Source organism: Anolis sagrei, chromosome 9 (genome assembly GCF_037176765.1).
Source record: "Anolis sagrei isolate rAnoSag1 chromosome 9, rAnoSag1.mat, whole genome shotgun sequence".
NCBI lineage: Eukaryota > Metazoa > Chordata > Lepidosauria > Squamata > Dactyloidae > Anolis > Anolis sagrei.
Genome location: NC_090029.1, coordinates 21256238 through 21400416, shown reverse-complemented (window position 1 = coordinate 21400416; position 144179 = coordinate 21256238). Strand labels below are relative to the sequence as shown.

At 43.7% G+C, this 144179-nt stretch overlaps 4 protein-coding genes across 9 annotated transcripts; all 4 read left to right on the top strand.

The window, feature by feature from the left end:
- The first annotated feature begins 5118 nt into the window (after positions 1–5118).
- Positions 5119–21929, top strand: LOC132762489 (cytochrome P450 1A5-like). 2 transcript variants are annotated; one of them, XM_060755526.2, is made up of 7 exons: positions 5119–5227; positions 11315–12179; positions 15493–15619; positions 15829–15918; positions 17611–17734; positions 19798–19884; positions 19986–21929. In XM_060755526.2, the coding sequence occupies exons 2-7, from the start codon at positions 11349–11351 to the stop codon at positions 20290–20292; spliced, it is 1566 nt and encodes a 521-aa protein (XP_060611509.2). In that variant the 5' UTR covers positions 5119–5227; positions 11315–11348; the 3' UTR covers positions 20293–21929. The 2 variants fall into 2 exon arrangements, with proteins under 2 accessions (XP_060611509.2, XP_060611510.2); XM_060755527.2 differs by lacking the exon at positions 5119–5227 and adding an exon at positions 9226–9331.
- A 4448-nt stretch (positions 21930–26377) lies between these two features.
- On the top strand, positions 26378–37295 carry LOC132762491 (cytochrome P450 1A5-like). The gene is made up of 6 exons (XM_067471340.1): positions 26378–27226; positions 28281–28386; positions 31008–31097; positions 31320–31443; positions 34710–34796; positions 36841–37295. The coding sequence occupies exons 1-6, from the start codon at positions 26378–26380 to the stop codon at positions 37139–37141; spliced, it is 1557 nt and encodes a 518-aa protein (XP_067327441.1). The 3' UTR covers positions 37142–37295.
- Positions 37296–46353: 9058 nt separating this feature from the next.
- Positions 46354–58783, top strand: LOC132762490 (cytochrome P450 1A5-like). Of its 3 annotated transcripts, none has more exons than XM_060755529.2 (7): positions 46354–46493; positions 48895–49750; positions 50754–50859; positions 51937–52026; positions 53870–53993; positions 55209–55295; positions 57080–58783. In XM_060755529.2, the coding sequence occupies exons 2-7, from the start codon at positions 48917–48919 to the stop codon at positions 57381–57383; spliced, it is 1545 nt and encodes a 514-aa protein (XP_060611512.2). In that variant the 5' UTR covers positions 46354–46493; positions 48895–48916; the 3' UTR covers positions 57384–58783. The 3 variants fall into 3 exon arrangements, with proteins under 3 accessions (XP_060611512.2, XP_067327440.1, XP_060611511.2); XM_060755528.2 differs by having other exon boundaries at positions 46356–46493; positions 48886–49750; XM_067471339.1 differs by lacking the exon at positions 57080–58783 and having other exon boundaries at positions 48886–49750; positions 55209–55299.
- Positions 58784–68528: 9745 nt separating this feature from the next.
- CSK (C-terminal Src kinase) lies at positions 68529–140439 on the top strand. Of its 3 annotated transcripts, none has more exons than XM_060755533.2 (13): positions 68529–69020; positions 116776–116853; positions 118638–118751; positions 122885–122997; positions 123647–123866; positions 128398–128491; positions 128580–128645; positions 131521–131620; positions 133656–133746; positions 133850–133923; positions 136401–136596; positions 136683–136769; positions 139048–140439. In XM_060755533.2, exons 2-13 carry the CDS (start codon positions 116839–116841, stop codon positions 139228–139230), a joined length of 1353 nt encoding a protein of 450 aa, XP_060611516.1. In that variant the 5' UTR covers positions 68529–69020; positions 116776–116838; the 3' UTR covers positions 139231–140439. The 3 variants fall into 3 exon arrangements, with proteins under 3 accessions (XP_060611516.1, XP_060611517.1, XP_060611515.2); XM_060755534.2 differs by lacking the exon at positions 68529–69020 and adding an exon at positions 72334–72533; XM_060755532.2 differs by lacking the exon at positions 68529–69020 and adding an exon at positions 87608–87710.
- The last annotated feature ends 3740 nt before the right edge of the window (positions 140440–144179 follow it).

Here is a 144179-nt window from a genome sequence, read left to right as displayed (position 1 = left end):
GAAGGCCTTTTGTCCTGTTGAGATATGATCAATCATGCCAAGTGGGCAATTTCCCCCAAGTGGCCAGACTCTGAGACTTGGGATCAGTGCCCTTTGTATTGTCCATGCAAATAAGTCCTTGTCAGGGTTTCCTGTCAATCAGAGGATTACCTCCTTTCCGAGGTCGCTGAGGGTGGCTTTCCGTATTTGTTTATACATCTATATAAATAAAAATGTAATGTTCATTTTTGGGATTAACAGAACTCAAAAACCACTGGACAAATTGACACCAAATTTGGACACAAGACACCTAACAACCCAATGTATGTCCTTCACTCAAAAAAATTGATTTTGTCATTTGGGAGTTGTAGTTGCTGGGATTTATAGTTCACCTACAATCAAAGAGCATTCTGAACACCACCAATGATGGAACTGAACCAAACTTGGCACACAGTTCTCCCATGACCAACAGAAAATACTGGAAGGGTTTGGTGGGCAGTGTCCTTTGGTTTTGGAGTTGTAGTTCACCTACATCCAGAGATCACTGTGGACTCAAACAATGATGGATCTGGACCAAACTCTACACGAATACTCAATATGCCCAAATGTGAACACTGGTGGAGTTTGGGGGAAATAGAATCTTTACATTTGGGAGTTGTAATTGCTGGGATTTATAGTTCATGTACAATCACAGAGCATTCTGAACCCCACCAACGATAGAATTGGGCCAAACCTCCCGCACAGAACTCGCATGTGGGCCACAGCAACACGTGGCAGGGGATGGCTAGTTTTATATAAAAGGGAATAGGGCAAGAGGATCAGGCAAGGGTCACATACATAAGGAAGAATATAGAAATCATAATATAGGACACATCCCCACTTATCCCTCCCACCAGAAATCCATAGAGAAATTGATGAGAGCCTTGATCATGGCTCAGCGTATGTCCTTGTCCTTAGCAACTATAAGTTATTATCTTTTATTGGGGGGGGGGGGGTCATGTTCGGCCTCAGTTTGACACCTCTTTAACTGCCATGGCTCGATGAGATGCAATCCTGGAAGCTCTAGATCAGTGATTCTCAACCTTCCTAATGCCGTGACCCCTTAATGCAGTTCCTTATGTTGTGGTGACCCCCAACCATAAAATTATTTTCGTTGCAACTTCATAACTGTCATTTTGCTACTGTTATGAATCGTCATGTAAATATCTGATATGCGGGATGTACTTTCATTCACTGTACCAAATTTGACACAAATACCCAGTAGACCCAAATTTGAATACTTGTGGGGTTGCACGCAGATTGATTTTGTGATTTAGGAGATATAGTTGTTGGGATTTATAGTTGACCTACATCAAAGAGCATTCTAAACTCCACCAGTGATGGAATTGAACCAATCTTGGCACACAGAACTCCCATGACCAACAGAAAATACTAAAAGGTTTTGGTGGGCATTGACCTTGAGTTTTGGAGCTGTAGTTCACCGACATTCAGAGAACACTATGGACTCAAACAATGATGGCTCTGGACCAAACTTGGCACAAATACTCAATATGCCCAAATGTGAACATTGGTTGATTTGGGGGAAAATACATTTGGGAGTTATAGTTGCTGGGATTTATAGTTCACCTACAATCAAATTCCAAACTCAACTAATGATAGAATTAGGCTAAACTTCCCACACAGAACCCCTAAGACCAACAGAAAATACTGTGTTTTCTTATGGTCTTTGCTGACCCTTCTGACACTCCCTTGCGACCCCTCCAGGGGTCCCGACCCCCAGGTTGAGAAATGCTGCTCTAGATTCACAACTTTCTCTGCTGCCTCCCCAAACTAAAACTCCCAGGATCCCGTCACATTGAGCGACGGCAGTTAAATTGGTGTCAAGCTGCATTCATTCAATAGTGCAAGAGGCACTCTGAGGCCCCTTCCACATAGCCGAATAACATCCCACCATATCTGCTTTGAACTGGAATATATGGCAGTGTGGACCCAGTTCAAAGCAGATATTGTGGGATTTTCTTGGGTTCTATGGCTGTGTGGAAGCACCCTTAGTTTTTTGATTCCAGGCCATGCGACTGTGTGCATAGGAGAAAATAAATAACGCCCCAAAGGAGACACGGATGGGCATTTGGTGCTGTTTGCACATGCTTTGGCAGAGGCAAGAGTCCCAGATGGTGGTTGGCAAGGCGTGTTTGGGAGGAGTGCGTGCGCGGCTTTGCCCTGGCTGCCTGGCTGGCACGCAAGACGGCTCCTGATCTCTCCCCAGCAGCAGCCAGCGGGTCATGGTACCCAGCCCTGCCTGGCATGGGCAAGGCCTTCCTCTTCGGCAGGGTTCCTTCTCACGCACTCCGTGTTGATCCCTCCAACGGTGTGTGTGCGTGTCTGGGAACTATTTACCTGGAGGAGAGCATTCTTCTCATTGTTCAAGCACGGTTCTCACCTGCATGCCCTTGCTCCCAAGGCTTTAGGTATTGGGGATCCTCGGTGGAGTTGCCTGGCCCACATTCCTCCATTTGCCTTGAATCATAGAACCCTAGAGTTGGAAGAGACCTTGTGGGCCATCATCCAGTCCAACCCCATTCTGCCAAGAACCAGGAATATTGCATTCAAAGCATCCCTGACAGATGGCCATCCAGCCTCTGTTTAAAAGCCTCCAAAGAAGGAGCCTCCACCACACTCTGGGGCAGAGAATTCCACTGTTGAACGGCTCTCACAGTCAGGAAGTTCTTCCTCATGTTCAGGTGGAATCTCCTTTCTTGTAGTTTGAAGCCATTGTTCCATTGTGTCCTAGTCTCCAAGGCAGCAGAAAACAAGCTTGCCCCCTCCTCCTTATGACTTCCCCTCACATAGTGATCCATGGCCCTCATCGTGCCTCCTCTCAGCCTTCTCTTCTCAGGCTAAACATGCCCAGCTCCTTAAGCTGCTCCTCATAGGGCTTGTTCTCCAGACTCTTGATCATTTGAGTCACCCTCCTCTGGACATCGCCTTTATAGCTTACTTTGGCTCAATTGATACTATAGAACAGTGTTTCACAACCTTTCTAATGCCGCAACAACCCCTTAACACAGTTCCTCTTGTGGTGGTGACCCACAACCATCACATTTTTGTTGCTACTTCGTAACTGTCATTTTGCTACTGTTATGAATCGTAATGTAAATATCTGACCGGCAGGATGTATTTTCATTCACTGGACGAAATTTGGCACAAATACCCAATATGCCCCAATGTGGTAGTGTTGGGGAGGCTGATTTTGTGAGTTGAGAATTGTAGTTGCTGGGATTTATAGTTCACTTACAATCAAACAGCATTCTGAACTCCACCAATGATGGAACTGAACCAGCCTTGGCACACAGAACTCCAACGACCAACAGAAAACACTAGAAGGGTTTGGTGGGCGTTGACCTTGAGTTTTGGAGTTGTAGTTCACCTACAACCAGAAAGCACTGTGGACTCAAACAAAGATGGATCTGGACTGAACTTGGCACAAATACTCAATATGCCCAAGTGTGAGGCATATTTGGGTTTGGGGAAAATTGACTTTAACATTTGGGAGTTGTAGTTGCTGGGAGTTATAGTTCACCTACAATCAAGAAGCAGTCTGAACTCCACCAATGATGAAACTCAACCAAATTTGCATACAGAACTCCCATGATCAACAGAAAATACTGCAAGGGTTTGGTGGACAATGACCTTGAGTTTGGGAGTTGTAGCTCACCTATATCCAGAGAGCACTGTGGACTCAAACAATGATGGATCCGGACCAAACATGGCATGAATGTTTGGGGAAACTGGTGGAGTTTGGGGAAAATAGATCTTGATATTTGGGAGTTGTAGCTGCTGGGATTTATAGTTTGACTACAATCAAAGAGCATTCCGAACTCCACCAATCATGGAATTGAACCAAACTTAGCATGCAGAACTCCCATGACCAACAGAAAATACTGGGTTTGGTGGGCATTGACCTTGAGTTTTGGAGTTGTAGTTCACCTACATCCAAAGAGCACTGTGGACTCAAACAATGATGGATCTGGACCAAACTTGGCATGAATTCTCAATATGCGCAAATGTGAACACTGGTGGAGTTTGGGGAAAATAGTCCTTGACATTTGGGAGTTATAGTTGCTGGGATTTATAGTTCAATTACAATCAAAGAGCATTCTGAACTCCATCAACGATAGAATTGGGCCAAAGTTCCCCCACAGAACCCCCATGACCAACAAAAAATACTGTTTTCTGATGGTCTTTGGCGACTCCTCTGACACCCCCACACAAAATCCACAAGTATGTGGACGATTTCAACAGAAAGGAAAAAACCATGAAAATGAACAAAATCTGGCTGCCAGTATTAAAAAAAAATCTAAATTTATAACAGCAAATAAAGAACAACATTCAAGCACAGGGGAACTCCAAACAAGAAACAATCAGGGACAGCTAATCACCTCTCAACAAAGGATTCCCAGGCAGAAACAAGCCACACCTAAAAGCTGTCAGGCCATCAAAAGCTAATCAAGGTGCCAGTTGAAACATTCACACCTGCCTCCAACAGACAAGAGTTCTTTCTCCCACTCTGGACATTATTCCACAGATATATATTTTTTTGTCGTGTCAGGAGTGACTCCTGGTGTGAGAGAACTGGCCATCTGCAAGGACGTTGCCCAGGGGACGCCTGGATGATTTGATGTTTTTATCATCCTTGTGGGAGGCTGGAGCTGATAGAGGGAGCTCACCCGCCTCTCCCTGGATTCGAACCTGTGATCTGTCAGTCTTCAGTCCTCTGTCAGTCTTCAGTCTAACCCACTGTGCCACCGGGGGCTCCTATTCCACAGATATATAAACCCAATTTTCCTAGTTTCCAACAGACCTCACAGCCTTTGAGGATGCCTTTAGCCATAGATGCAGGCGAAACGTCAGGAGAGAGTGCTTCTAGAACATGGCCATATAGCCCGAGAAACCTACAGCAACCCAAGTGTTGCTATTATGTTCCCCACTGTCCCCTCTTAAGCAAGATTCAAGTCAGGTTTTGCATTGTTCCTTTTCCAAAACAAACAGTCCAGCTGGTTGTGATCTACCTGATAGCCCGACGCAATTTGGCTTTTATGATTCTTTTGAGCTGAGCCAATCCGGTTTTGCAAAAGTCCCTGAAATGCCAGGAGAGACCTTCACGTGATCCCTCTGGACTCATAAACATGTCCATGCTTGGAGACGGCTTTTTATCTGTTGAGCACAGCCAAGCGAGTGGAACCGACAGGTAAGTGGACGCTAGCTGCAGACCATTTCCTCGCCTGGGGTTCTTTCCAAGCACGATCAATCAGGTTCAGGACCTGTTTCTGAAATTGTGGTATGAGAGAGGGGTGAAAGTACACCAGGGCAATGTTTACCATGAGAGCGCCTCCATGTGCACCGAGAAATTAAGCCCTACTAGGAGTCTGAGTTAGCTGAAAAAGGTGTGTGTTGTGAATCGGGATGGCCATTTATCACACTGTATTTTTTTTATTATTTGTGATCTTCTCTTACCTCTTGCTTCATAATGGACTCAACATGTTTTGTGTCTTGACGTAGGGATGGAAGGGATTAGCTACTAATGATCTTAGGTCAGTGTTTCTCAACCTTCCTAATGCCGAGATCACTTAAAACAGTCCCTTGTGTTATGGTGACCCACAACCACAACAATATTGTACTGTCGAAGGCTTTCATGACTGAAATCACTGGATTGTTGTAGGTTTTTCGGTTTATATGGCCATGTTCTAATGAATGCTTACCATAGATCAGCGTTTCTCAACCTGGAGGTCGGGACCCCTTGGGGGGGGGGTCGTGAGGAGATGTCAGAGGGGTCACCAAAGACCATCAAAAGACACAGTGTTTTCTGTTGGCTATGAGGGTTCCATGTGGGAAATTTGGCCCAATTCTATCGTTGCTGGGGTTCAGAATGCTCTTTAAGTGAACTATAAATCCCAGCAACTACAACTTCCAAATGTCAAGGTCTCCACCAGTGTTCACATTTGGGCACATTGAGTATCCATGCCAAGTTTGATCCAGATCCATCATTGTTTGAGTCCACAGTGCTCTCTGGATATAGGTGAACTACAACTCCCAAACTCAAGGTCAATGCCCACCAAACCCTTCCAGTATTTTCTGTTGGTCACAGGAGTTCTGTGTGCCAAGTTTGGCTCAGTTCCCTCATTGGTGGAGGTTAGAATGCTCTTTGATTGTAGGTTAACTATAAATCCTAGGAACAACAACTTCCAAATGACAAAATCAATTATCTCCCCCCCCCCAAAAAAAACCCCCCACCAGTATTCAAATTTGGGCATATTGTGTATTTGTATCAAATACATCCTGCATATCAGATATTTATATGATGATTCATAACAGTAGCAAAATTACAGTTGTGAAGTAGCAATGAAAATAATTTTGTGGTTGGGGGTCACCACAACACACGGAACTGTATTAAGGGATCGCGCATTAGGAAGGTTGAGAAACACTGCCATAGATGCAAGCGAAACGTCAGGAGAGAATGCTCCTAGAACATGGCCATATAGCCCGAAAAATCTACAACCCATAACATTATTTTCGTTGCTATTTCATAACTGTAATTTTGCTACTGTCATGAACTGTAATGTAAATATTTGATATGCAGGATGTATTTTCATTCACTGGACCAAATTTGGCACAAATATCCAATACGCCCAAATTGGAATACTAGTGGGGAGGGGTTGATTTTGTCATTTGGGAGTTGTACTTGCTGAGATTTATAGTTCGCCTACAATCAAAGAGCATTCTACACTCCACCAACGTTGGAATTGAACCAAACTTGGCACCCAGTTTGACCAATAGAAAATATTGGAAAGCTTTGGTGGTCATTGACCTTGAGTTTTGGAGTTGTAGTTCACCTACATCCAGAGAGCCCTGTGGACTCAAACAGTGATGGATCTCGACCAAACTCTACACGAATACTCAATATGCCCAAATGTGAACACTGGTGGAGTTTGAGGAAATTAGATTTTGACTTTTGAGAGTTGTAGTTGCTGAGATTTATAGTTCGCCTTCAACCAAAGAGCATTCTGCACCCACCAAAGATGGAATTGGACCAAATTTCCCACACAGCATCCCAATGACCAATATAAAATACTGTGTTTTCCTATGGTCTTTTGGTGACCCCTCTGACACCATCTTTGCAACCTACAGGTTGAGAAATGCGGTCTTAGGCTTTCTCATTTTCTAAAACTGCTGACCTGTACCTGTTGCGAAACACACTCCAACTTTCAGGATGTATAGCACATCAAGTACGCCAAGTACACACAGCCAAATGGAGCCATTCCTCACTATCCGACGGGTCCCTGTGACCCTACAACCCACAAGACCAAATCCTACACACACAAATACGGTATATATATTTTGTTAACTGGCCCCACTGATGTGCTGGTTTGAACCAGTGCACGTGTGAGTGGGATCCAGAGCGGTGCCAATTGGCTTCCAGTGCCCAGGCAGTCAGGGAGAAGGGAGGGAAAAATCAAACTTAGACAATGTTAGAAATTGGAATTGTTACTGTATAAAAATAGTTGCACATCACAGTACATTTAGGCTTGTACATTTTGGCACTCACTGCTGTACATTGCATCCAATCTGCAGATGGAACAAAACCTCTGTTGTTTGCTTTCAAAGGGTGAGTCCTAACTTCTTCTTGGAACTTTGGTGGTTAGCGAGCCTCACCAGGCACAGGTCCTCGATATCCGCGATCCTCAGAAATCTAAATTTTGACTTCATACCCACTAACCAGGAAATAAATCCAACTGAATGGAATGAGAGTTAATTCTAAATACAGTTGGAATACAGTCAGCCTTCCACGTTCTCTGAAGTTAGGACCCTGATGGAAGCCAACAGTTATGACTTAAGAAATTGCTATGATTTTACCTAAGAGAACGCTTCTCTAGGGATTCAAGGTCTCCCCTCATGACTCTGTCCATGGTCAACTATGATTGGAAGCACTGGGCCACCTGGAAATTCATGGAGAGGTGTCCTCCCTGGAAATGCCTAGGTCCTGTAGCATAATTGGAGGACGTTGACCATGGAGGCAAACTGGAGGAACGAGACATCCTTAGAGAGAACATTTTAGATCAAACCCATGAATAATCAAATCTGCAAAATTGAAAACATCCAGTGTTGTCGAAGGTCCATGTCAGTTGTTTCTCTTTCACCTTTTTCCACTTTGTTGGGGGGTCTCATTTACCTAACCTGGACCCTCTTCTGCATCCCTTCCCTTGGATGCTGTCAGACTACAAATCCCATTATCCTTACTCCACTCCATCAAGATAATATTCTTTTTCCATTGGCCATGACAGGTAGGCTTTATGGGGGTTACCTAACCTGGACACTCTTCTTCACCCCTCCCTTGGATGTTGTCAGACCACAAATCCCATTATCCTTACTCCACTGATCAAAATAGTATTCATAGAATCATAGAATCATAGAATCAAAGAGTTGGAAGAGACCTCATGGGCCATCCAGTCCAACCCCCTGCCAAGAAGCAGGAATATTGCATTCAAATCACCCCTGACAAATGGCCATCCAGCCTCTGCTTAAAAGCTTCCAAAGAAGGAGCCTCCACCACACTCCAGGGCAGAGAGTTCCACTGCTGAACGGCTCTCACAGTCAGGAAGTTCTTCCTAATGTTCAAATGGAATCTCCTCCCTTGTAGTTTGAAGCCATTGTTCCGCGTCCTAGTCTCCAAGGAAGCAGAAAACAAGCTTGCTCCCTCCTCCCTGTGGCTTCCTCTCACATATTTATACATGGCTATCATATCTCCTCTCAGCCTTCTCTTCTTCAGGCTAAACATGCCCAGTTCCCTAAGCTGCTCCTCATAGGGCTTGTTCTCCAGACCCTTGATTATTTTAGTCGCCCTCCTCTGGACACATTCCAGCTTGTCAATATCTCTCTTGAATTGTGGTGCCCAGAATTGGACACAATATTCCAGATGTGGTCTAACCAAAGCAGATGTGGTCTAACCAAAGTATTCTTTTTCCATTGGCCATGACAGGTAGGCTTTATGGGGGTTACCTAACCTGGACCCTCTTCTGCACCCCTCCCTTGGATGTTGTCAGACTACAAATCCCATTATCCTTACTCCACTGATTAAGATAATATTCTTTTTCCATTGGCCATGACAGGTAGGCTTATGGGAGTTCTAGACTAACAACACCTGGAGGGCCACCAATGTCCCACTTCAGCTTCCAGCTCTGGGAGAAAAGAGTGATCCTAAGCAATCCTAAAGCTTTCTATCAGCTGTTTACATAATGGTCAGCAAAGCTGGAAGATGTATAGACACTGCCCCCTGTGGTGAGCTATTGAATTGCAGGTAATAATGTCTTGCAGAAGTACAGGTGACCCTCCACATTCTATGAGGTTAGGGCCACAGGACCTGTTTGAAAGTTTTTAAAGGGATATATGGAGGTTGCTATTTTAGGACATCTCTCTAGGAACTTCCAGGCCTTCAAGAACAATATGTGGTCAACTTTTGCTGGAAGCTTGACCATAACATGGCATTGGAATGACCTAGAGCAGTGGTTCTAATCTGTGGATCCCTGGATGTTTTGGCCTACAACTCCCAGAAAGCCCAGCCAGTTTACCAGCTGTTAGGATTTCTGGGAGTTGAAGGCCAAAACATCTGGGAACCCACAGGTTGGGAACCACTGACCTAGAGGTTCTCACAAAGATGTTCTCTTCCAAAAATCTGTAGACCTTCCTGCATGGTTGGAGAACATTGGCCATATACTGACATTGGAGGACCTAGAGATTCCTAGGGAGAATATTTTTGAATCACATCCATGAATAATGAAATCCACAAATTGCAAATGTGATGGATTAGTAGTTCTCAACCTGTAGGCCCCCAAGTGTTTTGGCCTACAACTCCCAAAAATCCCAGCCGGTTTAGCAGCTGTTAGGATTTCTGGGAGTTGAAGGCCAAAACAACTGGGGACCCACAGGTTGGGAATCAATGACCTAGAGGTTCTCACAAAGATGTTCTCTTCCAAAAATCTGTATGTCTTCCTGCATAGTTGGAGAACATTGGCCATATACTGACACTGGAGGACCTAGAGATTCCTTGGGAGAATATTTTTGAATCAAATCCATGAATAATGAAATCCACAAATTGCAAGTGTGATGGATCAGTAGTTCTCAACCTGTAGGCCCCCAGGTGTTTTGGCCTACAACTCCCAAAAATCCCAGCCAGTTTAGCAGCTGTTAGGATTTCTGGAAGTTGAAGGCCAAAATATCTGGGGACCCACAGGTTGAGAACCACTGTTCTAGATGGTCATTGAGGGCCTCCTAAGCTCATAATATAGATCTAGATCAGTGGTCCTCAACCTGTGCGCCCCCTACAACTCCCATAAACCCCAGCCGGTTTATCAGCTGTTAGCAGGCACGTAGCCACGATTTTGTTTCAGGGGGAGCTGAGTTTGATTTGGGGGGGGGGGGCTGAGTCCGAGTGAAAGAGGGTCTACCTTAGCAAACCTTTTGTATCATTACCCAATACCCCCATGCATATGGGATATATTGAGCATGGTGATGAGATCATGATATGAATAAACATAACAGTTTAAATAATGTACCAGTAAGGTCTTCTCATGGACCACCATGAGAATTTCGGGGGGGGGGGGCTAAAGCCCCCCAAACCCCCTCCCCCCTGGCTACATGCCTGGCTGTTAGGATTTCTAGGAGTTGAAGACCAAAACATCTGGGGACCCACAGGTTGAGAACCACTGTGGCAGTTCGACTATACAGCACAACCCCCGCATTCATGGGAGATATATTCTTGGACTTCATACGGATACATGAAGCCATATTAAAAGGAAGGCGTGGTCAGCAATGACAATGGAATGGAATTGCCCATTCCATTTTCTACTCGTCAGCTAATTCTATGCAAATACTTCATTTTCTAACCTTTGTTAGTGATAGCAAATTAATTGCTGTTTAACAGCACAAGGATAAGGAAACAATGGTCCTACAGATGGTGATGAAAGATGATTCCCATTATTCCTCACCATTCTTCATCCTGTTGGTAGGGCTGATGGAACTGGAGTCCAACAATATCTGAACCAATGGTTCTCAACCTTTGGTGCTTCAGGTGTTTTGGATTCATAACAGCTGGACTTCAACTTTCTGGGAGTTGAAATCCAAAACACCTGGAGGTCCAAAGGTTGAGAACCACTGGTCTGAAGGACCACCATTTGTGATGGTCTCAGAGCCACACTTGGTGATAACCAATATCTTAGGTAGAAGATATCTCAACAGGTTCTCTCGACTCACTATCTGTGTCCTTTACTTTTCTTCCCAACAGTGATTAGATTTCAGGTCCTGAAAACATTGCAACCATGTTTGTGGGAAATGGGAACATCATCTCAGTGGCCGAGGCCCTTATTGCATTGGTTGTGTTTTTCCTGGTCTTCAGCATCACTAGATCATTTTGGAAGCGAACACCCCCTGGGCTGAAGAGACTCCCGGGACCGGTGGCATACCCCCTGATTGGCAACATAGTAGAAATGGGCAAGAACCCCCACTTAAGTTTCAGTCGGATGAGAAGGAAATATGGAGATGTCATGCAAGTGCACATCGGGATGAGACCAGTGCTGGTCCTGAGTGGTCTGGAGACCATCAAGCAGGCCTTGGTGAAGCAAGGGGAGGAGTTCATGGCACGGCCCGACCTCTATACTTTCAGCATGATTGCCGAAGGTCAGAGCTTAACGTTTGGGAGGGATTCGGAGGCCGTGTGGAGAGTTCGCAAGAAAGTTGCCCAGAACGCCTTGAAGTCCTTCTCCAGTGCTCCCAGCCTCACCTCGGCCTCTAGTTGCATTGTGGAGGAACATGCCACCCAAGAAGCCAGCTATTTGGTCACCAAGTTGCTCCAGGTGATGAAGGAAAAGGGCCGGTTTGAACCTTACCAGTACATGGCAATCTCTGTGGTCAACATCATTTGCGCCATCACTTTTGGCAAGCGCTACAGTCACGACGACGAGGAATTGCTCGGCATCATCCACCTGATGGACGAAGCTGATAAGGTGGCTGGGTTGGGCAACCTGGCTGATTTCATCCCAGTGCTCCAGTACCTGCCGAACCCACTGATGAAGAAGTTTAAGGTCTTAGTCGTGAACTTCCAGGCTTTCCTACAGAAGAATGTCAACAAACACTATGAGTCATTCAACAAGGTAAAGGGTTGGAAGCTTCTAGGGCTGACGTTTCTTGTTCTGCCACATAACATCTCTTTGGAAATGCTGCTCCAGAACATAGGACATGAACTAAAGGGCTCACGTTACAAAAAAAGACATTCCACCTCAACATTAGAAAGAACTTGCAAGAGTGATTGGCAGTTAGATATGGTGTCACCCTCCTCCGGGACCCAGACCATACCCATACCATACCATAATAGGTAAAGGTTTTCCCCTGACATCAAGTCCAGTCATGTCGGACTCTGGGGGTTGGTGCTCATCTCCATTTCTAAGCCGAAGAGCTGGCATTGTCCGTAGACACCTCCAAGGTCATGTGGCCGGCATGACTGCATGGAGTGCCCTTACCTTCCCGCCGGAGTGGTACCTATTGATGTACTCACATTTACATGTTTTCGATCTGTTAGTTTGGCAGAAGCTGGGGCTGACGGCAGAAGCTCACGCTGCTCCCCGGATTTGAACCTGCAACCTTTACAGTCAACAAACTTAGCAGCTCAGTGCTTTAACCCGGGGGCTCCTACCATAATATTGTTGTTAAAATATTTATTTGTTTGCTAGCTGTACTCGGCCACATGTTGCTGTGGCCTTGGCTGGTGATTTTGGAAATAAAATGGTGCAGAGAGGCAGCGCAGGGGTTAGGATTAGGATTAGGGTTAGGGAATAGAACCAAACTTGGCCACACAGAACTTTCATGATCAGAAAATACGGGAAGGGTTTGGTGATTATTGACCTTAAGTTTGGGAGTTGTAGTTTACTTATATCCAGAGAGCACTGTGGACTCAAACAATGATGGATCTGGACCAAACAAATACTGAATCCCAAATGTGAACAGTGGAGGAGTTTAGGGAAATAGACCTCGGCATTTGGGAGTTGTAGCTGCTGGGATGTATAGTTCACCTACAATCAAAGAGCATTCTGAACTCCACCGACAATGGTAATGAACCAAACTTGACACACAGAACTCCCATGATCAACAGAAAATACTGGAAGGATTTGGTGGGCATTGACTTTGAGTTTTTGGGTTGTAGTTCACCTATATCCAGAGAGCACTGTGGACTCAAACAATGATGGATCTGGACCAGACTTGGCACGAGTACTCAGTATGCCCAGTTGTGAACACTGGTGGAGATTGGGGAAAATAGACCTTGAAATTTGGGAGTTGTAGTTGCTGGGATTTATAGTTCACCTACAATCAAAGAGCATTCTGAACCCCACTAGTGATGTAAGTAGGCCAAACTTCCCACAAAGAATCCCCATGACCAACACAAAATACTGTGTTTTCTGATGGTCTTTGGCAACCCCTCTGGCACCACCTCATGACCCCCGCCAAGGGTCCCGACCCCCAAGTTGAGAAACGCTGGGATAAAGCCAGTAATTTACATTGTGTTTAGTAGCAAACTGGCAGCCAGTGGAGCTGACGTAACAGGGGGGTTGTATGCTCCCTGAGTGCCACTCCAGTGAGCAACCAGACTGCCGCTCGTTGGACAAGTTGAAGCTTCCAAACAGTCTTCAAAGACAACCTCATGTAGAGCGCATGCAGTAGTCTATACGGGATGTAACCAGAGTGTGGACCTCCGTGGCTAGGTCAGACTTCCTAAAGTATGAGCACAACTGGCACACAAGTTTTAATTGTGCAAAAGTTCCCCATAAAGTTCCCATAAAAATGTAATGTTCGTTTGCGGGATTAACAGAAGTCAAAAACCACTGGACGAATTGGCAACAAATTTGTCCACTAGACACCTACTAACCCAAGGAGTGACCATCACTCATGACCCCTCCCCCCTCTAAAAAAAGTGGAAAGGACTTAAAAAACCCCAAAAGCTATATGATGAAAAGTTAAATGGCAATATAGGAAAAAAAGGGAAGGGAGGGGAGGGGAGGAAGGGAGAAAGGAAGGAAGGAAGGAAGGAGAGAAAGGGGGAAGAAAGAAGGAAAGAGAGAAGGAAGCATGGACGGAAAGAGCTAAGGGAGGAAGAAAAGAGATAGAGAAAGGAGAGAAGGAAAAAGGGAAGGAAGGAAAGAGGGAGGGAAGGAAAGAGAAGGAAGGATGGAAGCAAAAAGCAAAGGATGGAAGAAAAGAGGTAGAGAAGGAAGAAAGGAGAGAGGGGGGGAGGGAATAAGGAACGAGAGAAAGAAAGAGGGAAACAAAAAGCGAAGGAAGGAAGGAAGTAAAGAGGTAGAGAAAGGAGAGAAGGAAAAGGGAAGAAAGGAAAGGGAGGGAAGGAAAGAGAAGGAAGGATGGAAGCAAAAAGCGAAGGAAGAAAGGAAAGAGGTAGAGAAGGAAGGAAGGAGAGAAAGAGGGGGAGGGAAAGAAAGAAGGAAAGAGAGAAGGAAGCATGGAAGGAAAGAAAGAGGAAGGAAGGAAAGAGGTAGAGAAAGGAGAGAAGGAAAAAAGAAAAGGAAGGAAAGAGGGAGGGAAGGAAAGAAGGAAAGAGACGGAAGAATGGAAGCAAAAAGGGAAGGAAGAAAGGAGAGAAAGAGAGGGGGAAGGGAATAAGGAACGAGAGAAAGAAAGAGAGAAACAAAAAGGGAAGGAAGAAAGGAAAGAGGTAGAGAAGGAAGAAATGAGAGAAAGAAAGGGGGAAGGGAATAAGGAAAGAGAGAAAGAAAGAGGGAAACAAAAAGCGAAGGAAGGAAGGAAAGAGGTAGAGAAGGAAGAAAGGAGAGAAAGAAAGGGGGAAGGGAATAAAGAAGGAGAGAAAGAATGATGGAAACAAAAAGCGAAGGAAGGAAGGAAGGAAGGAAGGAAGGAAGGAAGGAAGGAAGGAGGTAGAGAAGGAAGAAAGGAGAGAAAGAGAGGGGAGAGGGAATAAGGAAGGAGAGAAAGAAAGAGGAAACAAAAAGCAAAGGAAGGAAGGAAAGATTTAGAGAAGGAAGAAAGGAGAGAAGGAAAGAAGAAAAGAGAAGGAAGGAAAGAAAGGGTAGGGAAGGTTGGCCACAGCAATGCGTGGTGGGTACAGCTAGTATAAGATATAAAAATCCAATGTTCCTAGTTTGCAACCAATCTCACAACCTCTGAGGATGCTTGCCACAGATGCAGGCGAAACGTCAAGAGAGAATGCTTCAAGAACATGGCCATACAGCCCGAAAAACCTACAACAACCCAATTGTGCTTTTCTTTTGTACTGCAGCTCCCACTGTTTCTCGTAACTGGCTATGCTGGGAATTTTAGTCCTCTTGAAATTGAGACGTATCCCTGCCTTAGGCTTTTAGGAGTCTTGATTTCCCATCTGTATCAGGAGGTGTTTGGGATTTCTAGAATAGAACCAGGAGGTAATGGCTCTCTTTTTTCCAGGACTGCATCCGGGACATCACCGATTCCTTGATTGCCCAAAGCCAAGACAAGAAATTCCTGGCCAAAAGCAGCGTCCAGCTCCCTCAAGAGAAAATCGTCAACCTCGTGAATGACCTCGTTGGAGCTAGTAAGCCTCTTTCCTATACTTTAATTTTTTGTTCCACATCTGTTCCTATTCCCTCATTTGAACTGGTCTTCTTTAACCTCTCCTCTGGAGTCTTGCGTCTGAAGGCTGTCTATTTCTTTCTGACGTGAACCTGGACAATATCAAGCAGAGATGTCTACAATCATCTATATCTACATTTGCACGTTAATGATGTGTGACTTTTCCTACAGGTTTTGACACAGTGACGTCTGCCCTGTCTTGGAGCCTTATGTATCTGGTCAGTTACCCGGAAATTCAGAAGAAGATTCAAAAAGAAATAGGTCAGTGTCAGGTTGGGCAGAATCCTGCTAGGGACACACCAAAGGTATTCCTAAGAGGAATTAACGCTGGCCCTTTTTGCAAGAGCGTATTTTGGGGTGTATTATGGAGGGGAGCCTGCAAAGGGACCAACGGGCATCAAGACCAACGTACCAGGGAGTGCCAATGCATGCAGGTCGGGTGTCCAACTCTTAAAGAAATTCAGAATCCCAAGCACAATAATATACAGTCCGAGGTCAAGAAGCCATAAACCAGAAAAGAGTCCAAGCAGAAAAATAACAGAGCAGTTCGAAGGTCATAAATTCAATATATAAACAATTCACTAACAGAGTTTTATCCCAACTGTTGCATTGCTTTTTGTTGTTTATTCGTTCAGTCACTTCTGACTCCTTGGGACTTCATGGACCAGACCAGGCCAGAGGTCCTCCCTGTTGGCTGTGGCCACCCCCAGGGTCTCCTTCAGAGTCAATCCAGTCCCTTCAAGGATGCCATCCATCCATCTTGCCATTGGTCAGCCCTTCTTCCTTTTTCCTTCCTTTTTCCCCAGCATCATTGTCTTCTCCAAGCTTTTCTTTCTTCTCATGATGTGGCCAAAGGACTTCAACTTTGTCTCTAGTATCCTTCCCTCCAATGAGCAGTTGGGCTTTATTTCCTGACGTATGGACTGGTTGGATCTTCTCGCTGTCCAAGGCACTCTCAGAACTTTCCTTCAGCACCACAGTTCAAAAGCGTCTCTCTTCCTTCGCTCAGCCTTCCTTATGGTCCAGCTCTCACATCCATAGGTGACTACTATGGGGAAGACCATTGCTTTAACTATGCGGATCTTCATTGCCAGTGTGATGTCTCTACTCTTCACTATTTCATCCAGATTGGACATTGCTCTCCTCCCAAGAAGGAAGCATCTTCTGACTTCCTGGCTGCAGTCTGCATCTGCAGTAATTCTCTTCACTCCTAGAAATACAAAGTCTGTCCCTGCCTCCATGTTTTCTCCCTCTATTTGCCAGTTATCAGTCAGTCCAGTTGCCATCATCTTGGTTTGTTTGATATTTGACTGCAACCCAGCTTTTGCGCTTTCTTCTTTCTCCTTGGTGAGAAGGCTCCTCAGCTCCTCCTCACTTTCGGCCATCAGAGTGGTGTCATCTGCATATCTAAGGTTGGTAATGTTTCCTCTGGCAATTCAAACTCCATCCTCAGATTCATCAAGCCCCGCACATCGCATGATGTGTTCTGCACACATATTGAGTAGGTTGGGGAAGAGTAGACAGCCTTGTCACTCTCCTTTCCCAATCATATATATATATATATATATATATATATATATATCGCTTTTTCACCAAAAGTTTACCCCAATCTTGAACCAGTCGGTTGTTCCATGGTCAGTTCTGAATCTGACTGTTGCTACTTGGTCATTATACAGACTCCTCAGATAGGCAAGGTGGTTTGGTCTCCCCATACATATCACCAAGGACTTGGCACAGTTTGTTGTGATCCACACAGTGAAAGTCTTTAGAATAGTCAATAAAGCAGAAATAGATGTTTTTTCTGGAACTCCCTACCTTCCTCCATTATCTAGCAGATGTTGGCAATTGGGCCTCTTGTTCCTCTGCCTTTTCTAAGTGCACATAAATTTCAGCATTCCAGGTTATTATTTTACTAATGATTGATGCCAACCACCTCTTCTCTCTTCCCTGCAGACCAGACCATTGGCAAAGAGAGGACACCCAGGTTGTCAGACCGGGCTTTGTTGCCATATACTGAAGCCTTCATCCTGGAGGTGTTCCGACATTCCTCCTTTTTGCCTTTCACCATCCCCCACTGGTGAGTTTTCTTATCCCAGGTTTGGATTTCACAGCCTCATCACACTAGAGCATGGACCCACTTTAGATCCAGTTTCTGCCTCCTGCAGGATTTTGGGCTTTGGAGTTTAGTGAGTCCCAGGACCTGTCTGGCTGAGGGGTTTAAATGCCCCTCCCTAAACTCCAAGCCCCAGAATTCTGCAGGAGGCAGAAACTGGATTTAACGTGGATCCAGGGTCTAATGCAATATTTTCCAACCTTCCTAATGCCGCAACCCCCTTAATCCAGTTCCTTGTGTTGTGGTGACCCCCAACCATAACATTATCTTCATTGCTACTTCATTACTGTAGTTTTGCTACTGTTATGAATCGTAATGTAAATATCTGATATGTGGGATGTATTTTCATTCACTGGACCAAATTCGGCACAAATATGCCCAAATTTGAATCCTGGTGGGTAGGGGGATTGATTTTGTCATTTGGGAGTTGTAGTTGCTGGGATTTATAGTTCACCTACAAACAAAGAGCATTCTGAAATTCCCCAATGATGGAATTTTGCCAACCTTGGGACACAGAACTCCCACAACCAACAGAAAATACTGGAATGGTGTGGTGGGCATTGACTTTGAGTTTTGGAGTTGTACTTCACCTACATTTCAGAGAGCACTGTGGACTCAAACAATGATGGATCTGGACCAAACTTGGCAGAAATACTCAATATACTCAAATTTGAACAGTGGTGGAGTTTCGGGAAAATAGAAGTTGACATTTGGTAGTTATAGTTGCTGGGATTTATAGTTCATGTACAAACCAAGAGCATTCTGAACCCCACCAATGATAATATTGGGCCAAACATCCCATACAGAATCCCCATGCCTTGAAGGGACTTGCTGGTGTGAGCCTCCCTCCAGCCTCGCACACTCTCCCTCACCACACATGCACACCACATTGCGCCAAGCACGCCTGCTCTCCCCTTCCAGCTCGGAATATCAGAAAAAGCCCTCCCCTTGGCAGAGAGGCCAGCCAATGATAGCAAAGGAGGGCTTTTGGTGGGAGGATTTGCCCTCTGTTTCTAATAAAGGAAGAGAAGGACAGGCAGAGAGATCTTCAGCCTTCTCTCCCAGGACCATCAGAAATATATGTTTTCTTGTGGGCTTTGGTGACCCCTGTGAAACCCCCTCACGACCCCCACCCATGGGTCCCACCCCCAGGTTGGGAAACACTGGACTAAAACCCAGAGGGATTCCCTGCCCTTGTTGACATGGGAGCCAGAAGAAAGGGTGAAATGCGTTTCTTTTCTTCATAGAATCATAGAATCAAAGAGTTGGAAGAGACCTCATGGGCCATTCAGTCCAACCCCATTCTGCCAAGAAGCAGGAATATTGCATTCAAATCACCCCTGAGAGATGGCCATCCAGCCTCTGTTTAAAAGCTTCCAAAGAAGGAGCCTCCACCACACTCCGGGGCAGAGAGTTCCACTGCTGAACGGCTCTCACAGTCAGGAAGTTCTTCCTAATGTTCAGATGGAATCTCCTCTCTTGTAGTTTGAAGCCATTGTTCCGTGTCCTAGTCTCCAAGGAAGCAGAAAACAAGCTTGCTCCCTCCTCCCTGTGGCTTCCTCTCACATATTTATACATGGCTATCATATCTCATCTCAGCCTTCTCTTCTTCAGGCTAAACATGCCCAGTTCCCTAAGCCGCTCCTCGTAGGGCTTGTTCTCCAGACCCTTAATCATTTTAGTCGCCTTCCTCTGGACACATTCCAGCTTATCAATATCTCTCTTGAATTGTGGTGCCCAGAATTGGACACAATATTCCAGGTGTGGTCTAACCAAAGCGGAATAGAGAGGTAGCATTACTTCCTTAGATCTAGACACGATGCTCCTATTGATGCAGGCCAAAATCCCATTGGCTTTTTTTGCTGCCACATCACATTGTTGGCTCATGTTTAACTTGTTGTCCACGAGGACTCCAAGATCTTTTTCACACGTACTGCTAGTTTTTCTCCCTTTTTCATTCTCTTGTGAGCAAAGTTCCTCAAAAATTCCATCAAACCCAATCATTCCATTCCTTCTTTTCACCCCAGCACAACCAAGGACACCTCCCTGAATGGCTTCTACATCCCAAAGGATCTGTGTGTCTTTGTCAACCAGTGGCAAGTCAACCATGATGAGTAAGTGAAGGGCAAGTGGACAACAATCTCCATGTCCCTTTGTAATACGCAGCTCTTCGTTCGCAAGTTAAGACCATGCTGGTGTCCTCTTTCTGTTTCAGGACACTTTGGGAGGATCCGTCCACCTTCAATCCCGACCGTTTCCTTTCTGCCAACGGGACCGAAATCAACAGAGCGGAGAGCGAGAAGGTGATGAACTTCGGAATGGGGAAAAGGAGGTGCATTGGGGAAAACCTGGCCCGTTGGGAGGTCTTCCTCTTCCTGACCACTTTACTCCAGCGGTTGGAGTTCACAGCGTCTGATGGAAAGGGTGTAAACATGACCCCTGAGTACGGACTCGTCATGAAGCCTAAAAAATGTGAGAACCTCCAGGCCAGGGAACGGGTCCCAAGGCAGAGCTCAGACTGATTCCCTATAGACCAGTGTCTCTCAACCTTCCTAATGTCGCGACCCCTTCAATACAGTTCCTCGTGTTGTGGTGACTCCCAACCATAACATTATTTTCGTTGCTACTCCATAACTAATTTTACTACTTTTGTGAATCGCAATGTAAAGATTTGATATGCAGGATGTATTTTTATTCACTGGACCAAATTAGGCACAAATACCCGATACACCCAAATTTGAATATTGGTTGGGTTGGGGTGGGGAATGATTTTGTCATTTGGGGATTATAGTTGCTGGGATTTATAGTTCACCTACAAAGAGCATTCTGAACTCCACGAATGATGGAATTGGACCAAACTTGGCACACAGAACTCTCATGACCAACAGAAAATACTGGAAGGACCTCACCTCTGAGGAAGCTTGCCATAGATGCAGGCGAAACGTCAGGAGAAATGCTTCTAGAACATGGCCATATAGCCCGAAAAAACCCACAAGAACTGAGTGAGTCCAGCCATGAAAGCCTTCGACAATACATTAATACTGGAAGGGTTTGGTGGGCATTGACCTTGAATTTGGGAGTTGTAGTTCACCTACATCAAGAAGGCACTGTGGACTCAAACAATGATAGATCTGGACTAAACTTGGCACAAATACTCAACATGCCAAAATGTGAACATTGGTGGTGTTTGGGGAAAATAGACCTTGACATTTGGGAGTTGTAGTTGCTAGGATTTATAGTTTACCTATAATCAAAGAGCATTCTGAACTCCACCAATGATGGAACTGAACCAAACTTGGCACACAGAACTCCCATAACCAACGGAAAATACTAGAAGGCTTTGGTGGGCATTGACCTTGAGTTTGGGAGTTATAGTTCATCTACATCAAGAGGGCACTGTGGACTCAAACAATGATGGATCTGGACCAAACTTGACATGGATGCCCAAATGTAAATATTGGTGGAGTTTAGGGGAAATATACTTTGGCATTTCAGAGTTGTGGTTACATGGATTTATAGTTCACCTGCAATCAAAGAGCATCCTAAACTCCACCAGCAATGGAATTGAACCAAACTTGGCACACAGAACTCGCACAACGAACAGGTAACACTGGAAGAGTTTGGTGGGCATTGGCCTTGAGTTCTGGAGTTTAAGTTCACCTACATCCAGAGAGCACTGTGGACTCAAACAATGATGAATCTGGACCAAACTTGGCACAAATACTCAATATGCTCAAATGTGAATACTGGTGGTATTTGGGGAAATTTGACCTTGACATTTGGGAGTTGTAGTTGCTGGGATTTATAGTTCACCCATAATCAAAGAGCATTCTGAACTCCACCAAGCATGGAATTGAATTAATCTTCCCATACAGAACCCCCTGCCTTGAGGGGACTTGCTGACATGAGCCTCCCTCCAGCCTCACACACTCTCCCTCGCCCACATATGCGCACCACGCTGCCATGTGCCAAGCACACCCGCTCTCCCCTCTTCGCTTGGAGCCTTAGAAGTCGAGCTGATTTCCCAAATTACTTTACCAACTGAGTACATATATCCTTCTCACTTTTTCCCATTTTTTCTTTCTGTTCTCGTTTGAAATCAGTTCGCCACACAAAAAATAAATGTATCTTTAAAAATAAATAAATTATCTAAACTTTATGATATGTTATGTGTGACTTTTTGCATGAGGTTTTAACTAGTGGCTGTCCAGATCCTGAACACCCGGTGCTTGGCAGCTGCGACGATCTGGATGAGGGTGAACCATTTGAAACTGAATCCAGACAAGACAGAGGTCCTCCTGGTCAGTTGCAAGATCAAACAGGGTACAGGGTTACAGCCTGTGCTGGATGGGATTACAACCCCCCTGAAGACCCCAGTTTGCAGCATGGGAGTTTTCCTGGACTCATCACTGAGCCTGGAACCCCAGGTTTTGGAGGTGGCCAAGGGAGCTTTCACACAATTAAAACTTGTGTGCTAGTTGTGCACGGATCTTGAGAAGTCTGACTTGGCCACAGTAATCCACACTCTGGTTACATCCCAGATAGACTACTGCAATGCACTCTATGTGGGGTTGCCTTTGAAGACTGTTCGGAAGCTCCAAATGGCCCAATGGGCGGCAGCCAGGTTGCTCACCGGAGCGACGTACAGGGAGCATACAACCCCCCTGTTGCATCAGCTCTGCTGGCTGCCAGTTTGCTACTGAACACAATTCAAAGTGCTGGCTTTGGCCTATAAAGCCCTAAACCAGTAGTTTCCAACCTTTTTTAGATAAGATACCACTCTCCCACATTAGTACCAAGAAAAGTTATGAATCAGTTTTTGGTCAACTTTAGATTTGGGGTGCTGATTCAGAAAATTGTATTGGATAGACCACATCAGCTCTATTTATTTATTTATTTCCAGTATTTATATTGTGCCCTTCTCACCCCGCAGGGGACTCAGGGCGGATTACAATGTACATATACATTGCAAACATTCAATGCCCTAGACACACAACATATATAAACAGACACAGAGGCTATTTAACATTCCAGCTTTTTGATGAGGGTATTCTGGCCACCAGGGGAGCTGTCGCTTCACTGCCCATTTGTGACACTGATGGAGTACTTCCTCATTCTTTCCAGGCTTGCTGGAGATTTTTATGGCATTGAAAATTAGTTAAATTGAAAGGAGGAAATATGGACTATGGTTAAGTAAGAAGAACGGAAGTCGCACTAGGGTTTGGGTGTGTTTGAGATTTTATGTTTTTGTTGTTTTGTTTGTGTGTTGGTGACATTGGTATTAGTCGGGTGGTGGGTGATTTTTCTTTTCATTTGTGAGGTAGTATCTTGGTGGAAATATTTTATGATTGTTTTATTGTAAACCTTTGGTGAAAAATCAATAAAAAATAATTTAAACAAAAGAAAAAAAAGAAAATTAGTTAAATTAGCCTCCCCGCGTAGGCGGTACCCAAATTTCCTACTTGACAGATGCAACTGTCTTACAGACTGCAAAGGTCGACAGCAAGCTACACAAATTGGTCGGAAGCTCACTCCAACCCGGGCTGGCTTCGAACTCATGACCTTTTGATCAGTAGTGATCTTAATGCAGCTGACTCCCAGCCAGCTGCACCACAGTCCCGGCACTTGTTTCTGATACAGAACACATGCCATAGTCACCTTAAATACCAGAATTACCTGTATGTCACGTTAAAGTCTGCACATGTCATATGGATATCCAGAAGCAATCTCTGGTCTACTTTGGGATGTTTGGGTGAAAGGGACTTTGACTTTTGACTCATCCCTTGTCAAATCCCCTTTGAGCCATTTATTGCCTTTTTGATGTTTGAATTATGTGGGTTTTGCCATACTTTTGATTGGACAAAGCCGAGCCAATCACATTGTTGAAGGACTCATGGCAACACAATGCGAGACCTTTGCAGGACTCCTTATCTAACCGAGCCAAGAATGCAGTCTGCAGAGACAAGAATCTCAACTTTTGCGTTGTTTCAACTGGACCAGTAAAGCGAGTGGTGCAGGTAAGTGCGCTATGGTTGACAATAGTATATTTCCTCAGCAGACGTCCTTCAGTATTTCTGAAGCGTCTTCGCTGTTTCCTTCATTCTTCCAAGTCTTGCAGTTCCTATGAAAAATGATGTATCGTCAGAGCAGAAGTGGAAGCAACTAATCCATTAATAACACTATGTAACAAAATTTGAAAAAAATATTCTGTTCCTGGTTTGAAAGTGTTGTTTCCTGTTTCATTGTGTAGTATTTAACACACAAACAAAGTTTTACTCCAGAAACTTGGTTTTTCTGGCCAAAACTATGTTGAATTGGTTGAGATATTATTATTTATTGAAAAACTAGAGCAAAATGCGCCACAGGATGTCCTGAGAAAATGAAGTTTTTGCAGTTCAATTTTTTTTCCATATTTTATGATAGAACCAATTATGAAGTGGCATTTATCACCTAGGAACGAAAATCGTGTTACATAATGTAATCAAATAAGCTGAGATATGGATGGAGGATGATGAGCAACGATTTTAGTGTGACGACGGACCATTATAGTTATTGACTGTAATTGCTGTTTTAATGTTTTACTGTAATATGTATTATGATGTTTTATTGATTGTATGTGATATTATGGTTGGAAACTGGTCTGAGTCCCTCAAGAGAGGTGAGAAGGCCGGTATACAAAACTTTTAACTAAATAAATTAATTAATTAAAAGTGAAGTCTTTTTAAGAGGGAGACCGACTGTAATATGTTGGCGGAAAACCATCAGGTCCTGGGATTTTTCCAGATTTTAAACTCTTTATTGCATTATTTCCTTCTGACACTCTAATTTGAACACTTAATATTTCCATGTGTTTGTGCATGAATGTCATAAAATTCTCTCATTCAAACAATTGTTTGTCTTCCCTTTGTTAAAATTCTGTGCTTAAAAAATGATAATTGTATTATTTCAAAAATACTTTTTATTTCCAGTAATGTCTGTTATTACCGGACTTATAGTCTTATTTTTCCAGATCCAATTCTTTCTTCTTTCTCAAGTCAATAGTAGACCAATCATTTCCTTGGTTTGTTAGCAAATTAAAAATGTTTCAGTTTATCCAATTTCATTCCCCTCCCTGCATTTTTTCCACTTTATTTATTGTAAGCTGTTGGTAAAAACAGTATTTGAGTCAACTAATCATTTAACTTCTGATTTCTTCCAGAATCCTTTGTGTTTTTTTTCTCCAGTTTTCTCTTTCATGATTGTGTAGTTCTATCAATCTGTGGATTACCATATATGCTCAAGTATAAACCGACCCGAACATAAGCCGACGCACCTAATTTTACCACAAAAAACTGGGAAAACATATTAACTCAAGTATAAGCCAAGGGTGGGAAATGTAGCAGCTACTAGTAAATTTCAAAATAGAAATAGATACCAATAAAATTACATTAATTGAGGCATCAGTAGGTTAAATGTGTTTGAATATTTTCATAAAATTGTAATTTAAGATAACACTGTCCAACTTTGATTAAACAATTATTCTAACCTTCCTCAATGTAAATACACTCACGTATCCTTTAAATAATAATAGAGTAAAACAATAAATGTAATAAAAATAATAATAGAGTAAAATAATAAATGTAATAATAACAATAATAAATAGGGTGGAATAGAAAAATTTAATAACAATAATAATGAAGTAAAATAATAAATCTCATAATAATGATAGAGTAAAATAATAAATGTAATAATAATAATAGAGTGAAATAATAAATTTAATAACAATAATAATGAAATAAAATAATAAATCTCATAATAATGATAGAGTAAAATAATAAATGTAACAATAATAACAATAGAGTGAAATAATAAATATAATGATGATTATAATAAATAGAGTAAAATAATAAATGTAATAAAATAATAATAGAGTAAAATAATATACATGTAATAATAATAATAATAATAATAATAACAGAGTAAAATAATAAATAACTTTGACTCGAGCATAACTTTGGCTCGAGGGGTGGAGGCTTATGATGGAGTCAAATGGAATAAATAGAATTTGTTTTATAAGGATCAAGTAGACAGAACATATTGTAAAGAGCAAAAATAACTTTCTGGCCTTTCATCGCACATTTTAGTGCAAATATTAAGACAAATTCGGCTTATATTCGAGTATATATAGTAATTATTACATTGCAAACTCCATGAAAAGGCCATAATCCATCAATGGAATTTGTTTCATAAGAATCAAGTAGACAGAACATATTGTAAAGAAGAAAAATAACTTTCTGGCTTTGCATTGCACATTTTAGTGCAAATGTTAAGACAAATTCGGGTTATATTTGAGTATATATGTTAATGATGTCATTGCAAACTCCATGAAAAGGTCATAATCCATAGGGAAGATCTAACAGCATTTTCCCTTAACTAAATTTACTAAATTGTCTTTTAGTCCTCATTTGAGTAAACCCATCAGATCCATCAGCTTTATTTATGTGTTGATTCATCACTTGTTTATTTAAAGAATGCTCTAATTGAGGCTAGCTGAAAGGTTTTTGGACATTCCCTGTTGATGCTACATCTTTGCCTTTTTTTAGGGGGTCAAATGTTGGTAGATCTGCAATGTTAACATTGGAAATGTCATCCATGGAAGTCCTGGGCAATATCACGGCCACAGAAGCCCTCATTGCCACGGCTGTTTTCTGCTTGCTCTTCATGTATGTGAAGTCCTTCAAGAATCAGATTCCCAAGGGTTTGAAGAAAATCCCTGGACCCATGGGATACCCATTGATTGGCAACGCATTGCAGATGGGGAAGCATCCTCACCTGAGCCTGACACGGATGAGCCAGAAATATGGAGACGTGATGATGATCCATATTGGCAACACGCCGGTGTTAGTGCTGAGCGGGCTGAGGACCATTCACCAGGCTTTGGTGAGGCAAGCAGTCGAGTTCATGGGACGTCCCAACCTTTATAGCTTCCGCTGCATCGCCAATGGGGAGAGCCTGGGTTTTGGCCGGGACTCCGGCGAAGTGTGGCGCGCCCGGCGTAAAATGGTCCAGAATGCCCTCAAGACCTTTGCTACCTCCCCAAGTTCCAATTCCTCTTCCACATACCTCGTGGAAGAACACGTCTCCAAAGAGGCCGACTATCTGATCACCAAGTTCGAAGAGCTGATGCTGGAGAAAGACTCCCTCGATCCCTACGAGCACATCTTGGTCTCCACGGCCAACGTCATTTGCGCCATGTGTTTCAACAAGTGCTACAGCCATGACGACGAGGAGCTCCTCGGCATCGTCAGCATCAGCGAGAAGTTTGTGGAAGTGGCCACCTCTGGCAACCTGGCCGATTTCATTCCGCTGCTTCGATATCTTCCAATGAACAGCATGAAGATGTTTCATGAATTCAATCGAAGGTTCTTCACTTTCCTACTCAAGGGGATTCAAGAGCACTACGAGAGTTTCAGTAAGGTAAGGAGGGAAAACTAGCAATAATAATAACCTATATATATATAAATGCTTTGGGCGTAATGAGTACCTTAAAAACAAAAGAACCAATGAATGAAATCACACCAAATTTGGCAACAAAATGTCTCACAACACAAGGAGTGACCATCACTCAAAAAATTATGATTTTATCGTTTGGGAGTTGTAGTTGCTGGGATTTATAGTTCACCTACAATCAAAAAGCATTCAGAACTCCATCAACGATGGAATTGAACCAAACTTGGCACACAGAACTCCCATGACCAAAAGAAAATACTGGAAGGGTTTGATGAGCATTGACCTTGAGTTCTGGAGTTTAAGTTCATCTACATCCAGACAGCACTGTCGACTCAAACAATGATGAATCTGGACCAAACTTGGCACAAATACCCAATATGCCCAACTGTGAATACTGGTGGACTTTGAGGAAAATAAACCTTGAGATTTGGGAGTTGTAGTTGCTGGGAGTTATAGTTCGCCTACAATCAAAGAGCATTCTGAACCCCACTAACAGAATTGGGCCAAATTTTCCACACAGAACTCCCATGACCTACAGAAAATACTGGAAGAGTTTGGTGGGCATTGACCTTGAGTTTTGAAGTTGTAGTTCACCTACACCCAGAGAGTACTGTGGACTCAAACAATTATCTGGACCAAACTTGGCACAAATACTCTATATGCCCAAACATGAACACTGGTGGAGTTTAGGGACATTTGGGAGTTGTAGTTGCTGGGATTCACCTACAATCAACAAGTAAAACACTATATTTTCTGTTGGTCATGGGGGTTCTGTGTGGGAAGTTGGACTCAATTCTGTTATTGGTGGGGTTCAGAATGCTCTTTGATTGTAGGCGAACTATAAATCCCAACAACTGCAACTCCCAAATGTCGCAGTATTAGGGATGTTGAGAACCTTAAAGTGTATATTCCCATGTGGATGGATGTTTACTCAATGCAATCCTAGTTTGCTAATGGTACAAGTTACTAAATAACTGAGATCTGCTATGTTAAGATAAACACGGTGAATATTCCTTTTCAGGATAGTATCCGGGACATCACCGATTCTCTCATTGAACAAAGCCAGAAAATGTTTTCTATCTCATCTGAAAACCTAGTCAGCTTTCTCAATGACCTTTTTGGAGCTGGTAAGAATATTTTCTAGAGAGGTTAACCAACATTAAGGTTGAAGGGTTCCTTTGTAACTCAAAACCATGCTAAGAACAAGATGAGAGCTAGACTGAAAGTTCCTGCAAAGTTCCTGCAAGTATGAGTGGTGCAATGAATTGACTCTGGATTGAAAGTGCTGAATGTCATTCCCAAAGAACTTTAACACCTTGGGAAGCTCTTATAATGTTCTTTAACTCCCAGTAAGTAAATCCTGTCAATACATTTCTAGGATTGCCATAAATTAGGGTTGACTTCAAGGAGTTATGAATAACTTTGCAATAACATTAACACATAGGTCCCTTTTATTGCAATTTTCCAGTAAGAGAAAGGGCATCAGAACTTTTACACAAAGAACAACACTGGACATACAGACATACAGATTCTATGTAACTATGGAATTCACAAACAACGTACAGTTACATTGGCTAACAAATAAACAAAGGAGGTGGGTTACATTTTTACTCAGTATTCAAGTTACCCATACACATTCATTCATCCTCATGCATCCAAATATTATCGTATCCTTTCTCCCTCCTTGGAGAAGCATCTGCTTAGGCCAGACCCTGCTTTCCCTGCAGCCTGACAATGCACAGTTCCAAAATTTCCAAATGCCAAAACGCCAAAACATGTCCTTTCCCCAAGAAAGAAGCAAGAGACCAGACTTCAGCTTTCCATCGCAGATCTGCCATTCCCAAAGGTACACCATCACTTTTCATAGAGCATGGTGGGTGAACAACACAGCTGTCTGTCACAATTTTGGAATGTTAGACAGTCTCTTATATAGCAATATTTCTTGCTGATGTTGTTCCAAAGTTATAAATGAATGATAGATGTTTTTCCAGCCTGAAACTTCCTGGCTTCATCTCAGTTCCTGGCAGATGTTGGCTCTTCTTAATTGGTGTTGGTAAATGTAAGGAGCCTTGTGTTGACTTCTTTGTAAAGTAAGGAACCTTGTAAACATTTCCTAATGTATTGTTGAAGGCTTTCATAGCCAGAATCACTGAGTTGTTGTAGGTTTTTTTGAGCTGTATGGCCATGTTCTAAACGCATTCTCTGCTGACGTTTCACCTGCATCTGTGGCAGTCATCCAATGTGTTTACATGATCAGAGACAACGTCAACACAAGGCTCCTTACGTTTACCAACACCAAATAAGGAGAGTCAACATCTGCCAGGAACTGAGATGAAGCCAAGATGTTTCAGGGTAGAAAAACATCTATCATTCATTTACAACTTTGGAACAACATCAGCAAGAACTATTCCTATATAAGAGACCATCTAACATTCTAAAATTGTGGCAGATCGGAGGAGTCTGGCCCACCTGCCACTCTTCTCCATGGGAAGGAGAGAGATGCTATACCTTTGGGAGTGCCAGATCTGCAATGAAATGCTGCCTGATCTCTTGCTCCTTTTTGCATTTATGGCAGGCATCCTCAGAGATTGTGAGGTCTGTTGAAAATTAGGAAGATTGGGTTTATATATCTGTGGAATAATGTCCAGGATGGGAGAAAGAACTCTTGTCTGTTGGAGGTAAGTATGAATGTTTCAATTGGCCACCTTGATTAGCTCTCAACAAAGGATTCCCCCTTGCAGTAAGAAGCTAGACCTTGAAAACTGCTAGGCCATTAAGTGCCCACCACAGATGCAGGGGAGAATGCTTCTTGAACATGGCCATACAGCCTGAAAAACCTACAACAACCCAACATTTCCTAAACTTACAGAGCCATTGTCTCTAATAATGTAAACACGTTGTTTCCCCCGAAAAGTTAATCAAGTCAGCAATGTCAACAGTTAATCATTGTCACAGGTCATCAATGTCAGCAGTTCAGCAACTTTTAATTACAGTCCATGAATTCTTCACTTCCTTCTTGTAGATTTCCAGGCTTCAATCTTTTTAGAATGGCATCTCTAGACTATATATAGACCCCAACCATACATCTTTCACACAATTCCATTCAAACCATACATCATATTTCACAACAAAGGCATCAAATAGTGTATCAAATGGAAATGAAAAATCCTGGTGGGACAAACTCCAACCTTGCACAAGGAAGACTTTTAGCTTAATCCCTTTGGTAGATGAATCTGTTGGAGCCGTTAGCAATTTATAATGTAGATTTCAAAGTATGCATGTATGTATGCTTAAAATGCAGTAGCTATGTGCCGAGTGTATTCCTTTGTGGAAAGAGTTAACTGAACCATGGAGGGAACGGCATTCCTAGAGAGATCATAAATCAAGTGTATAGAACAAATGGACACAGTGTCATACATCATACGTCACTCTGGAATGCAGGAGGTGTGGACTAGTACTGATAACAGCAGTTTGTGTGTTTGCCATGTTACGATTGGATGGTGTAGAAGCAAGATTTACGATGTGCTTAAAGTTAAGTAGTTTCTGATGTATATAACTGTAAAATAAAGTAGTTTATAGCCTAAGGTGGCTGTGATCTGTTCCTGCCTTGCTGTGCAGCCGATGCCACTGACAGAAGGAATGCTTATGTAAAATGTCTTGATTCAGTGGGTCTGCTCTAGCTAAGAGTCTCAATAAGGTTCAAGTGTTTTCTGCTGCCTAATACTATTCTTTCTATGCATCTGAACAGCATTTGACACAGTGTCTACTGCTATGTCCTGGTGCCTTATGTACATTGTCATTCACCCTGAAGTCCAGAAGAAGATCCAAGAAGAAATAGGTAAACTTGGGTGCTGAACAGCACTGGGCCTACTGCTAGGCTGAGTGAGTTCTCAGCAGATGCTGGGAGGTAGAACCAACATTTTGGTGGAGACCTCTCCCATGTGGCTTCCACTCTGCTCCCAAAAAGTGTGGGGGAGGTTGCAATGGTAGCCATTGGCTTCTTTATCAGTGCAATGGTTAATCTACTTCACTGTTTTCTCCTCTATTTTCCATCCTGTAGATGAGGTCATTGGCAGAGCACGGAAACCCCGGCTATCAGACCGACCTCTGATGCCTTATACCGAAGCTTTCATTCTGGAAGTATTCAGACACGCCTCGTTTAACCCTTTCACAATTCCCCACTGGTAAGTCCTTGTTGAAGGCACAAGATCCCGTTTGTTTTTGGAAAGTTGAAATTCAGTAGGCAATTGCCTATTTAACTGTCAAAGAAAGACATGTATACTTGCAGGTCCATGAATCTGCCGTCTCACCAATAAATAGCTCCTGAATTCTGGTTTCTTCACTCCCTTTAAAAAAAACCCTAGGTATTTTAACTTCTTTTGTCCCAGTTTCACCCTTAGGATAGATTGGGCTTCTTTTAACTCCTTCCAGTTCAGAGTTTTATGTAAAATTTCTGATTTTTCAATATTAATAGTTAAATTTTTAAAATACTTTTGTCACTTTGCCAAGTCCTCCATTGTGCCTATTAGGACTACGGCATCATCTGCATATAAATTGATTTTTATTTCAATCTATCGTATACCCTTTTATACTTTTATCTGATCTAATTAGGTTGGCTAGAGGTTCTATCGCTAGGGCAAAAAAAATAGTGGGGAGAAAAAGCAACCTTGTTTGGTTCCACTTTTGATTTCAATTCCCGACTGGTAAGTCCTCTTCTCTTCAAGCTAAATATTTATTTATTTATTTATTTATTTATTTATTTGCAGCATTTATATACCGCTTTTCTCACCCCTGGGGGGACTCAAAGCAGTTTACACATAGATGGCAAAATTCAGTGCCTTGCATTGGGCACCTGACATGATGGCAACACATAACAGTTACAATAAAAACCACAATTAGCATAAACCATACATTAAACAATACATCAACAGCATTAAAACAATAAAACAGTCTCGCCAGTTGTATTGCCATTCCAGTCTATGTCTCTCTAAAACTCTACCTACATCTATTATCCGAAGGCCTGGTCCCAAAACCATGATTTTGATTTCTTTCTAAAAGCCAGGAGGGAGGGAGCGGATCTTACCTCATTTGGGAGTGTGTTCCAAAGGCGAGGGGTAACTGCTGAGAAGGCCCTGTCTCTCATCCCCGCCAGACGCATTTGCACAACTGACGGGAGCGAAAGCAGGGCCTCCCCGGATGATCTTAGATTACGAGGTGGGATGGAGGGGTGGATACGTTCGGACAAGTAAGCTGGACCAGAACCGTATAGAGCTTTATAGGTCAAAACCAGCACTTTGAATTGGGCTCGGAGATGGACCGGCAGCCCGTGGAGCTGGCATAGCAGGGGGTGGTATGCTCCCTGTATGCCGCCCCAGTTAGTAATCTGGCTGCCACCCATTGGACTAGCTGAAGTTTCCGAACCGTCTTCTAAGGCAGCCCCACGTAGAGTGCACTGCAGTAATCTATTCAGGATGTAACCAGAGTGTGGACCGCAGTGGCCAGTTAGACTTCCCGAGGTACAGGCCAGCTGGTGCACGAGCTTTAACTGTGCAAAAGCTCCCCTGGCCTCCGCCAAAACCTGCTGAAGGCACAAGATCCTGTTTGTCAAGATCGACATATCAGCCTAGGACTGGCTGCTTCGGTCCTCTGCCATAAAAAAGGAGGTGGGGGAAGGAAGGTTGGGGCCAGTTGGGGAAGGCAGTGGAGATCAGACTATCTGTATTGTTGGGGAAATTTGAAACTGCAGTCAACAGTCTGCGGGCACAGGGCTTGGCCAGTAGGAGGTGGATGAGAGTTGGGGCTGATCTAGACAGGTGATTTGAACAGGAAAACTTTATAAATAATAATAATAATAATAATAATAATCATCATCATCATCATCATCATCATCATCATCATAATCATAATAATACTTGATTTATACCCCGCCACCATCTCCCCAAGGGGACTTGGGGCAGCTTACATGAGGCCAAGCCCGACAACATATACATCAGTAAATCAATACAGCAATAAAACAGAAGGAAAAAAATCAAGTAAAATAAAAGTAAAAATACAATACAAAACCATTCTAAATAACAAATCAGCCATAAAACAAAACATTTAAAACACAAAGGATCCAACACTGTGGGCAGGGCCAAATCTAATAGATTAAAAATTTAAAACACTGGGTGTTTTATAAAAATTATCTTTGGAAGTATTTTCATGTTTAATAATGCTATCCTTCCAAACCAAGATAAATATATATCTTCATACTCTATTAACATTTTCTGGACCACTTTCCTCAATGTTACTACAATTACCTCTTCCATTTCTTTTAAACCCTTTGTTATTATTACTCCCAGATCCGACACTGTGTGCAGGGCCAAATCTAATAGATTAAAAATTTAAAACACTGGGTGTGAACAGCAGTAAAATGAATCTAAACAGGGGGTTTTAGTGGGTAAAGTAGGGTTGATTGACCCAACAGGTAGAATAAAGTGCTTCAAAGGACATTTTGCAGAGAATTAGTCAGAACAGGGAATTATTATTTATTCAAGGAAGACACATTGGAACAACCAAGTTTTCAACCCCAACCCCCCCCCCCCCGAGACTGCCAATGTGGGGGGCTTACCTAATATCCTTAGGGAGCGAATTCCAGAGTCGAGGGGTCACCACAGAAAAGGCCCTCTCCCACCAGTCACCCCTGCGAAGGGGGCGGGAGCGAGAGCAGGGCCTCCCCTCCGGATAATCGAAGAGATCGCGTGGGTTCCTAGGTGGAAATGCGGTCACGCAGGTAGGCAGGTCCCAAACTGTTCAGGGCTTTGTAGGTAAGAACCTGCACCTTGAATTGGGACCAAAAAATGAACAGCAGCCAGTGGAGCTCCTCAAACAGGGGGTAGACCACTCCCTATAATTCGCTTCAGTTAGTAATCTGGCTGCTGCCCGTTGGACCAATTTAAATTTCCAGACCGTTTTCAAGGGCAGCCCCACGTAGAGCGCATTGCAATAATCCAATCTGGAGGTGACTAAGGCGTGGACCACCATGGCCAGGTCCAACTTCACAAGGTACGGGTGCAGCTGGCGCACAAACTTTAGAACTTTCTTTTTAGGATTGTGGAAAGAAAGAATAAATCTCTTGTCTCCAGTGTTTTATTGTTGTGAGCTTGATTTTAACTCCAAGGACTTCCAGATTTTGTCACCGTTCATTCTTGGAAATTCAATATGCAATGGTCAATTTAACTATCATAGAAAGGCATTTATACTTGCAAGTCTGTGAGTCTGCCGTCTCGCCAATAAATAGCTCCAGAATTGTGGTTTCTTCACCCCCTTGTCCATTGCATATTTCTGCTGGCCTTGGCTCCCGTGAAATATGATCTCCACTCTATGTTCCTTTGCTTTCCTTCCTCCTCACCTCTGCCAGTTATTTGTGGTCTTTCAAAAAAATAAATTTCATTCCTTTTTCTGTTTTCAGCACAACCAAGGAAACAGTCTTAAATGGCTACTATATCCCAAAGGACATCTGTGTCTTCATCAACCAGTGGCAAGTCAACCATGATGAGTAAGTTGACCCAGAGCCTTGAAGAACCAATTACTCTCCATCCAAAGTTTCCTCTTGTGGACTACATCTCCCAGTATTCTTGTGCCAGGATTGGACATTGGCAAAAAAAAACAACCCCTGGGTATTGTAATCCACACTAAAGGAACTTTTCTTGGTTCTAGTTCCATTGACTTGAATTAAAAGTGTGCAAGCACGCCAATGGCAGCTGCTGGGTTCAATAACATGGATGGTGGTGACTCTTCCACTTAGTGTTTTAGTTCAGACTTTTAAAGGACTTGTTGAGGAGGCAAAACCCATTTGAAGTATGCTTGAATTTTGTGGAAAACCTCCACATTTTCGACTAAAGCTATACGTATATTCACTGCCTTCCTGACATGGAAATCACTGGGGGAACCAAGAGAGAGGGAAAAGTCATGTGGTCACTGTTGCTTTGCCTGCTGCTTTTAGTAACGCTGTAATGAAAGATAATGGTAGATCTCATTATCTTTCCCATTAAACCCATTGCGGTGGTGCAATGGGTCAAACCTTTGTGCTGCTGAAGTGCTAACCTGAAGGTTGCAAGTTTGAATCTGCGGGATGGGGTGAGCTTCCGCTGTTAGCCCAGCTCCTGCCAACCTAGCAGTTCGAAAATGTGCAAACGTGATTAGATAAATAGGTACCACTTTGGCAGGAAAGGCATAAGACACTTCAAGCCATTGTGCTGGTCACACGACCAGGAGATGACAACGCAGCTTCCTTGGCTTGGAAATGGAGAAAGCACCTCCAAAGCTGGAAATGAAAGGAGAAGCCTGTGCCTTTGTTTATGTTTGTGTGTCTCATTGTATTATAACAAGGCATTGAATGTTTGCCAGTATCTGTTTACGTTGTAAACTGCTCTGAGTCCCCACAGAGAGAAGGGCGGAATATAAATAAAGTGCTATTATTATTATTATTATTATTATTATTATTATTATTATTATTACTAGCCATCCCCTGCCATGCGTTGCTGTGGCCCAGTCTGGTGATCTGGAAAATAATGAGAAGGTGTTAATTTCTAATATATGTAATGTCTTGATGCTTGTGGGTAAACAGTATTTCTTGTTGTTTCTTTCTGGTTTGTCTGGTTTGCCTACTCTGTAACATGCAACATATAATTGTCCTTTTTTAGAAGTCCCTTTCAAACCTATGATACTATATATCTCTCACTGTGTGAATCATATATCTATCTATCTATATCTATGGCTGGATGGCTCTTTGTTAGGAGGGCTTTGATTACATTTTCTTGCCCTGGCGAAGGGAGTTGGACTGGATGGTCTTAAATATGGGGGTCCTTTGTGGGAAGTTTGCCCCAATTCTGTCATTGGTGGGGTTCAGAATGCTCTTTGATTGTAGGTGAACTATAAATCCCAGTAATCACAACTCCCAAATGTCAAGATCTATTTCCCCCAAACTTCATCTGTGTTCATATTTGGGCATATGGAATATTCTTTCCAAGTTTGGTCCAGATCCATCATTGTTTGAGTTCACAGTGCTCTCTGGGTGTAGGTGAACTACAACTCCCAAACTCAAGGTCAATGTCCACCAAACCCTTCTAGTGTTTTCTGTTGGTGATGGGAGTCCTGTGTGACAAGTTTGGTTCAATCCCATCATTAGTGGAGTTCAGAATACTCTTTGATTGTAGGTGAACAATAAATCCCAGTACCTACAACTCCCAAATGACAAAATCAATTTTTGTGAGTGATGGTCACTCCTTGGGTTAGAAGGTGTCTTGAGGCCAAATTTGGCAGCAATTCGTCCAGCGGTTTTTTAGTTATGTTAATCCCACAAACTAACATTACACTTTTATTTATATAGATTATTATTATTATTATTATTATTATTATTATTATTGAGACATGAATCCACCCCAGGTTTTAGTCCAAGAGCAATCTAAGATTCCAAATACTAACTCAACATCTTTAAAATTTTGGAATGGAATGGATTCAGTGCCCCGTTGGCCTCAGATTGCCAACGAGGCATGGTTCTGGTGGCCACTCCAATGACCCTAATTCTACTCCTTTTGCAGGACTCTTTGGGAAGACCCCTCTTCCTTCAACCCAGAGCGTTTCCTTACTGCGGATGGTAAAGACCTCGATAGGGACGAGAGTGAGAAAGTGCTGATCTTTGGTCTGGGGAAGAGACGGTGCATCGGGGAGCCGATTGCCCGTTGGGAGATCTTCCTCTTCTTGACCTTTTTGCTCCAAGAGTTGGAATTCCGCATCAAGGAGGGAGCGAAGGTGGACATGACCCCCCGCTATGGCCTCTCGATGAAAGTCAAGCGGTGCCCACATTTCCAAGTGAAACGACGGCCCCTGAAGGACAAGTGAATGGCACAGATAAGATTTGGGATTTTAATGTAGTCATATTTGCATGTATGCAGATGTTATGAATAATTTTGCAATAACTTTAAAGCATAGGTTCTTTTTATTGCAATTTTCCATGTGAGAGCGTATCAGAACTTTTACAGAACAACATTTAGGCAGATGTACACATTCTGCATAATTACATTGAATTAACAAACAATGTACAATTGCATTCATTAACAAACAAGGGGGAGGGGTAACATTTTCATTCAGCATTCACATTGCACAGACACATTCAGTCATCCTCATGCATCCAAATATTACCATATCCTTTCTCCCTCTTGCTTAGGCCAGACCCTTCTTTCCCTGCAGCCTGCCAACACACAGTTCCAAAACTTCAAAATGCATTCTCTTTCCTTAAGAACAATGTCATGGCTCAGATCTCTGTTTTCCCTACAGCAGAAACCAACTCTCTGCAAACATAATATGACTCCTACATCGCATCCCTTTCTCTTCCCTTGAGAAAAGGAGTAAGAGACCAGATTGCGTTCCATTGCAGATCTGGCACTTCCAAAGGTATAGCATCTCTCTCCTTCCCATGGAGAAGAGCGGCAGGTGGGCCAGACTCCTCCGATCTGCCACAATTTTGGAATGTTAGATGGTCTCTTATATAGGAATATTTCTTGCTGATGTTGTTCCAAAGTTGTAAATGAATGATAGATGTTTTTCTAGCCTGAAACATCCCGGTTTCATCTCCGTTCCCAGCAGATGTTGACTCTCCTAAATTGGTGTTGGTAAATGTAAGGAGCCTTGTGTTGACATTGTCTCTGATAATATAAACACATTGGATGACTGCCACAGATGCAGGCAAAACATCAGGAAAGAATGCTTCTAGAACAGGGGTCCTCACACTAAGGCCGAGGGCCGGATGCGACCCTCCAAAATCATTTACCCGGCCCTTACTCAGGTTCAACCTAAGTCTGAAACAACTTGAAAGCACACAACAACAACAATCCCATCTCATCAGCCAAAAGTAAGCCCACATTTCCCATTGAAATATGAGTAAGTTTAGATTTGTTGAAATTGTTCTTCGTTTTAATTATTGTATTGTTTTTAAGTGGTTTTTGAACTACAAATAAGATATGTGCACTGTGCATAGGTATTAATTCATGTTGTTTTTCAAATTATAATCTGGCCCTCGAACCGTTTGATGGACTGTCACCTGGCCCTCTGCTTAAAAAGTTTGAGGACTCTTGTTCTAGAACATGACCATACAGCCTGAAAAACCTACAACAACTCAGTGATTCTAGCTATGAAAGCCTTCGACAATACATTAGGAAATGTTTACAAGGTTCCTTACATTACAAAGGAAGTCAACACAAGGCTCCTTACATTTACCAACACCAATTAAGAAGAGCCAACATCTGCCAGGAACTGAGATGAAGCCAGGATGTTTCACGCTGGAAAAACATCTATCATTCACTTTGGAACAACGTCAGCAAGAAATATTGCTAAACTAAAGAGCTATTGTCTCTAATAATGTAAACATGTTGTTTTCCCCCCAAAAAGTTAATCAAGTCAGCAATGTCAACAGTTAATTATTGTCACTGGTCATCAATGTCAGCAGTTCAGCAACTTTTAATTACAGTCCATGAATTCTTCGCATCATTCTTGTAGTTTTCCAGGCCTCATTCTTAATATGTCATCTCTAAAATATATAGACCCCAACCATACATGTTTCACACAATACCATTCAAGCCATACATCGTATTCCATGACACAGACACCCTGACACAGGTTCCCCAGCTCAGATATAGGACTGAAACACATTTTTCTTGCTAAGTGCATCTGCCACAATTCCAGGTTAAAATAAATACATTGGAAAATCAATTACTTTCTCATAAAGGTCCCAACATGACTTTTGTAACCCCACCGACAAGCCCCCAGATGTTTATATACATGAGCATCTAAGGGTATTTTGGGTCAGAAACACAGAAACTAAGCTCAAATGTTGTGTCCCAAGATGCGCAGCAGATTTATAGTCTCCTCACTAAAATAGTTAACTAAAATTATATTTTAATTAATCCCCATGGATGAAATCCCACAAAATTATTTCAAATCCTTGTAATCATTTCGTCTATTACTATTAATATTTAGTCTATTATTATTTAGTATGTTACTATCAAATTTTAGTCCTCTTTGGAATCATCAGGAACCTTTCAATTTTGCAAAATAGTGCTCATTATTATTGAAGGCTTTCATGGCTGGAATCACTGGCTTGTTGTAGGTTTTTTGGGCAATATGACCATGTTCTAGAAGCATTCTCTCCTGACGTTTCACCTGCATCTATGGCAGGAATCCTCAGAAGTTGTGAGAACCTCACAACCTCTGAGGATGCTTGCCATAGATGCAGGCAAAACATCAGGAGAGAATGCTTCTAGAATATGGCCATGTTGCCTGAAAAACCTACACCAACCCAGTGCTCGTTCTTTGTTGTGAGAAACATAATTCATTGATTTTTCTCAGATACAGAAAAAGCTTTGGTCAAATTGAACAGGACATTTTTTATTTAGAGTTTTAGAATATTGCTTATAATTTTATTAAATGGGTTAGACCCATCTAGACTTCACAGAAAGCTCGGATAATGCTTAACCGGGAGCTAACAAAAACCTTGTTGGAGTCAAGAAGCAAAAAGACAAGGATGGCCACTGTCCCAATTTTGGCTTATTTTGTTTCTCGAGGTTCTGCATAAAACAAATGACAAGTTGGCGGTATAAGGAATTAAAAGGAAATGTTTCAGTTTGGAGCTTTTGTTGATGATTTGGTGATAGTTTTGAAAAATCCTTTGGGAGCATAGATATATTAATGAGGTTAAATGCTTAGGTATTACTATGACAAACATGAAATGTATACTGCTTTAAAGTAGCCATCTTATGCTGCAGAATAAAAACAATTAAAAATGACTATCAACTTTGCCTTTTTTGGTCACTATCACTGGACATCATCAAAGGTGTCCATGACACCCAGGAGCGTCACAGAGTTCTCCACCCACTCGCAGTGGTGCATATGGGTCCCGTATCTCCCCTTGAGCACAAGGAAAAGGTGCCAGCGATGCTGGCCATGTGGGTAGCAATCTGGTTCTCTTTGGAGCTGGTATGCTGTCCGCACTCTGCACAAAGTGCAGGGCTGCTCCGGTATTTTCAGTGCATCTCTGGAGGATTCCTCAAGTTCCAATCATCATCATCACAATCATCATCCAGTGGGATTCCTTCCCAGGTTATCCTCAGAGCTCAAGATGCTTGTCTGTTCTCTAGCCAATCCCTCTCCAATGTAAGAAATACAGCTTAATGGTGTAACATTAGAAAATGTTGACCATTTCTGCTACCTTGACAGCCACCTCTCTACAAAAGTCAACATTGACACTGAAATACAACACCGCCTGAGCTCTGCGAGTGCAGCATTTTTCTGAATGAAGCAGAGAGTGTTTGAGGACCGGGACATCCGTAGAGAGACCAAGGTGCTTGTTTATAAAGCTATTGTCCTCCCAACCCTGCTATACGCCTGCGAGACGTGGACTGTCTACAGACGCCACATGCAACTCCAAGAATGATTCCATCAGTGTTGTCTCCAAAAAATCCTGCAAATGTCTTGGGAAGACAAGCAGACAAATGTCAGTGTGCTGGAAGAAGCAAAGACCACCAGCATTGAAGCGATGGTCCTCCGCCATCAACTCCGCTGGACCAGCCACATTGTCTGGATGCCTGACCAACATCTCCCAAAGCAGTTGCGCCATTCTGAACTCAAGAACGGAAAATGGAATGTTTGTGGGCAGAAAAATAGATTTAAAGATGGGCTCAAAGCCAACCTTAAAAACTCTGGCATAGACACTGAGAACAGGGAAGCCCTGGCCCTTGAGCACTCCAGCTGGAGTTCAGCTGTGACCAGCAGTGCTGCAGAATTTGAAGAGGCACAAATGGAGGGTGAAAGAGAGAAACGTGCCAAGAGGAAGGCGCGTCAAGCCAACCCCGAAGATGCGGATCAAGAATACGGCTCCACAGTCACCTACGGACCCACCCTGGAAGATTATCCTACTTGGACAATGAGGGATTGCCTAAGTAAGTGTCTGTTCTTAAAATGAAAAACACACACCTGCATTTTAGATGGGTGGGGAATCCGCTGGTTTTCCCTGTAATAGGCAGTAAGAACACCTGAAGCTTCAGAGAGCTTCTGTTCGACCACTTCAAAGCTCCCTGCTTGAGCGGTGATGGCATGATCGTCAGCATAGATGAAACTGTCCCTTCTGGCAATAGCTGATCATGTTAAACATTGATGGAGCAAGCACACTCCCTTGAGGCAGGCCATTCTTCTGTTTTCGCCATCTGCTTCTCTGGCCCTGAATTTCAACAAAAAAGCTCCTGTTTTGTAGCAGATTTCTTATGAAGTGGGTGAGGTGGTAGCACTTTGTGATATTATACGTTTTTCTCAGGAGAAGGCAATGATTTACGGTATCATAAGCTGTTAACAGGACTATGAAGACTGATCCTGCGATCTGCTGCCGTATAAAACCATCCTCCATGTGCTGTCGGTGTTGAGACAGAGTTAATCCACAAAGGCAGTCTCAACTCCCCGTATCCTGCCCTGAAGCTGGTTTGAAATGGGTCAAGGAAGTGTGGGTCAAACAGGTTCACCCACTTTACACAGCACCAAAGACCAGATGCTCCTGGATCTCACGTAGGCATTTATTTCATGAAAGTTACAAGTGGCTAAATGGAGAAGATCTGCCAAGTTAAGACAAATCAATTTTGTATTTTTTGTCAGGAAAGTATCCAGGACATCACCGATTCCCTCATTGAGCAAAGCCAAGGAAAATTTCCTCTTTCATGTGAAAAAATTGCCAACCTTATCCACGACATCTTTGGAGCTGGAAAGGACGTCTTTTATGTTGGAGCATGCAAGGAATCAGTTAATGTGTGTGTGGCAACTGTAAAATAAGATGTAAAATAAGATGCATGAAGCTGATTGGTCAAACGATGTCCGGGGACACAGCTACACCTGAGACTTTTAGATATGGTTGCATTTTTGTTCAGGCTTGAGCTTACTTAGGCGATCCCTCGTAGTCCGAGTAGGATTGTCTTCCAAGGTGTCCTGGCGGTGGGTCCAAGGTGACTGTGGAGCCATATTCTTGATCTGCATGTTCTCCTGCAGTGAGGGCATTGGTTTCCAGACTTGATGCGCCTTCCTTTTGGCCTGTTTCTCTCTTTTGTCTTGCATTCGTGAGTGGCGCCACCTATGTGTAGAACTGTTAATTGCAAGATTTAAACTGTTGTATCCTGCCTTTTTACCCTGCTTATGCATAGTTGGATTGATTGGTTATTTATAGCTGTCAATCAGTGTTGTTTGCACCAGTTGAATTGCTTTCTCAAGCTCAATTGTTTGGCTCCACCTCTTCCTGGAGGAGGGGAGTGCTTCCTTTCTCTCATTCTGCCATCAGAGTTTCTATCAGATGAATGTGAGTAAGAGACTTGGCTCTAAAAGCTCCTGCTTAAATTACCTCTCAGCACCAATTCCAAGGTTTTTTTACCTTTGGAACTCATGCTTTATGTCCAGATAGTCCTGGATAACATTGAGGAGACCCAAGCGCCTTCAAACCGGTTCTTTTGGCACCAGAGGAAGGTCTTGTCCCTTCAACATAGGCCATTGGACTGGGGTTGTGTTTATTCTGATATTCACATTGAGGAAAGAGGAAACAGGAAAAGCTTCTCAGCTGCAAACCTATTGAAACATCAAGCTTATGTCTGAGAAAGATAACTCATTGTGAACAATAAATACCATTTCGAGTTATCTGTTGTGTTTTGGTCTTTTGAAGTTCCAGTTTCCTATAGGAGGGCAAGAAGCAATCCCCTGGGGAAAGATGCCACGTCCATGCCTCTTTCACTAAGAGCTATAGCCCCCAGGTGCAACGGCACACGTGCCTCTTCAAATTCTACAGCACTGCTGGTCACAGCAGACCTCCAGCTGGAGCGCTCAAAGGCCAGGACTTCCCAATTCTTAGTGTCTATGCTGCAATTTTTAAGGTTGGCTGTGAGCCCATCTTTAAATCTATTTTTCTGCCCTCCAACATCCCATTTTCCATTCTTGAGTTTTCCGGATGCCTGACCACCATCTCCCAAAGCAGTTGCTCTACTCCGAACTCAAGGCTTGAGCTATGAAAGTGCAGAGAGAAACAGTTTCGAAGACAGAAGCAGCAACAGAGTTTGGAGTTTATTTTCGCTTCATGAGCTGCTAAAGGAATTTATCCACATGGACAGAATAAAGACTATTTTAAACCTCTCATAAAAGGACATTGTGTGCGTTGGTGCAACTGTTCACATTGTACATAGGTTGTTCGGGATTTTTTTTTTTTTTTACTGTTCACCTGCATGGCATATTTTCTTTCTCTGGCAAGGCAGAGTGTGGGCTGATCAAATGTGAACTTTCTGCTTGGGGGTAAACAGTATTTGATTACGTTTTCTTGTTCTGATGAAGAGAGTTGGACTGGATTAAGTATTTTCTATTGCTCATAGGGGTTCGGTGTGGGAAGTTTGCCCCAATTCTCTTGTTGGTGGGGTTCAAAATGCTCTTTGATTGTAGGTGAACTTTAAGTCTCAGCAACTGCAACTCCCAAATGTCATGGTCTATTTTCCCCAAACTCCACCAGTGTTCACATTTGGGCACATTGAGTGTTCGTGCCAAGTTTGGTCCAGATCCATCATTGTTTGAGTCCACAGTGCTCTCTAGATATAGGTGAACTACAACTCACAAACTCAGCATCAATGCCCACCAAACCCTTCTAGTATTTTCCGTTGGTCATGGGAGTCCTGTGTGCCACGTTTGATTCCATTCCATCATTGGTGGGGTTCAGAATGCTCTTTGATTGTAGGTGAACTATACATCCCAGCAACTACAACTCCTGAATGACAAAATCATTTTTTAGTGATGGTCACTCCTTGGGTTAGTAGGTGTCTTGAGGCCTAATTTGGTGGCAATTCGTCCAGTGGTATTTGAGTTCTGTTAATCCCACAAACGAACATTACGATTGATTTGTTTAGTTTTTTTATTATATGTTATGTTTTTAATTGTATATATGACATTGTAAGCATTGAATTTTGCCCTGTTAACCGCCTTGAGTTGCCTACGGGCTGAGAAAGGGGGTATACAAATACAGTAAATAAATAAGTAAATATGCTCTCTGCCTGTTTCCCTCCCCCTGTTTGGCTCTGGGCACAAGGGAAAATCTAGCCAAAAAAGGGCTTCTCACGCAAAGCTAGGCAATTTTTAACCAGAGTCCATTCTGCCTGGCCAGAGGTCTTTAAAACTAATACTGATCCAAGGCTTCTGACTTTGACCTGGTTGTCCTCATATTGGCATTACTTTTCCTTTACCTTGCCCCTTATTCTATGGGTCTCAGACTCAATCCCTACATCCTTCAGGAAAGTCTTGTTAAGATTTGTGCTTGTTGTATGTCCTCTGGTGGTTTCTGACTCATGGTGATATTAAGGAGAGCCTATTGAAGTAGAGCAATTTGAACCGACCACAGATAGTGAGATCCACGCCGCGGATAGCGAAACCCAAACCGCGGATATCGAGTTCCGATAAGCGGATACCGGCACTGCCAGCGGGCCGCTCGTGGATCCGTGCGACTGGCAAGATGAAGAAGCTACCCAATGTTCCCAGAGAAACTATATTAATAAATCTCACCAAGTTGAAAGAAGCCACTGAGGTATTTATTCCGTCCAGCTCATGGTAAACCGTCAAAGAAAGCTGAGATACTGTACATAGAGAAAACATGCCATTTCATACAGTCTAGTTCGTTGTATTTCCTGCTCCCGCCCCAGCTGGAGCCGGCTTCACCGTGATTGGCAGAGCCGGGCTGATGTCATGGCCAGCTGGGAGGACTCTCCCTGGGAGGTGGGACTCCAGCGTCAGCCAATCAGAAAGAGGTCCCTGCTTCCAATGGAGATTTCCACTCTCTAATGGCCAGCAAGGGGCTGGGAGGATGTAATCTAGACAAAGAAGACATGTGGATATGAAAGGATTACAGTGCCCCAACACTGGGATGGACAAAGAGTGGCCCTCGAGTCCCATGTGTGCTACTGTCTTGACTATTGTCTTGATGAACCTGGTCAAGTGGGTCCGGTGACTCTGCACCAGTGTCCATTGTTTCTCAAAGCAGGATATAGTTCAACGGGATACGGCTGTGGCGCAGCTAGTTAGTAGCCAGCTGCATTAAATCACTACTGACCAAGAGGTCATGAGTTCGTAGCCAGCCTGGGTCAGAATGAGCTCCCAGCCATTAATAGTCTAGCTTTCTCTTGACCTATGCAGCCCAAAAGTCATTTGCATCTGTCAAGTAGGAAATTTAGGTACCGTTTTATGTGGGGAGGATAATTTAACTAATTTACAACACCATAAAAACCTTCCAGTAGCGTGCGTAAAAATGAGGAAGTACTCCATCAAAGGACTCGGTGTCACAAGTGGACGGTGAAGTGGCTGGAATCGAGCATAGCCTCATGAAGCCAGAAAAAGCTGGAATGTTAAATTGTCTCTGTGTCTGTCTATATATGTTGTATGTCTAATGGCATTGAATATTTGCCATGTATATGCACATTGTGATCCACCCTGAGTCCTCTGCGGGGTGAGAAGGGCGGAATATAAATATTGTAAATAAATAAATACATAAATAATCCAGTCCTGGGAAAGTGGGAAAAGGTATTCTGGAAAGTGGGGCAAGTCATCTCAACATCTGGGAAGAAAATACCAGAAGATCCGTGTCCATTCAAATGTCCACACAAAGGACAGGCAGCCCAACTTCAGGATCCTGTTGTCCTCTATACAGCTGGGTCTATGGGGCCAATGGAGATGGATTGGCCCAGTCGATGATGGGTATGGTAGGAAATCCAGCATTGGGAGGCTCCATGTTGTCTTTTTTGCTGAGAATGGGAATGGGTGAATGACGTTTTTCATAATGCAAAGACTTCTCTCTCGTGCAAAATACAAGAACAACACCTCACAACATCTGGAGTGAACGTAGTGACTGGCCGATGTGGGACCTGTTACCTGATTTCCCCCGAATGCCAAGAACTGGAGTGTTTTTATTGGATTGGCTCCAGTTGTGTGTCGTGACTTGGCTACGACTGTGGCGCTTTGGCTACGGAAGGGGAAATGGATTAGATAATCCTCCTTTGGACCTGAGGGCATGAAATACTCCCTTATCTTGCTTGGGAGGGAAATCACTTCTATCAGCGGAGGAGACACATCTGAAAAGATTCTGCTGAAGAGTTATTGCATTACAACTACATGCAAGATTCTAGTTTCTTCTTTCACCCGAGACACACAGGTATTTGTTGACTTACATTGTCCTATGGAAACATGTTGTTATCATGGCATTTTCATGCCAGGGCTTCCTTGGCAAGGTGAGGTTTTCTATTGTCTTCTTCTGTGTCCTGGGGAACGGACCCAGGATTTGAGTACTGAAACCAAGGAAGCCTCACTGGATCCATGAGTCCATTGTGCTCAAGAGCACCATTCGTTTGGATTCGTGAACTTATCATGCTCACAAACAACTTCATGTGTTCGGGGAGGAAAGCGCTACTAACTGCTTGACTTCAGACAGCAAACAGGGGAAGAGTCCATGTTGGAACAGATGTGGCTTAGATACTCTGGTTTTCATTCCAGACTCTGAATGAACGAGTAGGACAGGGATGGGCACCTTGGGCTCTTTTCTTAGGCCCTCTTCTTTCTCACCATCCTATCCTTCCCTCCTTCTCCCTTTCCTTTCTCCTTCTCTCCCCCTTTCTCCTTCCCTTCGACCCTTTCATGCTGTCTTCCTTCTCTCCCTTTCTCCCTCCTTCCTTCTGTCCCTTCCACCCTTTCATCCTTCCTTCCTTACTTTCCTTCCTTTCCTTTTGTCTTTCCTCCCTTTCCTCTTTCCCTCCCTCCATTCCTTTCCACTCTTTAGTCCTTCCATCCTTCCCTCCCTTTTGTCTTTCCTTCTTTCTTTCTCTCTTTCCTTCCTCCTTACCTCCCTCCCTCCCTCTTTTTCCTTCCATCCTTCCCTTCCACCTTTAAGTCCTTCCTTCTTTTCCTTTCTTCCTTATTCTCCTTTCTTCCTTCCATTTTGTCTTCCTTCTCCTTTTCCTTTATCTTTCCCTTCCTTCCATCCTCTTCTTCCCTCCATCCTTTCCTCCCTTCCTTGTCTTTTGTATTTTCTTCCTTCCCTCTTTCCTCCTTCCTTCACTCTCTCCCTTTCTCCTTCCTTCCTTCCTTCCTTCCTTCCTTCCTTCCTTCCTTCCTTCCCTTTTGTCTTTCCTTCCCTTTTGTCTTTCCTTCCTTCTCTCTTTTCTTTATCCTTCCCTTCCTTCCATCCTTCTCTTCCTTCCTTCCCTTTCCACTCTTTAGTCCTTCTATCTTTTCTTCCCTTTTGTCTTTCCTTCCTTCTTTCTCTCTTTCCTTCCTCCTTACCTCCCTCCCTCTTTCTGATTCCATCCTTCCTTTCCACCCTTTAATCCTTCCTTCTTTTCCTCTCTCCCTTTTTTTCCTTCCTCCCTTTTGTCTTCCTTCTCCTTTTCTTTTATCTTTTCCTTCCTTCCATCCTTTTATTCTTCCCTCCATCCTTTCCTCCTTTCCTTGTCTTTTGTATTTTCTTCCTTCCCTCCTTCCTCCTTCCTTCACTATCTCCCTCTTTCTCCTTCCTTCCCTTTTGTCTTTCCTTCCTTCTCTCTGTTCTTTATCCTCCCCTTCCTTCCATCCTTCTCTCCCTTCCTTCCTTCCTTCCTTCCTTCCTTCCCTTTCCACTCTTTAGTCCTTCCATCCTTCCCTCCCTTTTGTCTTTCCCTCTTCCACAAGTGTTGGCTATGACAACTCAGAGATTCTATGATCTATAATCCAGATAATAATTGAATTCTGATTATAATAGGGCCAGGCTATAGCACAGCTGGTTAATCGCCAGCAGCAATAGATAACTGCCAACGGAAGGTGGCAAGTTCGAAGCCTGAGTCGGATTGAGCACCTGATTGTTAAGCCTAGCTTACTGTCCATTTAAGCAGTTCGAAAACAGTAGAGCTGTGAGTAGAGAAATTAGGCACTGCATAAAGCGGGGAGGTATTTTACGACACCACAAAAATGCCGGCAATCAAAGAACAAGGAGGAAATAGATCAAAAGGGCTTAGCGCCATAGCGGATGATGCAACAGCACCCCCTGTGGCCGGAATCAAGCATAACCACCAGGCGCTGAAGTTGGAAATGCTGAATTGCTTCTATTTGTCTGTCTTATATGTCTAAAAATGGCATTGAATGTTTGCCTTGTCTGTGTACTTTGTGATCCGCCCTGAGTCCTCTTCGGGGTGAGAAGGGCAGAATATAAATATCGTAAACAAACAAATAAATAAATATAATAAACCCATTGAATCCATTAGATTTATCTATCTGTTGATTTACTATTCATTGATTGATCGACTGGATCTACTCTAATAGGGACTAAGCAATTTTCAAACTAATATCAGCCATAGAGGTGCAGTTAAGCACATGTGGTTGGTTGAATGCTATTGATATTCCCAATTGGACTTGGAACTATTGTTAAATAGTGAGCCGGCAGTTATGGAAAGCCCATTAATTCAACAGATCTTCTCCAGCTGGGAATGTCAATAGGGCTCAGGTTGTAATCCCGCAAGGAAACGTATATAGTTTTGCAGATACTTTACTCTTCACTTCCTTGCCTGTCTTCTGTCAAGTTTGAATAGGTCTACAACGCCAACCTTGGAGATGTCAGCCATGGAAAGTCTGAGCCATATCACAACCACGGAAGCCCTCATTGCCACGGCTGTTTTCTGTTTACTTTTTCTGATGGTCAAGTCCTTCCGGAATCAGGTTCCCCATGGCCTGAAGAAGATCCCTGGGCCAACGGGGTACCCTCTCATTGGGAACATGTTGGAGTTGGGGAAGAACCCCCACCTGAGCCTGACACGCATGAGCAAGAAATATGGAGACGTGATGATGATCCATATCGGCAGCACACCCGTGTTAGTGCTGAGCGGTCTAGAAACCATACGGAAAGCCTTGGTGAGGCAAGGAGCTGAGTTCTTGGGACGCCCGGACCTTTACAGCTTCCGTTACGTGACCGATGGGGAAAGCCTGGCTTTTGGCCACGATTCGGGAGAAGTGTGGCGCGCCCGGCGGAAATTGGCCCAGAACGCCTTGAAGTCCTTTGCTGCTTCCCCCAGCCCAGCCTCGCCTTCCATGTACCTCATAGAAGAACATGTCTCCAAGGAGGTCGACTTCTTGATCCAGAAGTTACAAGAGGTGATGCGGGAGAAGAAGGCCCTGGACCCTTTCCGATACATTGTGGTCTCCGTGGCCAATGTCATCTGCGCCATGTGTTTTGGTAAACGGTACAGCCACGACAATCAGGAATTCCTCAGCATCATTGACGAGAGCGAAAAGTTTGTGGAAGTGGCTGCCGCAGGGAATCTTGCAGACTTCATCCCGCTGCTCCAATATCTCCCCATGAGCAGCATGAAGGTGTTTAAGGAATTCAATGAGAAGTTCTCTGCTTTCCTACTCAAGATGGTCAAGGAACACTATGAGAGTTTCAGCAAGGTAAGAAGCGAGGAATAAGGGTATTCTCTTCCTATGTCAAGGGTGGAGAGGGCATTGGCTCATATTTATGTTCCCTTGGACCAGTTTAGGTCTAGGAATGGACCTTTTTTAACATGAAATGAGCAGAAAATTTCTTCCAGTCACTTTTTGAGCTGACTGGACCAAAATGGTGATAAAACCCATTTGCTCCTCATTTGGGGGCAAAAGAAATCTGAGATGAAGATGGTCTAGCCCAGCATTTCTCAGCCTGGGAGTCGGGACCCCTGGGGGGTTGTGAGGGGGTGTCAGAACGGTCGCCAAAGACCATCACAACACACAGTATTTTCAGTTGGTCATGGGAGTTCTGTGTGGGAAATTTGACTCAATTCTACTCTTGGTGAGGTTCAGAATGCTCTTTGATTGTAGGTTAGCAATAAATCCCAGCAACTCCAACTTCCAAATGTCAAGATCTATTTTTCCCAAACTTCACCAGTGTCCACATTTGGGCATCTTAAGTATTCGTGCAAAGTTTGGTCCAGATCCATCATTGTTTGAGTCCACAGTGCCCTCTCGATGTAGGTGAACTACAACTCCAAAACTCAATGCCAATGCCCACGAAACCCAGTATTTTCTGTTGGTCGTGGGAGTTCTGTGTGCCAAGCTTGGTTCAATTCCATAGTTGATGGAATTCAGAATGCTCTTTCATTGTAGGTGACCTATAAATCCCAGCCACTAAAACTCCCAAATGACAACATCAATGCCCCCGCAACCCCACCAAAATGACAGCAACGAAAATAATGTTATGGTTGGAGGACACCACAAGAGGAACTGTATTAAGGGATTGTGGCATTAGGACGGTTGAGAAACACTCCAGTAGACGTTTCATGTATTTATTATTAGTTTCCCAGCGAGCAGGCAAAGTACATATGTCACTGTTAGCTCCTTGGAGGAATAGTAGGTGTCACTGTTCCAAATTGCTAAATGAATACGATCTGCTCATATTAAGTTTTGTTTTTGTTTTCAGGAGAGCATCCGGGACATCACCGATTCTCTCATTGAGCAAAGCCAGGAAAAGTTTCAGTTCTCCTCTAAAAAAATAGTCAACCTTGTCAACGACCTCTTTGGAGCTGGTAAGGAGGTCTTCTTGAGGGGATAGCCAACACCAAAGGTGGTTTGACGGATTTGTAGATAAAACTATGTTTAGATCAAAATACGGAATAGACTGAAGGGAGTAAAGACCTCTCCTGGATCTCATGAAACAATCCTAATGCTGATCATCGTGTCTACCAGATTTTTACAACTACAGGTCCTACAGTGCAACTCCTTTGGTACTGTTGGCTGGAGTAGATGGGAGCTGAACTCCAAAATAGCTGTAGACCGCCTATGTTTGGCCACTGTTTCTCATATTGGCCACTTTAATGCAATGATTGTGTTTACTGGTGAGTTTTCTATTAGTGGGGCAAGACAACTACTCTGAGTTTTAATATAAACGTTACAAGAGCTATCACAAATGTTGAATACCACATGTAAAAATGTTCCACGTGAGTGATAGTTCCTTTAACATTCTTTAAACACCAGATCTAGCCAGGAAAAAAAATATCATAGGATGGGATTGCCATAGATTACAGTTGACCTGAAGGCATACATCAGGTGAAAGCCAGAATCCTGATAGGGCTTGCAGAGAGAAGACTGTGGGTTGAAAACACTCACTAGACCAGTGGTTCTCAACCTGTGGGTCTCCAGGTGTTTTGGCCTACAACTCCCAGAAATCTCGATGAGTTTACCAGCAGATAGGATTGCTGGGAGTTGAAGGCCAAAACATCTGGGGACCCACAGGTTGAGAACCACTGTTCTAGATGGTCATTGAGTGCCTCCTAAGGTCACTATATAGATATAGATGGTCCTTGAGGGCCTCCTAAGGCCACAGTATACATCTAGATCAGTGGTTCTCAACCTGTGGTCCCCAGGTATTTTGGCCTACAACTCCCAGAAATCCGAGCCAGTTTACCAGCTGATAGGACTTCTGGAAGTTGAAGGCCAAAACATCTGGGGACCCACAGGTTGAGAAACACTGCTCTAGACTTTCTGAACCAATTGTTGAATAGTGAGTCTAAACTTATGCCAAACATCTCAATTCAGGTTGGGCTCTCAATCAGATTCAAGCCTTTTCTGCATCTTAATACCATCCTTTCTGTGTGTTTTGATAGGTTTCGATACAGTGACCACAACTTTGTCCTGGTCCCTCATGTACCTTGTCATTCACCCTGAAATCCAGAAGAAAATCCATGAAGAAATAGGTAAACTTGGCCAATGAGCATCACTCCTTCTATCACCACGTAGGTTTCCAAACCGAGTGATAGAAGATCTGGCCCTGTCGCCATTGCTGATGAATGATTCAGACAGATTAACTGGGAGAAATATGTTCCTAGCATATAAGATTTGTCTTCGTGGAATGTGGTCTGGAAGATTCAGCCATAATCCAGATTAGATTGTCACAGGGGTGAGAGAGAAGAAGTGGAAAACACACAACACCTCTGCTGGGTCTTCCGAGTGGGAGTGGTTTATATGTGCATTTCCACTTTGCCATGTGCTACATCACCCTGCTCACCTGTGTTACATTTCTATGGCTATTCCACATGCATACACAAAATATATCCCTTGGTATAAACATCTGTCAACGTACACTCACTCCATACATCCGATGAAATTGACTGAGTCTACAAGAGTAATGCTTCCACCTTCGTAACTCTTCAACAGATGGCAGTATTGGTATGCGGCAGGTACGGGCTTGTTCAGTAGACTCTCCTCTACAGTTCCATTTTGGCGGGAAACCTTGGCATTGAATGGTTGTGTTGTTAAAGTGTGAAGTATGGAACCCTGCACAAACGGTCGGTCAATGCAACTTAAGCAACATGCAGTCATTGAATTCTTGACAGCAGAAGGTGTCACCCCAAAGGAGATTCATCAGAGAATGCAAGCTGTTGATGGTGATTGTGTTGATGTGAGTACTGTGCGTAGTTGGGCGAGTACGTTTAAAGATGTTGAGGTGGAAACATCTGACTTGCGTGACAAAGAGTTTGACGTCGTGTGACAGCAACCACCGAGTTTCACAAGCAAAAAGTTGACAGATTGATTCAGGACGATCGTCGTATCACTCAGAGAGAAATTTCAAGCATAAGCGGCATTTCACAAGAACGTGTGGGTCACGTTATTGATTTGCTTGGCTATGGAAAGATCTGTGCACAATGGGTACCCAGGATGCTGATGCCTGAAATGAACACGCACAGACTTGAAACTTCAGAGACTGGATCTCATTATCGTACGGCATCCTCCATACAGTCCAGATTTAGCACCGTTTGCCTTCCATCTGTTTCCGATAATGAAAGAAGATCTGTGGGGACATCATGATGCTTCTGATGAAGACGTTGGGAGAACTGCGAGACACTGGTTGCAGAAACAGAGTGTCGACTTCTTCCGTGTTGGCTTCAGAAAACTTGTTCATCGTTGGCAGAAATGTATCCAATTGTCTGGTGATTATGTGGAAAAGTGAATAGTGGTTGAGAGAATGCTGAGACGCTGGATGCGGAAACAGAGTGTTGACTTCTTCCGTGACAGCTTCAGAAAACTTGTTCATTGTTGGCAGAAACGTATCCAATTGTCTGGTGATTATGTGGAAAAGTGAATAGTGGTTGAGAGAACTGTGAGACACTGGTTGTGGAAACAGAGTATCGACTTCTTCCGTGATGGCTTTAGAAAACTTCTCAATCGGCAGAAATGTATCCAATTGTCTGGTGATTATGTGGAAAAGTGAATAGTGGTAGTTAAAGAGCACATTCTCAGGATTATTTCTGCGTTGGATTTATTGAAATATTCCTATCCAAACCTAGTAACGAAGGTGGAGGCATTACTTTTCATTCAACCCTCGTGCAAACTTCTTTCTCTCAGTCCATCTCAAAGGTACCTTTGATGTATAGACTAACATTACTTTGAAGTCAGCCAGCAATTCAATTCATTTTTTGCATGGAATGGGAAGCGGTGCCGTCTCCTACTCGGCCTCAACAAAGCGTGCTTCTTGGGGAGTCTGGTATGATTACAGAAGGCTGGATTCTCACGCCTTCCTCTCTATTCTCCAACCTGTAGATGAAGTCATTGGCAGAGAACGAAAACCCCGGCTGTCGGACCGACCTCTGCTGCCGTATACAGAGGCTTTCACCATGGAGGTGTTCCGGCATTCCTCCCTCCTTCCTTTCACAATTCCCCACTGGTAAGTCTTCTTCTGCGCCCAGATAGGATGAAGGCTCCAGGTGCTGACTGACCTTCTTCGGATCAGGTTGTCCAAACTCTGGGCTCTGGATTCCTTGACTGGGACTTCTAGAAAAGCATGGCCTTTGAGAGATCATAACCTTTTAAAGAAGAGCCAAAAAAAAAAAAAAACCACTTGAGTAGAAACTACTCAAGTGGTACATAAACAAATGGAATCACGCAAGGCCATTGACTTCCGTCCCTAGACTAAATTGTAATTTATATAAATAAAAATGTAATGTTCGTTTGTGGGATTAACAGAACTCAAAATCCACTGGACGAATTGACACTAAATTTGGACACAAGACACCTAACAACCCAATGTATGTCCTTCACTCAAAAAAATTGATGTTGTCATTTGGGAGTTGTAGTTGCTGGGATTTATAGTACACCTACTATCAAAGAGCATTCTGAACTCCACCAATGATGGAATTGAACCAATCTTGGGACAAAGAACTCCCATGACCAACAGAAAATACTAGAAGGGTTTGGTGGGCATTGATGCTGAGTTTGTGAGTTGTAGTTCACCTACATCTAGAGAGCACTGTGGACTCAAACAATGATGGATCTGGACCAAACTTGGCACGAACACTCAATGTGCCCAAATGTGAACACTGGTGGAGTTTGGGGAAAATAGACCCTGATATTTGGAAGTTGTAGTTTCTGGGATTTATAGTTCACTTACAATCAAAGAGCATGCTGAACTCCAGCAACGACAGAATTGGGGCAAACTTCCCACACAGAACCACCATACTTAAGGCCATCCAGTCCAACTCCCTCCACCAGGGCAAGAAAACATCATCAAAGCCCTCCTGACAAAGAGCCATCCAGCCATAGATATAGATAGATATATATATGATTCACACACAGAGAGAGATATAGTATCATCGAATTGAAAGGGATCCCTAAAGAAGGACAATTATATGTTGCATGTTCCAGAGTGAGCAAACCAGACAATCATCGAATCAACACTGACAGAAACATCAAGGAATATTGTTTACCCACAAGCAGAAAGAATATATTAGAAACCATTACATGTGGCAGGGGACGGCTAGTGAACAATGAAGAACTATAAACTCTGTACCTCTCCTGGCCAGACATCTCCAGCACCACATTTCAAATTAGTTGTGGTCTAATAAAATAAAGAAATAATGCAATTCTTTTTTTCTATTTTCAGCACAGTCAAAGAAACTACCCTCAATGGCTACTACGTCCCAAAGGACCTCTGTGTCTTTGTCAACCAGTGGCAAGTCAACCACGATGAGTAAGTCTACCTTGGAGATCCAGGCACACTTCCATTCGGAGCTTGGGTGAAATCCCTCGGGTGGACTGCAGCTCCCAGAATCCCCAGCCAGTTTGCGGAGATTCTGGGAGTTGTAATTCTCCCAAAAGGAACTTTTCCAAGATCTAGTCCCACTGACCAAATGACCAATGTGCATACTGGTGGAAGTTGGTGGTTTCAAGACTATGGACCCTGCTCAGGGCTTTAGTCCAAACTTTAACATAGCCACCCAAGAGGCTAAGTCCCTTGGGGAAATGGTTGAGTTATATGGATAAGTCTACAACCCAAAGCGGATTAACCTTTCTGACATGGAGGTCAGTGGAGTGTGTAAATCCAAATTTCAGAACCTTCTACTTATCCAAGAGTTATCTACTTGGATTTTAAATACAATGCACAAGATACCTAGGGCATCAATCCCCAGAAGTTTCAGAAAGATTCACACATCTACAGATTTTTGGGGATTTTAAAAAATTTAAACAAAAACAATGTACCCCCCACCCCGAAAGCAACAACAGCAATTCCCTTGAATTTAATGAATTTGGTCCAAAATATGAATTAAAAATGAATTTATTGGGTAGTAGGTTTTTTCAGGCTATATGGCCATGGTCTAGAGGCATTCTCTCCTGACGTTTCGCCTGCATCTATGGCAAGCATCCTCAGAGGTAGTGAGCTGTGAATGTTTCAACTGACCACCTTGATTAGCATATAATGGCCTGACAGTGCCTGGAGCAAACTTTTGTTGAGAGGTGATTAGATGTCTTTGTTTGTTTCCTCTCTGTTGTTGTGCTGTTGTAATTTTAGAGTTTTTTAAATACTGGTTTTATTTTACTGATTTTATTTATTTATTTAAAACATTTATATTCCGCCGTTCTCAACCCGAAGGGGACTCAGGGCGGAGCACAGCATATACATGACAAACATTCAAGAATTCATATGAGTATACATAAACATTAAAAACATTTTTCACAATATTAAAATACACAGTTTAAAACTGTCTTGGTCATCTATGTCAAATCTCAATTGGCCTTGTAAAGTTTCCTATTGCTGCCTTATTGCCCTCTCCCGAAAGCTTGGTCCCACAGCAAAGTTTTGACCATCCTTCTGAAGGACAGGAGGGGGCCGACCTGATCTCACAAGGAAGGGAGTTCCATAGCCGGGGGGCCATCACCAAGAAGGCCCTGTCTCTCATCCCCACCAATTGTGCCTGTGACAATGGCGGGATGGAAAGCAGGGCCTCCCTGGAGGATCTTAATCTCCACAATGGTTCATAGGGGGATATGCGTTTGGACAGGTAAATTGGGCCGGGGTGGTTTAGGACTTTATAATTATGCACACCCTGGTTACTGGTATCTCCTAGCTCAATGGAACAACCTTATGTGACTATGGAGCAGAACAGACAACTCTGCATCTGTATGCTTTTCCACTGTTCCCTGCCTCGTGTACAGAGGATGAATTGTTGGGGGCTACAGACAATGCCATTGCTGTTGTCCGTTTTTGGTCAAAAGATATTTAGCCATCTGCGCTCCTTCTATTTTTATCGGTTTTAGACTAATTTATGCAATGCTTTTGATACGAAATAAATAAATAAGCCCAATGGAGTAGTGAATGCACTCCAGGTTTTAGTCAAAGAGCAATCCAAGATGCTGCACCCTAACTCAACACTTTTACATTGTGAATGAAATCATGGACTGGATTCAGTGCCCCACTGGCCTCACCTTGCCAAAACTGGTGATGGTGGTGGTCATAATGCTCCTACTCTTTTGCAGGAATCTTTGGAAGGACCCAACTTCCTTCAACCCAGAGCGCTTCCTTTCCGCGGACGGCAAGGACATCGACAAGGACGAGAGCGAGAAAGTGCTGACCTTTGGTCTGGGGAAGAGGAGATGCATTGGGGAGCAGATCGCCCGGTGGGAAGTCTTCCTCTTCTTGACCTTTCTGCTCCAAGATTTGGAATTCAGTGTCAAGGAAGGCGTGGAAGTGGACATGACTCCCCGCTATGGCTTGACCATGAAGCACAAGCGATGCCCACATTTCCAAGTGAAGCAACGGTCCTCAAAGAATGCCTGCTAGGGAATGGCCAAGACGAGCCAATAAAATGCATTCAACTGTTCATGCAGTGATCTATGCATACGTAAACATACACCCAGATACACCACATTTCTCGGTTAAGGACTGGAAAAATCTTTCCTTGATAGTGGGTTGTTGTGGGTTTTTTCGGGCTAAATGGCCATATTCTAGAGACATTCTCTCCTGACGTTTCGTCTGCATCTATGGCAAGCATCCTCAGAGGTAGTGAGGTCTGTTGGAACTAGGAAAATGGGTTTATATATCTGAGGAATGACTAGGGTGGGACAAAGAACTCTTGTCTTTTAGAGCTAGGTGTGAATGTTTCAACGGACCACCTTGATTAGCATTTGATGGCTTGGCAGTGCTTGGGGCAATCTTTTGTTGAGAGGTGATTAGATGTCCCAGATTGTTTCCTCTCTGTTGTTTTGCTGTTGTAATTTTAACAGACCTCACAACCTCTGAGGATGCTTGCCATAGATGCAGGCGAAACATCAGGAGAGAATGCCTCTAGAACATGGCTGTATAGCTCGAAAAAACCTACAACAACCCAGTGATTCCGGCCATGAAAAACTTTGACAATACTTTCCTTGCTAAGTGCATCTGCCATGTTTCCAGGCTCAAATAAATTAATGGGAACATCAACTACTCTTGTGTAATGATCCAAACATAATTGCTGTAGCTCTATGGTCAAGTCCCAAAGTACACATTTACGAGGTGAGGGGCATTCATTAAATATTTCCCCTGTCCCACTTCTATTTATCACAGGATGCTGAAACTGCACATGTGTCATGGTATCAATCTCTATAGGTTTTGTGCCAATTGACAACTCATAACTCATAATGGTCTTGATGTGACAGGTGTCGAAGTGGGGTGAGGTTTGAGAATGGACCCAGCGGAAGACAGAGCAGTCACCAAGTTCCTTGACTTGAAAGGCCGCACACCAAAGGAGGCATCCGATGGGATGAAAGAGGTTTCTGGTGAGGATTCCCCATCATATGATGGGGTCAAGAACTGGCACTGTCCATTCCAATGTGGTCGGACTTTGGTTCAAACAGCTCCCATTCCAGGGTGACCCCACTCTGTTATTGACACACCACCCAGCAAGTTGAGGTCGCCATTTTGGAAAATTGCCATGTAACCATTCTCCACCTAGCCCAAAATATCAAGAGGAGTGTGGGGTCCATGGAAAAAATCACCCAAGACCATTTTCCCATGCATAAGATATCCACTCACTGGGTCCCTTGGCTGGTCAAACCTCTCCAGAAGCAGGAAGGAGTTGAATGCACTCAAGTATTTTAGAGTTTTAAATCTCTTGACCCTTAGACCTGATTTGTTTGTGCGGGGCTGTGTCCCTCTTTCCATGAGCTGGTCATTGACCGTAATAAAGTGAACTTGAACGTGAATGCTCTCAGGCTCTCTTGACGATGATGTGCCATGGAAACCAGGAGGACTTTTCCAACAGACTGATGATCACCCAGGATGAAAGCTGGGTCCATCCCTCTGATCTTGTGAGTCAAATCCAGTCGTTGCAATGGAAGCCTCCTGGCTCACCATCTCCAAAGAAGGCACGTGCTCAACTCTCAGCAGGCAAGTTCATGCTCACAGTAGTTTGGGACCAGCACAGAGGAGGATTGAGGGATTTCCTAGCCAAGGATACCATCATCCCTGGGGCAGACTAGGCTTCACTGCTGTGGAAATTGTGGGAGGCCATCCAAATGAAGAGACAATGGGGCAGGCGAGGGGTCCTATGCTCGAGGCCTGGCCTCGCCCAAAGCTTGCCTCGCTCTCTCGCCATCCGACGAGGGTGCAGGGCAGGCGAGGGGTCCTCTGCACGAGGCCTGGCCTCACGCAAAGCCTGCATCGCCTGCCTCCCTCTCTCACCATCCGGCATTTCCCCCAAACTCCACCAGTGTTCGAATTTGGACATATTGAGTATTTGTGCCACGTTTGGTCCAGGTCCATAGTTGTTTGGGTTCACAATGCTCTCCAGATGTAGGTGAACTACATCTCCCCTAAATCACTGTCAATTCCTCCCAAACCCCTCCAGTATTTTTTTGACATGGGAGTTCTGTGTGGAGGTCTCAGTGGTCTGTGGAAGTCAGGGCTGATGGGTTGTTGTTGTTGTTGTTCATTCGTTCAGTCGTCTCCGACTCTTTGTGACCTCATGGACCAGCCCACGCCAGAGCTCCCTGTCGGCCGTCACCACCCCCAGCTCCTTCAAGGTCAGTCCAGTCACTTCAAGGATGCCATCCATCCATCTTGCCCTTGGTCGGCCCCTCTTCCTTTTACCTTCCACTTTCCCCAGCATCATTGTCTTCTCTAGGCTTTGCTGTCTCCTCATGATGTGCCCGAAGTACTTGAACTTTGTCTCTAGTATCCTTCCCTCCAATGAGCAGTCAGGCTTTATTTCCTGGAGGATGGACTGGTTGGATCTTCTTGCAGTCCAAGGCACTCTCAGAACTTTCCTCCAACACCACAGTTCAAAAGCATCGATCTTCCTTCGCAAATCTCATCATCTGTTTTCTATACTCCCCTAAACATATTTTTTCTGATTAATCATGATGCTTTAATTATGTTGAATTTGTAACAATGAAAACACCTCCTTCATATCAGATATTTACATTATGATTTGTAACAGTAGCAAAATTTCAGTTATAAAGGAGCAACGAAAATAATTTTATGGTTGGGGGTCACCACAACATGAGGAACCATATTTAGGGTTCCCGGTGTTAGAAAGGTTGAGAACCACTGAGAACCACGTTATCTGCTTTGAACTGGGTTATCTGATTCCACACTGCCCTTTAATCCAGTTCAAAACAGGTAGTCTGGATTTTGTGTACAAGGGACCTTACCTAGAGCAACAGCGCCACAAGCTGGTCAGTCTCGGAAATGCAAGCTGCATTTGCTGAGGATGTAAAGAACATGCTTTGTAAACTTTGCCTTTTGGGGACTGCAGTTCCCAGGATCCCCAATGTTTGGACCGAATTCTTTGAATTTGTTTTCTTTCTTGCTTGGTGTGTGAAACTATTCTGACATGGTGAAAATCTTAGTTAAAATATTCAGAACGAGAAAGAAAGAAAGAAAGAAAAAGAGCATTGAATTTTATATTATTTTTTGTCCCCTGGGCCAGGAAAAGAAGTTGCAAAAATGCCCAGACATAACTATTCCTTGCATGCAAATGCTAATGGTTTCGAACAGGTCATTCCAGTCTGGCTTCATATACATCCATCCCTGAGGCATAAAAGTCCTAAAAGCATAGGGAGGAATGGGAGGAAACAAAAATTGTAATTTCCAAATGAGGTACAGGTGACACTGTTGCTTCGTGCTCGATTCTTAGTCAAATCATATCATTATCGTTACAATAATATTAAACAACAACAAGTGGAATAAAAATTTATAATATATTGCGTTGCTTTTATTGTGAGTTGTTTTGGGTCTCTTTTCAAAAGAGGTAAAGCAGAGAAGAAATAATAATAATAATAATAATAATAATAATAATAATCTGGCCCCGTGGTGGCACAGCAGGTTAAACCGCTGAGCTGCTGAACTTGCTGACTGAAAGGTCAGCGGTTCAAATCCGGGGAGCTGCTGGCCCAGCTTCTGCCGGCCTAGCAGTTTGAAACATGCAATTGTGAATAGATCAATAGGTACTGCTTCTGTGGGAAGGTAACACCGCTCCATGCAGTTACGCTGACTACATGACCTTGGAGATGTCTATGGACAATGCCGGCTCTTGGGCTTAGAAATGGAGATGAGCACCACCCCTGTGTAGGACACGACTAGACTTAATATCAAGGGGAAACTTTTATATTTAATAATAATAATAATAATAATAATAATAATAATAAAAGGATCAGAAGTCCACACAAAGATGAACTTATTATGTCTGTAGAAATCTGTCTGCAAATTTAATTTGCAAAACTGGGGACAATATATTCTAGCTAGAATTCAGCTGTTTTGTCCCAATTGTTGTGCCAAAACCAAGGTCACAACAGCATCTGTTAAAGAACTCCGATATGCTGATGATACTGTAGTCTGTGCACATTCAGAAGAAGTCCTCCAAGCCACGCTAAACACCTTCACATTATGAGAAGCTCGGCCTGTCATTGAACATCGAGAAAACCAAAGTGCTCTTCCAGCAGTCACCAGCCAATCCCTCTCCAATGCCAGAAATACAGCTTAATGGTGTGACACTAGAAAATGTTTATCATTTCCGCTTCCTCGGCAGCCACCTCTCCACAAAAGTCAACATTGACACCGAAATTCAACACCGCCTGAGCTCTGCGAGTGCAGCATTTTTACAAATGAAGCAGAGAGTGTTTGAGGACCGAGACATCCATCGGGAGACCAAGGGGCTTGTTGATAATGTCACTGTCTACTGTCCACCCAGCCCTGCTATATGCCTGCGAAACATGGACTGTCTACAGATGTCAACACTGAGACTGAAATACAACACCACCTGAGCTCTGAGACTGCAGCATTCTTCCGAATAAAGCAGAGAGTGTTTGAGGACCGGGACATCCATAGGGAGACCAAGGGGCTTGTTTGCAAAGCTATATAATCCAGTTCAATGCAGTTAACCTGCATTCTGAAACTGGATTATATGGCAGTATAGATCTATCTTTAGATTAAGGATTGGGTTTCCTTTACCTGGAATATCAAAATCCTCCAGAACTGTCTATATGGGTGAAAATGATACTGACGCCTTTGTTTTCTGGTGGTTCAAGGTATAATAACATGCAACTTGACTCCACTTTAGCTGTGCTATGGAACCATTAAAGTTGTAGTTTCACAAAGTCATAGCCTTCTCTGCCAAAGAGTGTTGGGCTCTCTCCAAACTATAAGTCCCATGATTCCTTAGCATTGTGCCATGGTAGTTAAAGTGGGGTCGAATTGCTTTGATTCTGCAATGCAGGAGAGGCAGCCATGCGTGTCTTTGGCATGAAGTGTGAGCCTGAAGCAGGTCAAAGAGTCACGGAAGTTTTGCTCTTTTGCAAACGGTATAAACACCTGTAGAGGAAAAAGCCACAGGCTCTTGCAGAGAAGCAGGCCGGAAGTGCCCAGAATCCTGTTGCGGTTCTCATTTGCCATTTCACCTTCTGAGGTTGAGCTGCGCTTCTTGCCTTCCCTGGTTTGTGACTTAAGTGACACCATTTGAACTGTCATCGTTCAATGCTATGGAGCCCCGGGAGTTGTAGTTCGGAGGGGGAGCAGCAATGTTGGGCAGAGGCCCCATCTACACCACCATATAAAATCCAGATTATCTGCTTTGAACTGTCTTACATGGCTGTGTCGACTTTGGCCCCTTCTATATTGCCATATAATCCAGATTATGTAAACTGATAATCCACATTATTTACTTTGAACTGGATTATATAAATTCAAACTGCCATATAATCCAGTTCAATGCAGTTAATCTGCATTATATGGCAGTGTACATCCAGTCAGGTCCCATCTACACTGCCATATAAAATCCAGATTATCTGCTTTGAACTGGATTATCTGTCAGTGTAGATTCATATAATCCAGTCCAAAGCAGACCATGTTGATTACCTTTGATAACCTGGATTATATGGCAGTCAAGCCCCATCTACACTGCCATATGAAAATCTGGATTATCTGCTTTGAACTGGTTTGTCTTTCAGTGTAGACTCATATAATCCAGTTCAAAGCAGATCAAGCCAAAGTGAGGTCAAACCACATTCATTCAACAGTGTGCATGCCACCCAAGGTGAGATGGAGCAGCTGAATCTACACAGCCATATCTACATAATTCAGTCTAATGCAGTTAATCTGCAATCTCAAAGGATGTTGACATGCTACCCAACCACTTGCCTATACAACTCTCGCTGGTCCCATCTCCACTGTCCTATAATCTAGTTTTTTAATCCAGATTATCTGATTTGAACCAGATTGTAGGAGTCTACAGGAGTCAGACAGCCTGGACACTATAGAGAGGAAAAAGTTACAATTAATTGATACTTTATTGGGGGGATTTGCTACAATGTTAGGAGAGGGGAAGAAAGTGAAGCAAACTGAGAGATTCTTGATTGAAGATGCTGCTGTGACCACGTCCCTGGGAAGCTGGCCCAAGCGGGCAGTGGAGAACTGAGGAACTCCCTGCTGCAGGTCAGATCAGCTTGAAAGCAGGGAGTTCTGGGTTTGACCTCAGATGCACAGTTACCCTTTGTTTTGAGAAGCAAAAACCAGTTTCTTCTCATTTCCTTTCTTCTTCGGGGTTTGGGTTTCGGAAGGCGGGGTCGCCCAGCCCAAATCTCACTCTTGCTCATGTTTTCCAGTACAGATAATCTGCGCCCATAATCCTCACGAAGCCCACACACAAACTGCTTCCAGAAGATGAATGAGTCCCTTTCACTAGAGATGTTTAGGCAGCTGTCTTTTGGGAGCTAGACTCAAGGCGCATCCATACTGTGGGATTAAAGCACTTCGGCATCACTTGAATTCCCTTGGCTCAATGATCAGGGACCCTGGAACTGCAATTTGGTAAGGCACCTGCACCTGTAAATTAAGAGACCTTGTCAAACTACAACTCCCAAGGTTCTACACCAATGAGCCAAGGCAATTAAACTCCCATATAATGCAGATTATCAAAGCAGATGCTTCAAGTCGTCTCTGGTTGCTTCAGGGTTGCTTCTGGAAACAGAAGAACGGCCTGCCTCAGGGGAGCGTGCTTGCTCCATCCATGTTCAACATCTACACAAATGACCAGCCACTGCCAGAAGGGACAGAGAGTTTCATCTATGCTGATGATCGTGCCATTACTGCTCAAGCAGGGAGCTTTGAGATGGTAGAACAGAAGCTCTCCGAAGCTCTAGGTGCTCTTACTGCCTATTACAGGGAAAACCAGCTGATCCCTAATCCATCTAAAACACAGACATGCGCCTTTCACCTTAAGAACAGACAAGCATCCCGAGCTCTGAGGATTACCTGGGAAGGAATCCCACTGGAGCATTGCAGCGCACCCAAATACCTGGGAGTCACTTTGGACCGTGCTCTGACCTACAAGAAGCACTGCCTGAACATCAAACAAAAAGTGGGCGCTAGAAACAACATCATACGAAAGCTGACTGGCACAACCTGGGGATCACAACCAAACACAGTGAAGACATCTGCCCTTGCGCTATGCTACTCTGCTGCTGAGTATGCATGCCCAGTGTGGAACACATCTCACCACACTAAAACAGTGGATGTGGCTCTTAATGAGACATGCCGCATTATCACGGGGTGTCTGCGCCCCACACCACTGGAGAAATTACACTGCTTAGCCGGTATTGCACCACCTGACATCCGCCGGGAAGTAGCAGCCAATAGTGAAAGGACCAAGGCAGAGACATCTCCAGCTCATCCCCTGTTTGGGTATCAGCCAGCACGTCAACGACTTAAATCAAGACATAGTTTTCTTAGATCTACAGAGACACTCGCTGGAACACCCCAGCAAGCAAAAGTCCAAAAGTGGCAGGCCCAAACCCAGCACCTCAATTCATGGGTGATAACAGATGAGAGACTCCCCCCTGGGCACTCAGAAGACTGGGCGACTTGGAAGGCGCTGAACAGATTGCGCTCTGGCACCACGAGATGCAGAGCCAATCTTAAGAAATGGGGCTACAGGGTGGAATCCTCGGCATGCGAGTGCAGAGAAGAACAAACTACTGACCACCTGCTGCAATGCACCCTGAGCCCTGCCACATGCACGATGGAGGACCTTCTTGTGGCAACCCCAGAGGCACTCCAAGTGGCCAGATACTGGTCAAAGGACATTTAACCAAATACCAAATTTACAAAATCTGTGTGGTTTTTTTTCTTTCTTTTTTTTCTTTTTCTTTTTAATCTCTGTGTTTGTTTTGCTCTGTTAGAATTGTAATACAATGGTTGCTGATGACACGATAAATAAAATCAAAGCAGATAATCCACATTATCTGCTCTAAATGGGACCCTTCTATACTGCCATATCAAATTTAGATAATCTGCTTTTTGGCCTAGACTACCTGTCCAAATGTATCTCCTGCCACGAACCATCACGAAGCTTAAGATCTTCAGGAGAGGCCGTGCTCTCGATCCCACCACTATCACAAACACGGATGATGGGGATGAGAGACAGCGCCTTCTAAGCAGTGGCCCCTTGCCTATGGAACACCCTCCCTAGAGATATCAGATAGACCACCTCCCTCTTGTCTTTCAGAAGGAAAACCAAAACCTGGTTATGGGACCAAGTGTTGGATCAATGAGTAGCAAGTGTAAGAAGATCACACAACTTATGGCAATGAATTGTTTTGGGGTTTTTTTTGGATTTCGATTTTAATGGATGTGTCTTAATTAATTGTTTTAATTGTTGTTTCAATATTTTTAATATTTTGATTGTACTGTGGTGATTTTTATGATGCTAGCATCGTATGATGCTTTTGTTAGGCCACCCTGAGTCCCCCTTCGGGGGCGGGGGAAGGAGGGGTATAAATATAGGGAATAAATAAATAAAATAATCTGGATTATATGTCAGGGCAGAAGGGCCCCCTCCTAATAAAGTGTAAGCCATAGAGAGATAATGGATAATAGAATTTTCAGGTTGGCTTTGGCAATTGATTATGTGCAATAGCAGCATTGGGAAGCTTGCCATAGTATATTGATGCTATTATTATGATTATTCTGACACAAAAACACAGTATGTCACAGCAAACAAGATATATATGCTGGGTTTCGTATCACAAAATCACAAGTCGAACACTTACCAAGTGTTTAGGACTGTGATGTATAATAATAATAATAATAAGCAAAGACTTTGGCGCAAGCCAGTCAAGGTGGTCCCAGTGATGATCGGCACACTGGGTACAGTGCTTCAAGACTTTGGCCTGCACTTAAACACAATTGGCACTGACAACATTACCATCTGCCAGTGCACAAGGCCACCTTATTGGGATCTGCATGCATTATTTCGCTGAGACATCACACAGTCCTAGACTCTTGGGAAGTATCCAACGTGTGATCCAATACGACAGCCAGCAGAGTGACATTGTTTGCTGTGGACTCAACATGAGCCAACAATGTAATGTGGCGGCAAAAAAAGCCAATGGGATTTTGGCCTGCATCAATAGGAGCATAGTGTCTAGATCTAAGGAAGTAATGCTATCCCTCTATTCTGCTTTGGTTAGACCACATCTGGAATATTGTGTCCAATTCTGGGCACCCCAATTCAAGAGAGATATTGACAACCTGGAAAGTGTCCAGAGGAGGGCGACTAAAATGATCAAGGGTCTGGAGAACAAGCCCTATGAGGAGCGGCTTAGGGAACTGGGCATGTTTAGCCTGAAGAAGAGATGGCTGAGAGGAGATATGATAGGAAATATGTGAGAGGAAGCCACAGGGAGGAGGGAGCAAGCTTGTTTTCTGCTTCCTTGGAGACTAGGACGCGGAACAATGGCTTCAAACTACAAGAGAGGAGATTCCATCTGAACATTAGGAAGAACTTCCTGACTGTGAGAGCCGTTCAGCAGTGGAACTCTCTGCCCCAGAGTGTGGTGGAGGCTCCTTCTTTGGAAGCTTTTAAGCAGAGGCTGGATGGCCATCTGTCAGGGGTGATTTGAATGCAATATTCCTGCTTCTTGGCAGGGGGTTGGACTGGATGGCCCATGAGGTCTCTTCCAACTCTTTAATTCTATGATTCTATGATCTTGTTGTGTTTCTAATAATAATAATAATAATAATAATAATAATAATAATGGACTGCCCTCTCTCCCTGAGGGGCCTCAGGGTGGTTTACACACCAAAAAAGATGAATATTTAATGCCCTAAGTAAATAATAATAATAATACATCACACAGCCCTAGACACTTGGGAAGTGTCCAACGTGTGATCCAATACAACAGCCAGCAGAGTGTCTGCTGTAGACTCATCTTGTTGTGTTTCAAATAATAATAATAATAATAATAATAATAATAATAATCTGAAACAATATGAGGATTTAAAGATATAATATTTTATTATATTTTTTATAATAAAAATGTATAATAATAAATTTTTATTAGTAGTAGTATTACTGAGTTGTTCTGCCAGGAAAAACGAAATGCAAAGATACAGAATGGGGGATGCCTGGCTCGAGAGCAGTACGTGTGAAAAAGATCTTGGCGTCCTCGAGGACAGCAAGTTATGTTTTGTTCTGTTTTGTTTTCTTTGTTTGCTTGTTTGTTTCTTTGTTTTTTTTTTCTTTTTGGATGTATTGTAAAATGTTAAGTGCCGTCTATAGATGTTTGTAAATGTCTTTCTTAAAAGAAATATCAATAAAAAGTTTATTAAAAAAAGCAAGTTAAACATGAGCCAACATGTGATTTGGCGGCAAAAAAAGCCAATGGGATTTTGGCCTGCATCAACAGGAGCATAGTGTCTAGATCTAAGGAAGTAATGCTACCCCTCTATTCTGCTTTGGTTAGACCACATCTGGAATATTGTGTCCAATTCTGGGCACCACAATTCAAGAGAGATATTGACAAGCTGGAATGTGTCCAGAGGAGGGCGACTAAAATGATCAAGGGTCTGGAGAACAAGCCCTATGAGGAGCGGCTTAAGGAGCTGGGCATGTTTAGCCTGAAGAAGAGAAGGCTGAGAGGGGATATGATAAGAGCCATGTATAAATATGTGAATATCTCTCTTGAATTGTGGTGCCCAGAATTGGACACAATATTCCAGATGTGGTCTAACCAAAGCAGAATAGAGGGGTAGCATTACTTCCTTAGATCTAGACACTAGGCTCCTATTGATGCAGGCCAAAATCCCATTGGCTTTTTTTGCCGCCACATCACATTGTTGGCTCATGTTTAACTTGTTGTCCACGAGGACTCCAAGATCTTTTTCACACGTACTGCTCTCGAGCCCGGCATTGTCCCCCATTCTGTATCTTTGCATTTCATTTTTTTCTGCCAAAGTGGAGTATCTTACATTTGTCACTGGTGAACTTCATTTTGAATGCAATGTTCCTGCTTCTTGGCAGGGGGTTGGACTGGATGGCCCATGAGGTCTCTTCCAACTCAAGGATTCTATGACACAGGGGAGGAGGGTGCCGTGACAGGATTGGCCTGTAGGTGGCGCGAGGTCCTCTTTAGTGGCCGAGGAGGGAGTGTGCGGCGTCCCTCCCGCGCATGCGCCGTGGCTCCTGCGGGGCGGCCCGGGCTCGGCTTCCCTGGAGTAGGCCCTGCGAGGGAGGGAAGGAAGGAGAGAAAGAGAGAGAGGGAGAAAGAGGCCGGAAAAGAAGGAGGGGAGCGGGGGGAGGCCAGAGAGGGGCGTTCCTTCCTCTTCCTCTCTCTCTCTCAGTCTCGCTTTCCAAAGAAAAGCCGGCCAGAAGCCTTCCATTCCGGGTGGTGGGCCGCCTTCCCTTGTGGAGCCTCCCCCTCTCTCCCTCCCTCTCTCTCTCTTCCTCTTCCCTTTCCTCACACTTCCTTCCTTCCTTCTCTCCCCTCCCCCTTTAACCCGGATCTCCCTGCCTTGGGACCCTTCTTCTCCCCCCCCCCCCCTGCCCCAGAAACCCCTCTCTTCTGGTATCCTTGTGTCCCTCCCCCCTGCATGGAATAACCCAGGAAGATCAGCATCACTTTGGGGGGAGACACCTTTCCACCTCTCCATTCTTCCAGGAGAAAGGTAAGACCATCAAGGAGGGAAGGGGATGGGGGGGGGGGGTTCTAAGGCTTTGGGGCCCATTGTCTAATGTGTTTCCCACTCAAGGCGCTAGTCCTCAGAGAGGAGAGCCCACCCAAAAGCAGAGAAAAGGGGCCACAAACCCCCAATTAATATTAATATTATTTCCCCTGATATATAATATAATAATATAATTACCATGGTCTAATGTGTATAATATAGAACAATATAATAATATAATTACCATGGTCTAATGTGTTTCCCATTCAAGGCGCTAGTCCTCAGCGAGGAGAGCCCACCCAAAGGGAGAGAAAAGGGGCCTCAAACCCCCAATTAATATTAATTTCATTTCCCCTGAAAGGTGGTGTAATAATACAGCACAATCCCCTGAAAAGTGGTATGATAATAAAGCACAATATAATAATATAATTATTATATTAATATTAATAATAATAATATTCCCAAAGGGAGAGAAAAGGGGCCTCAAACCCCCAATTAATATTAATTTCATTTCTCCTGAAAAGGTGGTATAATAATACAGCACAATCCCCTGAAAAGTGGTATGATAATAAAGCAAAATATAATAATATAATTACCATGGTCTGATGTGTTTCCCACTCAAGGCACTAGTCCTCAGTGAGGAGAGCCTACCCAAAGGGAGGGAAAAGGAGCCTCAAACCCCCAATTAATATTAATATTATTTCCCCTGATATATAATATAATAATATAATTACCATGGTCTGATGTGTTTCTCACTCAAGGCACTAGTCCTCAGTGAGGAGAGCCCACCCAAAGGGAGGGAAAAGGAGCCTCAAACCCACAATTAATATTAATTTCATTTCCCCTGAAAGGTGGTGTAATAATACAGCACAATTCCCTGAAAAGTGGTATGATAATAAAGCACAATATAATAATATAATTATTATATTAATAATAATAATAATAATAATAATATTCCCAATGGGAGAGAAAAGGGGCCTCAAACCCCCAATTAATATTAATTTCATTTCTCCTGAAAGGTGGTGTAATAATACAGCACAATCCCCTGAAAAGAGGTATAATAATAAAGCACATTATAATAATATAATTACCAAGGTGTAATGTGTTTCCGATTCAAGGCACTAGTCCTCAGCGAGGAGAGCCCACCCAAAGGCAGAGAAAAGGGCCTCAAACCCCCAATTAATATTGATATTATTTCCCCTGAAAGGTGGTATAATAATACAGCACAATATAATAATATAATTACCATGGTCTAATGAGTTTCCCACTCAAGGCGCTAGTCCTCAGAGAGGAGAGCCCACCCAATAGGAGAAAAAAGGAGCCTCAAACCCCTAATTAATATTGATATTATTTCCCCTGAAAGGTGGTATAATAATACAGGACAATATAATAATATAATTACCATGGTCTAATGTGTTTTCCACTCATGGTGCTAGTCCTCAGCGAGGAGAGCCCACTCAAAGGCAGAGAAAAGGGGCCTCAAACCCCCAAGTAATAATATTATTAATATTAATATTATTTCCCCTGAAAGGTGTTATAATAATACAGCATAATATAATTATATATTTACCATTGTCTAATGTATTTCCCACTCAAGGCGCTAGTCCATAGCGAGGAGAGCCCACCCAAACGGAGAGAAAAGGAGCCTTAAACCCCCTATTATTATTTCCCCTGAAAAGTGGTATAATAATATAGTACAATATAATAATGTAATTATTGTATATTCAATATTACATATAACATTATTAATAATATTGCATTATAATATAGTTATATGTTACTTATAATATGACTAACAATATTGCAATATAGTGGTATAGTACAATATAGGCATATCTAATAATGCTAATATTGTGCTATGCTAATAATATATACAATGTAATAATAATACAATATAATAATTATATATATTACATGTAATGTAATATGACTAATAATATTGCAGTATAGTGGTATAGTACAAAACAGTCATATCTAGTACCAATATTGTGCTATGCTAATAATATATACAAGGCAATACTAATAATACAATATAATAATCTAGTAATTATCTATCTATCTATATTACCTGTAATATGACTAATATTGCAGTATAGTGGTATAGTACAATATAGTCATATCTAGGAGAAATATATTGCTATACTAATAATATTGTAATACAATACTAATAATAATACAATATAAAAATTATATGTATTACATGTAATATTACTAATGTAGTGGTATAGTATAATATAGTCATATATAGTACAAATATTGTTCTATGTTAATAATATATATTGTATGTACATATAATATTGACCATAATATTGCAATACAATATACTGATAATAATAATATAATAATTATATAATATTACAGTATCGTGGTTAATACAAGATTATATTAAAACTAATAATATAATATATTGTATGTATAGAATACTGATCATAATATTATAATGAAATGCAATATAAAACTAATAATAATACAATATAATATAATATATTGTATGTACATATGATATTATTAATAATAAAATATAATAATCTAATACTAATACTAATCTGACTAGTAATATTGTGGTATAGTGGTATAGTACTAAATAGTAATATATAATACTAATATTGTGCTATGCTAATAATATAATAATATAATATGATCATAATATTGTAATACAGTATAATACTAATAATAATACAATATAATAATTATATATATTACATGTAATATGACTAATAATATTGCAGTACAGTGGTATAGTCCTAAATAATAATATATAATACTAATATTGTGCTATGCTAATATAATATGTTGTCAAAGGCTTTCAATATTATGATCATATTATATTGATCATAATATTGTAATACAATATAATACTAATAATATTATAATATAATGATTATATATTGCATGCAATGTGTACTAATAATATTGCAGTACGATGGTATAGTACGCTATAGTAATGTATAATAGTAATATTGTTGTGTACTCATAATATTATATATTGTATTTACATATAATATTGATAATAGTATAATGTAATACAATGTAATAATAATACAATATAATAATATATAATAATATTGTGCTATCGTAATGCTAATATAGTTACTACTGATAATATATAACGATATACTGTTTTATTATTGTGTATTTTACGTTGTCATGTTTTTTGATTGTGAGCCTCTTTGGGTCTCCATATGGAGAGAGAAAGTGGGATATAAATAAACAAATTAAATAAAAAGGGGGTCTCTGGCCCTTTAAATAAGGATCCTCCCCCCCCCCCCCCCCAATAAACAGAAAGGGAGGTATTTGCCTTGCAGTGGAAGGCCTGTCACTTCCCTAAAGGTCCTTCTTTCTTCTTCCTTGTGGGCGTTGCAAGAAAGACAGAATTAAAAGGAGGAAGAAAGTGGGGCTGATGGAGAAATGCCATAAGGTTCCATTGGTTCATTAGTATTTTTTCCCCTGGATGTTTAAATTATTTTTCGTGTGAGAAAGAAAAGGAAAGAGAACGAAAGAGCAAGTGATGGAGAGGTACCATTGTTTCCTTATGCGTTCCGTAATTTTATTTTCCTGGAATATTTTTGGGGCGGGGATGACAACTTCCTGCTTGTGTGTGAGACAGAGAGATGAACAGATAGATGCAGAGGAAAAAGAAGAAAAAAAGCATGAGTGAATGAATGAATGAGGTGGAAATGCACCATGAGCTCCCATTGATTCCTTAATATATTCTGGATTATTATTATGTGTGTGAGAGACAGAAAGAAAGAATCAGAGAGAGAAATAGAGAAAGGATGGAGGTGGTGATGTAGAAGCAGCATAGGATCCCATTGGTTCCTTACTTTTTTAATTTGGAAGTTATTTTATTTGTGGCATGTCAGTTTTGCATGTGAGATAGACGGACAGATTGATAAAAAGATCGACATACAGAAAGATCAATAAATAGATAGACAGGAAGATAGATAGATAGACATACAGATATAGACAGACAGACACACAGAAAGATAGATAGAAAGATAGACATGTAGAAAGAGAAACAGGAAGATGGAAAGATAGATAGATATGTAGAAAGATAGACACACACATAGATAGACAGACAGACAGATGGAAAGACAGACAGACACATAGATAGATAGATAGATAGATAGATAGATAGACAGACAGATAGATTGATAGACAGACAGATACATACATACATACATACATACATACATAGACACATACATGGAGAGATAGATAGACAGATAGATGGAAAGACAGACAGGCACTCAGATAGATAGATAGATAGATAGATAGATAGATAGATAGATAGATAGATAGGGATAAAGGTATGGATGGATAGATATGTATAAAGGTGGGTGGGTGGATAGATAAATAGATAGGGATAAAGGTAGATGTGTGGATGGATGGATGAATGGATAGATAGATAGATAGATAGATAGATAGATAGAGATAAAGGTAGGTGGGTGGGTGGATGGATTAATAGAGAGAGAGAGATAAAGGTAGATGTGTGGATGGATGGATAGAGAGAGAGAGATAAAGGTGGATGGATGGATGGATGGATGGATAGATAGATAGATAGATAGATAGATAGATAGATAGATAGATAGATATAAAGGTAGATGGGTGGATTAATAGAGAGAGATAAAGGTAGATGTGTGGATGGATGGATAGAGAGAGAGAGAGATAAAGGTAGATGTGTGGATGGATGGATAGAGAGAGAGAGAGAGATAAAGGTAGATGTGTGGATGGATGGATGGATGGATGGATAGATAGATAGATAGAGAAAGGTAGATGGGTGTATGGATGGATAGAGAGAGAGAGAGATAAAGGTAGATGTGTGGGTGGATGGATGGATGGATAGATAGATAGAGATAAAGGTAGATGGGTGTATGGATGGATGGATGGATAGAAAGACAGACAGACAGATAAACAGATGGAAAGATAGAGAGACAGATAGACACATAGAAAGACAGAAAGATAGATAGACAGAAGATAGACAGAGAGTTAGACGGATAGAAAGAGGGCCAAGTTAGACAGGCAGATAGATAGTAGAAAAGAATGATAGAGAAAAAAATACTGGTAGAGAAGTGCCATTGGCCCCTTTTGGTTTTGTTGTTGTTGTTTGGTAAATACTTGCTTTGGGTGCTGAGCCCGCACTTCTTTGAGGGCTGTTTGCTTTTTCCTTGCAGGTTTGTGTCAGGTAAACTAGGCCTTTCCCCTTGCAAAATAGAACACTATGCAACAAAATTTCAATAATAATAATAATTCTGTTCCTGGTTTGAAAGTGTGATTTCCTGTTTACTCGTGCGGTGCTGACTTTGAAAGTAGTTGTTCTCCTCCAGAAACTTTGTTTTTGTGGCTGCCGCTAACTATATTGAATCGGTTGAGACTTGATGAGGCATTCATGGCAAAACTATGGCAAAATGTGCTGCGGGATGCCCGGCCAAAACCAAGTTTGGGCCATTTAATAAACTTTCCCCGTTTTTATGATCGAACCAATTAGGCAATGGCATGTATAACCCAGGAACAAAAATCGTGTGGCGTGGTGTGATGTCTTTCTGTATACAGGGGACATCTTTGCCTCATGCGCTTGAATGAGGGCCAAGTTGTGACGTGGTCCTGGGGGACGTGGTGGCTCTCCTTGGTGGGGTGGATTCTCCTCCTTGTCGTCACGCCTCCTTTTCTTCTTTTGCTCTTCATTCTCAGAAGAGACGGAAGGAAGTTCCTTTTCGGTGGTTTGAGATAAAAAGCCCCATGCATGCATGCACCGCTTCCTGCAGACATTGGTTCTGGAGAACTTGCAAAAGGGTGAAGTTTTGAGGTTGCCCCATTTTAGACCCATGAGGTGGCTTACCTTTTATGCATAGAGACATATGGGTCAATCGATGCATACCCTGAAACTGTGCAAAACACTTAGGAGGCCCATAGCAAGGGATTTGTAGTGTATGCAGATGGATCGATGACATCACACCAACAATCCTGACCCATGGCTTCCTTGCTATCACCTGACATTGGTTTTAAATGCACATTTTACTAGTATTGCTGATTTAATCTTCATTCTGTGTATTTAATATATGTATTTTCTGCTCCTTTGGCCCCTTCTACACTGGCTACTTCTACACTGCCAGATAAAATCCAGATTATCTGCTTTGAACAGGATTATATGGCAGTGTAGACTCATACAATCCAGTTCAAAGCAGGTAATGTGGATTATTTTACTAATATTGTTAATCTTACTAACCATGCGTACATTATACACCTATGAAATTAAGGGTCTTTGGACCTCAATAATTGTTGTTGTTGCTTTGATAATCTGGATTTTATGGCAGTGCAGACTCATAATGCAGACAATGTGGATTATTTTTTACTAATGTCATTGATCTTACTAACGATGCATACCTTGTACACCTATGGAATTAAGGGTCTTTAGACCACAATAAATGTTGTTGTTGCTTTGATAATATGGATTACAGGGCAATGTAGACTCACATAATGCAGTTCAAAGCAGTTAATGTGGAGTATTTACTAATGTTGTTAATCTTACTAACCAGTAGTAAAGGTTTCCCCTGACATTAAATCCAGCCGTGTCCGACTCTGGGGGTTGTCCGTAGACAATCAATGTGGCCATTGGCATGATTGCATGGAGCACCATTTCCTTCCCACCGGAGCAGTACCTATTGATATATTTACATTCGCATGTTTTCGAACTGCTAGGTGGGCAGAAGCTGGGGCTAACAGCTGGAGCTCACTCCGCTCCCTGGATTTGAACTGCCGACCTTTCGGTCAGCAAGTTCAGCAGCTCAGCAGTTTAACCCACTGCGCCACTGGGAGCTTGTAGTATGGTGTAGTATAAATTATTAATAATAATAATAATAATAATAATAGTTCTTACTTGCCTCTCCTCTCAGTTTGAGTTGGGGCAGGAATAGTATGGTATAGAATAAATCATTACCACCACCATCATCTGCCTCTCCTCATAGTTTGAGTTGGGGCTGGTATAATATAGTATGGCATAGGTAAAAGGTAAAGGTTGTCCCCTGACATTAAGTCCAGTCATGTCTGACTCTGGGGTGTGGTGCTCATCTCCATTTCTAAGCCGAAGAACCAGCGTTGTCCATAGACACCTCCAAGGTCATGTGGCCGGCATGACTGCATGGAGCGCCGTTAGTAAATTATTAGTAAATTAATATATTATTATTATTATTATTATTATTATTATTATTTACTTACCTCTCCTCTTGGTTTGAGTTGGGGCAGGTATCGGATAGTATGGTATAGTATAATGTATAGTAATAATAATAATAATGCTGCAGTGTGCCTCTCTTGGAGCATCCTTGTTTCCTATCCGCGCTGCAAGAAGACAACAAAGCTATTCATGGCCACTGGTCAGGCTCTTCCTTTTCTTTTCCACCATTTGGGCAGCATATGGAGGCCGGGCGGGCGAAGGAAACGGCGTCTCCTTGGCCATGAAAAGCAACATTGAGCCATCAGAGAATGGAGGAGCGAATGCAGCTCCGCAGAGAAGCCTCCTTGGTAGGCTTTTGATGTGATGTGATGAGAGATTTTCAAAAGCTCAGGGGATGCGGCTCTCAGCTCATTTGTAAGGGAAGGATTAAAATCCCGTGCCAGCATGATGGGCATCTGGTGGGACTTTCGGGAGGGAATTGATCCTTTCCTTTTTGTGTTGGGTCTGCGGGAGCTCTTTCGTCACAAGGTCTGCCAGCCTGGATTTGGACAATAAATTACAAAACAAAACAGAAATTAAATGCAAATCTATCCCTATACTATCATTAGTTTGCCCCAATCACATTTATTATTATTATTATTATTAATAATAATAATAATAATAATAATAATAAATGGGGGATAGCGTTTATTTGTTATTCTTAAGAGCAGTGGTGTTGACCCTTTTTGCACTTCAGTTCCCAGAAGCCCCCTGGCATCATGACCTAAATGGCTGGGAATTTGAGGATAGTCTAACAGCATTTGAAAAGGGAAGCGTTTGCAATAAAGGGTACTTAAGTAGCATTGATGCCAAAATCCAGCCTTTCTCACATTGCGGGCCGGGACCCCGGGGGGGGGGGGTCGTGAAGGGGTGCCAGAGGGGTCACCAAAGACCATCAGAAAACACAGTATTTCCTGTTCGTCATGGGGGGGCCTCTGTGTGGGAAGTTTGGTCCAATTCTATGCTTGGTGGGGTCCGAATGCTCTTGGAACACCCCAGCAACTACAACTCCCAAATGTTAAAGTCTATTTTCCCCAAACTCCACCAGTGTTCACATTTGGGCATATTGAGTATTTCTGCCAAGTTTGGTCCAGATCCATCATTGTTTGAGTCCACAGTGCTCTGTGGATGTAGGTGAACTACAACTCCCAAACTCAAGGTCAGTGCCCACCACACACTTCTAGCATTTCTGTTGATCATGGGAGTTCCATGTGCAAAGTTTGACCCAATTCCATCATTGGTGGAGTTCAGAATGCTCTTTGATTGTAGGTGAACTATAATTCCCAGCAACTACAGCTCCCAAATGTCAAGATCTGTTTTCCCCAAACTCCACCAGTGTTCGTATTTGGCCATATTGAGTATTTGTGCCAAGTTCAGTCCAGATCCATCATTGTTTCAGTCCACAGTGCTCTCAGGATGTAGGTGAACTACAACTACCAAACTCAAGGTCGATGCCCACCAAACCCTTCCAGCATTTTCTGTTGATCATGGGAGTTCTGTGTGCAAAGTTTGACACAATTCCATCATTGGTGGAGTTCAGAATACTCTGATTGCAGGTGAACTATAAATCCCAGCAACTACACCTCCCAAATGTCAAGATCTATTTTCCCCAAACTTCACCAGTGTTCACATTTGGCCATATTGAGTATTTGTGCCAAGTTTGGTCCAGATACATCATTGTTTGAGTCCACAGTGCTCTCTATTTTTAGGTGAACTACAACTCCCAAACTCAAGGTCAATGCCCACCAAACCCTTCCTGTATTTTCTATTGGTCATGGGAGTTCTGTGTGCCAAGTTGGGTTCAATTCCATCATTGGTGGAGCTCAGAATGGTCCTTGATTGTAAGTGAACTATAAATCCCAACAACTACAACTCCCAAATGACAAAATCAACCCCCCCCCCAACCCCACCAGTAGTCAAATTTGGGTGTATTGGGTATTTGTGCCAAATTTGGTCCAGTGAATGAAAATATGTCCTGCATATCAGATATTTACATTACAATTCATAACAATAGCAGAATTACAATGATGAAGTAGCAACAAAAATAACGTGATGGTTGAGGGTCACCAGAAGATGAGGAACTGTATTCAGGGGTCACGGCTTTAGGAAGGTTGAGAAACACTGCCTTTACCCAATTCCATGGGTGTTTGGGGGGCGGGGGCAGTAGATCTCCCCCTTGTTCTCTATGTAGCCAAAGCCTTTTAGCAGCATCGGCATTTTTGGAAGAGGAGAGTGAAAAAGTGCGGGTGAAATGCACGCTGTGGACGGGGAATTTTAGGACCACACTTAATAGCAAGTAATGCAAACGAAGTTTGAGTGAGGACGGAGCCGGACTCACTGCCCCATGCGCAGTGCTCGAGATAAAACTGCCATTCCCTTTGGAACCCTTTATGGAGAACATGTGAACAGGAAGAACAAGAGAGGCCAGCAGAGAGGAGATAAGCCTGCCAGCAACCGCCAGCGTTGTTGAAAAGCCAGGCCTCTCTCTGGAAATGTAGAATGAATTCCTAGAAGGTCAAGGTTGGAAGAGATCTCAAGGGCCACCATCCAGTCCAACCCCATTCTGCCAAGAAGCAGGAAAATCGCATTCAAAGCACCCCCAAAAGATGGCCATCCAGCCTCTGCTTCAAAGCCTCCAGAGAAGGAGCCTCCGCCACACAGTTTGGCATAACTTGGAACTGCTGTGGCTCAATGCAGTGAAACCATGGGAATTATAGTTTGGTCTGGGAGTCACTCTGGACCGTGCCCTACAAGAAGCACTGCCAGAATATCAAGCAAAAAGTGGGCGCTAGAAACAATATCATATGAAAGCTGACTGGGACAACCTGGGGATCACAACGAGACACAGTGAAGACATCTGCCCTTGCACTATGCTACTCTGCTGCTGCATACGCATGCCCAGTGTGGAACACATCTCACCACACTAAAACAGTGGATGTGGCTCTTAATGAGACATGCCACATTATCACGGGGTGTCTGCGCCCTACACCACTGGTGAAATTACACTGTCTAGCTGGTATTGCACCACCTGACATCCGCCGGGAAGTAGCAGCCAATGGTGAAAGGACCAAGGCAGTGACATCTCCAGCTCATCCCTTGTTTGGTATCAGGCAGCACGTCAACGTATTAAATCAAGAAATAGTTTTCTAAGATCTACAGAGACACTCGCTGGAACACCTCAGCAAGCAAGAGTCCAAAAGTGGCAGGCTCAAACCCAGAACCTCAATCAATGGCTGATACCAAATGAGAGACTCCCCCCTGGGCACACAGAAGACTGGGTGACTTGGAAGGCACTGAACAGACTGCGCTCTGGCACCATGAGATGCAGAGCCACAAAGTGGAATCCACGACATGCAAGTGTGAAGGAGAGCAAACCTCAGACCACTGACTATAATGCAGACTGAGTCCTGCCACATGCACCATGGAGGACTTCTTATAGAAACACCAGAGGTACTCCAAGTGGCCAACTATTGGTCAAAGGACATTTAATCAACTACCAAGCTTGCAAACTTTGTGTTTTGTTTGTTTGTTTGTTAAAAAATGCAATACAACTGTTTGGTTTGTTCCTGACACGATAAATAAAAATAAAAATAGTTTGGTCATAGGCCTGGGGTTTTGTGCTGTGACTGAATTGAGTCCTTTAGAAATCTGTGTCTTTACTCGGTTGATGTTCGTTGAGGTGTGTCCTTCCTGTTCCGAAAATTGGAGGTTTGTTGCTGTGAATCTCTTGCCAGGTTGACTCGCAGTCTGATTGAACAGTGCCCCATCTACACTGCCATATATGCCTATATGTGAGTTATATTAATTGTATTGTTTTATTTGCTTACTGCTTTGTTGTTTTAATGATGTGTTGTTGGGCTTGGCCTCATTTAAGCCGCCCCGAGTCCCCCTGGGGAGATGGTGGCAGGGTATAAAGTATTATTATTATTATTATTGTATTGTCGAAAGCTTTCATGGCCGGAATCAATGGGTTGTTGTAGGTTTTTTTGGGCTATATGGTCATGTTCTAGAGGCATTCTCTCCTGACATTTCGCCTGCATCTATGGCAAGCATCCTCAAAGATAGTGAGGTCTGTTGGAACTAGGAAAATGGGTTTATATATCTGTGGATTATTATTATTATTATTATTATTATTATTATATAAAATCCGGATTGTCTGCTTTGATTACACTATTTAACATGACTTTTGTTCCTGAGTTATAAATGTCATTTCCTAATGGGCTCTAACATAAAAATATAAAGGTAGTAAAGGTCAAGGTTTATTTATTTATTTACTGTATTTGTATACCGCCTTTCTCAGCCAATCGGCGACTCAAGGCGGTTTCCAACAAATCAGTATACATAAAACATAATATAGATAAAAAAACATTAAACAGTATAAAACATCACAAAAGCAGTAAAAGCAACATCATCAGCGTCTCATTATTCTCAAGCGTTGTCCAGTTCCGTTATCAGGTCATTTGATTTCCTTGATTAGCTACTCTGTATTTGTAAACGCTTGCTCGAATAGCCACATTTTAACTTGCCTCCAAAAAGGAGGGAGCAGATCTGATCTCCCAAGAGAGGGGGTTCTATAGCCGAGGGGCCACCACTGAGAAGGCCCTGTCTCTCGTCCCCACCAAACGTGCTTGTGACGAAGGCGGGACCGAGAGCAGGGCCTCCCCAGATGATTTTAAAGTCCTCAGTGGTTTGTAAGGGGAGATACGTTCGGACAGGTAAGTTGGGCCAGAACCGTTTATGGCTTTCTAGGCCAAAGCCAGCACTTTGACTTGGGTCCAGTAGCAAACCGGCAGCCAGTGGAGCAGGCACAACAAGGGGGTTGTATGCTCCCTGAGCACCGCTCCTGTTAACAACCTGGCTGCCGTTCATTGGACTAGTTGAAGCTTCCGGACCGTCTTCAAAGGCAACTCCACATAGAGAGCGTTGCAGTAGTCTATACAGGATGTAACCAGAGCGTGGACCACCGTGGCCAAGGTACGGGCGCAGCTGGCACACAAGTTTTAACTGTGCAAATGCTCCCCTGGTCACCACCGAGACCTGGAGCTCCAGGCTCAGTGATGACTCCAGGATCACACCCAAGCTGCAAACCTGCGTCTTCAGGGGGAGTGTGACCCCATCCAACACAGACTGTAACCCTATGCCCTGTTCGACCTTGCAACTGACCAGGAGGACCTCTGTCTTGTCTGGATTCAGTTTCAATTTGTTCGTCCTCATCCAGACCGTCACAGTGGAAAAGCATCGTTTCAGGTCCTGGACAGCCTCCTTAGTAGCGGGTGGGACGGAGTGACAGAGTTGGACATCATCTGTGTACAGGTGACACCGCACCCTGAAACTCCGGATGATCTCCCCCAACGGCTTCATGTATACGTTGAACAATATGGGAGACAGTATTAAGCCCTGAGGAACCCCACAAAACAAAGGATGTGAGGCTGAACAGGTGTCTCCTAACAACACCTTCTGGGTGCGACCCTCCAGAAAGGACCGGAGCCACTGTAAGACAGTGCTCCCAGGCCCATTCCAGTGAGGCGTCCCAAAAGGATACCATGGTCGACGGTATCGAAGGCCGCTGAGAACTCCAGCAGAACCAACAGGGACACCCTCCCCCTGTCCAGCTCCCGGCATAGATCATCCACTAAGGTGACCACGGCTGTCTCGGTTCCACGTCCCAGTCTAAAGCCAGACTGTGCCGGATCCAGATAATCCGTGTCTTCCAAGAATACCTGGAGTTGTGAGGCCAACACATGTTCCAGGACTTCGCCCAAAAAGGGGAGATTGGAAACAGGTTTCCCCTTGACATTGTCCAGTTGTGTCAGACTCTGGGGTTTGTGCTCATCTCCATTTCTAAGCCCAAGAGCTGGCATTGTCCATCGACACCTCCAAGGCCATGTGGCCGGCATGATTGCATGGAGTGCCGTTACCTTCCCACTAGAGCAGTACCCATTGATCTACTCACATTTGCTTGTTTTCCAATAATAATAATAATAATAATAATAATAATAATAATAATCTTTATTTGTACCCCGCCACCATCTCCCCGATGGGAACTTGGACAGCTTACATGGGGCCAAGCCCAGGCATGTAGCTGGAAGGGGGGGGGGGCTTGAGAGGCTTCAGCCCCCCTCCCCCCGAAATTCTCATAGTGGTTAGTGAGGTTAGTGACCACACCACCTCTGAGGATGCTTGCCATAGATGCAGGTGAACTGTCAGGAGAGAATGCCTCTAGACCATGGCCATATAGCCCGAAAAAACCTACAACAATCCAGTGATTCTGGCCATGAAAACCTTCGACAATACAAAATACAAGATGTTGAAATGCAGATTATTTCAAATGCAGATGTTGAAATACAGAATTAGGCCACATTTGCCCTCCATCACCTTTTCTCCTCCCTTGCCATCTCTCTTTTTATTTGTTGTTGTTGCCATAATTGCATCTAATTCTGTCCCTGAAATATAAAGCGCATGGCCTGTAATTTGCATTTCTTTCCTCTCTTTTTCTGCCCCCCCCCCCCTCTCTCTGGGCTCTGTAATTACTTTCGATGCCATTGAATCTCAATAAAGCAGACTGCTGCTTGGTAGCCATCGAGATCGGCCGGCTACTGAGCAACGGACGGGGCAAAGGGGGATTTCTGTTAAAACAGCACTTTCGGGTCTTTTCGCGCTTGCGGTGTTGGTTTTGTACTGGAAAAGCTTTTGTTTGTTGAGTTATTGGAGGAGACAAGGCTTTGTGCAGTGTTTGCACTGGGAAATTAACAGGGACGCTTGGAGAAAGCTAATCGTTTGGGCCAGCCAGAGTATTATTATTATTATTATTATTTATTTTTATTACAATTCTTCAATGTGGGTGTGCTCAGGCTTAATTTGACATGACATTTTCTTAGCTAATCATTTGAGGCTGCTTGATTATTATTATTATTATTATTATTATTATTATTTGTGGATGTGATCACGCTTAATCTGACATGACTTTTCTCAGCTAATCATTTGGGCTGGCTTGAATATTATTATTATTATTATTATTATTATTATTATTATATGTGGATGTGATCAGGTTCATTCTGACGTGACTTTTCTCGGATAATCTTTTGGGGCTGCTTTATTATTGTTATTATTATTATTATTATTCTATGTGGATGTGATCAGGCTTAATCTGACATGACTTTTCTCAGCTAATCATTTGGGCTGGCTTTATTATTATTATTATTATTATTATTTTACTGACACAAAAACACAGTATGTCACAGCAAACAAGATCTATACGCTGGATTTCGTATCACAAAATCATAAGTCAAACACTTCCCAAAAGTCTAGGGCTGTGTGATGTATTTTTGAATAATGCATGCAGGTCCAAGTCAGGTGACCTTTTATTATTATTATTATTATTATTATTATTATTATATGTGGATGTGATCAGGCTTAATCTGGTGTGACATTTTCTCAGATAATCATTTGTGCCATCTTGATTTATATTATTATTATTATTAAGTGTGGATGTGATCAGGCTTAATCTGGCATGACATTTTCTCAGCTAATTGTTTGAGCCAGCCAGAGTATTATTATTATTATTATTATTATTATTATTATTATTATTATTAGGAGCCTCTGGTGGTGCAGCCGGTTAAGCCACTGAGCTGCTGAACTTACTGACTGAAAGGTCAGTGGTTCAAATCCAGGGAATAGGGTGAGCTCTTGCTGTTAGCCCCAGCTTCTGCTAACCTTGAAGTTCAAAACCATGCAGCCCCACCAATGATTGAATTGGACCAAACTTCCCACACAGAATCCCCATGCCTTGAAGGGACTCGCTGGCATGCACCTCCCTCCAGCCTCACATGCTCTCCCTTTCCCGCATATGCTGCCATGCACTGAGCACACCTGTTCTCCTTTCCCCGATTAGAGTCTCTGCTGAGAGTCCAGCCAATCCTAGCGGAGGAGGGCTTTTGGTGGGAGGATTCACCATCTGTTTCCAAAAAGGAAGAGAAGGACAGGCGGAGAGATCTTCAGCCTTCTCTGCCAAAGGGACACCTAAGGCCATCAGAAATATGTGTTTCCTGATGGTCTTTAATGTCCCCTCTGAACCCCCCCCCCGGGGTCCCGACCCCCAGATTGAGAAGCGCTTTAGCCACACGTTGACACGCAAACCACAGTTTCTTTGTATGGAACTGGCCTGTCCATAGAAATTCAAGACGTAACAAGAAGCCACTGTGTAAACAAGCCAGAACTCTCAAACTAATAAGCCTTGATTTCCAATTAATGGCCTAGCAAACCATGGCTTGTGAATGGGAACGGGTTCCGAGGCAACAGCAAACCAGCCTCTATCAAATCTCAACCTGGTTTATGGTCCAAATTCAAATTATTTACGTAAATGGAAGGGTAAAATAAAAGCCACTGTCCAGACAGGTAGATAAATAAAACCCTGACCAGAAAACTCCAGAATGCAACGTTTCCATTGACAGGCAACTTCTTACCCAATGAAGCATGCAAACAGAATGGAGAAATTCCTGTTGGATTCCTGAAATAGTTGCAAAGAGTTTTTTGATGCCCAAAGGCCGGTCTTTACCTGTTTTTGTTTTTCCGCTCTCTTTCTTCCCAATGGCAACTTCCTCCTTTGTTTTATTGGGCAACGACGACGTAAATGCTAATGATCCAGAGCGATGCAAACGCGGAACCTTAACCCTTGAATATTTTAATAGGGGGCAAGGAAAACCAATTAGATAAAAACAGTGAAGGTAAATGTACGCAGCATTGATCCATTGCAGTGAAAGTGGTGTCAGGCTGCATTCATCCTCCAGTGTAGATGCAGCCCAGGATGTCCAGATTCAGGACGAGATCCTGCTGACCTCTTTTCCAAAACGCAGCCTTGGCTTTCTTATAAGATAAGCATCGGCATAAATCTCCCGTGCAATGCTGTCCCAGCCCTTTCCTCATTGACTACAGGGTGAATCTTGTTTTCTTTCTGGTCTGTTTGCAAGCAATTCAATTACTTACCGATTAGAGCAAGTCAAAACTTAATTTGCGAATGGCTTGGAGACAGGAGGACCAAAGGCGCTCGGCTTTGTTTCCTTTCGTGTAACGCTGGGCCCTACGTTGATTGGAGGTGCTGGATTACACACTCCAAACCAGTGGTTCTCCACCTTCCTAATGCTGTGACCCCTTAATCCAGTTCTTCATGTTGTGGTGACTCCCAACCATAACATTATTTTCGTTGCTACTCCACAGCTGCAATTTTGCTACTCTTATGAATCATAATGTAAATATCTGATAGGCAGGATGTATTTTCATTCACTGGACCAAATTGGGCACAAATACCCAATATGCCAAAATTTGAATACTGGCAGGATGGGGGGGGGGAGGGGTATTTTGTCATTTGGGAATTGTAGTTGCTGGGATTTATAGTTCACCTACAATCAATAATAAATAAATAAATAAATAAATAAACTTTATTTATACCCCACCACCATCTCCCCAGTCGTGACATGGAGCGGCTTAGATGAGGCCAAGCCCAAGCAACAAGTTAAAATAAAAATAAAACATCAATAGGAGCATAGTGTCTAGATCTAGGGAAGTCATGCTCCCCATGCTGTATTCCTCTTTGGTTAGACCACACCTGGAATATTGTGTCCAATTCTGGGCACCACAATTCAAGAGAGATATTGACAACCTGGAATGTGTCCAGAGGAGGGCGACTAAAATGATCAAGGGTCTGGAGAACAAACCCTATGAGGAGCGGCTTAAGGAGCTGGGTATGTTTAGCCTGAAGAAGAGAAGGCTGAGGGGAGATATGATAGCCATGTATAAATATGTGAGAGGAAGCCACAGGGAGGAGGGAGCAAGCTTGTTTTCTGCTTCCCTGGAGACTAGGACGCAGAACAATGGCTTCAAACTACAAGAGAGGAGATTCGATCTGAACACGAGGAAGAACTTCCTGACTGTGAGAGCCGTTCAGCAGTAGAACTCACTGCCCCAGAGTGTGGTGGAGGCTCCTTCTTTGGAAGCTTTTAAACAGAGGCTGGATGGCCATCTGTCAGGGGTGATTTGAATGCAATATTCCTGCTTCTTGGCAGGGGGTTGGACTGGATGGCCCATGAGATCTCTTCCAACTCTTTGATTCTATGATTCTATGAAACCAAAACACAACCGAAAATGCGAACAGCAACATCATAATAAAATAAAACATGTAAATACATAACAATGTAAAGTTACAATAGACGCAATCACAATGACAATGGGCAGGCTGCATGTAATGATTAAAAGAGAGACTAATTAAAACTAATTTAAAACTCGGGCGAGATAAAAAGAGACAGATTATAGCGGGGGTTGAGGAATCAAGCTTTCCCACAGAGGGGGGGACGGGACGACATATACTTCAATGACAGAATGTTGAGGCTAAGCAGTAATGTGGGGTTGTATACCTATTCTCCAAAGGCGCAGCAGAAGAGCCAGGTTTTAAGATCCTTAAATTCCATTATTGGTGGAGTTCAGAATGCTCTTTGATTGTAGGCTGACTATAAATCCCAGCAACTACAACTCCCAAATGACAAAATCAATTTTTTGAGTGATGATCACTCCTTGGGTTAGGAGTTGTCTTGTGGCCAAATTTGGTGGCAATTTGTCCAGTGATTGTTGAGTTATGTTAATCCCACAAATGAACATTACATTTTTATTTATATAGAATAGCCGTCCACTGCCATGCGTTGCTGTGGCCCAGTCGATGTATATGTTTTGTGTGTGTATATATTTGTATATATGTGTGTTTGCGTATATGTGTGTGTGTGTGTATGTGTATATATATGTGTGTGTATATATAGGGTTTTGCGTATGCATTGTAATGTAATTTTTGTAGGGGGTTTTGGCTTTTCAAGTGTCTTCTGCTGTGTTTTTCAGTGTTTTTCTGAATGATGGTCACTCGTTGGCCTGAGAGGTGCATTGTCCCAAATTTGGTGTCAATTTGTCCAGTGGTTTTTAAGTTATGCTAATCCAACAAACGAACATTACATTTTTATTTATAGAGATTGTTGGGGCACCAGCATTATTCTTTAGTAGAGCAGGCTTGCAAAACGACAGCTCCTCTGATACCAAGGCAGTTATAGAGTGCTCAAACTGCATCAATTCCGCAGTGTAGATGCACCTGTGGCTCTCCGAAGAGGGCACCAAAATTGAAATAATCCCTCTCCGGTGTCCTTGTGTGCCACATCTGGATGCCAAGCAGAGAAGCAAGCGGGTGAAGGATTATTCCGCAGTCCCGGCTTCCCTTTCTGCTGCAGCCGTCCCCCCCCCCCCCTCCGCTTCCATCAAAGCTTCCATCCTCCCCGGGGAAAACCGCAAGAGAGGAGAGGATGTGAATTATTATTACTCTTGGGAAGGGGGGGACATCGGGGAGGGACCTCGATGGGGGGCCGTGACCCGTTTCCATGCCATCAGCGGTGGCGGTGCCCCGGCGTTCCTGGTTACATAACCCCAAGATGCGGCTCAGCCTCTGTTCGGGTCTCGTAAGTCCTCCCTCCCCTCCTCCTTTCCCTCTTTCTTTCTTTCTCTCCATCCCTCTTTCAGGCTTCCTTGTTTGGCCTGGAGAGGAGGCCAGTGGAACCCCACCTTGGGATGCCTTCGGGATTGCAATTGGGTTGCATCTCAATTCCGTTGTGCTGATGCTGGCATTCTGGCTGATGCCAGAAAGCAAGCTGTATGCATGTATGATTTTCGCCTGGAACGTTTCCGTCCTTTATTTAAAAGGCCTGGAATTTCCATCCCTGCAAATAGAAAGCCATTGCTTCTCTTCCAACTCTATGATTCTAGGACTTTCTTTTGGTGGCCCCAGGCCTCTCACATCAAGAATCCAGGGATCCATTAAGGGTGGTGGAGGGGGGAGATGAGCTTTACCTACTATATCAGTGTTTCTCAACCTGGGGGTCGGAACCCCTGGGAGGGTCGTGAGGGGGTGTCAGAGGGGTCATGGGGGTTCTGTGTGGGAAATATGGCCCAATTCTATCGCTGGTGGAGTTCAAGGGGCTCTTTGATTAGAGGTGAACTATAAATTCCAGCAACTATAACTCCCAAATAACAAGTTCTATTTTCTCCAAACTCCACCAGTATTCGCATTGGGACATATTGAGTATTTGTGCCAAGTCCACAGTGCTCTCTGGATGTAGGTGAACTACAACTCCCAAACTCAAGGTCTATGCCTACCAAACGCTTTCAGTATTTTTTTTGTTGGTCATGGGAGTTCTGTGTGCCAAGTTTGGTTCAATTCTATTGCTGGTGGAGTTCAGAATGCTCTTTGTTTGTAGGTGAACTATAAATCCCAGCAACTACAACTCTTTAATATCAAGGTGTATTTTCCCCAAACTCCACCAGCGTTTGACCATATTGAGTATTCGTGTAGAGTTTGGTCCAGATCCATCATTCTTTGAGTCCATAGTGCTCTCTGGATGTAGGTGAACTACAACTCCCAAACTCAAAGCCAATGCCCACCAAACCCTTCCAGTACTTTCTGTTGGAGTTCTCTGTGCCAAGTTTGGTTCACTTCCATCATTGGTGAAGTTCAGAATGCTCTTGGATTATAGTGAACTATAAATCCCAGGAACTACAACTCCCAAATAACAAAATCAACCCCCCCCCCAACCCCACCAGTATTCAAATTTGGATGTATTGGGTATCTGTGCCAAATCTGGTTCAGTGAATGAAAATACATATTATTTTACGCTGATATTATTTTTATTACATGTATTATTTTACTCTAATTATTATTATTATTATTATTATTATTATTATTATAACAGTTATCATTTTACTCTATTATTACATTATTGTTTTACTGTACTATTATTATTACTCTATTATTACTGTTATTATTACATTTCCATTATTTTAACTCTATTATAATTATAATTATTATTATTATTATTATTACATTTATCATTTTACTCTATTATTATTTTACTTTACTATTGTTATTATTACTCTATTATTGCTGTTATTATTACATTTCCATTATTTTAACCCTATTATTATTATTATTAGTATTACATATATGTTTATTATTATTGGAAGGATACATAAAGCACATTGAAGATGCTTAGAATCAGAGTTGGACAGTCTTATCTAAAAGATAGTGTTATGTATATATTCAAAAACATTTAACCTTCTGATGCCTCAATTAATGTAATTTTATTGGTGTCCATTTTTCTTTTGAAATTTACCATTTGCTGCTGCATTTCCCACTCTCAGCTTATAATCAAGACAATATGTTTTCCCAGTTTTTGTGGTAAAATTAGGTGCCTCAGTTTATAATTGGGTCGGCTTATACTTGAGTATATACGGTAATATCTCAAATACTCTTTCCTTATGTTCTTTCATCTCCTGTCCTCATGGGAAGGGATTGCAACCATCTTGAAAGTGAGGAATTATTATTATTATTATTAGTAATAGTAGTAGTAGTAGTAGTATATCACTCCAAAATACTCTTTCTTTATGTCCTTCCATCTCCTGTCCTTATGGGAAAACGTTGCATTCATCCTGATATAATACACCAAGGAATTATACTTATTAGGGTTGTTATTATTATTATTCATAATAATAATAATAATAATAATAATAATAATAAATGTATTAATATCTCACCCCCAAATATTATTTCCTTCCATCTCCTGTCCTCATGGGAAAACATTGCATCTATCCTGATAGTTAATTCAAAGAATACAGTAAGGAATTAATAATAATAAGAAGAAGAAGAAGAAGAAGAAAAAGATCTCACCCCAAAATACTATTTTTTTTATTTCCTTCGATCTCCTTTCCTTATGCAAAAATGTTGCATTCATCCTGATAGAATACAGTGAGGAATTATTATTAATATTGTTATTATTATTCATAATAATAATAATAATAATAATAATAAATGTATTAATATCTCACCCCCAAATATTATTTCCTTCCATCTCCTGTCCTCATGGGAAAGAAAACATTGCATCCATCCTGATAGGTAAGTCAAAGAATACAGTGAGGAATTATTATTATTATTATTATTATTATTAATACTAATACTACTACTACTACTAATAATAATCTATATAAATAAAAATGTAATGTTGTGGGATTAACAGAACTCAAAAACCACTGGACGAATTGACACCAAATTTGGACTGGACGAATTGACACCAAATTTGGACACCAAATTTGTGTCTTGTGTCTTGGACACAAGACACCTAACAACCCAATGTATGTCCTTCACTAAAAAAAAAATTGATTTTGTCATTTAGGAGTTGTAGTTGCTGGGATTTATAGTTCACCTACAATCAAAGAGCATTCTAAACCCCACCAACCATGGAATTGAATGCAACACTATTATTTTGTTTGGTGGGAAGTGTCCTTTGGTTTTGGAGTTGTAGTTCACCTACATCCAGAGATCACTGTGGACTCAAACAATAATGGATCTGGACCAAACTCTACACGAATACTCAATATGCCCAAATGTGAACACTAGTGGAGTTTGGGGAAAATACAATCTTGACGTTTGGGAGTTACTGGGATTTATAGTTCACCTACAATCAAAGAATATTCTGAACTCCACCAACCATGGAATTGAACCAAACCTCCCACACAGAACCCCCCATGTGCTGTCCCCTGCCAGCAACGCGTGGCAGGGGACAGCTAGTAGTAATAATAATAATAATAATAATAATAATAATAATAATAATTGTGTTTCATACCCACCTCTTCTCAAGACTCCAGGAATAATTAAAATACATAACTGAAAATATAAACATGGATAAAAAACAAAGGAACCTCTTGATATATTGGAAGTTCTTCTAGTCAAATCCAGTTACCTGGGGAAGGTGAAATGGAAAGTTGGAACAACGTCCATTTTCCCAGATAAAGGTCGTTGCTATTTTTGCCTCTGTATTTGCATTCATCTCTCCATCCCTCTGGCTTTGCATGTCTTTGTCCATTTAGGGAAGAGCTGTGGTAGGTTTTAGCACCAAACCTACCCCTCCTGGGCCCAATCCAGCCTTTTAATTAAATAGCAGCCAAGGTGGTGCCAAACTGCATTAATTCTACAGTGTGGATGCACCTCCGTAACAGCAAAGCCTGCAGAAGCCCACCAAACCCATAGAAAGTCTTCTTGGCTTTTCATGCTTTGTTTTCCAAGTTGCAGGAAGTAATAGTTCACCCATATTTTCCTTACAAAATTGAGGTTCATATCAATAAGTTTGCATTATCTGGCGGGATAGTGTAATAGGTAGGGAAGGGAAATGCTTTAATGTCGCGAAATACGGATGTAGTATGTGCAACGTGCATCAGCCTGAACTTGACTCGAGTGGGTGGTGAACAAGCGTTGGCATTTGGGATGATTGCGAATGCCTTGGGATGGCATTTGGGATTTATTACAAAGAGGTGCCACTGTTTAATGAGGGCCTGATCTCGCTCAGTAACCGTTGGCATTAACGCCTCGACATCGCTGGAGTCAAGAGGCAACTGGAAAGAAAGTTCTTGACTGCAGCACGAAACATGCATCACCCGGAAGAAAAAACACGCTTAAGCAGACTCTTTCGTGTTAATTGCATTTTCGTATCATCCCTGGGTTCATGCAACGCTAGGAAATACATCCCCATAGATTTGGGGGGTCATGCCGTATATGTAATAAGATATGAGTGCCAAAATACTGTCAGAGGCACCAGATCCTGTCTAATCTAGGAAGCTAAGCAGGGGCATCCTTGGATAATTCTTGGATGGGAGACCACCAGTGAAGCTGGTCCCTTCTGAGTCTTATTTGAATACTAGCTTGGGTTATTTGAAAAAGTCTGTTTTTTAATTGTCCAAAATGTATAAGGTTGTGGGTGAACAACAACTCCCATCATGCCAGGTTAACCCCAGGAAACTCCATCAGTACTTAAAGTCTGTTATGTTGGGCAGGTTTGCTCTAGGTGCATGGGAGTTGTAGTGGGTGAACAACAACTCCCATCATGTCAGCTGAACCCCAAAAAAGTCTATCGGCACTTAAAGTCTGTTATGTTGGGCAAGTTTACTCTAGATGCATGGGAGTTGTAGTGGGTGAACTGCAACTCCCATCATGCCAGCTGAACTCCGAAAAGTCCATCGGCACTTAAAGTCTGTTATGTTGGGCAGGTTTACTCTAGATGCATGGGAGTTGTAGTGGGTGAACTACAACTCCCATCATGCCAGCTGAACTCCGAAAAGTCCATCGGCACTTAAAGTCTGTTATGTTGGGCAGGTTTACTCTAGATGACTCATCAGTGGGGTCCAGTGTGCTCTCTGGCTGTGAGGTAAACTACAACTCCCACTCTAACCCCTCCAGTAGGTTGAGTCATCCCTTACAAAAGCATATAATAGTGCAACAGAATATACAAATACAGTAAAAAAAAATATAAAAGGTCAAATTACATAGAAGAAATATATATAAAACAGCATAAAACCCATTCAAGTTTAAATAAAACTACGCAATAAAACTCAGCAATAACTACACCGTATTAGCGTCAGTCACTTAAAGTGCACAAGCCAACTATTAGGTGTTGTTTCCATCCATGGCCTTTGGGGTCTCTTCCAGTTTTAGGGTCCTACGAAACATATCAACTTTGCAAAATATGTCATAGTTGTGTTGTCATTTTGTTGGTCGAAGGGGCCAGGGAGATGCATTTGGGATGTGCATTGGCGCCGTCTATGTTCCAGGGTTGGGGCCTGCATTGCAATGCCCATCGCTCCTGGCCCTTGACCCCTGCGGAGGCTGATGGGCACTGCAGTGCAAGGAGGTCCCTTGACCCTTTACCGGTGGGCTGGGCCAGGAAGATGAAGCGGATCTACTCGAGGCCGCACTCCCTGATGTCCAGCAGCGTGACCGGCTGGCACTGGAGTCCTGTCTCCTCCTGTACCTCTTGGCACATGGTGCCCATGCTGGACTCCTAGGGCTGCATGCACCCTGCTGCCACGTAACAACCTCATAGCTCTTCTGCTTGGCCCCCTGCTTCACCAGCACCTCGCTCTTCTCGTTGAGGAGCGTGGCAAGGACGATGTAGGTGGTGTTCCTGGGGAGATGGGCCTTTTTGGGGGGCTTCAGTGGCGGCAGCCCTTGGAGGACAAGGGCCATCCCTGCCCACCCAGCACTGCACCTACCTGTGCCCTGACCCCCATCCTGGCCATTGCCCCATTTGGCAGCAGCGGAAGCCCTCTGCACGTGCCCTGGAGCCTTCTCACATGGGAGGCGGTGCCAGCAAAGGCCGTGGGTCCGAGGCAGGCCACACCCACTGATATTGATCCCAAATGGTTAGGTTCATCAGAGGTTGGATTGGTGTTGTCCTGGTTTGGAAATGCCTAGATTTGGAAGGCCTGGCATCCTTTGAAAAAGGTCTTGGTGACGTTGTTCCATGAGTGGCCCTGCACATCTGAATTTCCATCGTTCTAGGAATGGACATTGAAGACGTCCCTGCGAGCCAGATGTGGGATAATCAGGTTCATCCTAATCCCTGGCAGACGGTGAATGGCTTTCCTTTGAAAGCCGGGAGATTAATATCCTGCCTGCAAAGACCACCGGAAAAGGGGAAAACGAAATATTCCCGTTATATGTGTCCAAATCAAGCCCAAGACTCCTTTCTGTTTTTTGGAAAGCAATGGAGAGGCCCTGCACTGACAGCTTTTATGGCTTTTATGGCAGCCATTCTAGCTGCTGAAGCCTGGGCGCATCTACACTGCAGAATTAATGCAGTTTGACACCACTTGGACTGCCATGACTCAGTGCTGTGGAATCGTGACCGTTGTAGTTTGACAGTGTTTTTCACCTTCTCTGGTGGATTCAAACTGCATCAGTTCTGCAGTCTAGATGCACCCATGTATTTCCCCAAATAGATTCAGTTTGGATTGGATTGCTGTGAGTTTTCCAGGCTGTCTGGCCATATTCCAGAAGCATTATCTCCTGACGTTTCGCCCACATCTATGTCAGGCATCCTCAGACGTTGTGGGGTCTGTTGGAAACCAGGCAAGTGGGGTTTTTTATTTCTGTAGAATGATGTCCATGGTGGGAGAAAGAACTCTTGCCTGTTTGCAATTAGCCACCTTGATTAGCATTGAATAGCCTTGCAGCTTCGAAGCCTGGCTGCTTCCGCCTGGGGAATTCTTTGTTGGGGGGTGTTATGTTGTTATGTATTTAGATGTTTTATGTAATTATGTTATTGTTTGTTGTTTGCGTTTTCGGTTTGTGTTTTTGGTTTTTTAAAATTGTAATTGTTATTTGGGCTTGTCCTCATGTAAGCTGCTCTGAGTCCCCATTGGGTAGATGGTGGCGGGGTAATAAATAAAGATTATTATTGTTGTTGCTGGGATTTATAATTCACCTACAATCTATTATTATTATTATTATTATTATTATTATTATCTGTCCCTGATTGTTTCCTATCCTGAATTCCCCTTCTTTTTGAGTGTTGCTCTTCATTTACTGTCCTGATTTTAGAGTTTTTAATACTGAGAGCCAGATTTTGTTCCTTTTCATGTTGAGATTGTTCACCTGCTTCTTGTGGATTTCAGTGGCTTATTTGTATTGCCTGACATGGTGGTTGTGAGAGTGGTCCAGGATTTCTGTGTTCTCCAATAATATGCTGTGTCCAGGTTGGTGCATCAGGTGCTTTGCTATGGCTGAGTTCTCGACAACACATAGGTTTGGATCCATGGCCCTGCTGACATGAGAGCCCCCCGGACATCATTCATTGTGACATCTTGTTGCGGTGAATTCCATAGTTCCACTTTCTGTGACGAAATGCTACCTTTGTTTGCCCTGAATCATCATCTTACTGTATTGGGCAACTCCTTGATCACAATATATTTTTTTGCTTGTCCTGCAAAAGTAGAATGACTGGTCTAGAGTTGTAAAAAAAGTATTATTATCCTCATAATCAAAAAGGTCTTGCATTCCTTAGACATGAGCCAACAATGTCATGCAGCGGCAAAAAAAGCCAATGAGATTTTGGCCTGCATCAATCGGAGTCTAGTGTCTAGACCAGGCATCTTCAAACTGCGGTCATCCAGCTGTTTGGACCTCCAACTCCCAGAAGCCCTAGTGAGCTTGTTCAATTGTCAGGGATTCTGGGAATTGAAGGCCCAAACAGCTGGAGGGCCGCAGTTTGAGGATGCCTGGTCTAGATCCAGAAAAGTCCTGTTCTCCATGCTCTATTCTGCCTTGGACCGACCACTTTACCTGGAATCACACTATTCCAATTCTGGGCACGACCATTGAAGGGAGATATTGACTCTAAGCTGGAAAGTGTCCAGAGGAGGACTCAAATGACCAAGGGTCTGGAGAACAAGCCCTATGAGGAGCGGCTTCAAGAGCTGGGCATGTTTAACCTGAAGAAGAAAAGGCTGAGGTGAGACATGATAATAGCCATGTATAAATATGTGAGAGGAAATCCTAAGGAGGAGGGAGCAAGCTTCTTTTCTGCTGCCCTGGAGATAGGACGCAATGGAACAATGGTTTCAAACGACAAGAAAGGAGATTCCATCTGAAGATGAGGAAGAACTACCTGACTATGAGAGCTGTTCAGCAGTGGAACTCTCTGCCCCAGAGTGTGGTGGAGGCTCCTTCTTTGGAGGCTTTTAAACAGTGGCTGGATGGCCATTTTCCAGGTGTGCTTTGAAGGCCATTTTCCTGCTTTTTGGCAGAATGGGGTTGGACTGGATGATGGCCCACCAGATCTCTTCCAACTCTAGGATTCTACAGGGGTGTTAACCCTTCCCTATGCTTTCCATAGATGGATGGATGGATGAACTTCCTAATTGTGAGAGCTGTTCAGCAGTGGAACTCTCTGCCCCTTGTGGAGTGTGATGGATGCTCCTTCTTTGGAGGCTTTGAAGCAGAGGCTGGATGGCCATCTGTCGGGGGTGCTTTGAAGGTGATTTTCCTGGTTCTAGGCAGAATGGGGTTGGACTGGATGATGGCCCACCAGGTCTCGTCCAACTCTAGGTTTCCATGATCGGGCTTGGTCCCCTGAGTCCCTTCAGGGAGATGGAGGTGGGGTACAAAAAATAAAACTATTATTATTATTATTATTATTATTATTATTATTATTATTACTTGAAACACAACAAGATGAGTCCACAGCAGACACTCTGTTGGCTGTTGTATTGGATCACACGTCAGACCCTTCCCAAGTGTCTAGGACTGTGTGATTTATTATTATTATTATCATCATCGTCATCATCATCATTTACTTAGGGCATTAAATGTTCATCTTTTTTGGTGTGTAAACCACCCTGAGTCCCCTCAGGGAGAGAGGGCAGTCCATCATCATCATCATCATTATTATTAGAAACACAACAAGATAAGTCCACAGCAGACACTCTGCTGGCTGTTGTATTGGATCACACGTCGGACCTTCCCAAGTGTCTAGGAATGAGTGATGTATTATTATTATTATTATTATTATTATTATTATTATTATTATTCCTCCCACCCTGGACATTATTCTGCAGGTATATATACACACTCCATTTGCTTCACTGCCAACAGAACTCTGAAGGTACCATTAGCCATAGAAACAGACGAAACGTCAGGAGAGAATGCTGCTGGAACGTGTCCGTTCAGCAAGAAAAACGTACAGCAACCTAATAATAATACTAATACTAATAATGGATTCTATTATCATTTTTCTCCTGAGTCCCAAAGCGGTTCACCAGAACTTGGCACACAGAACTCCCATTCCCAACAGAAAATACTGGAAAAAACCCACAAGAACTGAATACTGGAAGGGTTTGGTGGGCATTGACCTTGAATTTGGGAGTTGTAGTTCACCTACATCCAGAGAGCACTGTGGAATCAAACAATGATGGATCTGGACCAAACTTGGCACGAACACTCAATATGGCAAAATGTGAACACTGGTGGAGTTTGGGGAAAACAGACCTTGACATTTGGGAGTTATAGTTGATGGGATTTATAGTTCATCTACAATCAAAGGACACTCTGAACTCCAGCAATAATGGAATTGGGCCAAACTTCCCACACAGAACTCCCATGACCAACAGAAAATACTGGAAGGGTTTGGTGGACCTTGACCTTGAGAAACTATGCAATTTTTTAAAACCCTTTGAAATATAAAATTGAATTAAACAATACAAGTAGTAAAAAGTATTTTCATGAGAACCATCGAACAGACAAACCTTCGGAAACATGTCAGTTTTTCTGTTTTTCCCCTTTAAGACTTCCTGCGGCCACTTTGGGGGAATGGAAAATGCCTCTCCCCGGCCTTCCCATTTCTGAAATAAGAGAAGTGTGTTCCCAGTTTCCGTGTCGTGGGCCGAGGCAGGAACTACCTGGAGAAAGGAGAAGTTGTGTTGAACTTGTGTATTTCAGACCTAGGTCTTGAAAAATATGTTTTAAGGGTTGCTATACAATTTATGGTGCGTCCATTATTAGCCCTATAGTCCAGTGAATGTGTTGCGTCACCATACATTGTGTCAGTGGGTCAGTGTATGTATGGTGTCCCAATGCAGTCACAAGATTCTGCTTTAGTGGTAGGTATCGTCACTTTTGTGTGCCCTCAAGTCTCATGGCAACCGTATAGCTTTGATTGTGTTTTTCAGATTGTGAAACTGGATAACCCATGTTATCTGCTTTGAATTGGATTATATGAGTCTACACCACCACACAATTTAGTTCAAAGCAGATAATCTGGGTTTTATGTGTCAGTGAACACGGGTTTCCATCGGGGAGTGGTAATCTAAACTCACGTCTCTATAGTGTCATGTGGTACATCTACACTATAGAACAGCATTTCTCAACCTGGGGGTCGGGACTCATGGTGGGGTTGTGAGGGGACGTCAGAGGGGTCTCCAAAGACCATCACAAAATGCAGTATTTTCTGTTGGTCATGGGGGTTCTGTGTGGGAAGTTTGGCACAATTCTGTTGTTGGTGGAGTTCAGAATGCTCTTTGATTGTAGGTGAACTATGAATCCCAGCAACCACAATTCCCAAATGTCAAGGTTTATTTTCCCCAAACTCCACTAGTGTTCACATTTGGCCATATTGAATATTCGTGCCAAGTTTGGTCCAGATCCATCATTGTTTGAGTCCAGAGTGCTCTCTGGGTGTGGGTGAACTATAACTCCAAAACTCAAGGTCAGTGCCCACCAAACACTTCCAGTATTTTCTGTAGGTCATGGGAGTTCTGGGTTCCAAGTTTGGCCCAATTCCATCATTGCTGGAGTTCAGAGTGTTCTTTGATTGTAGGTGAACTATAAATCCCAGCAACCACAATTCCCAAATGTCAAGGTCTATTTTCCCCAAACTCCACCAGTGTTCACATTTGGCCATATTGAATATTCGTGCTATGTTTGGTCCAGATCCATCATTGTTTGAGTCCACAGGGCTCTCTAGATGTAGGTGAACTACAGCTCCAAAACTCAAGGTCAGTGCCCACGAATCCCTTCTGTGGGTGATCGGAGTTCTGTGTGCCAAGCTTGATTCAATTCCATCATTGCTGGAGTTCAGAATGCTCTTTGACTGTAGGTGAACCAGCAACTACAACTCCCAAATGACAAAATCAACCCTACCAATATTCAAATTTGGGTGTATTGGGTATTCGTGCCAAATTTGATCCAGTGAATGAAAATACATCCTGCATAATTAGGTATTTACATGACAATTCATAACAATAGCAAAATGACAGTAGTGAAGTAGCAACGAAAATAATGTGATGGTTGGGGGTCACCACCACATTTGGGGAATTGTGTTAAGGGGTCGTGGCATGAGGAAGGTTGAGAACCACTGCTATAGAATGAATGCAGTTTGGCACCACTTTGGCTTCTGTGGCTGAACGGAATCTAGTAGGGAGTTGTTGTTTTACAAGGTCTTTCGCCTTCTTTGTCAAAGAAGGCCGAAGAATCCCCAAACTATAACTCCCAGGGTTTCATAGCATTGAGGCATTGCAGTTAAAGGGGTTGCAAACTTCATTATATCAGCAGTGTAGATGCATGGAGTATTACCTTGAAAGAATGCTCTTTTATTCCATCTCTCTCATATCTCCCTTTGAATATTCATTTCCCGGATCAAGCCCATGTTCTATGTAGTCAATTCTGTATTGCAAAAGTTTCCAAATTTTTCCGGTTCTGCGGAAAGCAGGATGTCCCACAAAGACCAAGTTTTTGGAGTTTAATAAAAAACAAATTCCATGTTTTTGTGTTAGAACACATTAGGAAGCCTTGATTTTGTACTGTCTCGTTGTTCTCAAATAAGGGTTGTAATGCCATTATATTTTACGATGCCGGCATTCTTGGTGGTTTCCCATCTCCTTTTCCTCGAGTCTGGAATGCACTTTGCCCGCTAATCTACGAATCTCTGTCGCTGTGATTGTTTTGGCAAAGTTTGGGGAATGGCTGGTGGTGAGGTGGCAGCCAGCAACCCGCCTTCCAGAATCCTTGTCCATTCTGGTCTTTCTTTGGCTTTGCTTTCCCTTCTCGCTTCCCTTCTTTCCTGCTTTCTCTGCAAATCTATGATGTTTACCTTTTGCCTCGGGAATGCCTCTTTCCCCTCTGGGCATAAAGGTGCATTGGTGAAATGGAAGATGCATCCAACACTATAGAATTCAATTCGTTTTACACTAGTTACCGTATATACTCAAGTATAAGCCAATCCGAATATAAGCCGAGGTATCTAATTTTACCCCCAAAAACTGGGAAAACATATTGACTCCAGTATAAGCCGAGGGCAGAAAATGCAGCAGATACTGGTCAATTTCAAAATGAAAATAGATACCAATAAAATTACATTAATTGAGGTATCAGTAGGTCCAATGTTTTTGAATCTTATATAAATAAAAATGTAATGTTCGTTTGTGGGATTAACAGAACTCAAAAACCACTGGACAAATTGACACAAAATTTGGACACAAGACACCCAACAACCCAATGCATGTCCTTCACTCAAAATGTTTTGATTTTTTGATTTGGGAGTTGTAGTTGCTGGGATTTATAGTTCACCTACAATCAAAGAGCATTCTGAACTCAACCAACGATGGAGTCCTGTTTGCAAGGACTCCCATGACGAACAGAAAACACTGGAAGGGATTGATGGGCATTGACCTTGAGTTTGGGAGTTGTAGTTCACCTACATCCAGAGAGCACTGTGGACTCAAACAATGAAGGATTTAGACCAAACTTGGCACGAATATTCCATGTGCCCAAATTTAAACACAGATGGAATTTGTGGGAAATAGACCTTGACATTTGGGATTTGTAGTTATTGGGATTTATAGTTCACCTACAATCAAAGAGCATTCTGAAACGACAGAATTGGGGCAATTACCCACACAGAACCCCCATGACCATCCAGTCCAACTCTCTTCACCAGGGCAAGAAAATGTAATCAGAGCCCTCCTGACAAAGAGCCATCCAGTCATGTAATTTTTCCTGTTGTTTTATGTCTAACTTTGCTGTATTATTTTTGGGCTTGGCCCCGAGTCCCCTTTGGGGAGATGGTGGCAGGGTATAAATAAAATTATTATTATTATTATTATTACTATTATTATTATTATTATTGACACAAAAGCACAGTATGTCACAGCAAACAAGATCTATATGCTGGATTTCGTATCATAAAATCACAAGTCGAACACTTCCCAAGCATCTAGGATTGTGTGATGTAATTATTATTATCATTATTATTATTATTATTTTACTGACACAAAAGCACAGTATGTCACAGCAAACGAGATCTATATGCTGGATTTCGTATCACAAAATCACAAGTCGAACACTTCTCAAGCATCTAGGACTGTGTGATGTAGTATTACTACTACTACTATGATTATTATTATTATTATTATTATTATTATAATATTCATTGAAAGACCAGAGAAAAATGTGCTGCTGCAGGATGTCCCGCAAAGACAAAGTTTTTGGAGTTTAATTTTTAAAAAATCCATGTTTTTGTGTTAGAACCCATTAGGAAATGACATTTGCAAACCCAGGAGCATGTAATCTCACCCATAAAGGAGTTTGTAATGCATGATATAGATTCTGTGTTGCTTGCTAACCTGAAATACACCAAGTGGGTTGACGTTTGGAAAAGGGTCCCTTTGCTTGTGTCTTTTTGCCCTGTGTTTGCCTCGCTCTCCACTCGATACTTGTCAAATCCTTTTTTGCTCCACCTTCAGACTGGAAACGCCTTGGGCGGGCTTGCAAGAGGACACCAAACCAGTTCACAATGCAATGAACAAAAATGTTGAAAGGTCAATTAACCACAATTTTCAGATAGCTTTCGCAGTTGGGAGCACACCCCGAACAGGAGAGAAATCGGAAGCCTGGGTGTCAAAACCAGAAATGATTTTGGATTGGCAGTGTTTTGCTAGAAATTATCACCCAAGAGAAGTAACTTTTCCAGGCTCTGTCTCTGTGTGCATCTACACTGTAGAGTGAATGCAGTTTGACACCACTTCAGCTGCTAAGGCTCAAGGATGGAGAATCTGGGAGCTGTAGTTTGGCAAAGAGTGCAAGTGCTGCACCAAACGACGACTCCCAGGATCCCACAGCGTTGAGCCCTGGCAGTGAAAGTTGTGGCCAACTGCATTAGTTCTCCATTGTAAATTATTATTATTATTATTATTATTATTATTATTAATGCACCTCCATGGCCGAGAGGGTGTGACTTGCCCAAGGCCACTGAATGCATTTCCATGGCTGAGTAGCAATTTGAACCCCGGTCCATAGAGTTGTAATGCAATGCCCAAAACATTATCCCACGCTGGCACCTGAATATAGTCATTTTCATTTATTAGGCTTGGCCAAGCGGAGATTTGTGGGCATTTGCACAGGCGTGTGCCAAACTTAAAGTATGATTACTCCTTAAAACAAGTTCTGTGTTCTGGATGCGCTAGTGAAAATGACGGGGACATTTCCTCCTTGTGTGTGTGTGTGTGTGCGCAAACTGAAATCCCTTTGATTTTAATGGATATACCTTACCTATATCCATAAGTGGGTGCCTCAGGTAGCACAGCTGGTTAAACCACTGAACTGCTGAACTTGCTAACCAAAAGGCCATTGATTTGAATTAAACAGAGGCTGGATGACCATCTGTCAGGGGTGATTTGAATGCAATATTCCTGCTTCTTGGCAGGGGGTGGACTGGATGGCCCATGAGGTCTCTTCCAACTCTTTGATTCTCTGATTCTATGAATTCGGAGAATGTGGTGAGCTCCTGCTGTTAGCCCCAGCTTTTGCCAACCTAGCAGTTCAAAAACATGCAAATGTGAGTAGATCAATAGGTATCACTTTGGTGAGAAGATAGCGGCGCTCCATACCTATCAGGCCAAAGAGTGACCATCACTCATAAAAACCAAATGAGTAGATCAATAGGTACTGCTCCACCGGGAAAGTAACGGCATTTCATGCAGTAATTTTTGGGGAAACTGTGTGGAGATTCGTCAGAGAATGCAAGCTGTTTATGGGGATTGTGTTGATGTGAGGACGGGGCATCGTTGGGCGGATAAGTTTAAAGATGTTGAGGTGGGAACATCTGACTTGCGTGACAAACAAAGAGTTGGACGTCCTGTGACAGCAACCACTGAGTTTCACAAGCAAAAGGTTGACAGATTGATTCAGGACGATCGTCGTATCACTCAGAGAGAAATTTCAAGCATAATCGGCATTTCACTAGAACATGTGGGTCACATTATTGCTTTGCTTGGCTATTGGAAGAACAGTGCATGATGGGTAGCCAGGATGCTGACGGCTGAAATGAAAGTGCACAGACTTGAAAGTAGTAGAGAACAACCACAACGCTCGGGCTCCAATCTGTGGAGAAAATGACAGGTTGGAAAAGGGAGCCTGGGAAGCCTGCCCATTGCCACCAAAGGGACGGATCTACGAGGGTTGAATGAAAAGTAATGCCTCCACCTTTGTAACTCCTCAACAGATGGCAGTACTGGTATGTGGCAGGTACTGGCTTGTTCAGTAGACTATCCTCTATAGTTCCATTTTGGCGGGAAGCCTTAGCATTGAATGGTTGTGTTGTTAAAGTGTGAAGTATGGAACCCTGTGCAGACAGTTGCTCAATGCAACTTAAGCAACATGCAGTCATTGAATTCTTGACAGCAGAAGGTGTCACCCCAAAGGAGATTCATCAGAGAATGCAAGCTGATTGTGTTGATGTGAATACTGTGCATCGTTGGGCGAGTAAGTTTAAAGATGTTGAGGTGGGAACATCTGACTTGTGTGATAAACAAAGTTGGATGTCCTGTGACAGCAACCACCAAGTTTCACAAGCAAAAGGTTGACAGATGGATTCAGGACGATCGTCGTATCACTCAGAGAGAAATTTCAAGCATAATCGGCATTTCACTAGAACGTGTGGGTCACATTATTGCTTTGCTTGGCTATTAGAAGATCTGTGCACGATGGAGACCTAGGATGAGAGAACTGGGAGACACTGGTTGCAGAAGCAGAGTGTTGACTTCTTCCGTGACAACTTCAGAAAACTTGTTCATCGTTGGCAGAAACGTATCCAATTGTCTGGTGATGATGTGGAAAAGTGAATAGTGGTAGTTAAAGAGCACATTCTAAGGGTTATTTCTGCGTTTGATTGATTAAATTATTGCTTTGCTTGGCTATCGGAAGATCTGTGCACAATGGGTACCCAGAAAGAGAGAACTGTGAGACGCTGGTTGTGGAATCAGAGTGTTGACTTCTTCTGTGACGGCTTCAGAAAACTTGTTCATTGTGGCAGAAACATATCCAATTGTCTGGTGATGATGTGGAAAAGTGAATAGTGGTAGTTAAAGAGCACATTCTAAGGGTTATTTCTGTGTTTGATTGATTAAATTATTGCTTTGCTTGGCTATCGGAAGATCTGTGCACGATGGGTACCCAGAATGAGAGAACTGTGAGACGCTGGTTGCGGAAACAGAGTGTTGACTTCTTCCGTGACAGCTTCAGAAAACTTGTTGGCAGAAATGTATCCAATTGTCTGGTGATTATGTGGGAAAGTGAATAGTGGTAGTTAAAGAGCACATTCTAAGGATTATTTCTGAGTTTGATTTATTAAAATATTCCCATCCAAACCCAAGTAACGAAGGTGGAGGCATTACTTTTCATTCAACCCTCTCAATAGGATCATTATTGAGCTGGAAGGGATGCCAGAGGTCACCTAGTCCTGACCCGTGCCATGCTGGGAACCGTCCACTACAGTTCTCCTAAAAGATAGACATTCAGCCTCTATTTAAAGAAGTCCAAGGCTCTTCTGCTTCTTTTCCGCAGCCTGCATCTGGCCCAGCCGGGCTTCTGCCTCTCGTCTCTCGCCTGTGAGACCAACTTCTCTGGTTCCGCTTTCGCCTCTATTTTTAGCCCTCTGTGCCAAATGGGGCCGGGCTGAACAGTCGGCTCTGCGCTCCTGTGAATCTGGTCTATAAATGAATAAAGACTTCCCTTTTCTTTTCATTTTCATTTTATTTTCTGCTTCTGGGCAGCGCCCTTTCCCTTCGTGTTCTTGGGTGATGGAGTGTGCAAGCAATCGGGGTTTGTGGAGAAAGGGGAGCATGGAGAAATGCGGAGGGGCCGGGGGAGAGAGCGGGGGTCCTATGCCATCTATCTATCTAATAGTAAAAGGTTTATCTGTGGCACAAAGGCTACTGCTGGGTAAAGTGGCCTGCTGTGATGTCACTGGGAAAGAAGGAAGGAAAGATAGAGGAAAAGAAGGGAAAGAAAGGAAAGGAGAAGGACGAGGACGGGGGGGGGGGGGAGGGGAGAAGAAAGAAAAACAAAGGAAAGGAGGAAAGATATGAGCAAAGGCAAGAAAGAGAAAGAAGGGAAGAAAGAAGGAACAAAGGAGGGGAGGGGAGGGAAGAAATACATAGAAGAGAAGAGAAAGGAAAAAAGAAAGAAGGGTGAGGAAGGTATATGAGGAAAACCAAGGAAGGAAGGAAAGATATGAGGAGAGAGAAGGAAAGAAAGAAAAGGAGAAGGGAAAGAAAGGAAAGGAGAAGGCTGGGAGGAGAAGAAGAAAGAAAAAGAAGGGAAGGAGGAAAAATAGGAGGGAAAGCAAGAAGGGAAGAAAGAAGGAACGAAGGAGCGGAGGGAAGAAATACATAGAAGAGAAGTGAAAGGGGAAAAAGAAAGAAGGGTGAGGAAGGTGTATGAGGACAAGCAAGGAAAAAAGGAAAAGGAAAGAAAGAGAAAAAGAAGGGAAAGAAAAGAAAGGAGAAAGACGGGAGGAGGAGGAGAAAGAAAAAGGTAGGAAAGGAGGAAAGATATGAGAGAAGGCAAGAAAGAGAAAGAAGGGAAGAAAGAAGGAACAAAGGAAGGGAGGGAAGACATACATAGAAGAGAAGACAAAAAAAAGAAGGAAGAGTGAGGAAGGTATATGAGGAAAATCAAGGAAAGAAGAAAGAGAAAGGAAAGATATGGGGAAAGGAAAGAAAGAGGAAGAAAGGAGGAATGAGGGAGGGGAGGTAAGAAATAAATAGAAGAGAAAGGAAAGAAAAAAAGAAGAGCAAGGAAGGTATATGAGGAAACGCAAGGAAAGAAGGAAGAGAAAGGAAAGATATGAGGAGAGGGAAGGAAAGAAAGAGAAAGAAGATGTGAAAGCCTGGGGACAGTGACCCCCTCCAACACCCACGCAATGTTGAGTCTATATGCTACTATCACCGTGTTCTCTGGATGTTGGTGAACTACAACTCCCAAACTCAAGGTCAATGCCTGCCAAACCCTTCCAGTATTTTCTCTTGGTCATGGGAGTTCTGTGTGCCAAGACTGGTTCAATTCCATCCTTGGTGGGGTTCAGAATGCTCTTTGATTTTAGGTAAATTATAAATCCCAGCAACAACAACTCCCAAATGTCAAGGTCTATTTTCCCCAAACTCCACTAGTGTTCACATTTGGCCATATTGAGTATCTGTGCCAATTTTGGTCCAGAACCAATATTGTTTGAGTTCACAGTATTCTCTGGATGTAGTTGAACTACAACTCAAAAACTCAAGGTCAATGCCTGCCAAACCCTTCCAGCATATTTTCTTGGTCATGGGAGTTCTGTGTGCCGAGTCTGGTTCAATTCCATCATTGGTGGGGTTCAAGGGGCTCTTTGTTTGTAGGTTAACTATAAATCCCAGCAACTACAACTCCCAAATATCAAGATCTATTTTCCCCAAACTCCACCAGCATTCCCATTTGGGCATATTGAGTATTTGTGCCAGGTTTGGTCTGGATCCATCATTGCTTGAGTCCACGGTGCTAACCTGCCTGCCATAGATGCAGGCAAAACGCCAGGAGAGAATGCTTCTGGAACATGGCCATACAGCCCAGAAAACTTACAGCAACCCAATGATTCTGGCCAGGAAAACCTTTGACAATCCTATAATAGGTTTGCCTTAAAATGACAATAGGAAATCCAACATTTAGAGGGTGTCACAAAACGTCTCGGCGCATTTCGGTTAAGGATTTTTGAGGTCCTCCTCTCAGAAATCCAAAAAGGAATGAGATGCAGGAGTGTTTGTTTCTTTCCTGAAACGTGGCAGTGGGAAATGACATTTCTGCGCAGCGTAGCAAGCCGTTGGAGTAGATTTACTTGGAGAAAGTTAATTTCTCCGGAGGACGAGAAGGAGGAAACAAGGGCTTGTCTGTTAAGGCTCCCGACCGACAATGGGCAAGGCTCTTGTAACTTCAGGCCTGGGCCTCATCCTGCCTTGGAAGCCTACATCTCTCCTCCTCCTCCTTGAGCGGAGAAGGCCTGGCGTTGTTTGGGGATCTCATGCGTCCTCATGCTCCAAAAAGGCGCGGACAAAGTGGTGCTTGTTCGGAGACGGGCGCGCTGGACTTGCCGAGTCCCACACACTTTTGCAGCTTATTTGGGAAAGGTTGTGTGACACAAAGGGTGGAGCGAATGCAGTTGGACACCACTCCATGGTGTGGCATTCTAGAGTTGTAGTTTGACACGGTCTTAGTCTCATCAAAGTGCACCTCCTAGGATTCCGTTGCATCGAGCTGCTTCCAGTTCGAGTGACGACAAACCGCACTAATTCTGTGTAGATGAGGCATCCAAAAAAATGCCTGCCTGGCGCATAATGATGGCACGGATGGGCATTTTGCTCGGACAGATGGCAACCTCAGAAGTACCAGCTGTCAATGCGGCTAAGCTCCTGAAGACCCTCCCTTGCTTTCTCCATCTGCCTCGGCCCGAAATCGGTGCCAACCTCTCGGCTTTTACGGCGGGCATCTCTGTGGCCTCTGGGCATCTTTCGTGCTGGAAAGGGGATTGCGCCCTGCACCTGTCGCAGGCGAAGCGAATGCCTTGGAGCCTCTGCTTTGGCTATTAATAGCAGCTGCTGGGGGCTTCTCCTTCGAGGATAAATATAGCCCGAAGAGCAGGATTTCTGCATTCAGATAAGGGGAAACGTTGAGCCAAATCCAATGCTGTGTGTGTAAGACACTTGAGAAATGGACACTTTCCAGCAGATGGGAGGCGGGCCAATGTGGTCCCTATCTTCAAGACCCAAACAGTGACCAGTGTCCGGTCAGCCTCACATCGATACCAGGCAAGATTTTGGGAAAGATAATTAAGGAAGACCTCACTACCTCTGAGGATACTTGCCATATATACAGGCGAAACGTCAGGAGAGAATGCCTCTAGAACATGGCCATACAGCCTGAAAAAACCTACAACAACCCATTAAGGAAGGAGTCTGCAAACAATATATTGTCGAAGGCTTTCATGGCCGGAATCACTGGGTTGTTGTAGGTTTTTTGGGGCTATATGACCATGTTCTAGAGGCATTCTCTCCTGACGTTTCTCTTGCATCTATGGCAAGCATCCTTGGAGGTAGTGAGGTCTGTTAGAACTAGAAAAATGGGTTTTTCCAGGTAATTCCCACCCTGTCCCACCCTGGTCATTCCACGGATATATAAACCCACTTTCCTAGTTCCAACAGACCTCACTACCTCTGAGGATGCTTGCCATAGATACAAGCGAAACGTCAGGAGAGAATGCCTCTAAAACATGGCCATAGAACCCGAAAAAACCTACAACAACCTGGTCTGCAAACACTTTGAAAGGAATGTGGTCATTGCGAATAGTCGGAGCCCTCGGTTATGCAGTGGGTTAAACCTCTGTGCCAGCAGGACTGAAGACCAACATAACAACAACAACAATAATAATAGCAACAACTTTATTCATACCCTGCCACCATCTCTCCAAGGGACTCGGAGCGGCTTACATGAGGCCAAGCCCAACAACACATCAATAAAAACAACAGGGAATAAGCAAAATAAACAATACAGTTAATATAACTCACATATAGACAATGATTTAAAAACCTATGGCCAGGCCAAATGTAATAGTTAAAACTTTAAAAATAAATACTGGGCATGAACAGAGGGTGTATCTAGTAGGAGGGTTTTTAAACCAAGAGTAGAGAGCAGCCCAACGAGTAATTGAAGTGCTTCTCAGGATATTTTGCAGGGAATTGTTTCCTTTATTCAGGGAAGGCACACTGGAACAACCACGTTTTCAGGCTCCTCCTAAAGACTGCCAGAGTTGGGGCATGTCTGATGTCCCTGAGGAGTGAGTTCCAGAGTTGAGGGGCCACCACTGAGAAAGCCCTCTCCCTCGTCCCCACCAATCGCGCCTGCAATTGAGGTGGGAGCGTGAGCAGGGCCTCTTCGGATGATCAAAGAGATTGTGTGGGTTCGTACACGCAGGTATGCGGGTCACACAGGTTGGCAGGTCCCAAACCTTTCAGGGCTTTGTAGGTAAGAACCTGCACCTTGAATTGGGACTGGAAAATGAATGGCAGCAGGAGAGAGGCAAAGTCCCCTAAAAATAGCAGGGCATGAGTGACCCACAAGGTCTGACTTCTCAGCCGTGGAGCATTGCGGGGCGAAAGGCCCAAGCAGCAAAAATGATGGAGAGGTGGTGCATTAATTTTTTAAAAGCCCTTCACTTCCGATCATGTCAGGCAACGTGAGCAACCTGAAAAGAATATAGTCAGACGTCAAAGGGCCTCCAGCTGGCAGAATGTTTCGGGCTTGGCCTTAAGTCGGGTGGATGTGTTCCCACAGAAGCCCTGTCGGCATCGGCATATACAGGCAGTTCCCCAGTTACCAGCAAGATAGGTTCTGTACGTTTGTTCTTAAGCTGAATTTGTTTGTAAGTCAGAACAGGTATATTTCTTAACACCAGCCCACCCAACCCGATAGATAGATAGATAGATAGATAGATAGATAGATAGATAGATAGATAGATAGATAGATAGATAGATAGATAGAGACAGACAGTCAGACAGACACACACACACAGATAGACAGAAAGACAGACAGACAGACAGATAGATACACACACACACACACACACACTGTTTCCCTGAAAATAAGACAGTGTCTTATATTCATTTTTTTTGCTTCCAAAGATGTGCTAGGTCTTATTTTCAAGGCATGTCTTCTTTCTCCATGAAGAGGAATTCACATTTATTGTTGAACAAAAAAGAAAACCCCAAACATTTATTATATACTAGCCTTCCCCTGCCACACGTTACCGTGGCCCAGTATATGTGTTTTGTGTGTATATATATATATGTGTATATGTGTATATATTTTTTTGGCCTTTTAAGTCCCTTCCTCTGTGTTTTTCAGTGGTTTTTATGAGTGATGGTCACTCGTTGGCCTGATTGGTGTATTGCGTCCAAAGTTGGTGTCAATTCGTTCTGTGGTTTTTATTTATATAGACATATTTATATAGATTACTAGCCGTCCCCTGCCATGCGTTGCTGTGGCCCAATCTGTGTATATGCGTTTTGTGTCTATATATTTGTGTATATGTGTATTTGCCTATATATGTGTGTGTGTGTGGTTTTGTGCATGCATTGTATTTTTTTAATTTCTTGGCCTTTTGAAGTCCCTTCTGATGTGTTTTTCAGTGTTTTTATGAGTGATGGTCACTCCTTGGCCTGATTGGTGTATGGTGTCCAAATTTAGTGTCAATTCGTCCAGTGGTTTTTGAGTTATGTTCATCCCACAAACAAACATTACATTTTTATTTATATAGATTTACTAGCTGTACCCGCCACGCGTTGCTGTGGCCCAGTCTGTGTATATGTGTTTTGTGTGTGTATATATTTGTGTATATGTGTATTTGTGTGCGTGCGTGTGTGGTTTTGCGCATGCGTTGTACTGTATTTTTTATTTTTAGGCCTTTTAAGTCCCTTCCGCTGTGTTTTCAGTGGTTTTTATGAGTGATGGTCACTCCTTGGCCTGATAGGCACCACTACCTTGTCGCCAAAGCGATCCCTATTGATATACTCACATTTGCATCTTTTTGAATTGCTAGATTGGCAGAAGCTGGGGCTAACAGCGGGAGCTCACCCCTCTCCCTAGATTCAAACCGCCAACCTTTCCGTCAGCAAGTTCAGCAGCTCAGCAGTTCAACCCACTGTGCCACCAGAACGGAATTATTTCTGCAGTGTAGATGCACGCTTAGACACATTATATTTGAGTCTCCTCTCATTCAGTGACACATGGCCGCAACCTGACTATTTGATCTTCCTCCCCATCCCTGCTACTAAGTCACTTAAGTTCAATGACTTAGGCATGAAGTTGTCCTTTGCTAAGTTGTGTGACAGTTGTAACTACAACCTAGTTCCTTATTGGAAAATGGAATTAATTGCAACTAATGAATTCATTACAACTAGTTAATTCAAAGCTCCGTTGCCTATTGGCAGCCGTTCTATCAAAGTAAACGTTTTTGTTTTAAGAAGCTGAGAATGTGTTTTCGTTTGATGCTGACGGGTTTGTGGTCTGATGGGGAAATGGCTCTGAGTGTTCTGTGGCCTCCTCACATCCACGAAACCAGAAAGGGCTTGCCAAGGCTTCGCTGATGTTGTGATGAGATTCTGCAAAGACAAAAACCCAAAATGAACTCAGAAGCAAAATACGGATGTGCTTTGGTTCCTTTGTAGCAGAGTGGGGTTGGACTGGATGATCTTTGGGGGTCTCTCACATTCTATGAGAGGGGGGTCGCCAGGGGGTTTCAGAGGGGTCGCTAAAGACCATCAGAAAACAGATATTTCTGATGGTTTTAGGAGCCCTTTTGGCATCTCTCCGCCTGTCCTTCTCTCCCTTTTTAGAAACAGAGAGCAAATTCTCCCACCAAAAGCCCTTGGCTAAGAGGCCAGCCAATCACCCTCCTGTGATTGGCCGGCCTCTCAGCCAAGGGGAGGGCTCTTTTTGTGACTCCAAGTGGGGAGGGTAGAGCAGGCATGCTCAGCACATGGCAGCATGGTGCGCATGTGTGGGCAAAAAAGAGCGAGTGAATCTGGAGGGAGGCTCACGCCAGCGAGCACCTTCAAGCCATGGGAAGTTTGGCCCAATTCTATCGTTGGTGGAGTTCAGAATGCTCTTTGATTGTAGGTGAACTATAAATCCCAGCAACTACAACTCCCAAACGTCAAACTCTGTTTCCCCCCAAACTCCACATTTTGGCACATTGAGTATCTGAACCAAGTTTGCTCCAGATCCATCATTGTTTTGAGTCCACAGTGCTCTCTGGATGTAGGTGAACTACAATTTCCAAACTCAAAGTCAATGCCCACCAAACCCTTCCAGTATTTTCTGTTGGTCGTGGGAGTTCTGTGTGCCAAGACTGGTTCAATTCCATAATTGGTGAAGTTCAGAATGCTCTTTGATTGTAGGTCAACTATAAATCCCAGCAACTACAACTCCCAAATGACAAAATCAACCCCACTAGTGTTCAAATTTGGGCATATCCGGTATTGGTGCCAAATGTTTGGTTCAGTTCCATCGTTAGTGAAGTTCGGAATGTTCTTTGATTGTAGGTGAACTATAAATCCCAGCAACTACAACTCCCAAATGACAAAATCAACCCCCACCAGTGTTCAAATTTGGGCATATCAGGTATTGGTGCCAAATGTTTGGTTCAGTTCCATTGTTAGTGAAGTTCAGAATGCTCTTTGATTGTAGGTGAACTATAAATCCCAGCAACTACAACTCCCAAATGACAAAATCAACTCCACCAGTGTTCAGATTTGGGCGTATCGTGTATTTGTGCCAAATGTGGTCCTGTGAATGAAAATCCATCCTGCATATCAGATACTGACATTATAATTCATAACAGTAGCAAAAGTACAGTTGTGAAGTAGCAACGAACATAATTTTATGGTTGGGGGTCACCACCACATGAGGAAGTGTATTAAGGGGTTAGGAAGGTTGAGGTTCACTATTCTATGAAATCTATGATTCGATGAGTTTTATTTCTCCTTCTGTGACTCCATGAAGACTCCGTAAAAACCATGTGTTTTGGTGGTGCTTTTCGTGCCTAGTGGAATGGGGTTGGACTGGGTGGCCCTTCGGCCCCTTCCCTCTCTCCTGTCATTCCAATCCACATCTACGCCCGGAGGTATCCTCCACTTTGTGCCGAGTGCCCGCCTCCTTTGGGACCGGCCGTTGCCTTGTTGCGTAGCCATCATTCTTGGCAGTCTTTCCTCCCAGCCGGATCAATGAGGCCCTAATGGACCCTATGCGCTTTCCCGAAGATGCCCATCCATCAACCGCTGGGGAGGCTCTTCCATTAACCGTTGGTCCAAAGAAGTTCAGAAAGTGGTCCTGGAGTCGTAAAGAGAGAAAAGGGGAGGGAGATTTTGAATGGTGTCATTTATCTCTTTGCATAAGAGTTGTATGCTTATTGTTGTGCTTACAACAGGGGCTACGCTGTGGTACTATACGTGTATATGCGCTTTCAAATCGACCTGTTGACGTATGTAGACTCAGTGAGGTTTTGTGTGTGTGTCAGGAGCGACTCGAGAAACTGCAAGTCGCTTCTGGTGTGAAAGAATTGGCCGTCTGCAAGGACATTGCCCAGAAGACACCAAGATGTTTTACCACCCTGTGGGGGGCTTCTCTCATTTCCTCGCATGAGAAGCTGGAGCTGACAGAGGGAGCTCACCCTACTCCCCAGATTCAAACTGCCAGCACAAGGGTTTAACCCATGGTGCCACCGGGGCCTCCTCGTGAGGTTTGCAGGGTTTTCTCAGACAAGAAATACTCACAAGGAATCATAGAATAATAGAGTTGGGAGAGACCACATGGGACATGGAGTCTAACCCCATTCTGCCATGCAGGAAAAACACGATCAAAGCACCCCCAACAGATGACCATCCATCCTCCAAGGAAAGAGCTTCCACTACACCCTGAGGCAGAGAGTTCCATTGTTGAACAGCTCTTACAATCAAGTAGTTCTTTCTAATGTTCAGGTGGAATCTCCTTTCCTGTACTTTGAACCCATTGCTCCAAGTCCTAGTCTCCCTCTTCCTTATGACAGCCTTTCACATACTTACACATGGCTCTCATGTCTCCTCTCAAGCTGCTTACCTACAGGCTAAACATGCCCAGTTCTTTAAGACGCTCCTCATAGGGACTCATGGTCCTCAGACTTTTGGTTAGTTGCCTTCATCAGTTTTGGGGGTTTTGTGTGTGTGTTTTCATACCGTTCTGTCCATTTGGATGGCACGAAGCGGTACAACCCCCTCCGCAACGGAAGCAATGAAACGAAAAAAGGGGAAACGGTACCCGTTTGTTCGGCTGGATTTGGGTGCACCAGCTGTAGGCCTTGGCTGGCAGGGCCTGCAGCCGAGTGCTGGTCACCTGGCCCACTCCGATGTAGCCCTGGCTAGGTGTGCCTGCAGCCGAGCACCAATTCCCAGGCTCTGTGCCCGCTCAGATGTAGGTCCTGGCTGGCAGGCAGGACCTGGCAGGACCTACAGATGAGCACTGAGCACTCGAAGCTCATAGGTCCACCTGGCAGGGCCTACAGCCAAGCACTTGGCGTTTGTAGGCCCGCCTGGTAGGGCCTACAGCTGGGCACCGGGCATGCGGCACACTCAGCTTTAGGCCCAGGTAGGCCCTAGTACTTTGCCGCCCAAGGTCCGAAAATCTTCGTGTTTTTTTCGTACCTTAGGTGGAAAAGTTTGTTCGTATAAGTGCCTGTTTTCGGAAGCGGTGGGCGGAAATGGGACCATACGAATGGGACAAGCAGAAATGGATAGCGATTCCATACGAACGTACAAAGCACCCAATCTTTGTTGGTGGTCTCCTATCCAAGTCCGACTTAACTGGAGATCTGGTGCCTTTTGGGTGTTTTAGGCATGGAGACCCACATACATTTCATGGCATTTGTGGTTTGTTTTTGTTGCCAGGAACATTTCTCAAGCGTCTCCTTTGGTTTCGCTTTGATGCCGAGAGAGACTCTCAGGTCAATGATAAAAGGGAGGAGGAAAGTGGCGTGGAGGGGAGTGGCCGGTCGCAGGCGGAGGGAGGCCTTCCTGCGCAGAGCGGCCGGCTCGCTCTTGGGCTCTCGGGAGACCTCTGCTGTTGGACCAGGAAGCGTTTCGGGAGCAGCAGCGGAATGATGTGCAGCCCCGGGCGCCTCATGCCTTATTGATTCCTTGCACTTTTCCATGCCACCTTTTCTCCCTCCTGGGACCCAAGGAGGCGCACAAACAAGGCTGCACATGTCCTGGGTGATCGATTCTGGTTCCATCCTCTCCCGGGGCTGTCTCTCCTGCCATAACAACACATCTCTTCCTTTGATCTGCTTGGGTTTTTGCAGTTGTGGAGCAGTAGGTCTGTCTGTTTGCACAGGCTGTTCCTGGGTGAAGTGGCCCCCTGTGATGTCACTGGGAAAGTAAGGTGGACATGCCTAGGAAGGGAGGGAAGGAAGTAAAGAGAAAAAGAAGGGAAGAGAAAGAAGAAGGAAGGGAGAGGGAGGGAAGGAAGAAAAAGGAAGGGAGAAGGAAGAGAAAGAAAGGGCGTGAAGAGAGGGAAGGAAAGAAAGAGAAAGGAAGAAAGGAGCAAGAGGGAGGAAGGGAGGGCGGAAGAAAAAGAGGAAAAGGGAAAAGGTGTGAAGAGAGGGAAGGAAAGAAAGAGAAAGGAAGGAAGAGAAAGAGGAAGGAAAAGAAAGGGAAAGGTGTGAAGAGAGGGAAGGAGAGAAAGAAAAGGGAGGGAGAGGAAAAAAGGAAGGAAAAGAAATGAAAGGGGGAAAGGTGTAAAGAGACGGAAGGAAAGGAAGAGAAAGAGGAAGGAAAACAAAGGAAAGGGGAAAAGGTGTGAAGAGAGGGAAAGAAAGAAAGTGAAAGAAAGGAAAGGAGAAGGAAGAGGAAGAAAGGGAAACAAAGGAAAGGGGAAAGGTGTGAAGAGAGAGGAGCGAAAGAAAGAAGAGGAGGGAGAGGAAGGAAGGAAGAAAGAAAGAAAAAGAAGTGAAAGGGGAAAAGGTGTGACGAGAGGGAAGGAAAGAAATAAAGAAAAGGAGGAAGAGAGGGAGAAGTGAAAGAGGGAGAAGAGAAAAGAAAAAGGAAGGGGTAAAGATGTGAAGAGAGAGAAGGAAAGAAAGAGGAAGGAAGGAACAGAATGGGAAAGCTGTGAAGAGAGAGAAGGAGAGAAAGAAAAAGGGGAGGGAGAGAAAAAAAGGAAAGGAAAGAAAGGGGGAACGGTGTGAAGAGATGGAAGGAAAGGAGAAGGAAGAGCAAAGAAAGCAAAGGAAAGGGGAAAAGGTGTGAAGAGAGGGAAGGAAAGAAAGAGAAAGGAAGGGAGAAAGAAGAGGAAGAAAGGGAAACAAAGAAAAGGGGAAAAGGTATGAAGAGAGGGAAGGAAAGAAAGAGGAAGGAAGGGAGAAGGAAGAGGAAGAAAGGGAAACAAAGAAAAGGGGAAAAGGTATGAAGAGAGGGAAGGAAAGAAAGAGGAAGGAAGGGAGAAGGAAGAGGAAGAAAGGGAAACAAAGGAAAGGGGAAAGGTGTGAAGACAGAGGAGCGAAAGAAAGAAAAGGAGGAGGGAGAGGAAGGAAAGAAGAAAGAAAAAGAAGTGAAAGGGGAAAAGGTGTGACGAGAGGGAAGGAAAGAAATAAAGAAAAGGAGGAAGAGAGGGAGAAGTGAAAGAGGGAGAAGAGAAAAGAAAAAGGAAGGGGTAAAGATGTGAAGAGAGAGAAGGAAAGAAAGAGGAAGGAACAGAATGGGAAAGCTGTGAAGAGAGAGAAGGAGAGAAAGAAAAAGGGGAGGGAGAGAAAAAAAGGAAATGAAAGAAAGGGGGAACGGTGTGAAGAGATGGAAGGAAAGGAGAAGGAAGAGCAAAGAAAGCAAAGGAAAGGGGAAAAGGTGTGAAGAGAGGGAAGGAAAGAAAGAGAAAGGAAGGGAGAAAGAAGAGGAAGAAAGGGAAACAAAGAAAAGGGGAAAAGGTGTGAAGAGAGGGAAGGAAAGAAAGAGGAAGGAAGGGAGAAGGAAGAGGAAGAAAGGGAAACAAAGAAAGGGGGAAAAGGTGTGAAGAGAGAAGGAGCAAAAGAAGGAAAAGGATGGAGGAGAGAAAGGAAGGAAGGAAGAAAAAGAAGTGAAAGGGGGAAAGGTGTGAAGAGATGGAAGGAAAGAAATAAAGAGAGAAGGAAGTGGGGGGAGGAAAAGGAACAAGGCCTCTTTTCCCGCTGTCGTCCTGTCCTTGCGGCCTCCACCAAAACGCTTTTCACGGCTGTCTTGAGTGATGAGCAGAAGCGTGACCTCATAGCCCTTCTTTCTCTTCCTCTCCTGCAGGTCTCATGGTACCACGTGACGTGTCCTTCTTGTGAGATCCAGTCGCCAGAACCCCCAGAGAAAATGTCGGGAGTGCAGGTCAGAACAAGAACCGGGAGGCGCCGGATCCGTGCTGTCGCTCTTGCTCTTCTTGCAATATTTCTAATGGGTCTTTTGTTTAAAAGTAGCTCATTTTGGGGAGCGGGGAAAGCACTTAAGAGAGTTTCCATGGGATCTGAACTCAAGACTCTGGCATTATGGTCTCGTGCTCAAAACAGTGACACCACAATGGCTTGCACAAGTATACTGGTGCAACCCAATATGCAAAGCCAGTGTTTCTCCAGCCCTGCTTCATTCACCATTTCCTCTGATACTGATGCTGCTCAAAAGACTCCCAACTCAACAGAGGATGCAATAATTCCCTATTTAGCTATGGAGGTATCTCACTGGGAGAATCCGGGGTTTAGAGGAGGCATTGGCCCCGTTTGCACCGCCATATAATCCAGCTTCTGAATCCAGATCATCTGCTTTGAACTGGATTATATGGCAGTGTAGATCCAACCATATAAGGTGTGTAGACTGGAGGAGTAATGCAGTGTGACACCACCTTAAGATGCATAGCTCAATGCTGTGCAGTCATGAGAGATGTAGTTTTGCCAAGCCTTCTCTTCCAAAGAATGCTGGTACCTCGCCAAACTACAACTCTTAAGATAGCAGATCAGTGCTGTGCAGTCATGGGAGATGTCGTTTCTCCAGGTCTTCTCTTTCAAGATTACCAGTGTCTTGCCAAACTACAACTCCCCAGACAGCAGATCAGTGCTGTGCAGTCATAGGAGGTGTCGTTTCTCCACGCCTTCTCTTCCAAGGACTGCCAGTGCCTTGCCAAACTATAACTCCCAGAATAGCAGATCAATGCTGTGCAGTCATGGGAGGCGTAGTTTCTCCAGGCCTTCTCTCCCAAAGGGTCCTGGCGCCTCATCCAGCTACAACTCCCAGGATAGCAGATCAGTGCTATGCAGTCATGGGAGTTGTAGTTTTTCCAGGCCTTCTCTTCCAAAGAATTCTGGTGCCTCACCAGACTATAACTTCCAGAATAGCAGATCAATGCTGTAGTTTCTCCAGGCGTTCTCTTCCAAAGAGTCCTGGTTCCTCACCAAACTACAACTCCCAGAATAGCAGATCAATGCTGTGCAGTCATGGGAGGTGTAGTTTCTCCAGGCCTTCTCTTCCAAAGAGTCCTGGTGCCTCGCTGAACTACAACTCCCAGGATAGCAGATCAGTGCTGTGCAGTCATGGGAAGTGTAGCTTCTCCAGGCCTTCTCTTCCAAAGAGTACCGCCAGTCTTATTGTCATTCTAGTCCATGTCCTTTAAATTCTACAAACATCTAGCTGCATAGTTCTGCATGGAAGATTGTTAAGACTCAAAGCAGTAGCTTCCAACCTCTGACCATCCTGATATCTGAGACTTCAACCCCCAGAAGCCCCAGCTGGTGCAGTCAACAGCCAGGGATTCTGGGAGCTGGAGTACAAAACACCAGAGAGACCAATGGTTCGGAATGGCTGCCAGATCCTTATTGTGATTGTGTTTATTGGAATGTTTATTTTATGATTTTTTTTCCTTTTCTCTTTTAACGTTATTTTGATGTTGTTGATGTTGTTTGCTGTATATGTTTTGATTTTATTGCTGTATTATATTGTTCGGGCTTGGCCCCATGTAAGCTGCTCCGAGTCCCCATCGGGGAGACGGTGGCGGGGTAGAAATAAAGATTATTATTATTATTATTATTATTATTATTATTATTATTATTACCTGCCTTGCGTCCCTGCAGTTGTGTTCTGGAGAGTGTTGTCATCCTGTAATCGGCCTCCTTTGTCGCCCACAGGCTGTCTGGCCATCTGGTACGGAATGCATCGCCAAGTACAACTTCCACGGAACGGCCGACCAGGACCTCTCCTTCAGCAAAGGGGACGTCCTCACCATCATCTCCGTCACCAAGGTAGGCCACGTTGGCACCCAAGGAGCAGGCCAACTTCTTCATTGGGTCATTTCGGAAGACCTTGGGCTTTCTAGAGAAATCTGTAGGTCTTCTAATGGAGGAAGTTGACCGTAAGAGCCAGGTTGGGAGATCCATACATTCCTGGAGATTGTCTCAAGTCAAAAGAATATCCATTTCTTCATTTGATGTTTTTCACTTTCACAAGAGTCCTGTGACCCTGATTCTTGCAAATATTAAAGGCACACTAGAGAACAGCGTTTCCCAACCTTCCGAATGCCACCACCCCTTCATACAGTTCCTCATGTTGTGGTGACCCCCAACCATCACATTATTTTCGTTGCTACTGTTCTGCATCGTAAATATCTGATATGCAGGATGTATTTTCATTCACTGGACCAAATTTGGCACAAATACCAGATATGCCCAAATTTGAATACTCATAGGGTTGGGGAGGGGGATTCATTTTGTCATTTGGGAGTTGTAGTTGCTGGGATTTATAGTTCACCTACAATCAAAGAGCATTCTGAACTCCACCAATGGTAGAATTGAATCAAACTTGGCACACAGGACACCCATGTCCAACAGAAAACAATAGAAGAGTTTGGTGGGCATTGACCTAGAGTTTGGGAGTTGTAGTTCACCTCCATCCAGACACAAATAATGATAGATCTGGACCAAACTTGGCACGAATACTCAATATGTCCAAATGTGAACACTGGCAGAGTTTGGGGGAAATAGACCTTGACATTTGGGAGTTGTAGTTGCTGGGATTTATAGTTCACCTACAATCAAAGAGCATTCTGAACTCCACCAATGAAAGAATTGGGCCAAACTTCACGCACAGAAACCCCATGACCAACCAAAAATGCTGTGTTTTCTGATGGTCTTTGGTGACCCCTTTAAAAAACCCCTGCAACCTCCCAGGGGTCCCAACCCCTAGGTTGAGAAACACTGATATAGTACCTATAGACCATAAACATTAAAATAGAATTCAAATAAACTGTTAAATCCACGAAAAACCTATATTTAAAATACATTTCTGTGTCTGTGTACTAGGTTGAGCATCCATTATCCGGAATTCCAAAATACAATTGAGGCATTCACCTTGTTTCGCTTCTCCTGGGCAAGTCTGTGACCAGAGGTTGCACGTGAAGGCCTATAGATTCCTAGAGGTGCCGTATTAATAAAATCCCCACATAATCCAATCTGCAGAAGTCAAAACATGCAAAGATTGTAGGGAGATATATTATAATTTGGAGGGCAGTGAATGTGATGTGCATTCGTAGTCTGTGGCCATGGATTGGGTCGAAGACAAGAAGAGAAGCCTCAAATGCAGAGGACGGCATTGGCATCCCTTCCCGCAGTTCCAGAATAATTCTTCCTGCCTTTTTTCCCTTGTGGCCCAAAAATAAATGGGGGGAAAACGCCCTGCCTTAATTAAAACTGAGTCTTAGTTAAAGCTGGCAATTTCTGGAGAAAGTAGGCCACTCGGCCAGATCCCAAGGAGAGGCTTTGCCTGCTTTAGCGTCACATATTTCCCAGGAGAGTTAAGGGCTTGGGGAGGTCATTTTGGTGGACTGCAACTCCCAAAACGCCTTCTTGGCTAGGGGATTCTGGGATTTGTAGTCCAGAAAGGTCTGATTAAACTTAAAGAAGGAGAAGCGAGAGCTCAGCTTTCCGTAGGAGAGAATTCGGCTGCCTTTTGGTGTTGGTTCGTCTCCATTTCAGCTTCTGAACATCAACAAATTGTCGCGCTAAACCAGTGGGTCTCAACCTTCTTAATGTTCGAGTGGTAGATGCGGGGAATGCTGTGGATGGAGCGTGTCTGGATTTCAGGAAGGCCTTCCTTCAACAAGGTCCCTCATGACCTTCTGACAAGGAAACTAGTCCAAGGTGGGCGAGGCAAAACAACGGTGAGGTGGATCTGGAATTGGCTAAGCGGATGAACCCAGAGAGTGATTCTCCCCAAGGCTTCCTCTTCATCCTGGAAAGAAGTGACGAGCAGAGTGCCATCAGTGGGCTCCGTCCTGGGCCCGGTACTGCTCAGGATCTTGGTTCATGACTTAGATGAAGGGTTCGAAGGCAGGATCATCCAGTTTGCATACGGGACCGAATTGGGGGGGATAGCCAAGACTCCAGAGGACAGGAGCAGGATTCAAAACCATTTTCACAGATCTTGACAAAGTCTCCAGGGCCCGATCAGCTACACCCAAGAGTACTGAAGGAACTAGCGGAAGTCATTTCGGAACCATTGGCAATCATCTTTGAGAGTTTTTGGAGAACGGGAGAAGTTCCAGCAGATAGGAAGAGGGCCAGTGTGGCCCCAGTCTTCAAGAAGGGAAAAAAGGATGACCCAAACAATTTCCGCCCGGTCAGCCTCACGTTGATACCAAGCAAGATTCTGGAAAAGATTTCCTAAGATCTGAAACTCCCTTCACAACCCCCAGGTTGAGAAACACTGAGCTGAGGTATATCCACTAAAATCAAAGGGATTTTAGTTTGCACATAGACACACAAACGAGGAAGGGATGTGTCATTTTCTCTAGCGCATCCAAAACACAGAATTGTATTGAGGCTTAATCATATTTAAGAGTATTAACTGCTTTAAGTTTGGCATGTGCCTGAGCAAATGCCCATAAATCTCCGCATAGCCAAGCCTCATAAATGAAAATAACTATATCCAGGTGCCAGCGTGGGATAATGTTTTGGGCATTGCATTGTGACTTTTGCTCCTGTTCTGAATCACAATGTCAATATTTGAGATGCAAGATGTATTTTCATTCACTGGCCCAAATCTGGCCCAAATACCCCATCCACCCAATACTGGTGGGGGTAGGGGGGATTGATTCTGTCATTTGGGAGTTGTAGTGGCTGGGATCTACAGTTCACCTCCAATCAAAGAGCCTTCTGAACTCCACCAAAAATGGAATTGAACCAAACTTGGCGCACAGAACTCCCATGACCAACAGAATATACTGGAAGGGCTTGGTGGGCAGTGTCCTTTGGTTTTGGAGTTGTAGTTCACCTACATCCAGAGAGCACTGTGGATTCAAACAAGGATGTATCTGAACCAAACTTGCACAAATACTCCATATGCCCAAACTGGTGGAGTTTGGGGAAAATAAACCTTGACATTTGGGAGTTGTAGTTGCTGGGATTTATAGTTAACCTACAATCAGAGAGCATTCTGAACTTCACCACTGATGAAATTGAACCAGCCCTGGTCGCACAGAACTCCCATGACCAACAAAAAATACTGGAAGGTTTTAGTGGTAATTGCCCTTGAATTTGGGAGTTGTAGTTCACTTAAATCCAGAGAGTACTGTGGACTCAAACAATGATGGATCTGGACCAAAATTGGCACGAATACTCAATATGGCCAAACACTGGTGGAGTTTGGGGAAAATACACCTTGACATTTGGGAGTTGTAGTTGCTGGGGTTTATAGTTCACCTGCAACCAAAGAACATTCTGAACTCCACCAACGATGGAATCAAACCAAATTCAGCACACAGAACTCCCATGACCAACAGAAAACACTGGAAGGGTTTAGTGGGCATTGACCTTGAGTTTGGGAGTTGTAGTTCACCTACATTCAGAGAGTACTGAGGACTCAAACAAGGATGGATCTGGACCAAACTTGGCACAAATACTCAATATGGCCAAACACTGGTGGAGTTTGGGGAAAATACACCTTGACATTTGGGAGTTGTAGTTGCTGGGATTTATAGTTCACTTACAATCAAAGAGCATTTTGAACTCCATCAGCGATGGAATTGGGCCAAACTTCCCACACAGAACCCCCAGGAGCACCAGAAAACATTGTATTTTCTGATGGTCTTTGGCGATCCCTCTGACACCCCCTCACGACCCCCCCCCCCCGGGGTCCCGACTCCCAGGTTGAGAAACGCTGCTCTAAGATATGTTCCTGAACAGAAAGACAGTTTCCCCCTCATACCAAGCCTTCGGGGTTTGAGTCCCATGCTTGCCCCCAAATGCCCCAAAGGAGAACATGCCGCATGTTTTTGGGGTGCGCCAGGAGTTTTGAGAAGGAATGTGTGACTCCCCATGGCTTCTGGGCCTCCATAGGGTGGCTCCCCAGCCGTTGCTCACGAAGGGTTTCCTCTCCGCAGGATCCCAACTGGTACAAAGCAAGGAACAAAGTGGGCCGGGAGGGCATCATCCCCGCCAACTACGTTCAGAAACGGGAAGGCGTCAAAGCCGGGATCAAGCTGAGCCTTATGCCGTGAGTATCGCCTCTCGCGTTGCGTTCGCTTTGCCCTCCCTTTCCTTTCCTCATTGGCTTGCTTTTGAGAAATCACACCCTTCTGCGCCTCTGTTCCTTTCCAACTTAGGATGAAAATATCATGGGTTTTCTGGCCATGTTCTAGAAGCATGCTCTCCTGACGTTTTGCCTGCATCTATGGCAGAGGTGCTGAGGTCTGAGGATGCCTGCCACAGATGCAGGCAAAACATCAGGAGAGCATGCTCCTAGAACATGGCCCAAAACTAGGAAAATGGGGTTTATATACCTGTGGAATAATGTCAAGGAGAGCATGTCCAGAGAGAAAGAACTCTTGTCAGCTTGAGGCAGGTATGAATGTTGCAGTTGGTCACCTTGATTAGCATTTAATGACCTTGCAGCTTCAAAGCCTGGCTGATGTGACCTCCAAGCCAAAATTTCTCTCCTTGTATCTAGTCTTATGAAAATACTAGGAAAATGTGAGTATGCTGCAGGGTGGCGGCACAGGCATTTTCAAAGAGTTGGGAGAGTCTCCGGGGGGCCATCCAGTCCAACCCCCTGCCATACAGGGAGGCATAGTCCGAGCCCTCCTGACAGATGGCTACCCAGTCTCTTCCTCTCATCTGATATTTTTTTTCTCATTCTCCCCCAGTTGGTTCCACGGGAAGATCACCCGCGAGCAGGCCGAGCGGCTGCTGTACCCGCCGGAGACGGGCCTTTTCCTGGTGCGGGAAAGCACCAACTACCCCGGCGACTACACTCTCTGCGTCAGCTGCGAAGGGAAGGTGGAGCACTACCGCATCATCTACTCCTCCAGCAAGCTCAGCATCGACGAAGAGGTCTACTTTGAGAACCTCATGCAGCTGGTCGAGGTGAGCTGGAGGTCTTTGCGTCGGCAGTGCGTGGGCGAGGAGGACCCTCGTGGGACGCGTACCCTGTGCGCTCAGAAAGAAGCCTAATAATAATAATAACTATTATTATTATTATTATTATTATTATTATTATTTATTACCCCACCACCATCTCCCCAATGAGGACTCGGAGTGGCTTACATGAGACCAAGCCCAAATAGCAATTACAATTAAAAAAACCCAAAAACACAAGCCGAAAACGCGAACAATAAACAATAACATCATAATTACATAATTTGTGTATATGTTAAATATTGATGGTGCAACCTAGTTTTTCCTTTAGTAGGCAGTAAGAGCCCCCAGTGGCACAGTGGGTTAAAGCACTGAGCTGCTGAGCTTGCTGATCGAAAGGTTGCAGGTTCGATGCCGGGGAGCGGCGTGAGCTTCCGCTGTCAGCCCTAGCTTCTGTCAACCTAGCAGTTCGAAAACATGCAAATGTGAGTAGATCAATAGGTACCGCTCCGGCGGGAAGGTTACAGCAGTCCATGCAGTCATGCCGGCCACATGTCTACGGACAACGCCGACTCTTCGGCTTAGAAATGGAGATGAGCACCACACCCCAGAGTCAGACATGACTGGACTTAATGTCAGGGGACAACCTTTACCTAAGAGCACCTAAGTCTTCAAAGAGCTTCTGTTCAGCCATTTCAAACCTCCCTGCTTGGGCGGTGATGGCATGATCATCAGCATAGATGAAACTCTCTGTCCCTTTTGGCAATGGCTGGTCATTTGTGTAAATGTTAAACACTGATGGAGGAAACAACGCTCCACTGAGGCAGGCCGTTGTTCTGTTGTTGCCACCTGCTTCTCTGGCCCTGGAACTCAACAAAAAAACTCCTGTTTTGCATCAGATTTGCAGTTCCCTTAATCCAGATAGCACGAATGCGCCTCGGTTTCTGCTTTCTGTCTGGTGAGTCCTTTTTTTAAAAAAAAACTGTGAAGGGCGCAAGCCAAGGAAGGGCTGCTCCTGGAGTTAAGCCGCTTGCCTAGCAACCTCACCAGCATTTGTTTGCAAAATCTGCCTTTCAAATCTTCCACCTGCTCATTTGGGTTTGCGGCTGCGGGGTGTGCTTGCTTCCTTCTCATGTCTTGGCCCTTCGCGGCTACATTGACATATCCTGGCCTGCATCGATGCTTGGGGGATGATGGGAGTTGTTAAGGGAACGCTTCCCAAGGGGAAAGGTGTTCGAAAGACTGCTCACCCAGCTTCAAATTCCACACCAGTGGAGAGAGAAAGGAACACTGGGATGTCTGTGGTGGAGGAACGGGTTAAGGGAGAGGCAATGGGCGGGATTGTGCAAATTCCACACCAATGGAGAGAGAAAGGAACACTGGGATGTCTGGTGGAGGAAAGGGTTAAGGGAGAGGCAGTGGGCAAGATCATTCAAATTCTACACCCGTGGAGAGTTGTAGTTCATCCTGCAGCTGGAGAGCACACTGACCTCCATCAAAGATGCCTCTATGTAGAGCAAATTTGCCCAACATGACAAACTTTTAAGTATTGATGGAGTTTATGGATGCTTGCCATAGATGAAGGCAAAACATCAGGAGAGAATGCTTCTAGAACATGGCCATATAGCCTGGAAAAACCTACAAGAACCCAGAAGTGTGTTTGTCTTGCCATGTGGCCAAGAGGTGGGCCTAAGGCTTACCAACACAAGAACCATGCTGTTGTTATTCTCAGTCACAGCCTTTGAAGCTCAAAGACCTGCAAAGTGCTTCTTCCGGAGCCTCCACTCCCTTTGCAGAGGCAGGAAGGAGCTCGGAGCCAGTCTGTAAGTCACTCCCCAGCCTGCCTGCCTTTTGGCCAGAACAGGGGCCCTTTTGAAAAGGTGCCTTTTGGAGCCCTGTCAAGGGTTGCAGGCATGGGGCAGGGCAAGGATTGAGCCTCTGCAGGCAATCGCTGGGTGGACTGCAGAGAAAGAAATGCAAGCAACCCCCTGGGATGTTCTAACAGTCGCATCCACACATTGTGAGCGCGGAACTCAATGGGCGTTTTGGTAGCTCCAGGTTGCCTCCTGGCGGAAGGAGCGTGCCGCTGCCTCATGTTTGGAAGAGCTTCCAGCATCTTTGATTGAAGTGGCAAGAAAGGGAATTCCAACCTCAATATTAGGGAGAGGTTGTTTATTAAATAGTGTGTTGTCGAAGGCTTTCATGGCCAGAATCACTGGGTTTGCTGTGAGTTTTCCAGGCTGTCTGGCCATGTTCCAGAAGCATCCAGGGGCCAGGAAGGCAGTTCCATCTTGCCTCCAGTGTCAATTGTTGGGAGCCCCCCCCCCCCAGCACCAACCACTGCTCTGAGATCAGAATGAAGAGAGGGGGCAGGAAGGCAGTTCCATCTTGTGTCCTGCACTGTGCATATAATATAATATAATATAATATAATATAATATAATATAATATAATATAATATAATATAATATAATATAATATAATACTAGCTGTCCTCTGCCACGCGTTGCTGTGGCCCAGTCTGTTGATCTGGAAAATAAAGTAATGAGAAAGTGTTGGTTTCTAATATATGTAATTTCTTTTGCTTGTGGGTAAACAATATTTCTTGCTGTTTCTTTGTCAGTGTTGATGTGGAGAGTGTCTGGTTTGCCTACTCTGGAACATGCAACATATCATTGTCCTTCTTTAGGGGCCCCTTTCAAATCTATGATACTATATCTGTGTGTGTGTGTGAATCATACCTATCTATTATCTATCTATCTATCTATCTATATCTATCTATCTATCTATCTATCTATCTATCTATCTATGGCTGGATGGCTCTTTGTCAGGAGGGCTTTGATTATGTTTTCTTGCCCTGGTGAAGAGAGTTGGACTGGACAGCCTTAAGTATTTTCTGTTGGTCATGGGGGTTCTGTGTGTGAAGTTTGCCTCGATTCTGTCCTTTGTGGGGTTCAGAATGCTCTTTGATTGTAGGTGAACTGTGAATCCCAGTGACTACAACTCCCAAATGTCTATTTCCCCCAAACTCCACCTGTGTTCATATTTGGGCATATTGAGTGCTTGTGCCAAGTATGGTCCAGATCCATCTTTGTTTGAGTCCACAGTGCTCTCTGGATGTAGGTGAACTACAATTCCCAAACTCGGTGCCCACCAAACACTTCCAGTATTTTCCGTTGGTCATGGGAGTCCTGTGTGCCAAGTTTGGTTCAATTCTATTGTTGCTTTAGTTCAGAATGCTTTTTTATTGTAGGTGAACTATAAATCCCAGCAACTACAACTCCCAAATGACAAAATCATAATTTTTTGAGTGATGGTCACTCCTTCTGTTGTGAGACGTTTTGTTGCCAAATTTGGTGTGATTTCGTTCATTAGTTCTTTTGTTTTTAAGGTACTCATTATGCACAGAGCATTTTTATATATAGAGATAATATTATATTATATTATATTATATTATATTATATTATATTATATTATATTATATTATATTATAATCGCAGTTTGGGGGTCCTCCTGGACTCATCCCTGAGCCTGGAATCCCAGGTGGCAGCGGTGGCCAGGGGAGCATTTGCACAATTAAAACTTGTGTGCCAGCTGCGCCCGTACCTTGGAAAGTCAGACTTGGCCACGGTGGTCCACGCTCTTGTTACACCTAGGATAGACTACTGCAACGGACTCTACGTGGGGTTGCCTTTGAAGACTGCTCGGAAGCTTCAACTAGTCCAAGGAGAGGCAGCCAAGTTAATAACTGGGGCGGCATAAAGGGAGCACACAACTCGCATGTTACTCCAGCTCCACTGGCTGCCAGTTTGCTACCGGGCACAATTCAAAGTGCTGGCTTTGGCCTATCAAGCCCTAAACGGCCCCGGCCCAGTTTACCTGTCCGAATGCATCTCCCCCTATGAAATACCGCAGAGATTAAGATCCTCCGGGGAGGCCCTGCTCTCCGTCCCGCCATTGTCACAGGCACAATTGGTGGAGACGAGAGAGAGGCAGGGCCTTCTCGGTGATAGCCCCCCAGATATGGAACTTCCTTCCTGGTGAGATCAGTTCAACCCCTCCCTCCTGTCCTTTAGAAGGATGGTCAAAACTTGGCTGTGGGACCAAGCTTTTGGGTCAGGGTAATAAAGCAGCAATAGGAAAGATGACCAGGCCTATTAGACTTGACGCAGATGACTAGAACGGTTTTAAATGGTGTATTTTAATGTTTTGATAAAAAAAAATTAATATTTATGCATGTGTATGTGAATTTGTGTCCCGGCATTGAATGTTTTTGGTTTGCTTTGAGTTAGATAATTGTACTTGTTATGCTGTTGTTTTATTGAGGGCCTTGGCCTTTGTAAGCCGCATCGAGTCCTTCGGGAGATGTTAGCGGGGTACAAATAAAGTTAATAATAATAATAATAATGTTTGCCGTATATATGCTGTGCTCCGCCCTGAGTCCCCTGAGTTGGGGTGAGAAGGGCGGAATATGTTTTAAATAAATAAATAAATAAATCTAAAACTCTTTCATGTCTGTTTCCCCTTGTCTTCTTTGGCAGCATTATACTTCGGATGCAGACGGACTCTGTACCCGACTCATCAAGCCAAAGGTCATGGAGGGCACGGTGGCGGCTCAGGACGAGTTCTCCCGCAGTGAGTGTCCTGCCAAAGGTTGGGTGGGCTCTTCCCTTTCCATGTCCCTCATCCTTATGCTTCTTCGACTTCTTTTGCATCCTTCCAGGTGGATGGTCCCTCAACATGAAGGACTTGAAGCTGCTACAAACCATTGGCAAAGGGGAGTTTGGAGGTAAGCTGGCCAGGGTTGATGGTGGCACAGCCCAGGCTGTTCTCTAGAGGCAGCACGGGATTTCATGCACCGAGGATGGGTGACTGGTGCTTGGGACTTGGAGTGGACGGTCATCAGTTGAGGTTGTGGCCTTCAAGTCCTTCTTGACTTACGGCAACCCCATCAAATGACTTCCTAGAGCTGAGAATGTGCGACTTCCCCAGTCGTTTCCTCGTTTCTCTCTGAAAAATCCTATCCCAGTTACATTTTACCTGTTCACGTCAGCATATTTTCAATTTTAATCTATTACATTTGGCCCAGCCATTTTTAATATGTTATTATTGATTGTTGTTTTTGTTATGTGTTTTATATGATTTGTATTTTATTGATTGTTTATTAATGTTGTGTTATTGGTGTGTTTGATGTACTTCGGGCTCGGCCTCATGTAAGCTCCACCGAGTCCCTTGGGGAGATGGTAGCGGGGTATAAATAAAGTTTATTATTTATAATTATTATCCGGTATCGTGGCCAAATAATAGTAACAACAACAACAACATTTATTTATATTCCGCCTTCCTCACCCTGAAGGGGACTCAGGGCGGATCGCAGTACACATACACGGCAAACATTAAATGCCACTTTGTGTAGACAATACAGACAGACAGACAGAACAGAAGGAGGTGCCATGGAAGGTTGGGCTCGAGTCCAGGGAGTGCTGTTGCTCTATCCTCTGTGATGAAGAGCCATCAGGACTTCCTCCTTCCTTTTGTTCGCCCAGCATTTTCCGATCTTCTTTCTTTATGGCGTCGTAAAACACCTCCCCCGCTTTTAGCAGCACCTAATTTCTCTAATCATAGCTAAAGCTGTTTTCCAATTGCTTAGGTAAACAATGAGCTAGGCTGTCAGTTGGCAGCTTACGCCAACCCGGGGATTTGAAATTGCAACTTTTTGGTTGATAGATCTTATAATTGCTGATGACTTACCAGCTGTGCTAAACCTCCACCCCAAGCAGGGATTTGAACCTTGGTCTCTGGAGTGGAATAGTCTCACTCTCAGACCACCATGCCGTGTCAGGGTCACTTCAAACAAGACCTTGAATGTCTATTCATTCTTCTATGCCTCTGATCAAAACCTATTGAAGTCTCATCGAAGGCTTTCATGGCCGGAATCACTGGGTTGCTGTCAGATTTCCGGCTGGGAAATTATTGTTTCCATTTAATGTTTTGTCTTATGTCTGTTATGACAGGCTGTGCTTTTATTTAATTTTAGTTTGTTAAGTGATAATTCGTATTGATATGATGGGTTGTATACATTTTGTTAGTATGGATGTATTGTTGTTGTATTTGGGCATTAAATGTTTGCCTTTTATGTTTGGCATCTGCCTGGAGTCCCTTTGGGGAGATAGAACGGAATATAAATAAAGATGATGATGATGATGATGATGATGATGATTACTGTCTGGCCATATTCCAGAAGCATTATCTCCTGATGTTTGGCCTGTATCTATGGCAGGCATCCTCAGAGGTTGTGAGGTCTGTTGGAAACTAGGAAAATGGGGGTTATATATCTTAGGAATAATGTCCAGGGTGGGAGAAATAAAGAACTCTTGTCTGTTGGAGGCAGGACAGTGATATCTTGCATATTCCAGAGCAGGCAAACCAGGCACTCTCCACATCAACACTGACAAAGAAACAGCAAGAAATACTGTTTACCCACAAGCAGAAAGACCTCACATATATTAGAAACCATTACTTTATTTTCCAGACACACACACACACACATATATATACACACACACATATACATACATATACACACACACACACACACACACACACTAGCCGTCCCCTGCCACACGTTGCTGTGGCTCAGTCTGTGTATATGTGTTTTGTTTGTATATATGTTTGTGTCTATGTTTTAATTGTGTATTGTCTTATTGTTAATGTTGCATATCTTATTGTCCATGTTTTTTTATTTTAATTGCTTCTATTGTTGTTTTATTGCTTGCATTGTTGTATTTGGGCTCAGCCTCATGTAAGCCGCATCGAGTCCCTTGGGGAGATGGTAGAGGGGTACACATAAAGTGTTATTATTATTATTATTATTATTATTATTATTATTATTATTTTGTCGTGTCAGGAGTGACTCCTGGTGTGAGAGAATTGGCCGTCTGCAAGGACGTTGCCCAGGGGACGCCCGGATGATTTGATGTTTTTATCATCCTTGTGGGAGGCTTCTCTCATGTCCCCGCATGAGGAGCTGGAGCTGATAGAGGGAGCTCATCCGCCTCTCCCCGGATTTGAACCTGCGACCTGTCGGTCTTCAGTCCTTCTAGCACAGTGGTTTAACCCACTGCGCCACCGGGGGCTCCTATTATTATTATTATTATTATTATTATTATTATTATTATTATATGTGTATATATGTGTGTTTGCATGTATATATGTGGTTTTGTGCATGTGTTGAAATTTAATTTTTGTGGCGTTTTTTGGCTTTTGAAGTCCCTTCTGCTGTGTTTTTCAGTGTTTTTATGAGTGATGGTCACTCATTGGCCTAATAGGTGTCTTGTGTCCAAATCTGATGTCAATTTATCCAGTGCTTTTTGAGTTATGTTAATCCCACAAACGAACATTACATTCTATCTATCTATCTATCTATCTATCTATCTATCTATCTATCTATCTATCTATCGTCATGTGTTATACATGGTGTCATTTATTTGAATGACAGACCCTCTACAACTGGGTTTGAAGCTTAGCATATTGTACTGAATGGCATCACGGTGAGATAGGCCTGCCCCATTGATACCAGAAGATGCCATTCCTTGGTCTCAGCTTTGGGGAAAGTCCCTTTGCTCGTGCTTTGGGTGCTTCAGCGCATTCTTCTCTTTTTTAAGATGTGATGCTGGGCGATTACCACGGGAACAAGGTTGCTGTGAAGGGCATTAAAAACGACGCCACCGCACAAGCCTTCTTGGCCGAAGCATCCGTCATGACGTGAGTGATTGCAATGTGATTTGGGAACAAATAGCTTCTGCAGGTTGAGCTTCAGAGGCCAGAAGAATGGGATCCAATGGGGCACCATAACCACCCCTATTTTTCAGGAATGCCGCCATCACACTTGCTCCCTGATTGTAGCATAAACATTGCGGAAGAGCATTCTATATCGGGGAGAGAGGTTCCTCTAAAAGTCCCAAAGTGTTAAAGCTTCCTTGAGGACTCTTTTTGCTGGTTGTATCTCAAAGGCAAAATTAATTAGGAAATTATGACCTTGGAGTGTAAGAGATTCCCCTCAATTATTCACTCGAGTTCAGTGTTTCTCAACCCCTTAATACAGTTCATGTTGTGGTGACCCCCGACCATCACAATATTTCATTACTACTTCATGACTATAAACTTGCTCCTGTTATGAATAATAATGTAAATATCTGATATGCAGGATGTATTTTCATTCACTGGACCAAATTTGGCACAAATACCTGATACACCCACATCTGACTTTTTTCATTTGGCAGTTGTAGTTGCTGGGATTTATAGTTCACTGACAATCAAAGAGCGTTCTGAAGTCCACCAACAATGGAATTGAACCAAACTTGGCACATAGAACTCCCATGACCAACAGAAAAGAGGCCCTGCTCTCGCCTCTATTGCAAGTGAGATTGGCGGGGACGAGGAGCAGGGCCTTCTCGGTGGTGGCCCCTCACCTATGGAGTTCACTCCCCGGGGAAATTAGATCAGCGACATCCCTCCTTTCCTTTAGGAGGAAATTAAAAACATGGATTTGGACAATCTGGCAGATATATAAAGGACTATGATGACTGATAAGAATGGACAAAGTGGAATGAAGTTATGAACTCTGAGTGGCGAATGCTGAGCATGAGATTAGTTTATTGACTATGTTATACATTGATTGTTTTAACTGCTATAGCTGTTTTAATTGCTGTTTTATACGTTTATCTGTATTATTGTGTAGGCATCGAATTGTGCCTTTTGTAAACCGCCCTGAATCCCCCCTCGGGGGTTGAGAAGGGCGGGGTAGAAGTACACGAAATAAATAAAAAAATAAAATACTGGATGGGTTTGGTGGGCATTGACCTTGATTTTTGGAGTTGTAGTTCACCTACATCCAGAGAGCACTGTGGATTCAAACAAGGATGTATCTGAACCAAACTTGGCACAAATACTCCATATGCCCAAATGAGAACACTGGTGGAGTTTGGGGAAAATAGATCTTAACATTTGAGAGTTGTAGTTGCTGAGATTTATAGTTCACTTACAATCAAAGAACCCCTTGAACTCCACCAATGAGGGATTTTGGTCAAACTTCCCACACCAGACCCCCATGACCAACAGAAAATACTGGAGGGATAGTGGAGATTTAGTTCACCTACTTCCGGAGAGGACTGTGAATCCAAACAACTGTGGATCTGGACCAAATACCTGATAAGCCTAAATTTGAATACTGATGGGGTTGGGGGAGGGATTGATTTTGTCATTTGGGATTTGCAGTTGCTGCCAAAGGGGTTCCTAAGACCATCAGAGAGATGTGCTTTCGGGTGGTCTTTGGTGACTTCTCTGAAACCCCCCCTGCGGCCTCCCTAGGTGCCCCGACCCCCAGGGTGAGAAACACAGCTCTAGCAAATACCCACCCTTGACTATTTGTCCACTCATCTGTCCACTCATCTATTAGACCAAGGAAAGGAGCTGTTATCATTTACGTCCCTGGGTGATAAGATGCCTAAGCAAAACATTAATTAGTTGAGGCATCTGTATAAACTGTGACAGTTTGGTCACACACCAAGATCAGTGTCGTAGGATTGGCTGGGGGGCATTCTTCGTCAGTCCAGCCAGGAGGTCCTGGCGGGCTGGTTTGAGGGTTAAACTTGCTGGCTGTGCACCTTCTTCCTTGGACGCTTTGCCCGCTTGTGAGTGATCTTCATCGCTCGTGCGATTATGGCCTCTGGGCCCAAAAGGGAAGGGCCTTTGCCTTGGGGGTTTGGCTCTGTCCTGACCCTTCCTCTCCTCCTTGCAGGCAGCTACGGCACAGCAACCTGGTCCAGATGCTGGGGGTGATTGTGGAGGAGAAGGGCGGCCTCTACATTGTCACGGAGTACATGGCCAAGGTGAGGACTGCCATTGAACAGCCATCCGAACAAAACTGTTCTTGACCTGGAGGAGTCAAAAGAGGAGTGGTGCTAATCCTTTCTCTCTCTTCTTGGTTTGTAGGGAAGCTTAGTGGATTACCTTCGATCTCGAGGGAGGTCTGTGCTCGGAGGAGACTGCCTGCTGAAGTTCTCCCTGTGAGTAGAGCTTCTAGCCTGGTTTGATTCACCTCCATCTCCCATCTCTAGCTTCCTAAGTCCCTCCAGAAGTGTGCTTTCTACATCTTGGAGCTCTTCTCTAATAAGGTCAACCAAGTCCAAATGTCTCTTAATAGAGACAGCATAGGTTGCCTTGGTGGATGATCTACGAAGAGAGCTAGACAGGAGAGGGTGTCCCTGCTGGTTCTCCTGGACTTCTCAGTAGCTTTCAATGCCATTAACCATGTTTATGCTTATGGACCATCTCTCCAGCCCATGGGTAGACACACCCATGGTGTTGATAGATCCATGAGGTAGATCTATCTGTGAGGATGATTTCTCCATTAGGGTGACTTGTCCGTGAAGTAGACCTATCCATGAGATAGACCTGTTAGTGAGGTAGGCTTTTCCATGTGGTAGACCTACCAGTGAAGTCGACCTATCCACGAGGTACACTTATTCATGAGGTCGATATAGCCTTGGGATGGACTTATCCCTCTGGTAAACTTTCTGTATGGGATTGACCTATCTATGTGGTCGACCTATCCATGAAATAGATATATCCATGAAATTGATGTATCCATGGGATGGGCTCATCCTTGTGGTAGATGTACCCTGTAAGATCCATATGGTCAACTTACCCATGAGGTTGAGCTATCCATGACGGAGACCTATATGTGAAGGTGATTTCTCCATGAGGGCAACCTGTCCTTGAAGTAGACCTATCTGTGAGGTAGACTGATCCATGAGGTAGACTTACCCATAAGGTTGACCTATCCATGTTTTGCTGTGGCTCCAGTCCTTTCTGGAGGGCTGGACCCATATGGTGGAGCTGGGGGACTCTTGGTAACCTGTGGGGTCCCTCAGGGCTCAATTCTGTCCCCCATGCTGTTTTATATTTACATGAAACCACTGGGAGAGATCATCCAGAGTTTTGGAATTTAGTATGTGGGCAATGCCCAACTCTGTCACTCCTTTCCACGGAATGCCAAGGATGCGATCCTGCCACCGAACCAATGCCTGTCATCAGTGATGGACCAGATGAGAGCCAAAAAGTTGAAAGTAAATCCAGACAAAACAGAGCTACTCCTGGTCAGTTGAAAGGTGGACCATGGTATGGGATTACAGCCTGTGTTGGATGGGGTTGCACTCCCTCTGAAGACATGGGGCTGATCCTAAATTCATTACTGACCCTGGAACCCCAGGTATCGGCTGTGGCCAGGAACACCTTCACACAGTTAAAACTTGTGCTCCAGCTGCGGCCATACCTTGAGACGGCAGGTTGGGGACGATAGTCCATGCCGTAGTAACCTATGGATACAAGAGCTGGACCGTAGGGCAGGCTGAGTGAAGGAAGAGAGATGCTTTGGAACTGTGGTGCTGGAGGAAAGTCCTGAGAGTGCCTTGGACAGCGAGTAGATCCAACCAGTCCATACTTCAAGAAAGAAACCCCAACTTCTCATTGGAGGGAAGGAGAGTAGAGGCCAAGAGGAAGTCCTTTGGCCACATCAAGAGGAGACAGGAAAGCTTAGAAAAGAGAATGATGCTGGTGGAAAAGGGAAGGAAAAAGGAAGAAAGGCCGACCAAGGGCAAGGTGGGTGGATGGGATCCTTGAAGGGGCTGGCTTGACCTTGAAGGAGATGGGGATGGGCCAACAGGGAGCTCTGGCCTGGGCTGGTCCATCAGGTCACCAAGAGGCAGAAGTGGCTGAATGAATAAGCAGCAACAACATACTTTAGAAACACTTTAGAAACTAAATGAAATCACCTCTCAACAAGGAAATTTCAGAGGTTGTGAGGTCTATTGGAAACTAGGAAAATTGTGTTTATATATCTGTTGAGTGTCCAGGGTGAGAAAAGGAACTCTGGTCTGTTGGAGGTATGTAAGGCCAGCTAATCATCTCCCAACAAAGGAGTCCCCCAGGCTGTAAGAAGCCAGACCTTGAAACTGCTAGGCCATTCAATGCTAATCAAGGTGGCCAATGGAAACATTCACACCTACCTCCACAGACAAGAGTTCTTTCTCCCACCCTGGACATTATTCCACAGATATATAAACCTCCTTTGCCTAGTTTCCAACAGACCTCACAACCCCTGAGGATGTCTGCCAGAGATACGGGCGAAACGTCAGGAGAGAATGCTTCTAGAATATGGCCACACAGCCCAAAAAACCTACAACAACCTAGCAATCACAATGTTTTTGAGATCTGACTATGGGCAGGCTTTGGACTGGGTCGGTGGTTGCTGAATCGGATTTAAGTATGGCAACTTAGTTAATAATATGGTTTTAAATGGATTTTAACCTATTTTTTTACCTATTATGTAATGTGTTTTTACTGTGTTTGTATGTTGCAGCATCAAATTGTTGCTGGCGGTAAGCCGCCCTGAGTTCCCCTTTGGGGGGGGGGAGAGAAGGATGGGGTACAGATGTTGGAAATCATAATCATAATAATGAATAATGAATAATTTTCTTTGCAGAGATGTTTGCGAAGCCATGGAGTACCTGGAAGCCAACAACTTTGTCCATCGGGACTTGGCAGCACGGAATGTACTAGTCTCGGAAGACAACATTGCCAAAGTCAGTGATTTTGGGCTGACGAAAGAAGCTTCGTCCACCCAGGACACGGGAAAGCTGCCTGTGAAATGGACAGCGCCGGAAGCACTTAGAGAAAAGGTCTGTGGGAAGTGGGCTTGGTCTCCTGAGCACACTCGGCTGGGACAGAAGGGACTGAGGGTCTCTCGTTTCCTTCATTTTGACAGAAATTTTCAACCAAGTCAGATGTGTGGAGCTTTGGGATCCTTCTCTGGGAAATCTACTCCTTTGGACGAGTGCCTTACCCGAGAATTGTAAGTGACGCTTCCTCTGTTTCCATGGCTTACGTTCAGGAGGAAAGATGAATCTCACCCATTTCCAGGATGCAGTAGTTTGAATGTTGGATGGCGGTCTGAGACCAGCGTGTCCATCCCACTTGGTAACCTAGAGAGACCCACCAACACTTCCAGTTGTGGGACTCTCCCGGTCCCGCAGTGGTGGTGCTTCTGCCCTCTTTGGAATACCTGACTGGAGAAATGTCAGTGGTCGTGAGAGGATGGCCTCCTTCACAGCATTGGTGCTTTCCCCTCTCTCTATCATGACCCTTGACTTTTCCACTGGCCATGCCAAAATCCAAAATGTTGGTCCCAGAACCTGCCCTCAATCTATTCATGAAGTTAACATATCTGTAAGGTAGACTTTTCCATGATTTTGACTCGTTCACAAGTTAGATCTGTCTGTGGGATAGACCTATTCATGAGGTAGACTCACCCATGACACTGATCAATTCATGAGATAGATCCATGAGGTAGATCGATCTGTGAGGGTGATTTCTCCATTAGGGTGACTTGTCCATTAAGTAAACCTATCCATGAGATAGACCTGTTAGTGAAGTAGGCTTTTCCATGTGGTAGACCTACCAGTGAAGTCGACCTATCCATGAGGTACACTTATTCATGAGGTCGATATAGCCTTGGGATGGACTTATCCCTCTGGTAGACTTTCTGTATGGGATTGAACCATCCATGTGGTCAACCTATCCATGAAGTTGGCATATCCATGGGATGGGCTCATCCATGGGGTAGATTTATCCTTGTGATAGACGTATCCTGTAAGATCAACCCATCCATATGGGTCAACTTACCCATGAGGTTGAGTTATCCACGAGGAAGACCTCTATGTGAAGATGATTTCTCCATGAGGGCAACCTGTACATGAAGTAGACCTATCTGTGAGGTAGACTTATCCATGAGGTAGACTTACCCATAAGGTTGACCTATCCATGAGATAGCCCTATTCATGAGATAGATCCATGAGGTAGACATATCTTTAAGGGTGATATCTCAACGAGGGTGACCTGTCTATGAGGTAGATTTATTCATGAGTTCAATTTGTTCGCAGAGTCATCATATCTGTGAGGTAGATCTATCCATGAGGCAGACCTATCTTTGAGGATAATTTCTCAATGAGGGGAACCTGTCCATGAGGTAGACCTATCCGTGTTGAAAACCTATCCATGTGTTCAACTTATCCACAAGGTTGGCATATCTGTGAGGAAAACCTATGCATGAGGTAGACTGACCCATGGATAGGTTGACTTATTAATAAGATAGATCCATGAGATAGACCTATCTATAAGGATGACTTTTCCATGATGGCAACCTGTTCATGAGGTAGACCTATCAATGAGTTCGACTTATCCAAAAGATCAACATATCTGTGAGGTAAACATATCCATGAGGTAGACTGAACCATGAGGTTGACCTATTCATGAGATAGATCCATGATGTAGACCTATCTGTGAGGATGATTTATCAATGAGGATGACCTGTCTGTGAAGTAGACCTATCAGTGAGTTCAGCTTATCCACAAGGTCAACATATCTGTGAGGTAAACCTATCCATGAGGTAGATTGATCCATGAGGTCAGCCTATTCATGAGATAGAGCCATGATGTAGACCTATCTGTGAGGATGATTTATTGATGAGGGTGACCTGTCTGACCTGTCCATGAATTTGACTTATCCTCAAAGTCAACATATCTGTGAGGTAAACCTATCCATGAGGTAGACTGACCTATGAGGTTAACCTATTCATGAGATAGCTCCGTGATGTAGATCTATCAGTGAGGATTATTTCTCAATGAGGAGTATGTGTCAGTGAGGTAAACCTATCCATGAGGTCGACCTATTCATGAGATGCATCCATGATGTAGATCTATCTGTGAGGATGATACATCAGTCAGGGTGACCTGTCTGTGAAGGAGACCTATCCATGAGGTTGACCTATTCATGAGATAGAGCCATGATGTAGATCTATCCGTGAGTATGATTTCTCAATGAGGGCTACATGTCCATGAGGTAGACCCATCCACGAGGTCGACCTATTCATGAGATAGATCCATAATGTAGTCCTATTTGTGAGGATGATATATCAGTGAGGGTGACCTGTCTGTTAGGTAGAATTATCCACAAAGTCAACATATCTGTGAGGTAAACCTATCCATGATGTAGACCTATCAGTGAGGATGACTTCTCCATGAGGTTGACTTATCCAAAGGGCGCCTGTGTCTTCCTTCTTCTTCTTCTTCCAGCCTCTAAAGGACGTCGTCCCTCGCGTCGAGAAGGGGTACAAGATGGAGGCCCCCGACGGCTGCCCCCAAATCGTCTACGAGGTCATGAAAAAGTGCTGGAACTTGGACCCTGCCCACCGGCCATCTTTCCTCCAACTCCGGGAACAGCTAGAGCATATCAAAGCCAGCGAGCTTTACCTGTGAGGCGGGCGGGGAGGCCAGGCTTCCTTCTCCGGGTGCCGCCGCCGCTCCATCCCTTCCTGCGACCTGGGCAAAGGACCGAGGGAAGCGATACGGTTCTTACGGTGTTTTCTTTTCCTCTGGGAACCCAGGTTCCTCCACTCAAGGGACTGTGTTTCAAGACACGTACTGGACTTTGGGCGTAACGATCCCTCCCCGCGCACCCTGGTTGGTGAACGGGGAGCTGGCGCTGCCTCCTTCCTCGAGGAGGACTTTCCTTTCGTTTCGATATTACGTTTTCCCCGGCAAAGAAAAAGAGAGAAAGCATTGGACCCACGACTCTTCCCTCCCCATTCCTGTAGGAACCCCAATTCTTCTTCTTGGCCGGAGAAGGGCGCGATGATACTCTTTTAGTAGCATGTTCCTCCACTTTCCCGTCCGGTTTCCTCCGCATCGACCAACCTCACGGTTTCCTCCCCTTCGCCTTCCTTCCACCTTTGTGCTTCTCCCAAAAAGCAAAGCAAAACCAGAAATGTGTGCCTTCAATTTTCCGGAAGGAAGACCACGAAGGGCACCCGATGCCAAAATTAAAACACAGGAAAAGGCCGGCAAGGAAGACATTTTGGGGCGAGTGAATTCCCGATCCATCTCAGATGACCGGAAACCCCCGCATCCAGTATCCTTATTCCCTCCTTTTTATAAAAAATAATAATAGAAAAACAAATCAGATTTTGTTCAATTATTTTTTTATTTTGGGTTGGATTTCTTTCTTTTTTTCAAAAATTGTTATTATTATTATTTCAGGCTGCACCGGCTTAAACAGACAAAACATCCGCCGTTTTTGCTGAGTTTTACAAAAAATGCAAACAAAAATATTCTTATTTTTTAATGTAATGGTTTCAAGGAAAAAAAACATGTTTAAAACACGCCTATACACACACGAACACACACACACACACACACACAGGCACTTGCTTGGAAAAAGAACCAAGGTAAACTCACCCTGCTCTTTGACCAAAACGTCGTCCGGGGGAGTTTTCGAATTGCAAAGCCACGCCGTGGACAACTGTGGGATTGTGTCTTGATTTCGTCGCTTCAAACAGTGTTTGCATGCTGTCTCCAGAGGCCTTTTTCCAGTCCTGTCTAGTGCTTTATGCTCATATAATGCTGCCAACTGTGAGATTAAACTGTAATAATAATAATAAAAGAAAACCATTCCATACGAACACATGAGCTGCCCGTCTCGGCTGTGGTCTTTTCGCTGGGTTCGCAAGTGAGATTGGGACCAAATAATAATAATAATAATAATAATAATAATAATAATACTTTATTTATACCCCGCGACCATCTCCCCAAGGGACTTGGAGTGGCTTACATGAAGCCAAGCCCAACAACACATCAAAACAACAAGCAATAATAAAAACAACAAGCAATAAACAAAAATAAACAATACAGTTAATATAACTCATAGGTAGACAATAACACATAAGAATTTAAAAACCTATGGCTGGGCCATATGTCAAGCCACGTTGACTCCCCTTTGGCCAGATAAAGCAGGGTATACATATTATTATTATTATTATTATTATTATTATTGTTGTTGTTGTTAGCATTCAAAATACATCATACAGGCTTAGACGCTTGGGAAGTGTTTGACTTGTGATTTTGTGATACGAAATCCAGCATAGAGATCTCATTTGCTGTGACATACTGTGTTTTTGTGTCAGTAAAATAATAATAATAATAATAATAATAATAATAATAATAATAATAATAATAATGGTGCATCTACACTGTAAGAATTAATACAGTTTGATACCATTTGAGCTGCCAGGGCTCGATGCGATGGAATCCTGGGCATCTTCCTCTTCTGCTAAAGAGTGCTCATGTCTCACAAAATCACATATCCAAGTATATTTACACTATACAAGGGGTGTTCACTAAAGATTTCCCCTGACCCACTCCCTGTGGACAGAGCAGTGAAATTGGGCACCCTTATGAGTCCTTCTCTACATAGGTTTTTTTTTCCGTGTCAGGAGTGACTTGAAGAAAATTCAAGTTGCACCTGGTGTGAGAGAATTGACCGTCTGCAAGAATGTTGCCCAGGGGACACACTGATGTTTTTGATGTTTTACCATCCTTATTTGGTGCATTTGTTAACCGCCATTCTCAGCCCTTTAGGGCGACTCCTTGTTGGAGGCGTCTCGCATTGGGAGCTGGAGCTGACAGAGGGAGCTCATCTGCACCCTCCCCAGATTGGAACTACTGACCTGTCAATCGTCAGTCCTGCCGGCACAAGGGTTTGACCCATTGCGCCACTGGGGGGTCCGTCTACGTAGGTGCCACCATCTAGGGACACACACTTCTCCCATCTTTTGAAGCAACTGTAAACACCTCACTAACAGAAGTCGACAAGTTGCTCCAAAAGCCACGTTGTGACTTCAAAACCAGAGTCTCCTCACCTGAGAAATGCTTGCCCTTCAAGCATAACTCCTTGTTAGAGAGAGGTGCAAGTCCAGGGCAACCCCTGCTATTGATGAACATCCCATCCAGCAAGTGGAGATCGCCATTTTGGAAAATTGCTGCATAACCATTCGCCACCTAGCCCAAAATGTCACGATTAGTGTTAGGTCTGTGGAAAAAAACACCCAAGACCATCTTCCCATGCATCAGGTATCCACTTGCTGGGTCCACCGGCTGCTCACACCTTTCCAGAAGCAGGAATGAGTTGAATGCTCTCCTACTCTTTTGATAACGATATGCCATGGAAACCAGGAGGACTTTGTCAACAGACTGATAATCAACCAGGAGGAAATCTGTGTCCATCCCTCTGATCCTGGACTCAAGTCCAGTCGATGCCGTGGAAACATCCTGACTCACCGCCTCCGAAGAAGGCATGTGCCCAACTCTCAGCAGGCATTTGATGAGATAAAAGAGATTTATGGTGAGGATTCCTCATCAGATGAGGAATCTGATGAGCATTGGCATTGTCCATTCCAATGTGGTCAGACTTTGGTGCAAACAGCTCCAATTCCAGGCTGACCCCACTCTGCTATTGATGGACACACCATCCAGCAAGGGGAGGTCACCATTTTGGGAAATTGCTGCATAACCATTCACCCCCCTAATCCAAAATGTCAAGATGAGTGAGGGGTCTGTGGAGAAAATCACCCAACACCACCTTCACATGCAGAAGGTATTGGCTCGGTGGATCTCCCGGCTGCTCACACCTTTCCAGAAGCAGGAATGAGTTGGATGCTCTCAGGCTCTCTTGACAATGATGTGCTATGGAAACCAGGAGAACATTTTCAACAGACATCACACAGGATGAAAGCTGGGTCCATCACTCTGATCCTGAGACTCAAGTCCAGTCGATTCAATGAAAATCTCCTGACTCACCTCCTCCAAAGAAGGCACATGCCCAACTCTCGGCAGGCAAAGTCATGCTCACAGTATTTTGGGTCCGGCACGGAATCATATTGATGGAGCTCCATCACCATCCATGATCACCAGGGCAGACTAGGCTTCACTGCTGCGGACATTGCGGGAGGCCATGCAAACCAAGAGACAATGTGGCATGCTCACCAAAGGTGTCCACCCACCTTCTGCAAGACAATGCACCCGTTCACAACTCACCTGTTGCCCAAATGGAAGAAGCATGCTCCTCTAGCTTTGGAATTGGACTGCATCCCCCTTATTCACCTGACCTCGCGCCATCAGACTTCTTTCCAACAAGGAAGGTATTTTGGAAGAGCTAGCCTTTCTAAGGTGAGGAGACTGATTTCCAAAGTCACAACATAGCTTTTGGAGCAACCTGTTGATTTCTACAAGCGAGGTGCTTACAGCTGCTTAAAAAGATGGGAGAAGTGTGTGTCCCTAGATGGTGGCACCCATGGAGAGAAGGTGTGCCAAGTTTCATTGCTCTCAGCCCACAGGAAGTGGGTCAGGGGACATCTTGGATGAACGCCTCTTGCAGATATACAAACCAAGTGTGAGATGAAGTCCTAAGTCCTGTCAATGATTCGCCGCTAGGTGTCTCTCCAGCCCCACATTGCAAACTGGGAGCGCATTTGTTTTGCTTGTGTTCCAACTCTATGCACTATTCATTAAGTGCCACACATTTTCCTCTCCAAACAAGCTGAGCATATTGTTCTCCCATGTTTGTCCTTGGCACCTTTTTACTTGGAAGATAGTTTGGCAAGACTGGAGGCCTGGAATTAAAAAGCTAGAAAGGGTACACAAGGGCCATCTAGTCCAACCCCATTCTGCCATGCACCATCAAAGCCCTCCCAACAGATGGTCGTCCAGCATCTCCAAAGATGGAGGATATACCAACCTCTTTTGCTCTGAGGTTGAAAAGCCCTTCCTAATGATTCCGTAGTTTGAATCCATTGTGTCGTAGCCTATGGAAAACCATCTTGGCCCGTCTTCCACGTGTTGCATTTAAAGAAATAAGCTCTCAGTTACTCAAGTAACGGGCAAAAGATTAAGTGTAATACACTAGACCAGCATTTCTCAACCTGGGTGTCGGGGGGAGGGTCATGAGGGGGATGTCAGGGGTCACCAACAACCATCTGAAAACACAGTATTTTCTGATGGTCTTGGGAGTTCTGTGTGCCAAGATTGATTCAATTTATTTGTTGGTGGGGTTCAAAGGGCTCTTTGATTGTAGGTGAACTACAAATCCCAGCAACTACAACTCCCAAATGTCAAGGGCATATTGAGTATTTCTGCCAATTTTGGTCCAGATACAGTGCTCTCTGGATGTAGGTGAACTACAACTCCAAAATTCAAGGTCAATACCCACCAAACCTTTCCACTATTTTCTGTTGGTCATGGGAGTTCAATTCCACCATTGGTGGAGTTCCGAATGCTCTTTGATTGTAGGTTAACTATAAATCCCAGCAACTGCAACTCCCAAATGTTAAGGTCTGTTGCCCCTAAACTCCACCAGTGTTCACATTTGGCCATAT

Coding starts and splice junctions, on each gene's coding strand:
- LOC132762489 (XM_060755526.2), top strand. CDS start 11,349: ATGTTTGTGGGAAATGGGAACATCATCTCAGTGGCCGAGGCCCTTATT. Junction 12,180..15,492: donor ACTATGAGTCATTCAACAAG/GTAAAGGGTTGG, acceptor TCTTTTTTCCAG/GACTGCATCCGGGACATCAC. Junction 19,885..19,985: donor TGGCAAGTCAACCATGATGA/GTAAGTGAAGGG, acceptor TTTCTGTTTCAG/GACACTTTGGGAGGATCCGT.
- LOC132762491 (XM_067471340.1), top strand. CDS start 26,378: ATGTTAACATTGGAAATGTCATCCATGGAAGTCCTGGGCAATATCACG. Junction 31,444..34,709: donor CCTTTCACAATTCCCCACTG/GTAAGTCCTTGT, acceptor TTCTGTTTTCAG/CACAACCAAGGAAACAGTCT. Junction 34,797..36,840: donor TGGCAAGTCAACCATGATGA/GTAAGTTGACCC, acceptor CTCCTTTTGCAG/GACTCTTTGGGAAGACCCCT.
- LOC132762490 (XM_060755529.2), top strand. CDS start 48,917: ATGTCAGCCATGGAAAGTCTGAGCCATATCACAACCACGGAAGCCCTC. Junction 50,860..51,936: donor CAACGACCTCTTTGGAGCTG/GTAAGGAGGTCT, acceptor GTGTTTTGATAG/GTTTCGATACAGTGACCACA. Junction 55,296..57,079: donor TGGCAAGTCAACCACGATGA/GTAAGTCTACCT, acceptor ACTCTTTTGCAG/GAATCTTTGGAAGGACCCAA.
- CSK (XM_060755532.2), top strand. CDS start 87,633: ATGCCATCAGCGGTGGCGGTGCCCCGGCGTTCCTGGTTACATAACCCC. Junction 122,998..123,646: donor ATCAAGCTGAGCCTTATGCC/GTGAGTATCGCC, acceptor ATTCTCCCCCAG/TTGGTTCCACGGGAAGATCA. Junction 133,747..133,849: donor TCACGGAGTACATGGCCAAG/GTGAGGACTGCC, acceptor CTTGGTTTGTAG/GGAAGCTTAGTGGATTACCT.